General features: G+C 49.1%; 1 pseudogene; it reads left to right on the plus strand.

Annotated features, from left to right (window-relative positions):
• Positions 1–47,703: 47,703 nt before the first annotated feature.
• On the plus strand, positions 47,704–99,465 carry LOC140202408 (aldo-keto reductase family 1 member B1-like; annotated as a pseudogene).
• The last annotated feature ends 19,804 nt before the right edge of the window (positions 99,466–119,269 follow it).

Genomic DNA, 119,269 nt, shown 5'->3' on the forward strand with positions numbered 1-119,269 from the left:
GAGGCGAGGCTTGGCAGGAGGCTGGAGTCTTCAGGCTTGAGGCTAGAGGTTAGAGACTTGAGGTGGGGCTTGGCAGGAGGTAGGAGGCTGGAGTCTTCAGACTTGAGGCTGGAGGCTGGAGACTTGAGGTGAGGTTTGGCAGGTGCAGGAGGCTGGAGTCTTCAGGGTTGAGGCTAGAGACTAGAAACGAGGCTTGGCAGGAGACTAGAGGCCTCAGGCTTGAGGTGAGGCTTGGCAGGAGGCTGGAGTCTTCAGGCTTGAGGCTAGAGACTAGAAACGAGGCTTGGCAGGAGACTAGAGGCCTCATGCTTGAGGCGAGGCTTGGCAGGAGGCAGGAGGCTGGAGTCTTCAGGCTTGAGGCTAGAGGCTAGAGACTTGAGGCGATGCTTGGCAGGAGGCAGGAGGCTGGTGTCTTCAGCCTTGAGGCTAGAGTCTTGAGGCGAGGCTTGGCAGGTGGCAGGAGGCTGGAGTCTTCAGGCTTGAGGCTAGAGACTAGAAACGAGGCTGGGCAGGAGACTAGAGGCCTCAGGCTTGAGGCGAGGCTTGGCAGGAGGCAGGAGGCTGGAGTCTTCACGCTTGAGGCTAGAGGCTAGAAACTTGAGGTAAGGCTTGGCAGGAGCAGGAGGCTGGCATCTTCAGGCTAGAGGCTAGAAACTTGAGGCAAGGCTTTGCAGGAGGGTGGAGGCTGGAGTCTTCAGGCTTGAGGTTAGAGGCTAGAGTTGAGGCGGGGCTTGGCAGTAGGAAGGAGGCTGGTGTCTTAAGACTTGAGGCTAGTGACTAGAAGTGAAGCTTGGCAGGATAGTAGAGGCTACAGACTTGAAGCGATGCTTGGTAGGAGGTAGGAGGCTGGAGTCTTCAGGCTGGAGAATGGAGGCTAGAAATTTGAGGCGAGGCTTGGCAGGAGGCTGGAGTCTTCAGGCGAGGCTAGAGGCTGGAGATTTGAGGCGAGGCTTGGCAGGAGGCTGGAGTCTTCAGGCTTGAGGCTAGAGGTTAGAGACTTGAGGTGGGGCTTGGCAGGAGGTAGGAGGCTGGAGTCTTCAGACTTGAGGCTGGAGGCTGGAGACTTGAGGTGAGGTTTGGCAGGTGGCAGGAGGCTGGAGTCTTCAGGCTTGAGGCTAGAGTCTAGAAACGAGGCATGGCAGGAGACTAGAGGCCTCAGGCTTGAGGCGAGGCTTGGCAGGAGGTAGGAGGCTGGAGTCTTCAGGCTTGAGGCTAGAGGCTAGGCTAGAGACTTGAGGCGATGCTTGGCAGGATGCAGGAGGCTGGAGTCTTCAGGCTTGAGGCTAGAGGCTAGAGACTTGAGGCGATGCTTGGCAGGAGGCAGGAGGCTGGCGTCTTCAGCCTTGAGGCTAGAGTCTTGAGGCGAGGCTTGGCAGGTGGCAGGAGGCAGGAGTCTTCAGGCTTGAGGCTAGAGACTAAAGACGAGGCTTGGCTGGAGACGAGAGGCTAGAGTGTTGAGGCGAGGCTTGGCAGGAGGCAGGAGGCTGGAGTCTTCAGGCTTGAGAATGGAGGCTAGAGACGAAGCAAGGCTTGGCAGGATGCAGGAGGCTGGAGTCTTCAGGCTTGAGGCTGGAGGCTAGAGACTTGAGGCGATGCTTGGCAGGAGGCAGGAGGCTGGCGTCTTCAGCCTTGAGGCTAGAGTCTTGAGGCGAGGCTTGGCAGGTGGCAGGAGGCTGGAGTCTTCAGGCTTGAGGCTAGAGACTAGAAACGAAGCTTGGCAGGAGACTAGAGGCCTCAGGCTTGAGGCGAGGCTTGGCAGGAGGCAGGAGGCTGGAGTCTTCACGCTTGAGGCTAGAGGCTAGAAACTTGAGGTAAGTCTTGGCAGGAGGCAGGAGGCTGGAGTCTTCAGGCTTGAGGCTAGAGGGTAGGGACTTGAGGTGAGGCTTGGCAGGACGCAGGAGTCTGGAGTCTTCAGGCTTGAGGCTAGAGGCTAGAGATTTGATGCGAGGCTTGGCAGTTGGCAGGAGGCTGGCATGTTCAGGCTAGAGGCTAGAGACTTCAGGCGATGCTTGGCAGGAGGCTGGAGTCTGGAGTCTTCCGGCTTGAGGCTAGAGATTTGAGGTAAGGCTCGGCAGGTGGCAGGAGGCTGGAGTCTTCAGCTTGAGGCTAGAGACTAGAAACGAGGCTTGGCAGGAGACTAGAGGCCTCATGCTTGAGGCGAGGCTTGGCAGGAGGCAGGAGGCTGGAGTCTTCAGGCTTGAGGCTAGAGGCTAGAGACTTGAGGCGATGCTTGGCAGGAGGCAGGAGGCTGGTGTCTTCAGCCTTGAGGCTAGAGTCTTGAGGCGAGGCTTGGCAGGTGCAGGAGGCTGGAGTCTTCAGGCTTGAGGCTAGAGACTAGAAACGAGGCTGGGCAGGAGACTAGAGGCCTCAGGCTTGAGGCGAGGCTTGGCAGGAGGCAGGAGGCTGGAGTCTTCACGCTTGAGGCTAGAGGCTAGAAACTTGAGGTAAGGCTTGGCAGGAGGCAGGAGGCTGGCATCTTCAGGCTAGAGGCTAGAAACTTGAGGCAAGGCTTTGCAGGAGGGTGGAGGCTGGAGTCTTCAGGCTTGAGGTTAGAGGCTAGAGTTGAGGCGGGGCTTGGCAGTAGGAAGGAGGCTGGTGTCTTAAGACTTGAGGCTAGTGACTAGAAGTGAAGCTTGGCAGGATAGTAGAGGCTACAGACTTGAAGCGATGCTTGGTAGGAGGTAGGAGGCTGGAGTCTTCAGGCTGGAGAATGGAGGCTAGAAATTTGAGGCGAGGCTTGGCAGGAGGCTGGAGTCTTCAGGCGAGGCTAGAGGCTGGAGATTTGAGGCGAGGCTTGGCAGGAGGCTGGAGTCTTCAGGCTTGAGGCTAGAGGTTAGAGACTTGAGGTGGGGCTTGGCAGGAGGTAGGAGGCTGGAGTCTTCAGACTTGAGGCTGGAGGCTGGAGACTTGAGGTGAGGTTTGGCAGGTGGCAGGAGGCTGGAGTCTTCAGGCTTGAGGCTAGAGTCTAGAAACGAGGCATGGCAGGGAGACTAGAGGCCTCAGGCTTGAGGCGAGGCTTGGCAGGAGGTAGGAGCTGGAGTCTTCAGGCTTGAGGCTAGAGGCTAGAGACTTGAGGCGATGCTTGGCAGGATGCAGGAGGCTGGAGTCTTCAGGCTTGAGGCTAGAGGCTAGAGACTTGAGGCGATGCTTGGCAGGAGGCAGGAGGCTGGCGTCTTCAGCCTTGAGGCTAGAGTCTTGAGGCGAGGCTTGGCAGGTGGCAGGAGGCAGGAGTCTTCAGGCTTGAGGCTAGAGACTAAAGACGAGGCTTGGCTGGAGACGAGAGGCTAGAGTGTTGAGGCGAGGCTTGGCAGGAGGCAGGAGGCTGGAGTCTTCAGGCTTGAGAATGGAGGCTAGAGACGAAGCAAGGCTTGGCAGGATGCAGGAGGCTGGAGTCTTCAGGCTTGAGGCTGGAGGCTAGAGACTTGAGGCGATGCTTGGCAGGAGGCAGGAGGCTGGCGTCTTCAGCCTTGAGGCTAGAGTCTTGAGGCGAGGCTTGGCAGGTGGCAGGAGGCTGGAGTCTTCAGGCTTGAGGCTAGAGACTAGAAACGAAGCTTGGCAGGAGACTAGAGGCCTCAGGCTTGAGGCGAGGCTTGGCAGGAGGCAGGAGGCTGGAGTCTTCACGCTTGAGGCTAGAGGCTAGAAACTTGAGGTAAGTCTTGGCAGGAGGCAGGAGGCTGGAGTCTTCAGGCTTGAGGCTAGAGGGTAGGGACTTGAGGTGAGGCTTGCCAGGAGTCTGGAGTCTTCAGGCTTGAGGCTAGAGGCTAGAGATTTGATGCGAGGCTTGGCAGTTGGCAGGAGGCTGGCATGTTCAGGCTAGAGGCTAGAGACTTCAGGCGATGCTTGGCAGGAGGCTGGAGTCTGGAGTCTTCCGGCTTGAGGCTAGAGATTTGAGGTAAGGCTCGGCAGGTGGCAGGAGGCTGGCATCTTCAGGCTAGAGGCTAGAGACTAAAGGCGAGGCTTGGCTGGAGACTAGAGGCTAGAGAGTTGAGGCGAGGCTTGGCAGGAGGCAGGAGGCTGGAGTCTTCAGGCTTGAGAATGGAGGCTAGAGACTTGAAGCAAGGCTTGGCAGGAGGCAGGAGGCTGGAGTCTTCAGGCTTGAGGCTAGAGACTGAAGTGAGGCTTGGCTGGAGACTGGAGTCTTCAGACATGAGCTTGAGACCTGACGCACGACTTGGCAGGAGGTAGGAGGCTGGAGTCTTCAGGCTTGAGGCTAGAGACTATAGGCGGGGCTTGGAAGGAGGCAGGAGGCTGGAGTCTTCAGGCTTGAGGCTAGAGACGTGGTGAGGCTTAGCAGGAGGCAGGATGCTGGAGTCTTCAGGCTTGAGGCTAGAGCCTAGAGACTTGAGGTCAGGCTTGGCAGGACGCAGGAGGCTGGAGACTTCAGGCTTGAGGATAGAGGCTTGAGACTTGAGGCAAGGCTTGACAGGAGGCAGGAGGCTGGAGCCTTCAGGTTTGTGGTTAGAGATGAGGCGAGGCTTAGCAGGAGGCAGGAGGCTGGAGTATACAGGCTTGATGCTAGAGACTTGAGGCGAGGCCTGGCAGGAGCAGGAGGCAGGTGTCATCAGGCCTGAGGCTACAGACCTGAAGCGAGGCTTGGCAGGAGACAGAAGGCTGCTGTGTTCAGGCTTGAGACTAGAGGCTAGAGACTTGAGGCAAGCTTTGCAGGAGGCTGGAGGCTGGAGGCTTCAGGCTTGAGGTTAGAGGCTAGAGTTGAGGCGGGGCTTGGCAGGAGGAAGGAGGCTGGTGTCTTAAGACTTGAGGCTAGAGGCTAGAGGCAAGGCTTGGCAGGATAGTAGAGGCTACAGACTTGAAGCGATGCTTGGTAGGAGGTAGGAGGCTGGAGTCTTCAGGCTGGAGAATGGAGGCTAGAAATTTGAGGCGAGGCTTGGCAGGAGGCAGGAGGCTGGAGTCTTCAGGGTTGAGGCTAGAGGCTGGAGATTTGAGGCGAGGCTTGGCAGGAGGCTGGAGTCTTCAGGCTTGAGGCTAGAGGTAGAGACTTGAGGTGGGGCTTGGCAGGAGGTAGGAGGCTGGAGTCTTCAGACTTGAGGCTGGAGGCTGGAGACTTGAGGTGAGGTTTGGCAGGTGGCAGGAGGCTGGAGTCTTCAGGGTTGAGGCTAGAGACTAGAAACGAGGCTTGGCAGGAGACTAGAGGCCTCAGGCTTGAGGTGAGGCTTGGCAGGAGGCTGGAGTCTTCAGGCTTGAGGCTAGAGACTTGAGGCGAGGTTTGGCAGGAGGCAGGAGGCTGGAGTCTTCAGGCTTGAGGCTAGAGGTTAGAGACTTGAGGCAAGGCTTGGCAGGAGGTAGGAGGCTGGAGTCTTCAGACTTGAGGCTAGAGGCTGGAGACTTGAGGTGAGGTTTGCAGGATGCAGGAGGCTGGAGTCTTCAGGCTTGAGGCTAGAGGCTAGAGACCTTGAGGCGATGCTTGGCAGGAGGCAGGAGGCTGGCGTCTTCAGTCTTGAGGCTAGAGTCTTGAGGCGAGGCCTGGCAGGTGGCAGGAGGCTGTAGTCTTCAGGCTTGAGGCTAGAGACTAGAAACGAGGCTTGGCAGGGGACTAGAGGCCTCAGGCTTGAGGCAAGGCTTGGCAGGAGGTAGGAGGCTGGAGTCTTCAAGCTTGAGGCTAGAGGGTAGGGACTTGAGGTGAGGCTTGGCAGGACGCAGGAGTCTGGAGTCTTCAGGCTTGAGGCTAGAGGCTAGAGATTTGAGGCGAGGCTTTGCAGGTTGGCAGGAGGCTGGCATGTTCAGGCTAGAGGCTAGAGACTTCAGGCGATGCTTGGCAGGAGGCTGGAGTCTGGAGTCTTCAGGCTTGAGGCTAGAGATTTGAGGTAAGGCTCGGCAGGTGGCAGGAGGCTGGCATCTTCAGGCTAGAGGCTAGAGACTAAAGACGAGGCTTGGCTGGAGACTAGAGGCTAGAGAGTTGAGGCGAGGCTTGGCAGGAGGCAGGAGGCTGGAGTCTTCAGGCTTGCGGCTAGAGGTTAGAGCCTTGAAGTGAGGCTTAGCGGTAGGCACGAGGCTGGAGTCTTCAGGCTTGAGGCATGGCTTGGCAGGAGGAAGGATGTTGGAGTATTCAGGCTTGACGCTAGAGACTTGAGGCGAGCCTTGGCAGCAGGCAGGACGCTGGTGTCTTCAAGCCTGAGGCTAGAGACTAGAGGCGAGGCTTAGCAGGAGACTAGAGGCTACAGACTTGAAGCGAGGCTTGGCAGGAGGAACGAGGCTGGAGTCTTCAGGCTTGAGGCTAGAGTCTAGAGGCGAGGCTTCTCAGGAGGCAGGAGGCTGGAGTCTTCAGGCTTGAGAATGGAGGCTAGAGACTTGAAGCAAGGCTTAGCAGGAGGAAGGAGGCTGGAGTCTTCAGGCTTGAGGCTAGAGGCTAGAGACGAGGCGAGGCTTGGCAGGAGGCTGGAGTCTTCAGACTTGAGGTTTGCGACCTGACACACGACTTGGCAGGAGGAAGGAGGCTGGAGTCTTCAGGCTTGAATGTAGAGACTATAGGCGAAGCTCGGCAGGAGGCAGGATGCTAGAGTCTTCAGGCTTGAGACTAGAGGCTGGAGAATTGAGGCGAGGCTTGGCAGGAGGCAGGAGCGTGGTCTTCAGGCTTGAGACTAGAGGCTAGAGACTTGAGGCAAGGCTTGGCAGGAGGTAGGAGGCTGGAGTCTTCAGGCTTGAGGCTAGAGGGTAGAGACTTGAGGTGAGGCTTGGCAGGACGCAGGAATCTGGAGTCTTCAGGCTTGAGGCTAGAGGCTAGAGATTTGAGGCGAGGCTTGGCAGGTGGCAGGAGGCTGGCATCTTCAGGCTAGAGGCTAGAGACTTGAGGCGATGCTTGGCAGGAGGCTGGAGGCTAGAGAGTTGAGGCGAGGCTTGGCAGGAGGCTGGAGTCTTCAGGCTTGAGAATGGAGGCTAGAGACTTGAAGCAAGGCTTGGCAGGAGGCAGGAGGCTGGAGTCTTCAGGCTTGAGGCTAGAGACTAAAAGCGAGGCTTGGCTGGAGACTGGAGTCTTCAGACATGAGGCTTGAGACCTGACGCACGACTTGGCAGGAGGTAGGAGGCTGGAGTCTTCAGGCTTGAGGGTAGAGACTATAGGCGATTCTTGGCAGGAGGCAGGAGGCTGGAGTCTTCAGGCTTGAGGCTAGAGACGAGGTGAGGCTTAGCAGGAGGTAGGAGGCTGGAGTCTTCAGGCTTGAGGCTAGAGACTATAGGCGGGGCTTGGCAGGAGGCAGGATGCTGGAGTCTTCAGGCTTGAGGCTAGAGCCTAGAGACTTGAGCTCAGGCTTGGCAGGACGCAGGAGGCTGGAGTCTTCAGGCTTGAGGATAGAGGCTTGAGACTTGAGGCAAGGCTTGGCAGGAGGCAGGAGGCTGGAGTCTTCAGGTTTGAGGTTAGAGATGAGGCGAAGCGTAGCAGGAGGCAGGAGGCTGGAGTATACAGGCTTGATGCTAGAGACTTGAGGCGAGGCCTGGCAGGAGGCAGGAGGCAGGTGTCATCAGGCCTGAGGCTACAGACCTGAAGTGAGGCTTGGCAGGAGACAGAAGGCTGCTGTGTTCAGGCTTGAGACTAGAGGCTAGAGACTTGAGGCAAGGTTTTGCAGGAGGCTGGAGGCTGGAGTCTTCAGGCTTGAGGTTAGAGGCTAGAGTTGAGGCGGGGCTTGGCAGGAGGAAGGAGGCTGGTGTCTTAAGACTTGAGGCTAGAGACTAGAAGCGAGGCTTGGCAGGATAGTAGAGGCTACAGACTTGAAGCGATGCTTGGTAGGAGGTAGGAGGCTGGAGTCTTCAGGCTGGAGAATGGAGGCTAGAAATTTGAGGCGAGGCTTGGCAGGAAGCTGTAGTCTTCAGGCTTGAGGCTAGAGGCTGGAGATTTGAGGCGAGGCTTGGCAGGACGCAGGAGTCTGGAGTCTTCAGGCCTGAGGCTTGAGGCTAGAGGCTACAGATTTGAGGCGAGGCTTGGCAGGTGGCAGGAGGCTGGCATCTTCAGGCTAGAAGCTATAGACTTGAGGCAAGGCTTAGCAGGAGGTAGGAGGCTGGAGACTATAGGCGGGGCTTGGCAGGAGGCAGGATGCTGGAGTCTTCAGGCTTGAGGCTAGAGACTGGAAACGAGGCTTGACAGGAGACTAGAGGCCTCAGGCTTGAGGCGAGGCTTGGCAGGAGGCAGGAGGCTGGAGTCTTCACGCTTGAGGCTAGAGGCTAGAAACTTGAGGTAAGGCTTGGCTGGAGGCAGGAGGCTGGCGTCTTCAGCCTTGAGGCTAGAGTCTTGAGGCGAGGCTTGGCAGGTGGTAGGAGGCTGGAGTCTTCAGGCTTGAGGCTAGAGACTAGAAACAAGGCTTGGCAGGAGACTAAAGGCCTCAGGCATGAGGCGAGGCTTGGCAGGAGGCAGGATGCTGGAGTCTTCAGGCTTGAGGCTAGAGCCTAGAGACTTGACGTCAGGCTTGGCAGGACGCAGGAGGCTGGAGTCTTCAGGCTTGAGGATAGAGGCTTGAGACTTGAGGCAAGGCTTGGCAGGAGGCAGGAGGCTGGCGTCTTCAGCCTTGAGGCTAGAGTCTTGAGGCGAGGCTTGGCAGGAGACTAGAGGCCTCAGGCTTGAGGCGAGGCTTGGCAGGAGGCAGGAGGCTGCAGTCTTCACGCTTGAGGCTAGAGGCTAGAAACTTGAGGTAAGGCTTCGCAGGAGGCAGGAGGCTGGAGTCTTCAGGCTTGAGGCTAGAGGGTAGAGACTTGAGGTGAGGCTTGGCAGGACGCAGGAGTCTGGAGTCTTCAGGCCTGAGGCTTGAGGCTAGAGGCTACAGATTTGAGGCGAGGCTTGGCAGGTGGCAGGAGGCTGGCATCTTCAGGCTAGAAGCTATAGACTTGAGGCGAGGCTTAGCAGGAGGTAGGAGGCTGGAGACTATAGGCGGGGCTTGGCAGGAGGCAGGATGCTGGAGTCTTCAGGCTTGAGGCTAGAGACTGGAAACGAGGCTTGACAGGAGACTAGAGGCCTCAGGCTTGAGGCGAGGCTTGGCAGGAGGAAGGATGTTGGAGTATTCAGGCTTGACGCTAGAGACTTGAGGCGAGCCTTGGCAGCAGGCAGGACGCTGGTGTCTTCAAGCCTGAGGCTAGAGACTAGAGGCGAGGCTTAGCAGGAGACTAGAGGCTACAGACTTGAAGCGAGGCTTGGCAGGAGGAACGAGGCTGGAGTCTTCAGGCTTGAGGCTAGAGTCTAGAGGCGAGGCTTCTCAGGAGGCAGGAGGCTGGAGTCTTCAGGCTTGAGAATGGAGGCTAGAGACTTGAAGCAAGGCTTAGCAGGAGGAAGGAGGCTGGAGTCTTCAGGCTTGAGGCTAGAGGCTAGAGACGAGGCGAGGCTTGGCAGGAGGCTGGAGTCTTCAGACTTGAGGTTTGCGACCTGACACACGACTTGGCAGGAGGAAGGAGGCTGGAGTCTTCAGGCTTGAATGTAGAGACTATAGGCGAAGCTCGGCAGGAGGCAGGATGCTAGAGTCTTCAGGCTTGAGACTAGAGGCTGGAGAATTGAGGCGAGGCTTGGCAGGAGGCAGGAGCGTGGTCTTCAGGCTTGAGACTAGAGGCTAGAGACTTGAGGCAAGGCTTGGCAGGAGGTAGGAGGCTGGAGTCTTCAGGCTTGAGGCTAGAGGGTAGAGACTTGAGGTGAGGCTTGGCAGGACGCAGGAATCTGGAGTCTTCAGGCTTGAGGCTAGAGGCTAGAGATTTGAGGCGAGGCTTGGCAGGTGGCAGGAGGCTGGCATCTTCAGGCTAGAGGCTAGAGACTTGAGGCGATGCTTGGCAGGAGGCTGGAGGCTAGAGAGTTGAGGCGAGGCTTGGCAGGAGGCTGGAGTCTTCAGGCTTGAGAATGGAGGCTAGAGACTTGAAGCAAGGCTTGGCAGGAGGCAGGAGGCTGGAGTCTTCAGGCTTGAGGCTAGAGACTAAAAGCGAGGCTTGGCTGGAGACTGGAGTCTTCAGACATGAGGCTTGAGACCTGACGCACGACTTGGCAGGAGGTAGGAGGCTGGAGTCTTCAGGCTTGAGGGTAGAGACTATAGGCGATTCTTGGCAGGAGGCAGGAGGCTGGAGTCTTCAGGCTTGAGGCTAGAGACGTGGTGAGGCTTAGCAGGAGGTAGGAGGCTGGAGTCTTCAGGCTTGAGGCTAGAGACTATAGGCGGGGCTTGGCAGGAGGCAGGATGCTGGAGTCTTCAGGCTTGAGGCTAGAGCCTAGAGACTTGAGCTCAGGCTTGGCAGGACGCAGGAGGCTGGAGTCTTCAGGCTTGAGGATAGAGGCTTGAGACTTGAGGCAAGGCTTGGCAGGAGGCAGGAGGCTGGAGTCTTCAGGTTTGAGGTTAGAGATGAGGCGAAGCGTAGCAGGAGGCAGGAGGCTGGAGTATACAGGCTTGATGCTAGAGACTTGAGGCGAGGCCTGGCAGGAGGCAGGAGGCAGGTGTCATCAGGCCTGAGGCTACAGACCTGAAGTGAGGCTTGGCAGGAGACAGAAGGCTGCTGTGTTCAGGCTTGAGACTAGAGGCTAGAGACTTGAGGCAAGGTTTTGCAGGAGGCTGGAGGCTGGAGTCTTCAGGCTTGAGGTTAGAGGCTAGAGTTGAGGCGGGGCTTGGCAGGAGGAAGGAGGCTGGTGTCTTAAGACTTGAGGCTAGAGACTAGAAGCGAGGCTTGGCAGGATAGTAGAGGCTACAGACTTGAAGCGATGCTTGGTAGGAGGTAGGAGGCTGGAGTCTTCAGGCTGGAGAATGGAGGCTAGAAATTTGAGGCGAGGCTTGGCAGGAAGCTGTAGTCTTCAGGCTTGAGGCTAGAGGCTGGAGATTTGAGGCGAGGCTTGGCAGGACGCAGGAGTCTGGAGTCTTCAGGCCTGAGGCTTGAGGCTAGAGGCTACAGATTTGAGGCGAGGCTTGGCAGGTGGCAGGAGGCTGGCATCTTCAGGCTAGAAGCTATAGACTTGAGGCAAGGCTTAGCAGGAGGTAGGAGGCTGGAGACTATAGGCGGGGCTTGGCAGGAGGCAGGATGCTGGAGTCTTCAGGCTTGAGGCTAGAGACTGGAAACGAGGCTTGACAGGAGACTAGAGGCCTCAGGCTTGAGGCGAGGCTTGGCAGGAGGCAGGAGGCTGGAGTCTTCACGCTTGAGGCTAGAGGCTAGAAACTTGAGGTAAGGCTTGGCTGGAGGCAGGAGGCTGGCGTCTTCAGCCTTGAGGCTAGAGTCTTGAGGCGAGGCTTGGCAGGTGGTAGGAGGCTGGAGTCTTCAGGCTTGAGGCTAGAGACTAGAAACAAGGCTTGGCAGGAGACTAAAGGCCTCAGGCATGAGGCGAGGCTTGGCAGGAGGCAGGATGCTGGAGTCTTCAGGCTTGAGGCTAGAGCCTAGAGACTTGACGTCAGGCTTGGCAGGACGCAGGAGGCTGGAGTCTTCAGGCTTGAGGATAGAGGCTTGAGACTTGAGGCAAGGCTTGGCAGGAGGCAGGAGGCTGGCGTCTTCAGCCTTGAGGCTAGAGTCTTGAGGCGAGGCTTGGCAGGAGACTAGAGGCCTCAGGCTTGAGGCGAGGCTTGGCAGGAGGCAGGAGGCTGCAGTCTTCACGCTTGAGGCTAGAGGCTAGAAACTTGAGGTAAGGCTTCGCAGGAGGCAGGAGGCTGGAGTCTTCAGGCTTGAGGCTAGAGGGTAGAGACTTGAGGTGAGGCTTGGCAGGACGCAGGAGTCTGGAGTCTTCAGGCCTGAGGCTTGAGGCTAGAGGCTACAGATTTGAGGCGAGGCTTGGCAGGTGGCAGGAGGCTGGCATCTTCAGGCTAGAAGCTATAGACTTGAGGCGAGGCTTAGCAGGAGGTAGGAGGCTGGAGACTATAGGCGGGGCTTGGCAGGAGGCAGGAGGCTGGAGTCTTCACGCTTGAGGCTAGAGGCTAGAAACTTGAGGTAAGGCTTGGCTGGAGGCAGGAGGCTGGAGTCTTCAGGCTTGAGGCTAGAGGCTAGAGATTTGAGGCGAGGCTTGGCAGGAGGCAGGAGGCTGGCATCTTCAGGTAGAGGCTAGAGACTTGAGGCGATGCTTGGCAGGAGGCTGGAGTCTGGAGTCTTCAGGCTTGAGGCTAGAGATTTGAGGCAAGGCTTGGCAGGTGGCAGGAGGCTGGCATCTTCAGGGTAGAGGCTAGAGACTAAAGGCGAGGCTTGGCTGGAGACTAGAGGCTAGAGAGTTGAGGCGAGGCTTGGCAGGAGGCTGGAGTCTTCAGGCTTGAGAATGGAGGCTAGAGACTTGAAGCAAGGCTTGGCAGGAGGCAGGAGGCTGGAGGCTTCAGGCTTGAGGCTAGAGACTAAAAGCGAGGCTTGGCTGGAGACTGGAGTCTTCAGACATGAGGCTTGAGACCTGACGCATGACTTGGCAGGAGGTAGGAGGCTGGAGTCTTCAGGCTTGAGGCTAGAGCCTAAAGACTTGGGGTCAGGCTTGGCAGGACGCAGGAGGCTGGAGTCTTCAGGCTTGAGGATAGAGGCTTGAGCCTTGAGGCAAGGCTTGGCAGGAGGCAGGAGGCTGGAGTCTTCAGGTTGGAGGTTAGAGATGAGGCGAGGCTTAGCAGGAGGCTGGAGGCTGGAGTCTTCAGGCTTGAGGTTAGAGTTGAGGCGGGGCTTGGCAGGAGGAAGGAGGCTGGTGTCTTAAGACTTGAGGCTAGAGACTAGAGGCGAGGCTTGGCAGGATAGTAGAGGCTACAGACTTGAAGCGATGCTTGGTAGGAGGTAGGAGGCTGGAGTCTTCAGGCTGGAGAATGGAGGCTAGAAATTTGAGGCGCGGCTTGGCAGGAGGCTGGAGTCTTCAGGCTTGAGGCTAGAGGCTGGAGATTTGAGGCGAGGCTTGGCAGGAGGCTGGAGTCTTCAGGCTTGAGGCTAGAGGTTAGAGACTTGAGGTGGGGCTTAGCAGGAGGTAGGAGGCTGGAGTCTTCAGACTTGAGGCTGGAGGCTGGAGACGAGGTGAGGTTTGGCAGGTGGCAGGAGGCTGGAGTCTTCAGGCTTGAGGCTAGAGACTAGAAACGAGGCTTGGCAGGAGACTAGAGGCCTCAGGTTTGAGGCGAGGCTTGGCAGGAGGCAGGAGGCTGGAGTCTTCAGGCTTGAGGCTAGAGGCTAGAGACTTGAGGCGATGCTTGGCAGGAGGCAGGAGGCTGGCGTCTTCAGCCTTGAGGCTAGAGTCTTGAGGCGAGGCTTGGCAGGTGGCAGGAGGCTGGAGTCTTCAGGCTTGAGGCAAGAGACTAGAAACGAGGCTTGGCAGGAGACTAGAGGCCTCAGGCTTGAGGCAAGGCTTGGCAGGAGGCTGGAGTCTTCACGCTTGAGGCTAGAGGCTAGAAACTTGAGGTAAGGCTTGGCAGGAGGCAGGAGGCTGGAGTCTTCAGGCTTGAGGCTAGAGGGTAGGGACTTGAGGTGAGGCTTTGCATGACGCAGTAGTCTGGAGTCTTCAGGCTTGAGGTTAGAGGCTACAGATTTGAGGCGAGGCTTGGCAGTTGGCAGGAGGCTGGCATCTTCAGGCTAGAGGCTAGAGACTTGAGGCGAGGCTTGGCAGGAGGCTGGAGTCTTCAGGCTTGAGGCTAGAGGTTAGAGACTTGAGGCAAGGCTTGGCAGGAGGGAGGAGGCTGGAGTGTTCAGACTTGAGGCTAGAGGCTGGAGACTTGAGGTGAGGTTTGGCAGGACGCAGGAGGCTGGAGTCTTCAGGCTTGAGGCTAGAAGCTAGAGGCTAGAGATTTGAGGCGAGGCTTGGCCGGTGGCAGGAGGCTGGCATGTTCAGGCTAGAGGCTAGAGACTTCAGGCGATGCTTGGCAGGAGGCTGGAGTCTGGAGTCTTCAGGCTTGAGGCTAGAGATTTGAGGTAAGGCTTGGCAGGTGGCAGGAGGCTGGCAACTTCAGGCTAGAGGCTAGAGACTAAAGACGAGGCTTGGCTGGAGACTAGGGGCTAGAGAGTTGAGGCGAGGCTTGGCAGGAGGCAGGAGGCTGGAGTCTTCAGGCTTGAGAATGGAGGCTAGAGACTTGAAGCAAGGCTTGGCAGGAGGTAGGAGGCTGGAGTCTTCAGGCTTGAGGCTAGAGACTAAAAGCGAGGCTTGGCTGGAGACTGGAGTCTTCAGACATGAGGCTTGAGACCTGACGCAGGACTTGGCAGGAGGTAGGAGGCTGGAGTCTTCAGGCTTGAGGCTAGAGACTATAGGCGGGGCTTGGCAGGAGGCAGGAGGCTGGAGTCTTCAGGCTTGAGGCTAGAGACGAGGTGAGGCTTAGCAGGAGGTAGGAGGCTGGAGTCTTCAGGCTTGAGGCTAGAGACTATAGGCGAGGCTTGGCAGGAGGCAGGATGCTGGAGTCTTCAGGCTTGAGGCTAGAGCCTAGAGACTTGAGGTCAGGCTTGGCAGGACGCAGGAGGCTGGAGTCTTCAGGCTTGAGGATAGAGGCTTGAGACTTGAGGCAAGGCTTGGCAGGAGGCAGGAGGCTGGAGTCTTCAGGTTTGAGGTTAGAGATGAGGCGAGGCTTAGCAGGAGGCAGGAGGCTGGAGTATACAGGCTTGATGCTAGAGACTTGAGGCGAGGCCGGGCAGGAGGCAGGAGGCAGGTGTCATCAGGCCTGAGGCTACAGACCTGAAGCGAGGCTTGGCAGGAGACAGAAGGCTGCTGTGTTCGGGCTTGAGACTAGAGGCTAGAGACTTGAGGCAAGGCTTTGCAGGAGGCTGGAGGCTGGAGTCTTCAAGCTTGAGGTTAGAGGCTAGAGTTGAGGCGGGGCTTGGCAGGAGGAAGGAGGCTGGCGTCTTAAGACTTGAGGCTAGAGACTAGAGGCGAGGCTTGGCAGGATAGTAGAGGCTACAGACTTGAAGTGATGCTTGGTAGGAGGTAGGAGGCTGGAGTCTTCAGGCTGGAGAATGGAGGCTAGAAATTTGATGCGAGGCTTGGCAGGAGGCTGGAGTCTTCAGGCTTGAGGCTAGAGGTTAGAGACTTGAGGTGGGGCTTGGCATGAGGGAAGAGGTTGGAGTCTTCAGGCTTGAGGCTAGAGACTAGAGGCGAGGCTTGGCAGGAGGCAGGAGGCTGGAGTCTTCAGGCTTCAGGCTAGAGGCTGGAGATTTGAGGCGAGGCTTGGCAGGAGGCTTGAGTCTTCAGACTTGAGGTTAGAGGCTAGAGTTGAGGCGATGCTTGGCAGGAGGCTGGAGGCTGGAGTCTTCAGGCTTGAGACTAGAGACTTGAGGCGGGGCTTGGCAGGAGGAAGGATGCTGGCCTCTTCAACTAGAGGCTAGAGACTTGTGGCCGGCTTGCCAGGAGGCTGGAGGCTGGTGTCTTGAGGCTTGAGGCTAGAGACTAGAGGCGAGGCTTGTTAGGAGAGTAGAGGCTACAGACTTGAAGCGAGGCTTTGCAGGAGGTAGGAGGCTGGAGACATCTGGCAGGAAAATGGAGGCTAGAAATTTGAGGCGAGGCTTGGCAGGAGGAAGGAGGCTGGAGTCTTCAGGCTTGAGGCTAGAGGCTGGAGATTTGAGGCGAGGCTTGGCAGGAGGCAGGAGGCTGGAGTCTTCAGGCTAGAGGCCAGAGACTTGAGGCAAGGCTTGGCAGGAGGCTGGAGTCTTCAGGTTTGAGGCTAGAGACTTGAGGCGAGGCTTGGCAGGAGGCAGGAGCTGGAGTCTTCAGGCTTGAGGCTAGAGACTAGAAACGAGGCTTGGCAGGGGACTAGAGGCCTCAGGCTTGAGGCAAGGCTTGGCAGGAGGTAGGAGGCTGGAGTCTTCAGGCTTGAGGCTAGAGGGTAGGGACTTGAGGTGAGGCTTGGCAGGACGCAGGAGTCTGGAGTCTTCAGGCTTGAGGCTAGAGGCTAGAGATTTGAGGCGAGGCTTTGCGGGTGGCAGGAGGCTGGCATGTTCAGGCTAGAGGCTAGAGACTAAAGGCGAGGCTTGGCTGGAGACTAGAGGCCAGAGAGTTGAGGCGAGGCTTGGCAGGAGGCTGGAGTCTTCAGGCTTGAGAATGGAGGCTAGAGACTTGAAGCAAGGCTTGGCAGGAGGCAGGAGGCTGGAGGCTTCAGGCTTGAGGGTAGAGACTAAAAGCGAGGCTTGGCTGGAGACTGGAGTCTTCAGACATGAGGCTTGAGACCTGACGCATGACTTGGCAGGAGGTAGGAGGCTGGAGTCTTCAGGCTTGAGGCTAGAGACTATAGGCGGGGCTTGGCAGGAGGCAGGATGCTGGAGTCTTCAGGCTTGAGGCTAGAGGTTAGAGACTTGAGGTGGGGCTTGGCAGGAGGTAGGAGGCTGGAGTCTTCAGACTTGAGGCTGGAGGCTGGAGACGAGGTGAGGTTTGGCAGGTGGCAGGAGGCTGGAGTCTTCAGGCTTGAGGCAAGAGACTAGAAACGAGGCTTGGCAGGAGACTAGAGGCCTCAGGCTTGAGGCAAGGCTTGGCAGGAGGCTGGAGTCTTCACGCTTGAGGCTAGAGGCTAGAAACTTGAGGTAAGGCTTGGCAGGAGGCAGGAGGCTGGAGTCTTCAGGCTTGAGGCTAGAGGGTAGGGACTTGAGGTGAGGCTTTGCATGACGCAGTAGTCTGGAGTCTTCAGGCTTGAGGTTAGAGGCTACAGATTTGAGGCGAGGCTTGGCAGTTGGCAGGAGGCTGGCATCTTCAGGCTAGAGGCTAGAGACTTGAGGCGAGGCTTGGCAGGAGGCTGGAGTCTTCAGGCTTGAGGCTAGAGGTTAGAGACTTGAGGCAAGGCTTGGCAGGAGGGAGGAGGCTGGAGTGTTCAGACTTGAGGCTAGAGGCTGGAGACTTGAGGTGAGGTTTGGCAGGACGCAGGAGGCTGGAGTCTTCAGGCTTGAGGCTAGAAGCTAGAGGCTAGAGATTTGAGGCGAGGCTTGGCCGGTGGCAGGAGGCTGGCATGTTCAGGCTAGAGGCTAGAGGCGATGCTTGGCAGGATAGTAGAGGCTACAGACTTGAAGTGATGCTTGGTAGGAGGTAGGAGGCTGGAGTCTTCAGGCTGGAGAATGGAGGCTAGAAATTTGAGGCGAGGCTTGGCAGGAGGCTGGAGTCTTCAGGCTTGAGGCTAGAGGCTGGAGATTTGAGGCGAGGCTTGGCAGGAGGCTGGAGTCTTCAGGCTTGAGGCTAGAGGTTAGAGACTTGAGGTGGGGCTTGGCATGAGGGAAGAGGTTGGAGTCTTCAGGCTTGAGGCTAGAGACTAGAGGCGAGGCTTGGCAGGAGGCAGGAGGCTGGAGTCTTCAGGCTTCAGGCTAGAGGCTGGAGATTTGAGGCGAGGCTTGGCAGGAGGCTTGAGTCTTCAGACTTGAGGTTAGAGGCTAGAGTTGAGGCGATGCTTGGCAGGAGGCTGGAGGCTGGAGTCTTCAGGCTTGAGACTAGAGACTTGAGGCGGGGCTTGGCAGGAGGAAGGATGCTGGCCTCTTCAACTAGAGGCTAGAGACTTGTGGCCGGCTTGCCAGGAGGCTGGAGGCTGGTGTCTTGAGGCTTGAGGCTAGAGACTAGAGGCGAGGCTTGTTAGGAGAGTAGAGGCTACAGACTTGAAGCGAGGCTTTGCAGGAGGTAGGAGGCTGGAGACATCTGGCAGGAAAATGGAGGCTAGAAATTTGAGGCGAGGCTTGGCAGGAGGAAGGAGGCTGGAGTCTTCAGGCTTGAGGCTAGAGGCTGGAGATTTGAGGCGAGGCTTGGCAGGAGGCAGAAGGCTGGAGTCTTCAGGCTAGAGGCCAGAGACTTGAGGCAAGGCTTGGCAGGAGGCTGGAGTCTTCAGGTTTGAGGCTAGAGACTTGAGGCGAGGCTTGGCAGGAGGCAGGAGCTGGAGTCTTCAGGCTTGAGGCTAGAGACTAGAAACGAGGCTTGGCAGGGGACTAGAGGCCTCAGGCTTGAGGCAAGGCTTGGCAGGAGGTAGGAGGCTGGAGTCTTCAGGCTTGAGGCTAGAGGGTAGGGACTTGAGGTGAGGCTTGGCAGGACGCAGGAGTCTGGAGTCTTCAGGCTTGAGGCTAGAGGCTAGAGATTTGAGGCGAGGCTTTGCAGGTGGCAGGAGGCTGGCATCTTCAGGCTAGAGGCTAGAGACTAAAGGCGAGGCTTGGCTGGAGACTAGAGGCTAGAGAGTTGAGGCGAGGCTTGGCAGGAGGCTGGAGTCTTCAGGCTTGAGAATGGAGGCTAGAGACTTGAAGCAAGGCTTGGCAGGAGGCAGGAGGCTGGAGGCTTCAGGCTTGAGGGTAGAGACTAAAAGCGAGGCTTGGCTGGAGACTGGAGTCTTCAGACATGAGGCTTGAGACCTGACGCATGACTTGGCAGGAGGTAGGAGGCTGGAGTCTTCAGGCTTGAGGCTAGAGACTATAGGCGGGGCTTGGCAGGAGGCAGGATGCTGGAGTCTTCAGGCTTGAGAATGGAGGCTAGAGACGAAGCAAGGCTTGGCAGGATGCAGGAGGCTGGAGTCTTCAGGCTTGAGGCTGGAGGCTAGAGACTTGAGGCGATGCTTGGCAGGAGGCAGGAGGCTGGCGTCTTCAGCCTTGAGGCTAGAGTCTTGAGGCGAGGCTTGGCAGGTGGCAGGAGGCTGGAGTCTTCAGGCTTGAGGCTAGAGACTAGAAACGAAGCTTGGCAGGAGACTAGAGGCCTCAGGCTTGAGGCGAGGCTTGGCAGGAGGCAGGAGGCTGGAGTCTTCACGCTTGAGGCTAGAGGCTAGAAACTTGAGGTAAGTCTTGGCAGGAGGCAGGAGGCTGGAGTCTTCAGGCTTGAGGCTAGAGGGTAGGGACTTGAGGTGAGGCTTGGCAGGACGCAGGAGTCTGGAGTCTTCAGGCTTGAGGCTAGAGGCTAGAGATTTGATGCGAGGCTTGGCAGTTGGCAGGAGGCTGGCATGTTCAGGCTAGAGGCTAGAGACTTCAGGCGATGCTTGGCAGGAGGCTGGAGTCTGGAGTCTTCCGGCTTGAGGCTAGAGATTTGAGGTAAGGCTCGGCAGGTGGCAGGAGGCTGGCATCTTCAGGCTAGAGGCTAGAGACTAAAGGCGAGGCTTGGCTGGAGACTAGAGGCTAGAGAGTTGAGGCGAGGCTTGGCAGGAGGCAGGAGGCTGGAGTCTTCAGGCTTGAGAATGGAGGCTAGAGACTTGAAGCAAGGCTTGGCAGGAGGCAGGAGGCTGGAGTCTTCAGGCTTGAGGCTAGAGACTGAAAGTGAGGCTTGGCTGGAGACTGGAGTCTTCAGACATGAGGCTTGAGACCTGACGCACGACTTGGCAGGAGGTAGGAGGCTGGAGTCTTCAGGCTTGAGGCTAGAGACTATAGGCGGGGCTTGGCAGGAGGCAGGATGCTGGAGTCTTCAGGCTTGAGGCTAGAGGTTAGAGACTTGAGGTGGGGCTTGGCAGGAGGTAGGAGGCTGGAGTCTTCAGACTTGAGGCTGGAGGCTGGAGACGAGGTGAGGTTTGGCAGGTGGCAGGAGGCTGGAGTCTTCAGGCTTGAGGCAAGAGACTAGAAACGAGGCTTGGCAGGAGACTAGAGGCCTCAGGCTTGAGGCAAGGCTTGGCAGGAGGCTGGAGTCTTCACGCTTGAGGCTAGAGGCTAGAAACTTGAGGTAAGGCTTGGCAGGAGGCAGGAGGCTGGAGTCTTCAGGCTTGAGGCTAGAGGGTAGGGACTTGAGGTGAGGCTTTGCATGACGCAGTAGTCTGGAGTCTTCAGGCTTGAGGTTAGAGGCTACAGATTTGAGGCGAGGCTTGGCAGTTGGCAGGAGGCTGGCATCTTCAGGCTAGAGGCTAGAGACTTGAGGCGAGGCTTGGCAGGAGGCTGGAGTCTTCAGGCTTGAGGCTAGAGGTTAGAGACTTGAGGCAAGGCTTGGCAGGAGGGAGGAGGCTGGAGTGTTCAGACTTGAGGCTAGAGGCTGGAGACTTGAGGTGAGGTTTGGCAGGACGCAGGAGGCTGGAGTCTTCAGGCTTGAGGCTAGAAGCTAGAGGCTAGAGATTTGAGGCGAGGCTTGGCCGGTGGCAGGAGGCTGGCATGTTCAGGCTAGAGGCTAGAGACTTCAGGCGATGCTTGGCAGGATAGTAGAGGCTACAGACTTGAAGTGATGCTTGGTAGGAGGTAGGAGGCTGGAGTCTTCAGGCTGGAGAATGGAGGCTAGAAATTTGAGGCGAGGCTTGGCAGGAGGCTGGAGTCTTCAGGCTTGAGGCTAGAGGCTGGAGATTTGAGGCGAGGCTTGGCAGGAGGCTGGAGTCTTCAGGCTTGAGGCTAGAGGTTAGAGACTTGAGGTGGGGCTTGGCATGAGGGAAGAGGTTGGAGTCTTCAGGCTTGAGGCTAGAGACTAGAGGCGAGGCTTGGCAGGAGGCAGGAGGCTGGAGTCTTCAGGCTTCAGGCTAGAGGCTGGAGATTTGAGGCGAGGCTTGGCAGGAGGCTTGAGTCTTCAGACTTGAGGTTAGAGGCTAGAGTTGAGGCGATGCTTGGCAGGAGGCTGGAGGCTGGAGTCTTCAGGCTTGAGACTAGAGACTTGAGGCGGGGCTTGGCAGGAGGAAGGATGCTGGCCTCTTCAACTAGAGGCTAGAGACTTGTGGCCGGCTTGCCAGGAGGCTGGAGGCTGGTGTCTTGAGGCTTGAGGCTAGAGACTAGAGGCGAGGCTTGTTAGGAGAGTAGAGGCTACAGACTTGAAGCGAGGCTTTGCAGGAGGTAGGAGGCTGGAGACATCTGGCAGGAAAATGGAGGCTAGAAATTTGAGGCGAGGCTTGGCAGGAGGAAGGAGGCTGGAGTCTTCAGGCTTGAGGCTAGAGGCTGGAGATTTGAGGCGAGGCTTGGCAGGAGGCAGAAGGCTGGAGTCTTCAGGCTAGAGGCCAGAGACTTGAGGCAAGGCTTGGCAGGAGGCTGGAGTCTTCAGGTTTGAGGCTAGAGACTTGAGGCGAGGCTTGGCAGGAGGCAGGAGCTGGAGTCTTCAGGCTTGAGGCTAGAGACTAGAAACGAGGCTTGGCAGGGGACTAGAGGCCTCAGGCTTGAGGCAAGGCTTGGCAGGAGGTAGGAGGCTGGAGTCTTCAGGCTTGAGGCTAGAGGGTAGGGACTTGAGGTGAGGCTTGGCAGGACGCAGGAGTCTGGAGTCTTCAGGCTTGAGGCTAGAGGCTAGAGATTTGAGGCGAGGCTTTGCAGGTGGCAGGAGGCTGGCATGTTCAGGCTAGAGGCTAGAGACTAAAGGCGAGGCTTGGCTGGAGACTAGAGGCTAGAGAGTTGAGGCGAGGCTTGGCAGGAGGCTGGAGTCTTCAGGCTTGAGAATGGAGGCTAGAGACTTGAAGCAAGGCTTGGCAGGAGGCAGGAGGCTGGAGGCTTCAGGCTTGAGGGTAGAGACTAAAAGCGAGGCTTGGCTGGAGACTGGAGTCTTCAGACATGAGGCTTGAGACCTGACGCATGACTTGGCAGGAGGTAGGAGGCTGGAGTCTTCAGGCTTGAGGCTAGAGACTATAGGCGGGGCTTGGCAGGAGGCAGGATGCTGGAGTCTTCAGGCTTGAGAATGGAGGCTAGAGACGAAGCAAGGCTTGGCAGGATGCAGGAGGCTGGAGTCTTCAGGCTTGAGGCTGGAGGCTAGAGACTTGAGGCGATGCTTGGCAGGAGGCAGGAGGCTGGCGTCTTCAGCCTTGAGGCTAGAGTCTTGAGGCGAGGCTTGGCAGGTGGCAGGAGGCTGGAGTCTTCAGGCTTGAGGCTAGAGACTAGAAACGAAGCTTGGCAGGAGACTAGAGGCCTCAGGCTTGAGGCGAGGCTTGGCAGGAGGCAGGAGGCTGGAGTCTTCACGCTTGAGGCTAGAGGCTAGAAACTTGAGGTAAGTCTTGGCAGGAGGCAGGAGGCTGGAGTCTTCAGGCTTGAGGCTAGAGGGTAGGGACTTGAGGTGAGGCTTGGCAGGACGCAGGAGTCTGGAGTCTTCAGGCTTGAGGCTAGAGGCTAGAGATTTGATGCGAGGCTTGGCAGTTGGCAGGAGGCTGGCATGTTCAGGCTAGAGGCTAGAGACTTCAGGCGATGCTTGGCAGGAGGCTGGAGTCTGGAGTCTTCCGGCTTGAGGCTAGAGATTTGAGGTAAGGCTCGGCAGGTGGCAGGAGGCTGGCATCTTCAGGCTAGAGGCTAGAGACTAAAGGCGAGGCTTGGCTGGAGACTAGAGGCTAGAGAGTTGAGGCGAGGCTTGGCAGGAGGCAGGAGGCTGGAGTCTTCAGGCTTGAGAATGGAGGCTAGAGACTTGAAGCAAGGCTTGGCAGGAGGCAGGAGGCTGGAGTCTTCAGGCTTGAGGCTAGAGACTGAAAGTGAGGCTTGGCTGGAGACTGGAGTCTTCAGACATGAGGCTTGAGACCTGACGCACGACTTGGCAGGAGGTAGGAGGCTGGAGTCTTCAGGCTTGAGGCTAGAGACTATAGGCGGGGCTTGGCAGGAGGCAGGAGGCTGGAGTCTTCAGGCTTGAGGCTAGAGACGTGGTGAGGCTTAGCAGGAGGCAGGATGCTGGAGTCTTCAGGCTTGAGGCTAGAGCCTAGAGACTTGAGGTCAGGCTTGGCAGGACGCAGGAGGCTGGAGACTTCAGGCTTGAGGATAGAGGCTTGAGACTTGAGGCAAGGCTTGACAGGAGGCAGGAGGCTGGAGCCTTCAGGTTTGTGGTTAGAGATGAGGCGAGGCTTAGCAGGAGGCAGGAGGCTGGAGTATACAGGCTTGATGCTAGAGACTCGAGGCGAGGCCTGGCAGGAGGCAGGAGGCAGGTGTCATCAGGCCTGAGGCTACAGACCTGAAGTGAGGCTTGGCAGGAGACAGAAGGCTGCTGTGTTCAGGCTTGAGACTAGAGGCTAGAGACTTGAGGCAAGGCTTTGCAGGAGGCTGGAGGCTGGAGTCTTCAGGCTTGAGGTTAGAGGCTAGAGTTGAGGCGGGGCTTGGCAGGAGGAAGGAGGCTGGTGTCTTAAGACTTGAGGCTAGAGACTAGAGGCGAGGCTTGGCAGGATAGTAGAGGCTACAGACTTGAAGCGATGCTTGGTAGGAGGTAGGAGGCTGGAGTCTTCAGGCTGGAGAATGGAGGCTAGAAATTTGAGGCGAGGCTTGGCAGGAGGCAGGAGGCTGGAGTATTCAGGGTTGAGGCTAGAGGCTGGAGATATGAGGCGAGGCTTGGCAGGAGGCTGGAGTCTTCAGGCTTGAGGCTAGAGGGTAGAGACTTGAGGTGGGGCTTGGCAGGAGGTAGGAGGCTGGAGTCTTCAGACTTGAGGCTGGAGGCTGGAGACTTGAGGTGAGGTTTGGCAGGTGGCAGGAGGCTGGAGTCTTCAGGCTTGAGGCTAGAGTCTAGAAACGAGGCATGGCAGGAGACTAGAGGCCTCAGGCTTGAGGCGAGGCTTGGCAGGAGGCAGGAGGCTGGAGTCTTCAGGCTTGAGGCTAGAGGCTAGAGACTTGAGGCGATGCTTGGCAGGATGCAGGAGGCTGGAGTCTTCAGGCTTGAGGCTAGAGGCTAGAGACTTGAGGCGATGCTTGGCAGGAGGCAGGAGGCTGGCGTCTTCAGCCTTGAGGCTAGAGTCTTGAGGCGAGGCTTGGCAGGTGGCAGGAGGCAGGAGTCTTCAGGCTTGAGGCTAGAGACTAAAGACGAGGCTTGGCTGGAGACGAGAGGCTAGAGTGTTGAGGCGAGGCTTGGCAGGAGGCAGGAGGCTGGAGTCTTCAGGCTTGAGAATGGAGGCTAGAGACGAAGCAAGGCTTGGCAGGATGCAGGAGGCTGGAGTCTTCAGGCTTGAGGCTGGAGGCTAGAGACTTGAGGCGATGCTTGGCAGGAGGCAGGAGGCTGGCGTCTTCAGCCTTGAGGCTAGAGTCTTGAGGCGAGGCTTGGCAGGTGGCAGGAGGCTGGAGTCTTCAGGCTTGAGGCTAGAGACTAGAAACGAAGCTTGGCAGGAGACTAGAGGCCTCAGGCTTGAGGCGAGGCTTGGCAGGAGGCAGGAGGCTGGAGTCTTCACGCTTGAGGCTAGAGGCTAGAAACTTGAGGTAAGTCTTGGCAGGAGGCAGGAGGCTGGAGTCTTCAGGCTTGAGGCTAGAGGGTAGGGACTTGAGGTGAGGCTTGGCAGGACGCAGGAGTCTGGAGTCTTCAGGCTTGAGGCTAGAGGCTAGAGATTTGATGCGAGGCTTGGCAGTTGGCAGGAGGCTGGCATGTTCAGGCTAGAGGCTAGAGACTTCAGGCGATGCTTGGCAGGAGGCTGGAGTCTGGAGTCTTCCGGCTTGAGGCTAGAGATTTGAGGTAAGGCTCGGCAGGTGGCAGGAGGCTGGCATCTTCAGGCTAGAGGCTAGAGACTAAAGGCGAGGCTTGGCTGGAGACTAGAGGCTAGAGAGTTGAGGCGAGGCTTGGCAGGAGGCAGGAGGCTGGAGTCTTCAGGCTTGAGAATGGAGGCTAGAGACTTGAAGCAAGGCTTGGCAGGAGGCAGGAGGCTGGAGTCTTCAGGCTTGAGGCTAGAGACTGAAAGTGAGGCTTGGCTGGAGACTGGAGTCTTCAGACATGAGGCTTGAGACCTGACGCACGACTTGGCAGGAGGTAGGAGGCTGGAGTCTTCAGGCTTGAGGCTAGAGACTATAGGCGGGGCTTGGCAGGAGGCAGGAGGCTGGAGTCTTCAGGCTTGAGGCTAGAGACGTGGTGAGGCTTAGCAGGAGGCAGGATGCTGGAGTCTTCAGGCTTGAGGCTAGAGCCTAGAGACTTGAGGTCAGGCTTGGCAGGACGCAGGAGGCTGGAGACTTCAGGCTTGAGGATAGAGGCTTGAGACTTGAGGCAAGGCTTGACAGGAGGCAGGAGGCTGGAGCCTTCAGGTTTGTGGTTAGAGATGAGGCGAGGCTTAGCAGGAGGCAGGAGGCTGGAGTATACAGGCTTGATGCTAGAGACTCGAGGCGAGGCCTGGCAGGAGGCAGGAGGCAGGTGTCATCAGGCCTGAGGCTACAGACCTGAAGTGAGGCTTGGCAGGAGACAGAAGGCTGCTGTGTTCAGGCTTGAGACTAGAGGCTAGAGACTTGAGGCAAGGCTTTGCAGGAGGCTGGAGGCTGGAGTCTTCAGGCTTGAGGTTAGAGGCTAGAGTTGAGGCGGGGCTTGGCAGGAGGAAGGAGGCTGGTGTCTTAAGACTTGAGGCTAGAGACTAGAGGCGAGGCTTGGCAGGATAGTAGAGGCTACAGACTTGAAGCGATGCTTGGTAGGAGGTAGGAGGCTGGAGTCTTCAGGCTGGAGAATGGAGGCTAGAAATTTGAGGCGAGGCTTGGCAGGAGGCAGGAGGCTGGAGTATTCAGGGTTGAGGCTAGAGGCTGGAGATATGAGGCGAGGCTTGGCAGGAGGCTGGAGTCTTCAGGCTTGAGGCTAGAGGGTAGAGACTTGAGGTGGGGCTTGGCAGGAGGTAGGAGGCTGGAGTCTTCAGGCTTGAGGCTAGAGACTAGAAACGAGGCTTGGCAGGAGACTAGAGGCCTCAGGCTTGAGGCGAGGCTTGGCAGGAGGCTGGAGTCTTCAGGCTTGAGGCTAGAGGCTAGAGACTTGAGGCGATGCTTGGCAGGAGGCAGGAGGCTGGCGTCTTCAGGCTTGAGGCTAGAGACTAGAAACGAGGCGTGGCAGGAGACTAGAGGCCTCAGGCTTGAGGCGAGGCCTGGCAGGAGGCAGGAGGCTGGAGTCTTCACGCTTGAGGCTAGAGGCTAGAAACTTGAGGTAAGGCTTGGCAGGAGGCAGGAGTCTGGAGTCTTCAGGCTTGAGGCTAGAGGCTACAGATTTGAGGCGAGGCTTGGCAGGTGGCAGGAGGCTGGCATCTTCAGGCTAGAGGCTAGAGACTTGAGGCGAGGCTTGGCAGGAGGCAGGAGGCTGGAGTCTTCAGGCTTGAGGCTAGAGGTTAGAGACGAGGCAAGGCTTGGCAGGAGGTAGGAGGCTGGAGTCTTCAGACTTGAGGCTAGAGGCTGGAGATTTGAGGTGAGGTTTGGCAGGATGCAGGAGGCTGGAGTCTTCAGGCTTGAGGCTAGAGGCTAGAGACTTGAGGCGATGCTTGGCAGGAGGCAGGTGGCTGGCGTCTTCAGCCTTGAGGCTAGCGTCTTGAGACGAGGCTTGGCAGGTGGCAGGAGGCTGGAGTCTTCAGGCTTGAGGCAAGAGACTAGAAACGAGGCTTGGCAGGAGACTAGAGGCCTCAGGCTTGAGGCGAGGCTTGGCAGGAGGCAGGAGGCTGGAGTCTTCAGGCTTGAGAATGGAGGCTAGAGACTTGAAGCAAGGCTTAGCAGGAGGAAGGAGGCTGGAGTCTTCAGGCTTGAGGCTAGAGGCTGGAGATTTGAGGCGAGGGTTGGCAGGAAGCTGGAGTCTTCAGGCTTGAGGCTTGAGGTTAGAGACTTGAGGCAAGGCTTGGCAGGAGGTAGGAGGCTGGAGTCTTCAGACTTGAGGCTAGAGTCTAGAGACTTGAGGTGAGGTTTGGCAGGATGCAGGAGGCTGGAGTCTTCAGGCTTGAGGCTAGAGACTTGAGGCGATGCTTGGCAGGAGGCAGGAGGCTGGCGTCTTCAGGCTTGAGACTAGAGGCTGGAGAATTGAGGCGAGGCTTGGCAGGAGGCAGGAGGCTGGAGTCTTCAGGCTTGAGGCTAGAGGCTGGAGACTTGAGGTGAGGTTTGGCAGGATGCAGGAGGCTGGAGTCTTCAGGCTTGAGGCTAGAGGCTAGAGACTTGAGGCGATGCTTGGCAGGAGGCAGGAGGCTGGCGTTTTCAGCCTTGAGGCTAGAGGCTAGAGATTTGAGGCGAGGCTTGGCAGGTGGCAGGAGGCTGGCATCTTCAGGCTAGAGGCTAGAGACTTGAGGCGATGCTTGGCAGGAGGCTGGAGTCTGGAGTCTTCAGGCTTGAGGCTAGAGATTTGAGGGAAGGCTTGGCAGGTGGCAGGAGGCTGGCATCTTCAGGCTAGAGGCTAGAGACTAAAGGCGAGGCTTGGCTGGAGACTAGAGGCTAGAGAGTTGATGCGAGGCTTGGCAGGAGGCTGGAGTCTTCAGGCTTGAGAATGGAGGCTAGAGACTTGAAGCAAGGCTTGGCAGGAGGCAGGAGGCTGGAGTCTTCAGGCTTGAGGCTAGAGACTAAAAGCGAGGCTTGGCTGGAGACTGGAGTCTTCAGACATGAGGCTTGAGACCTGACGCACGACTTGGCAGGAGGTAGGAGGCTGGAGTCTTCAGGCTTGAGGGTAGAGACTATAAGCGAGGCTTGGCAGGAGGCAGGAGGCTGGAGTCTTCAGGCTTGAGGCTAGAGATGAGGTGAGGCTTAGCAGGAGGTAGGAGGCTGGAGTCTTCAGGCTTGAGACTATAGGCGGGGCTTGGCAGGAGGCAGGATGCTGGAGTCTTCAGGCTTGAGGCTAGAGCCTAGAGACTTGAGGTCAGGCTTGGCAGGACGCAGGAGGCTGGAGTCTTCAGGCTTGAGGTTAGAGGCTAGAGTTGAGGCGGGGCTTGGCAGGAGGAAGGAGGCTGGTGTCTTAAGACTTGAGGCTAGAGACTAGAAGCGAGGCTTGGCAGGATAGTAGAGGCTACAGACTTGAAGCGATGCTTGGTAGGAGGTAGGAGGCTGGAGTCTTCAGGCTGGAGAATGGAGGCTAGAAATTTGAGGCGAGGATTGGCAGGAGGCTGGAGTCTTCAGGCTTGAGGCTAGAGGCTGGAGATTTCAGGCGAGGCTTGGCAGGAGGCAGGAGGCTGGAGTCTTCAGGTTTGAGGTTAGAGATGAGGCGAGGCTTAGCAGGAGGCAGGAGGCTGGAGTATACAGGCTTGATGCTAGAGACTTGAGGCGAGGCCTGGCAGGAGGCAGGAGGCAGGTGTCATCAGTCCTGAGGCTACAGACCTGAAGCGAGGCTTGGCAGGAGACAGAAGGCTGCTGTGTTCAGGCTTGAGACTAGAGGCTAGAGACTTGAGGCAAGGCTTTGCAGGAGGCTGGAGGCTGGAGGCTTCAGGCTTGAGGTTAGAGGCTAGAGTTGAGGCGGGGCTTGGCAGGAAGAAGGAGGCTGGTGTCTTAAGACTTGAGGCTAGAGACTAGAAGCGAGGCTTGGCAGGATAGTAGAGGCTACAGACTTGAAGCGATGCTTGGTAGAAGGTAGGAGGCTGGAGTCTTCAGACTGGAGAATGGAGGCTAGAAATTTGAAGCGAGGCTTGGCAGGAGGCAGGAGGCTGGAGTCTTCAGGGTTGAGGCTAGAGGCTGGAGATTTGAGGCGAGGCTTGGCAGGAGGCTGGAGTCTTCAGGCTTGAGGCTAGAGGTTAGAGACTTGAGGTGGGGCTTGGCAGGAGGTAGGAGGCTGGAGTCTTCAGACTTGAGGCTGGAGGCTGGAGACTTGAGGTGAGGTTTGGAAGGTGGCAGGAGGCTGGAGTCTTCAGGCTTGAGGCTAGAGACTAGAAACGAGGCTTGGCAGGAGACTAGAGGCCTCATGCTTGAGGCGAGGCTTGGCAGGAGGCAGGAGGCTGGAGTCTTCAGGCTTGAGGCTAGAGGCTAGAGACTTGAGGCGATGCTTGGCAGGAGGCAGGAGGCTGGTGTCTTCAGCCTTGAGGCTAGAGTCTTGAGGTGAGGCTTGGCAGGTGGCAGGAGGCTGGAGTCTTCAGGCTTGAGGCTAGAGACTAGAAACGAGGCTGGGCAGGAGACTAGAGGCCTCAGGCTTGAGGCGAGGCTTGGCAGGAGGCAGGAGGCTGGAGTCTTCACGCTTGAGGCTAGAGGCTAGAAACTTGAGGTAAGGCTTGGCAGGAGGCAGGAGGCTGGCATCTTCAGGCTAGAGGCTAGAAACTTGAGGCAAGGCTTTGCAGGAGGGTGGAGGCTGGAGTCTTCAGGCTTGAGGTTAGAGGCTAGAGTTGAGGCACGACTTGGCAGGAGGTAGGAGGCTGGAGTCTTCAGGCTTGAGGCTAGAGACTATAGGCGGGGCTTGGCAGGAGGCAGGAGGCTGGAGTCTTCAGGCTTGAGGCTAGAGACGTGGTGAGGCTTAGCAGGAGGCAGGATGCTGGAGTCTTCAGGCTTGAGGCTAGAGCCTAGAGACTTGAGGTCAGGCTTGGCAGGACGCAGGAGGCTGGAGACTTCAGGCTTGAGGATAGAGGCTTGAGACTTGAGGCAAGGCTTGACAGGAGGCAGGAGGCTGGAGCCTTCAGGTTTGTGGTTAGAGATGAGGCGAGGCTTAGCAGGAGGCAGGAGGCTGGAGTATACAGGCTTGATGCTAGAGACTCGAGGCGAGGCCTGGCAGGAGGCAGGAGGCAGGTGTCATCAGGCCTGAGGCTACAGACCTGAAGTGAGGCTTGGCAGGAGACAGAAGGCTGCTGTGTTCAGGCTTGAGACTAGAGGCTAGAGACTTGAGGCAAGGCTTTGCAGGAGGCTGGAGGCTGGAGTCTTCAGGCTTGAGGTTAGAGGCTAGAGTTGAGGCGGGGCTTGGCAGGAGGAAGGAGGCTGGTGTCTTAAGACTTGAGGCTAGAGACTAGAGGCGAGGCTTGGCAGGATAGTAGAGGCTACAGACTTGAAGCGATGCTTGGTAGGAGGTAGGAGGCTGGAGTCTTCAGGCTGGAGAATGGAGGCTAGAAATTTGAGGCGAGGCTTGGCAGGAGGCAGGAGGCTGGAGTATTCAGGGTTGAGGCTAGAGGCTGGAGATATGAGGCGAGGCTTGGCAGGAGGCTGGAGTCTTCAGGCTTGAGGCTAGAGGGTAGAGACTTGAGGTGGGGCTTGGCAGGAGGTAGGAGGCTGGAGTCTTCAGACTTGAGGCTGGAGGCTGGAGACTTGAGGTGAGGTTTGGCAGGTGGCAGGAGGCTGGAGTCTTCAGGCTTGAGGCTAGAGTCTAGAAACGAGGCATGGCAGGAGACTAGAGGCCTCAGGCTTGAGGCGAGGCTTGGCAGGAGGCAGGAGGCTGGAGTCTTCAGGCTTGAGGCTAGAGGCTAGAGACTTGAGGCGATGCTTGGCAGGATGCAGGAGGCTGGAGTCTTCAGGCTTGAGGCTAGAGGCTAGAGACTTGAGGCGATGCTTGGCAGGAGGCAGGAGGCTGGCGTCTTCAGCCTTGAGGCTAGAGTCTTGAGGCGAGGCTTGGCAGGTGGCAGGAGGCAGGAGTCTTCAGGCTTGAGGCTAGAGACTAAAGACGAGGCTTGGCTGGAGACGAGAGGCTAGAGTGTTGAGGCGAGGCTTGGCAGGAGGCAGGAGGCTGGAGTCTTCAGGCTTGAGAATGGAGGCTAGAGACGAAGCAAGGCTTGGCAGGATGCAGGAGGCTGGAGTCTTCAGGCTTGAGGCTGGAGGCTAGAGACTTGAGGCGATGCTTGGCAGGAGGCAGGAGGCTGGCGTCTTCAGCCTTGAGGCTAGAGTCTTGAGGCGAGGCTTGGCAGGTGGCAGGAGGCTGGAGTCTTCAGGCTTGAGGCTAGAGACTAGAAACGAAGCTTGGCAGGAGACTAGAGGCCTCAGGCTTGAGGCGAGGCTTGGCAGGAGGCAGGAGGCTGGAGTCTTCACGCTTGAGGCTAGAGGCTAGAAACTTGAGGTAAGTCTTGGCAGGAGGCAGGAGGCTGGAGTCTTCAGGCTTGAGGCTAGAGGGTAGGGACTTGAGGTGAGGCTTGGCAGGACGCAGGAGTCTGGAGTCTTCAGGCTTGAGGCTAGAGGCTAGAGATTTGATGCGAGGCTTGGCAGTTGGCAGGAGGCTGGCATGTTCAGGCTAGAGGCTAGAGACTTCAGGCGATGCTTGGCAGGAGGCTGGAGTCTGGAGTCTTCCGGCTTGAGGCTAGAGATTTGAGGTAAGGCTCGGCAGGTGGCAGGAGGCTGGCATCTTCAGGCTAGAGGCTAGAGACTAAAGGCGAGGCTTGGCTGGAGACTAGAGGCTAGAGAGTTGAGGCGAGGCGTGGCAGGAGGCAGGAGGCTGGAGTCTTCAGGCTTGAGAATGGAGGCTAGAGACTTGAAGCAAGGCTTGGCAGGAGGCAGGAGGCTGGAGTCTTCAGGCTTGAGGCTAGAGACTGAAAGTGAGGCTTGGCTGGAGACTGGAGTCTTCAGACATGAGGCTTGAGACCTGACGCACGACTTGGCAGGAGGTAGGAGGCTGGAGTCTTCAGGCTTGAGGCTAGAGACTATAGGCGGGGCTTGGCAGGAGGCAGGAGGCTGGAGTCTTCAGGCTTGAGGCTAGAGACGTGGTGAGGCTTAGCAGGAGGCAGGATGCTGGAGTCTTCAGGCTTGAGGCTAGAGCCTAGAGACTTGAGGTCAGGCTTGGCAGGACGCAGGAGGCTGGAGACTTCAGGCTTGAGGATAGAGGCTTGAGACTTGAGGCAAGGCTTGACAGGAGGCAGGAGGCTGGAGCCTTCAGGTTTGTGGTTAGAGATGAGGCGAGGCTTAGCAGGAGGCAGGAGGCTGGAGTATACAGGCTTGATGCTAGAGACTTGAGGCGAGGCCTGGCAGGAGGCAGGAGGCAGGTGTCATCAGGCCTGAGGCTACAGACCTGAAGCGAGGCTTGGCAGGAGACAGAAGGCTGCTGTGTTCAGGCTTGAGACTAGAGGCTAGAGACTTGAGGCAAGGCTTTGCAGGAGGCTGGAGGCTGGAGGCTTCAGGCTTGAGGTTAGAGGCTAGAGTTGAGGCGGGGCTTGGCAGGAGGAAGGAGGCTGGTGTCTTAAGACTTGAGGCTAGAGGCTAGAGGCAAGGCTTGGCAGGATAGTAGAGGCTACAGACTTGAAGCGATGCTTGGTAGGAGGTAGGAGGCTGGAGTCTTCAGGCTGGAGAATGGAGGCTAGAAATTTGAGGCGAGGCTTGGCAGGAGGCAGGAGGCTGGAGTCTTCAGGGTTGAGGCTAGAGGCTGGAGATTTGAGGCGAGGCTTGGCAGGAGGCTGGAGTCTTCAGGCTTGAGGCTAGAGGTTAGAGACTTGAGGTGGGGCTTGGCAGGAGGTAGGAGGCTGGAGTCTTCAGACTTGAGGCTGGAGGCTGGAGACTTGAGGTGAGGTTTGGCAGGTGGCAGGAGGCTGGAGTCTTCAGGGTTGAGGCTAGAGACTAGAAACGAGGCTTGGCAGGAGACTAGAGGCCTCAGGCTTGAGGTGAGGCTTGGCAGGAGGCTGGAGTCTTCAGGCTTGAGGCTAGAGACTTGAGGCGAGGTTTGGCAGGAGGCAGGAGGCTGGAGTCTTCAGGCTTGAGGCTAGAGGTTAGAGACTTGAGGCAAGGCTTGGCAGGAGGTAGGAGGCTGGAGTCTTCAGACTTGAGGCTAGAGGCTGGAGACTTGAGGTGAGGTTTGGCAGGATGCAGGAGGCTGGAGTCTTCAGGCTTGAGGCTAGAGGCTAGAGACTTGAGGCGATGCTTGGCAGGAGGCAGGAGGCTGGCGTCTTCAGTCTTGAGGCTAGAGTCTTGAGGCGAGGCCTGGCAGGTGGCAGGAGGCTGGAGTCTTCAGGCTTGAGGCTAGAGACTAGAAACGAGGCTTGGCAGGGGACTAGAGGCCTCAGGCTTGAGGCAAGGCTTGGCAGGAGGTAGGAGGCTGGAGTCTTCAGGCTTGAGGCTAGAGGGTAGGGACTTGAGGTGAGGCTTGGCAGGACGCAGGAGTCTGGAGTCTTCAGGCTTGAGGCTAGAGGCTAGAGATTTGAGGCGAGGCTTTGCAGGTGGCAGGAGGCTGGCATGTTCAGGCTAGAGGCTAGAGACTTCAGGCGATGCTTGGCAGGAGGCTGGAGTCTGGAGTCTTCAGGCTTGAGGCTAGAGATTTGAGGTAAGGCTCGGCAGGTGGCAGGAGGCTGGCATCTTCAGGCTAGAGGCTAGAGACTAAAGACGAGGCTTGGCTGGAGACTAGAGGCTAGAGAGTTGAGGCGAGGCTTGGCAGGAGGCAGGAGGCTGGAGTCTTCAGGCTTGCGGCTAGAGGTTAGAGCCTTGAAGTGAGGCTTAGCGGTAGGCACGAGGCTGGAGTCTTCAGGCTTGAGGCATGGCTTGGCAGGAGGAAGGATGTTGGAGTATTCAGGCTTGACGCTAGAGACTTGAGGCGAGCCTTGGCAGCAGGCAGGACGCTGGTGTCTTCAAGCCTGAGGCTAGAGACTAGAGGCGAGGCTTAGCAGGAGACTAGAGGCTACAGACTTGAAGCGAGGCTTGGCAGGAGGAACGAGGCTGGAGTCTTCAGGCTTGAGGCTAGAGTCTAGAGGCGAGGCTTCTCAGGAGGCAGGAGGCTGGAGTCTTCAGGCTTGAGAATGGAGGCTAGAGACTTGAAGCAAGGCTTAGCAGGAGGAAGGAGGCTGGAGTCTTCAGGCTTGAGGCTAGAGGCTAGAGACGAGGCGAGGCTTGGCAGGAGGCTGGAGTCTTCAGACTTGAGGTTTGCGACCTGACACACGACTTGGCAGGAGGAAGGAGGCTGGAGTCTTCAGGCTTGAATGTAGAGACTATAGGCGAAGCTCGGCAGGAGGCAGGATGCTAGAGTCTTCAGGCTTGAGACTAGAGGCTGGAGAATTGAGGCGAGGCTTGGCAGGAGGCAGGAGCGTGGTCTTCAGGCTTGAGACTAGAGGCTAGAGACTTGAGGCAAGGCTTGGCAGGAGGTAGGAGGCTGGAGTCTTCAGGCTTGAGGCTAGAGGGTAGAGACTTGAGGTGAGGCTTGGCAGGACGCAGGAATCTGGAGTCTTCAGGCTTGAGGCTAGAGGCTAGAGATTTGAGGCGAGGCTTGGCAGGTGGCAGGAGGCTGGCATCTTCAGGCTAGAGGCTAGAGACTTGAGGTGATGCTTGGCAGGAGGCTGGAGGCTAGAGAGTTGAGGCGAGGCTTGGCAGGAGGCTGGAGTCTTCAGGCTTGAGAATGGAGGCTAGAGACTTGAAGCAAGGCTTGGCAGGAGGCAGGAGGCTGGAGTCTTCAGGCTTGAGGCTAGAGACTAAAAGCGAGGCTTGGCTGGAGACTGGAGTCTTCAGACATGAGGCTTGAGACCTGACGCACGACTTGGCAGGAGGTAGGAGGCTGGAGTCTTCAGGCTTGAGGGTAGAGACTATAGGCGATTCTTGGCAGGAGGCAGGAGGCTGGAGTCTTCAGGCTTGAGGCTAGAGACGAGGTGAGGCTTAGCAGGAGGTAGGAGGCTGGAGTCTTCAGGCTTGAGGCTAGAGACTATAGGCGGGGCTTGGCAGGAGGCAGGATGCTGGAGTCTTCAGGCTTGAGGCTAGAGCCTAGAGACTTGAGCTCAGGCTTGGCAGGACGCAGGAGGCTGGAGTCTTCAGGCTTGAGGATAGAGGCTTGAGACTTGAGGCAAGGCTTGGCAGGAGGCAGGAGGCTGGAGTCTTCAGGTTTGAGGTTAGAGATGAGGCGAAGCGTAGCAGGAGGCAGGAGGCTGGAGTATACAGGCTTGATGCTAGAGACTTGAGGCGAGGCCTGGCAGGAGGCAGGAGGCAGGTGTCATCAGGCCTGAGGCTACAGACCTGAAGTGAGGCTTGGCAGGAGACAGAAGGCTGCTGTGTTCAGGCTTGAGACTAGAGGCTAGAGACTTGAGGCAAGGTTTTGCAGGAGGCTGGAGGCTGGAGTCTTCAGGCTTGAGGTTAGAGGCTAGAGTTGAGGCGGGGCTTGGCAGGAGGAAGGAGGCTGGTGTCTTAAGACTTGAGGCTAGAGACTAGAAGCGAGGCTTGGCAGGATAGTAGAGGCTACAGACTTGAAGCGATGCTTGGTAGGAGGTAGGAGGCTGGAGTCTTCAGGCTGGAGAATGGAGGCTAGAAATTTGAGGCGAGGCTTGGCAGGAAGCTGTAGTCTTCAGGCTTGAGGCTAGAGGCTGGAGATTTGAGGCGAGGCTTGGCAGGACGCAGGAGTCTGGAGTCTTCAGGCCTGAGGCTTGAGGCTAGAGGCTACAGATTTGAGGCGAGGCTTGGCAGGTGGCAGGAGGCTGGCATCTTCAGGCTAGAAGCTATAGACTTGAGGCGAGGCTTAGCAGGAGGTAGGAGGCTGGAGACTATAGGCGGGGCTTGGCAGGAGGCAGGATGCTGGAGTCTTCAGGCTTGAGGCTAGAGACTGGAAACGAGGCTTGACAGGAGACTAGAGGCCTCAGGCTTGAGGCGAGGCTTGGCAGGAGGCAGGAGGCTGGAGTCTTCACGCTTGAGGCTAGAGGCTAGAAACTTGAGGTAAGGCTTGGCTGGAGGCAGGAGGCTGGCGTCTTCAGCCTTGAGGCTAGAGTCTTGAGGCGAGGCTTGGCAGGTGGTAGGAGGCTGGAGTCTTCAGGCTTGAGGCTAGAGACTAGAAACAAGGCTTGGCAGGAGACTAAAGGCCTCAGGCATGAGGCGAGGCTTGGCAGGAGGCAGGATGCTGGAGTCTTCAGGCTTGAGGCTAGAGCCTAGAGACTTGACGTCAGGCTTGGCAGGACGCAGGAGGCTGGAGTCTTCAGGCTTGAGGATAGAGGCTTGAGACTTGAGGCAAGGCTTGGCAGGAGGCAGGAGGCTGGCGTCTTCAGCCTTGAGGCTAGAGTCTTGAGGCGAGGCTTGGCAGGAGACTAGAGGCCTCAGGCTTGAGGCGAGGCTTGGCAGGAGGCAGGAGGCTGCAGTCTTCACGCTTGAGGCTAGAGGCTAGAAACTTGAGGTAAGGCTTCGCAGGAGGCAGGAGGCTGGAGTCTTCAGGCTTGAGGCTAGAGGGTAGAGACTTGAGGTGAGGCTTGGCAGGACGCAGGAGTCTGGAGTCTTCAGGCCTGAGGCTTGAGGCTAGAGGCTACAGATTTGAGGCGAGGCTTGGCAGGTGGCAGGAGGCTGGCATCTTCAGGCTAGAAGCTATAGACTTGAGGCGAGGCTTAGCAGGAGGTAGGAGGCTGGAGACTATAGGCGGGGCTTGGCAGGAGGCAGGATGCTGGAGTCTTCAGGCTTGAGGCTAGAGACTGGAAACGAGGCTTGACAGGAGACTAGAGGCCTCAGGCTTGAGGCGAGGCTTGGCAGGAGGCAGGAGGCTGGAGTCTTCACGCTTGAGGCTAGAGGCTAGAAACTTGAGGTAAGGCTTGGCTGGAGGCAGGAGGCTGGAGTCTTCAGGCTTGAGGCTAGAGGCTAGAGATTTGAGGCGAGGCTTGGCAGGAGGCAGGAGGCTGGCATCTTCAGGTAGAGGCTAGAGACTTGAGGCGATGCTTGGCAGGAGGCTGGAGTCTGGAGTCTTCAGGCTTGAGGCTAGAGATTTGAGGCAAGGCTTGGCAGGTGGCAGGAGGCTGGCATCTTCAGGGTAGAGGCTAGAGACTAAAGGCGAGGCTTGGCTGGAGACTAGAGGCTAGAGAGTTGAGGCGAGGCTTGGCAGGAGGCTGGAGTCTTCAGGCTTGAGAATGGAGGCTAGAGACTTGAAGCAAGGCTTGGCAGGAGGCAGGAGGCTGGAGGCTTCAGGCTTGAGGCTAGAGACTAAAAGCGAGGCTTGGCTGGAGACTGGAGTCTTCAGACATGAGGCTTGAGACCTGACGCATGACTTGTCAGGAGGTAGGAGGCTGGAGTCTTCAGGCTTGAGGCTAGAGCCTAGAGACTTGGGGTCAGGCTTGGCAGGACGCAGGAGGCTGGAGTCTTCAGGCTTGAGGATAGAGGCTTGAGCCTTGAGGCAAGGCTTGGCAGGAGGCAGGAGGCTGGAGTCTTCAGGTTGGAGGTTAGAGATGAGGCGAGGCTTAGCAGGAGGCTGGAGGCTGGAGTCTTCAGGCTTGAGGTTAGAGTTGAGGCGGGGCTTGGCAGGAGGAAGGAGGCTGGTGTCTTAAGACTTGAGGCTAGAGACTAGAGGCGAGGCTTGGCAGGATAGTAGAGGCTACAGACTTGAAGCGATGCTTGGTAGGAGGTAGGAGGCTGGAGTCTTCAGGCTGGAGAATGGAGGCTAGAAATTTGAGGCGCGGCTTGGCAGGAGGCTGGAGTCTTCAGGCTTGAGGCTAGAGGCTGGAGATTTGAGGCGAGGCTTGGCAGGAGGCTGGAGTCTTCAGGCTTGAGGCTAGAGGTTAGAGACTTGAGGTGGGGCTTAGCAGGAGGTAGGAGGCTGGAGTCTTCAGACTTGAGGCTGGAGGCTGGAGACGAGGTGAGGTTTGGCAGGTGGCAGGAGGCTGGAGTCTTCAGGCTTGAGGCTAGAGACTAGAAACGAGGCTTGGCAGGAGACTAGAGGCCTCAGGTTTGAGGCGAGGCTTGGCAGGAGGCAGGAGGCTGGAGTCTTCAGGCTTGAGGCTAGAGGCTAGAGACTTGAGGCGATGCTTGGCAGGAGGCAGGAGGCTGGCGTCTTCAGCCTTGAGGCTAGAGTCTTGAGGCGAGGCTTGGCAGGTGGCAGGAGGCTGGAGTCTTCAGGCTTGAGGCAAGAGACTAGAAACGAGGCTTGGCAGGAGACTAGAGGCCTCAGGCTTGAGGCAAGGCTTGGCAGGAGGCTGGAGTCTTCACGCTTGAGGCTAGAGGCTAGAAACTTGAGGTAAGGCTTGGCAGGAGGCAGGAGGCTGGAGTCTTCAGGCTTGAGGCTAGAGGGTAGGGACTTGAGGTGAGGCTTTGCATGACGCAGTAGTCTGGAGTCTTCAGGCTTGAGGTTAGAGGCTACAGATTTGAGGCGAGGCTTGGCAGTTGGCAGGAGGCTGGCATCTTCAGGCTAGAGGCTAGAGACTTGAGGCGAGGCTTGGCAGGAGGCTGGAGTCTTCAGGCTTGAGGCTAGAGGTTAGAGACTTGAGGCAAGGCTTGGCAGGAGGGAGGAGGCTGGAGTGTTCAGACTTGAGGCTAGAGGCTGGAGACTTGAGGTGAGGTTTGGCAGGACGCAGGAGGCTGGAGTCTTCAGGCTTGAGGCTAGAAGCTAGAGGCTAGAGATTTGAGGCGAGGCTTGGCCGGTGGCAGGAGGCTGGCATGTTCAGGCTAGAGGCTAGAGACTTCAGGCGATGCTTGGCAGGAGGCTGGAGTCTGGAGTCTTCAGGCTTGAGGCTAGAGATTTGAGGTAAGGCTTGGCAGGTGGCAGGAGGCTGGCAACTTCAGGCTAGAGGCTAGAGACTAAAGACGAGGCTTGGCTGGAGACTAGGGGCTAGAGAGTTGAGGCGAGGCTTGGCAGGAGGCAGGAGGCTGGAGTCTTCAGGCTTGAGAATGGAGGCTAGAGACTTGAAGCAAGGCTTGGCAGGAGGTAGGAGGCTGGAGTCTTCAGGCTTGAGGCTAGAGACTAAAAGCGAGGCTTGGCTGGAGACTGGAGTCTTCAGACATGAGGCTTGAGACCTGACGCAGGACTTGGCAGGAGGTAGGAGGCTGGAGTCTTCAGGCTTGAGGCTAGAGACTATAGGCGGGGCTTGGCAGGAGGCAGGAGGCTGGAGTCTTCAGGCTTGAGGCTAGAGACGAGGTGAGGCTTAGCAGGAGGTAGGAGGCTGGAGTCTTCAGGCTTGAGGCTAGAGACTATAGGCGAGGCTTGGCAGGAGGCAGGATGCTGGAGTCTTCAGGCTTGAGGCTAGAGCCTAGAGACTTGAGGTCAGGCTTGGCAGGACGCAGGAGGCTGGAGTCTTCAGGCTTGAGGATAGAGGCTTGAGACTTGAGGCAAGGCTTGGCAGGAGGCAGGAGGCTGGAGTCTTCAGGTTTGAGGTTAGAGATGAGGCGAGGCTTAGCAGGAGGCAGGAGGCTGGAGTATACAGGCTTGATGCTAGAGACTTGAGGCGAGGCCGGGCAGGAGGCAGGAGGCAGGTGTCATCAGGCCTGAGGCTACAGACCTGAAGCGAGGCTTGGCAGGAGACAGAAGGCTGCTGTGTTCGGGCTTGAGACTAGAGGCTAGAGACTTGAGGCAAGGCTTTGCAGGAGGCTGGAGGCTGGAGTCTTCAAGCTTGAGGTTAGAGGCTAGAGTTGAGGCGGGGCTTGGCAGGAGGAAGGAGGCTGGCGTCTTAAGACTTGAGGCTAGAGACTAGAGGCGAGGCTTGGCAGGATAGTAGAGGCTACAGACTTGAAGTGATGCTTGGTAGGAGGTAGGAGGCTGGAGTCTTCAGGCTGGAGAATGGAGGCTAGAAATTTGAGGCGAGGCTTGGCAGGAGGCTGGAGTCTTCAGGCTTGAGGCTAGAGGCTGGAGATTTGAGGCGAGGCTTGGCAGGAGGCTGGAGTCTTCAGGCTTGAGGCTAGAGGTTAGAGACTTGAGGTGGGGCTTGGCATGAGGGAAGAGGTTGGAGTCTTCAGGCTTGAGGCTAGAGACTAGAGGCGAGGCTTGGCAGGAGGCAGGAGGCTGGAGTCTTCAGGCTTCAGGCTAGAGGCTGGAGATTTGAGGCGAGGCTTGGCAGGAGGCTTGAGTCTTCAGACTTGAGGTTAGAGGCTAGAGTTGAGGCGATGCTTGGCAGGAGGCTGGAGGCTGGAGTCTTCAGGCTTGAGACTAGAGACTTGAGGCGGGGCTTGGCAGGAGGAAGGATGCTGGCCTCTTCAACTAGAGGCTAGAGACTTGTGGCCGGCTTGCCAGGAGGCTGGAGGCTGGTGTCTTGAGGCTTGAGGCTAGAGACTAGAGGCGAGGCTTGTTAGGAGAGTAGAGGCTACAGACTTGAAGCGAGGCTTTGCAGGAGGTAGGAGGCTGGAGACATCTGGCAGGAAAATGGAGGCTAGAAATTTGAGGCGAGGCTTGGCAGGAGGAAGGAGGCTGGAGTCTTCAGGCTTGAGGCTAGAGGCTGGAGATTTGAGGCGAGGCTTGGCAGGAGGCAGGAGGCTGGAGTCTTCAGGCTAGAGGCCAGAGACTTGAGGCAAGGCTTGGCAGGAGGCTGGAGTCTTCAGGTTTGAGGCTAGAGACTTGAGGCGAGGCTTGGCAGGAGGCAGGAGCTGGAGTCTTCAGGCTTGAGGCTAGAGACTAGAAACGAGGCTTGGCAGGGGACTAGAGGCCTCAGGCTTGAGGCAAGGCTTGGCAGGAGGTAGGAGGCTGGAGTCTTCAGGCTTGAGGCTAGAGGGTAGGGACTTGAGGTGAGGCTTGGCAGGACGCAGGAGTCTGGAGTCTTCAGGCTTGAGGCTAGAGGCTAGAGATTTGAGGCGAGGCTTTGCAGGTGGCAGGAGGCTGGCATGTTCAGGCTAGAGGCTAGAGACTAAAGGCGAGGCTTGGCTGGAGACTAGAGGCTAGAGAGTTGAGGCGAGGCTTGGCAGGAGGCTGGAGTCTTCAGGCTTGAGAATGGAGGCTAGAGACTTGAAGCAAGGCTTGGCAGGAGGCAGGAGGCTGGAGGCTTCAGGCTTGAGGGTAGAGACTAAAAGCGAGGCTTGGCTGGAGACTGGAGTCTTCAGACATGAGGCTTGAGACCTGACGCATGACTTGGCAGGAGGTAGGAGGCTGGAGTCTTCAGGCTTGAGGCTAGAGGTTAGAGACTTGAGGTGGGGCTTGGCAGGAGGTAGGAGGCTGGAGTCTTCAGACTTGAGGCTGGAGGCTGGAGACGAGGTGAGGTTTGGCAGGTGGCAGGAGGCTGGAGTCTTCAGGCTTGAGGCAAGAGACTAGAAACGAGGCTTGGCAGGAGACTAGAGGCCTCAGGCTTGAGGCAAGGCTTGGCAGGAGGCTGGAGTCTTCACGCTTGAGGCTAGAGGCTAGAAACTTGAGGTAAGGCTTGGCAGGAGGCAGGAGGCTGGAGTCTTCAGGCTTGAGGCTAGAGGGTAGGGACTTGAGGTGAGGCTTTGCATGACGCAGTAGTCTGGAGTCTTCAGGCTTGAGGTTAGAGGCTACAGATTTGAGGCGAGGCTTGGCAGTTGGCAGGAGGCTGGCATCTTCAGGCTAGAGGCTAGAGACTTGAGGCGAGGCTTGGCAGGAGGCTGGAGTCTTCAGGCTTGAGGCTAGAGGTTAGAGACTTGAGGCAAGGCTTGGCAGGAGGGAGGAGGCTGGAGTGTTCAGACTTGAGGCTAGAGGCTGGAGACTTGAGGTGAGGTTTGGCAGGACGCAGGAGGCTGGAGTCTTCAGGCTTGAGGCTAGAAGCTAGAGGCTAGAGATTTGAGGCGAGGCTTGGCCGGTGGCAGGAGGCTGGCATGTTCAGGCTAGAGGCTAGAGACTTCAGGCGATGCTTGGCAGGATAGTAGAGGCTACAGACTTGAAGTGATGCTTGGTAGGAGGTAGGAGGCTGGAGTCTTCAGGCTGGAGAATGGAGGCTAGAAATTTGAGGCGAGGCTTGGCAGGAGGCTGGAGTCTTCAGGCTTGAGGCTAGAGGCTGGAGATTTGAGGTGAGGCTTGGCAGGAGGCTGGAGTCTTCAGGCTTGAGGCTAGAGGTTAGAGACTTGAGGTGGGGCTTGGCATGAGGGAAGAGGTTGGAGTCTTCAGGCTTGAGGCTAGAGACTAGAGGCGAGGCTTGGCAGGAGGCAGGAGGCTGGAGTCTTCAGGCTTCAGGCTAGAGGCTGGAGATTTGAGGCGAGGCTTGGCAGGAGGCTTGAGTCTTCAGACTTGAGGTTAGAGGCTAGAGTTGAGGCGATGCTTGGCAGGAGGCTGGAGGCTGGAGTCTTCAGGCTTGAGACTAGAGACTTGAGGCGGGGCTTGGCAGGAGGAAGGATGCTGGCCTCTTCAACTAGAGGCTAGAGACTTGTGGCCGGCTTGCCAGGAGGCTGGAGGCTGGTGTCTTGAGGCTTGAGGCTAGAGACTAGAGGCGAGGCTTGTTAGGAGAGTAGAGGCTACAGACTTGAAGCGAGGCTTTGCAGGAGGTAGGAGGCTGGAGACATCTGGCAGGAAAATGGAGGCTAGAAATTTGAGGCGAGGCTTGGCAGGAGGAAGGAGGCTGGAGTCTTCAGGCTTGAGGCTAGAGGCTGGAGATTTGAGGCGAGGCTTGGCAGGAGGCAGAAGGCTGGAGTCTTCAGGCTAGAGGCCAGAGACTTGAGGCAAGGCTTGGCAGGAGGCTGGAGTCTTCAGGTTTGAGGCTAGAGACTTGAGGCGAGGCTTGGCAGGAGGCAGGAGCTGGAGTCTTCAGGCTTGAGGCTAGAGACTAGAAACGAGGCTTGGCAGGGGACTAGAGGCCTCAGGCTTGAGGCAAGGCTTGGCAGGAGGTAGGAGGCTGGAGTCTTCAGGCTTGAGGCTAGAGGGTAGGGACTTGAGGTGAGGCTTGGCAGGACGCAGGAGTCTGGAGTCTTCAGGCTTGAGGCTAGAGGCTAGAGATTTGAGGCGAGGCTTTGCAGGTGGCAGGAGGCTGGCATGTTCAGGCTAGAGGCTAGAGACTAAAGGCGAGGCTTGGCTGGAGACTAGAGGCTAGAGAGTTGAGGCGAGGCTTGGCAGGAGGCTGGAGTCTTCAGGCTTGAGAATGGAGGCTAGAGACTTGAAGCAAGGCTTGGCAGGAGGCAGGAGGCTGGAGGCTTCAGGCTTGAGGGTAGAGACTAAAAGCGAGGCTTGGCTGGAGACTGGAGTCTTCAGACATGAGGCTTGAGACCTGACGCATGACTTGGCAGGAGGTAGGAGGCTGGAGTCTTCAGGCTTGAGGCTAGAGACTATAGGCGGGGCTTGGCAGGAGGCAGGATGCTGGAGTCTTCAGGCTTGAGAATGGAGGCTAGAGACGAAGCAAGGCTTGGCAGGATGCAGGAGGCTGGAGTCTTCAGGCTTGAGGCTGGAGGCTAGAGACTTGAGGCGATGCTTGGCAGGAGGCAGGAGGCTGGCGTCTTCAGCCTTGAGGCTAGAGTCTTGAGGCGAGGCTTGGCAGGTGGCAGGAGGCTGGAGTCTTCAGGCTTGAGGCTAGAGACTAGAAACGAAGCTTGGCAGGAGACTAGAGGCCTCAGGCTTGAGGCGAGGCTTGGCAGGAGGCAGGAGGCTGGAGTCTTCACGCTTGAGGCTAGAGGCTAGAAACTTGAGGTAAGTCTTGGCAGGAGGCAGGAGGCTGGAGTCTTCAGGCTTGAGGCTAGAGGGTAGGGACTTGAGGTGAGGCTTGGCAGGACGCAGGAGTCTGGAGTCTTCAGGCTTGAGGCTAGAGGCTAGAGATTTGATGCGAGGCTTGGCAGTTGGCAGGAGGCTGGCATGTTCAGGCTAGAGGCTAGAGACTTCAGGCGATGCTTGGCAGGAGGCTGGAGTCTGGAGTCTTCCGGCTTGAGGCTAGAGATTTGAGGTAAGGCTCGGCAGGTGGCAGGAGGCTGGCATCTTCAGGCTAGAGGCTAGAGACTAAAGGCGAGGCTTGGCTGGAGACTAGAGGCTAGAGAGTTGAGGCGAGGCTTGGCAGGAGGCAGGAGGCTGGAGTCTTCAGGCTTGAGAATGGAGGCTAGAGACTTGAAGCAAGGCTTGGCAGGAGGCAGGAGGCTGGAGTCTTCAGGCTTGAGGCTAGAGACTTGAGGCGAGGCTTGGCAGGAGGCAGGAGCTGGAGTCTTCAGGCTTGAGGCTAGAGACTAGAAACGAGGCTTGGCAGGGGACTAGAGGCCTCAGGCTTGAGGCAAGGCTTGGCAGGAGGTAGGAGGCTGGAGTCTTCAGGCTTGAGGCTAGAGGGTAGGGACTTGAGGTGAGGCTTGGCAGGACGCAGGAGTCTGGAGTCTTCAGGCTTGAGGCTAGAGGCTAGAGATTTGAGGCGAGGCTTTGCAGGTGGCAGGAGGCTGGCATGTTCAGGCTAGAGGCTAGAGACTAAAGGCGAGGCTTGGCTGGAGACTAGAGGCTAGAGAGTTGAGGCGAGGCTTGGCAGGAGGCTGGAGTCTTCAGGCTTGAGAATGGAGGCTAGAGACTTGAAGCAAGGCTTGGCAGGAGGCAGGAGGCTGGAGGCTTCAGGCTTGAGGGTAGAGACTAAAAGCGAGGCTTGGCTGGAGACTGGAGTCTTCAGACATGAGGCTTGAGACCTGACGCATGACTTGGCAGGAGGTAGGAGGCTGGAGTCTTCAGGCTTGAGGCTAGAGACTATAGGCGGGGCTTGGCAGGAGGCAGGATGCTGGAGTCTTCAGGCTTGAGGCTAGAGGTTAGAGACTTGAGGTGGGGCTTGGCAGGAGGTAGGAGGCTGGAGTCTTCAGACTTGAGGCTGGAGGCTGGAGACGAGGTGAGGTTTGGCAGGTGGCAGGAGGCTGGAGTCTTCAGGCTTGAGGCTAGAGACTAGAAACGAGGCTTGGCAGGAGACTAGAGGCCTCAGGTTTGAGGCGAGGCTTGGCAGGAGGCAGGAGGCTGGAGTCTTCAGGCTTGAGGCTAGAGGCTAGAGACTTGAGGCGATGCTTGGCAGGAGGCAGGAGGCTGGAGTCTTCAGGCTTGAGGCAAGAGACTAGAAACGAGGCTTGGCAGGAGACTAGAGGCCTCAGGCTTGAGGCAAGGCTTGGCAGGAGGCTGGAGTCTTCACGCTTGAGGCTAGAGGCTAGAAACTTGAGGTAAGGCTTGGCAGGAGGCAGGAGGCTGGAGTCTTCAGGCTTGAGGCTAGAGGGTAGGGACTTGAGGTGAGGCTTTGCATGACGCAGTAGTCTGGAGTCTTCAGGCTTGAGGTTAGAGGCTACAGATTTGAGGCGAGGCTTGGCAGTTGGCAGGAGGCTGGCATCTTCAGGCTAGAGGCTAGAGACTTGAGGCGAGGCTTGGCAGGAGGCTGGAGTCTTCAGGCTTGAGGCTAGAGGTTAGAGACTTGAGGCAAGGCTTGGCAGGAGGGAGGAGGCTGGAGTGTTCAGACTTGAGGCTAGAGGCTGGAGACTTGAGGTGAGGTTTGGCAGGACGCAGGAGGCTGGAGTCTTCAGGCTTGAGGCTAGAAGCTAGAGGCTAGAGATTTGAGGCGAGGCTTGGCCGGTGGCAGGAGGCTGGCATGTTCAGGCTAGAGGCTAGAGACTTCAGGCGATGCTTGGCAGGAGGCTGGAGTCTGGAGTCTTCAGGCTTGAGGCTAGAGATTTGAGGTAAGGCTTGGCAGGTGGCAGGAGGCTGGCAACTTCAGGCTAGAGGCTAGAGACTAAAGACGAGGCTTGGCTGGAGACTAGGGGCTAGAGAGTTGAGGCGAGGCTTGGCAGGAGGCAGGAGGCTGGAGTCTTCAGGCTTGAGAATGGAGGCTAGAGACTTGAAGCAAGGCTTGGCAGGAGGTAGGAGGCTGGAGTCTTCAGGCTTGAGGCTAGAGACTAAAAGCGAGGCTTGGCTGGAGACTGGAGTCTTCAGACATGAGGCTTGAGACCTGACGCAGGACTTGGCAGGAGGTAGGAGGCTGGAGTCTTCAGGCTTGAGGCTAGAGACTATAGGCGGGGCTTGGCAGGAGGCAGGAGGCTGGAGTCTTCAGGCTTGAGGCTAGAGACGAGGTGAGGCTTAGCAGGAGGTAGGAGGCTGGAGTCTTCAGGCTTGAGGCTAGAGACTATAGGCGAGGCTTGGCAGGAGGCAGGATGCTGGAGTCTTCAGGCTTGAGGCTAGAGCCTAGAGACTTGAGGTCAGGCTTGGCAGGACGCAGGAGGCTGGAGTCTTCAGGCTTGAGGATAGAGGCTTGAGACTTGAGGCAAGGCTTGGCAGGAGGCAGGAGGCTGGAGTCTTCAGGTTTGAGGTTAGAGATGAGGCGAGGCTTAGCAGGAGGCAGGAGGCTGGAGTATACAGGCTTGATGCTAGAGACTTGAGGCGAGGCCGGGCAGGAGGCAGGAGGCAGGTGTCATCAGGCCTGAGGCTACAGACCTGAAGCGAGGCTTGGCAGGAGACAGAAGGCTGCTGTGTTCAGGCTTGAGACTAGAGGCTAGAGACTTGAGGCAAGGCTTTGCAGGAGGCTGGAGGCTGGAGTCTTCAAGCTTGAGGTTAGAGGCTAGAGTTGAGGCGGGACTTGGCAGGAGGAAGGAGGCTGGCGTCTTAAGACTTGAGGCTAGAGACTAGAGGCGAGGCTTGGCAGGATAGTAGAGGCTACAGACTTGAAGTGATGCTTGGTAGGAGGTAGGAGGCTGGAGTCTTCAGGCTGGAGAATGGAGGCTAGAAATTTGAGGCGAGGCTTGGCAGGAGGCTGGAGTCTTCAGGCTTGAGGCTAGAGGCTGGAGATTTGAGGCGAGGCTTGGCAGGAGGCTGGAGTCTTCAGGCTTGAGGCTAGAGGTTAGAGACTTGAGGTGGGGCTTGGCATGAGGGAAGAGGTTGGAGTCTTCAGGCTTGAGGCTAGAGACTAGAGGCGAGGCTTGGCAGGAGGCAGGAGGCTGGGGTCTTCAGGCTTCAGGCTAGAGGCTGGAGATTTGAGGCGAGGCTTGGCAGGAGGCTTGAGTCTTCAGACTTGAGGTTAGAGGCTAGAGTTGAGGCGATGCTTGGCAGGAGGCTGGCGGCTGGAGTCTTCAGGCTTGAGACTAGAGACTTGAGGCGGGGCTTGGCAGGAGGAAGGATGCTGGCCTCTTCAACTAGAGGCTAGAGACTTGTGGCCGGCTTGCCAGGAGGCTGGAGGCTGGTGTCTTCAGGCTTGAGGCTAGAGACTAGAGGCGAGGCTTGTTAGGAGAGTAGAGGCTACAGACTTGAAGCGAGGCTTTGCAGGAGGTAGGAGGCTGGAGACATCTGGCAGGAAAATGGAGGCTAGAAATTTGAGGCGAGGCTTGGCAGGAGGAAGGAGGCTGGAGTCTTCAGGCTTGAGGCTAGAGGCTGGAGATTTGAGGCGAGGCTTGGCAGGAGGCAGGAGGCTGGAGTCTTCAGGCTAGAGGCTAGAGACTTGAGGCAAGGCTTGGCAGGAGGCTGGAGTCTTCAGGCTTGAGGCTAGAGACTTGAGGCGAGGCTTGGCAGGAGGCAGGAGCTGGAGTCTTCAGGCTTGAGGCTAGAGACTATAGGTGAGGCTTGGCAGGAGGCAAGAGAGCGGAGTCTTCAGGCTTGAGACTACAGGCTAGAGAATTGAGGCAATTCTTGGCAGGAGGTATGATTCTGGAGTCTTCAGGCTTGAGGCTAGAGGGTAGAGAATTGAGTCGAGGCTTGGCAGTAGGAAGGAGGCTGGAGTCTTTAGGCTTGAGGCAGAAAATAAATATCAAGAATATGAGGAGTATTCCGGATTGGATAATCCATGGAGGGATGACCCAGTATTCCTGAAAATGCTGCTGAGGAAGGCCTGAGCCCAGCACACAAGAAGGTTTTAGATTTGGGGGTAGAGGTGGGATTGACCTACTCTGCAAAAGTGTCATGGGCCAGTGAGATAGACCAGAGGACAGAAAGAGAAATCGTTAAGTGGCTGTCATGAATGTAGCTGCTGTAGCATCACAGGCGACTTGCTCTGTGTGCCAGCAGCCAGGGCACATAGCAAGGAACTGCTGGAGTACACATGGGAGGGTAAAGGAGATGGTTTGTTACAGCTGTGGCTTCTCGGGCCATTGATGAAGGCAGTGTCCTGAAAAGAGAGCAACGTGTGAGAATCACTCACCAGAGCAGGCAGAATCCACAGCAACACACTCTGTTTCCGATATGACTGCTGATGAGATTATAGAGCTGGTGAGGTCAGACAAATGGCTGACAGCAGCCTCTATTGCCAGAAGTGGTCATCCACGGATTTACACAAGATGTTTATTAGGGAGCCGGCAATATAAAATGTTAGTGAACACAGGATGCTCAGTATCAATAACTGATCTACCCTTGCCCACGACTGGAGAGGCGATTTACATTACCAGTGCAAAAGGTGAAACAATGAGGGTGGAGAGAAGTCAGCCCCTGGTACTTGAGATTGAGGGAACGCAGCTTCGTGTAGATTTTTGAGTGTGTCCAAACAATGAAGGTACTATCCAGGGGATAGAGTGAGGCAGGTGTTATCATGGACTCAGAGAGAGGACAAATATAACATGGACAACACAGGGACAGCACAATCGTATAATCCACAAAGCAACTAACCTGGCCCACTGAGAGACAGCAGCCCTAAGCAGGCAGGAGAGACAGGGTGATGTGTGGGAATCATGCCAGGAGATCCCAAGGGTAGGGGTCAAGCACAACCAGGCGTTGTTAGAAGTAGTGCAGCTGCCTGAGGAAGTAGCAGTGATTGAAGTAAAGGTTCACCAGAAAGGGGATAGTAAGGAGCAGGAAGGGAACGTGTGGGCAGACATCAGTGTGAGCAGGGCAACAGAAGAACAAGAAGCAAGAGAAATTATAAGTGTACAGGAAGTGTACAGATTATAAGTTACTAAGAATACATGGAAATGTGAAAGACCAGGGTAAGACACTGAGGGACCGAGCAAAGCAGCAGTGACATATTGTGGATCAGAAGATAGTCCTTCCACAGCCGGGCAACTGTCATGGTAAGGGAGCTGGCTGAAAAGGTAAGTTTTGTTCCCGGGTGTATCAAACCACAGGTGGCGCCCCGGACGAATTACTCTTGTGTTGGTGCACAGACCCGACCGGGCTCAGGTTAAGCCATGTGACTCACGTTGCTCCCCCCCATAGACAGAGCAAGAGGCCAAGTGTGCCCCTTAATAGTGTCTTTGCAGAGAACCTAAGTGATGAACACCAGCCAGCTGTATCAGATCTGACCACACCTAATGGAGGCAGACCCACAACAAACACAAATGCTGAAGACACTGAGAGAGTGTGACAGCATGTTAAAGTATATTGGTAACTGTAGTCTGAAATGAAGGCTGGTTGCTGAAGATGGATCATTAGTTGTGTAACTCAGAATAGGAAAGATATTGGGGACAATAGATGGGAAGGGATCCGAGGTACAGCAGAGACATCGGGTTCCACAACTTTGATGGCATGGCAGGCCGAGAAAGAAAAGAAGTTACACACAGCGTCTTAAGGCGAGAGGTCCCGGGTTCAAATCCCGGACGAGCCCCCAATTTTGTCACGTACCCCGTGTCGGGAATGAAGAACTAGCAGAGATGGAAAACACTTTGGGGTCCAGTATTGCTATAAACTAATAATATCTATTAGTAACTACGCAATACAGTAATATAAATGTAGATAAATCGAACAGGTTAGCAATGATTATATATATAAGTAAGTACATCAGTAAGTGTGGAAATATATGTATGAAAAACCAAGCTTTTTTAAGTCTAGGGGTAAAAAGATACAGTCTTACGATGAAGAGTAAGGTTCAGTTCATTTCAGTTCAGTTCATGGTATTGAGTTTAGTGATGGAGAGAGAGGGAGAAATTTGAGTCTTCAGGTGAGCTGACACCGTCAATCTTCTCGTTGTCCTCCGAAATCCTTTAAAAATCACCGACTGTGACCGCCACAAAAGGGGCCGGTTTTCTGTGGTGGAGCTATCACCCAGGCAAGGGTGGACACATGGTCAACTCCCCGCCAGTCAACCCCTTTCCCTTTCACTGCAAGAGCCACTGAATGGGGAGTGAATACAAATGAGCTGGGCCCTTTCAGTGGTTAGGCCAGCGAATGGCTGGACAGTCTGAAAGGGGGTACCATCGGGGTGAGGTCCTTGCAGTCATTCAGATAGACACCACCTCATCTCCTCCTGATACACCTACCTTGCTGGTGACCTGACCTGACAGTAACCACTGATAGCCACTGCTGAGTTTTAGCTATCAGAGAATGAAAGGGTGAAGATAAAGAATGTGATTAAACTGCAATTAGACAACAGGGAAGGAGGCAATGGGCATACAAATGACAAAGCTGCATTTTAAAAACTGTCGGTTATTTTCTGAAACAATCTCTGCTTAGAGTCTTGTAGATAGCCGGTAATTGGAGAAGGGGGTCTAAAACACAGGGCATTTTTGCTGCCCTATTTGATTAGACCCTTTTTTAAGGTTTGGCCTTTCCTGCAAGAAATTTATTTTTGTCCTGGTTGGCCAAGAGGAGGGACTGTTAGGGCATATTCTGGAGTTAGGGTTTATAGCAAATATTAATGTCACCAGCAACCAAACTTCAGGCATGAACATTGGCTGTAGATTGTATTTAAATTGCAGCCCTAAAAAATAGTTTTCCTGGAGCTGTGGACCGGAGTTGACTGCAAACTGGACAATGCTGATTTACGTTCATTTTGGATGTCTGGAGCGTGGGTGTAATGGAGGAGGTGTTTGAAGATTATATGTAATTCAGAAGAGGTATTGTAGGTACATTGTAACTACAAAAGAATTGCAAGGGACAAAATTGGTCCTCTGGAAGATCAGAATGGTAATCCATTAGTGGAGCTAACAGAGATGGGGGAGATTTTAAATGCATTTTTTTTGCATCTGTATTTACTCAGCAGACAGACACAGGGACTATCAAAGTAAGGCAAAAAGGCATCAACTTCATAGACTCTACACAGGTTACAGAGGAGGAGGTGTTTACTATCTTGAGGCAAATCAGGGTGCATAAAACTACAGAGCCTGACAAGTGTTCCCTCAGAGCCTACAGGAAGCAACAGCAGAAGTTCCTGGGGCTCTAGCAGAGATGTTTAAATCATTCCTAGTGACAGGTGAGGTGCTGGAGGATTGGAGGATAGCCAGTGTTATTCCATTGTTTAATAAAGGCTCTAAAAGCAAACCAGGAAATTATAGGAGGGTGAGCCTGACATCAGCAGTGGGAGAGTTATTGTAACGGGCCAGATATATGAGTATTTGGATAGACAAGGACTGATTAAGGATAATCAGCATGCTTTGTGTGTGGTAGGTTGTGTTTAACAGAGCTTATAGTTTTAAAGAGGAAGTTACGAGGAAAGTTGATGAAGGCAAGGCAGTGGATGTTGTCTAAATGGACTTTAGCAAGGCATTTGACAAAGCCCCACATGGGAGGTTGGACAAGAAGGTTCACTCGTCAGCATTCAAGATGAGGTAGTAAATTGGATGAGACAAATGGGTTTATGGGAGAAGCCAACAAGTGGTCTTAGATGGTTGCCTCTCTGACTGGAGGTTTGTGACTAGTAGAGTTCTGCTGGGATCTGTGCTGGGTCCAATGTTGTTCATCATCTATATCAATGTTCTGGATGATAATGTGGTTAACTGGATCAACAAATCTACAGACATCAAAACTGGCGGTGTTGTGGACAGTGAGGAAGACTATCATAGCTTGCAGGATGTGCACCAGCTGGAAAATTGGGCTGAAAAATGAGAGAATGAATTTAATGCAGACAAGTGTGTGGTATTGCACTTCTGTATAACCAACCAGAGTAGATTTTGCACAGTGAACGGTAGGGCACTGAGGAGTGCGGTAGAACAAAGGGATCTGGAAATACAGGTCCATAATTCACTGAAAATGTGTCACAAATAGAGTCATAAATAAAGCTTTTGGCATATTGGTCTTCATAAATCAAAGTATTTGGTACAGGAGATGGGATGTTATGTAGAAGTTTTATAAGAATTTGGTGAGGCCTAATTTGGAGTATAGCGTACTGTTTTGGTCACCTTATCTACAGGAATGAAGTAAATAAGATTGAAAGAGTACAGAGAAAATTTACAGGGATATTTTCGGATCTGAGGGACCTAGTAATATGCAAAAAATTGAATAGGTTAGGATTTTATTCCTTGGAACCTAGAAGATTGGGAAGAGATTTGATAGAGGTTTACAAAATTATGAGGATCATAGATAGGGTAAACGCAAGCAGGTTTTTTCCACTGAGGTTAGGTGGGACTACAACTAGGGATGAAAGGTGAAAAAGTTTAAGGGAACTTGAGGAAAAGCTTCACTCAGTGTGTCGTGAGAACGTGGAGCAAGCTACCAGCACAATTGATGCATCCACACTCAATTTCAACGTTTAAGAAAAGTTTGGATAGGTACAGTGGTGCTAGAAACTTTGAGAACCCTGTAGAATTTTCTCTATTTCTGCATAAATATGGCCAAAAATGTGATCAGATCTTCACACAAGTCCTAAAACTAGACAAAGAGAACCCAATTAAATAAATAACACAAAAGCATCGTACTTGTTCATTTATTTATTGAGAAAAATGATCCAATTACATGTATTTGTTGGGAAAAAGTATGTGAACCTCTGGGGTAATGTCTTCTACAAGAGCTATCCGGAGTCAGTGTTCTAATCAATGAGATGAAATTGGAGGTGAGGGTTGTAGAAGTGCCCTGCCCTAGAGAAAAGACATACAAAGTCAAATTACTGACATAGCCTGCTCTTCTCAAGAAAGATTGGTTTATGTGCACCATGCCTCGATTAAAAAAACTTTCATATGGCCTTAAAAGAATTGTAGAGATGCATGAATCTGGAAAAAGACTACAAAAGCATTTCTAAAGACCCAAGTGTTCATTAGTCTACCATACCAGAAATCGTCTACAAATGGAGGAAACTCGGTGCTGCTACTACTCTCCCTAAAAGTGGGCATCCTGCAAACATCAAAGCAGAAGTCCGATGTGCAGTGCTGAAGGAGGTGAAAAAGAATCCAAGGGTAACAGCAAAAGACCTGCAGAAATCTCTAGAACTTGCTGAAGTCTCTGTTTATGTATCCACTACAAGAAAAACACTGAACGAGTACAGTCGACGATTTGGGCCAAAACCCTTCGGCAGGACTGGAGCAAAAAAAAAGGATGAGGATTAGATTTAAAAGGTTGGGGGAGCAGAGGGAGAACCACCAGGTGAGAGGTAAAACCTGGAGGGAGAGGGATGAATCAAAGAGCTGGGAAGCTGATTGGTGAAAGAGACAGAAGGCCATGGAAGAAAGAAAAAGGGGGAAGGAGCACCAGAGGGAGGTGATGGGTGAGCAAAGAGATGAGGTGAAAGAAGGAAAATGGGACAGGAAATGGTGAAGGAGGGTGGGCATTACCAGAAGTTTGAGAAATTGATGTTCATGCTATCAGGTTGGAGGTTCCTCCAACCTAAGTGTGGCTCATCACGACAGTGGAGGAGGCCATGGATGGACATATCGGAATGGGAATGGGAATGGGAAGTGGAATTAAAATGGGCGGCCAATGGGAAATCCCGCTTGTTCTAGCGGATGGAGCATAGATGCTCAGCAAAGCAGTCTCCCCACCTACATTGGGTCTCACCGATATAAAGGAGTCCACACCAGGGGCACAGAACACAGTAAATAACCCCAACAGACTCACAGGTGAAGTGTTGCCTCACCTGGAAGGACAGCTTGTAATAGGCATCGGTGGATAAGCTGTCTCTGGAGATAGAGACAGAGAGATCGAGAAAGGGAAGGGAGGAGTTTAGACCTTAAGATCATAAGATATAGGAGCAGAAGTAGGCCATTCAGCCCATTAAGTCTGCTCTACCATTCAATCATGGGCTGATCCAAATCTTCCAGTCATCCCCATTCCCCTGCCTTCTCCTCACACCCTTGGATGCCCTGGCTAATCAAGAACCTAATCAAGAAGCCGCTCGTGGCAACAAATTCCACAGTTTTACCACCCTCTGACAAAAGTAATTTCTCCGCATCTCTGTTCTAAATGGGCATCCTTCAATCCTGAAGTCATGCCCTCTTGTCCTAGGCTCCCCTACCATGGGAAATAACTTGGTCATATTTAATCTGTTCAGGCCTCTTAACATATGGAATGTTTCTATGAGATCCCCCCTCAGTCCCCTGAACTCCAGGGAATACAGCCCAAGAGCTGCCAGACGTACCTCATTATGCAACCCTTTCATTCCTGGAATCATTCTCGTGAATCTTCTCCGAACCCTCTCCAACGTCAATATATCCTTTCTAAAATAAGGAGCCCAAAACTGCACACAATACTCTGTGCGGTGTCACAAGTGTCTTATAGATCCTCAGCATCACATCCCTGCTCTTATATTCCATATCTCTAGAAATGAATGCCAACATTGCATTAGCCTTCTTTACCACTGACTCAACCTGGAGATTCACCTTCAGGGTATCCTGACAAGGACTCCCAAGTCCCTTCCCATCTCTGCATTTTGAATTCTCTCCCCATCCAAATAATAGTCTGTCCATTTATTTCTTACACCAAAGTGCATGACCATACACTTTCCAACATTGTATTTCATTTGCCACTTCTTTGCCATTCCCCGAAACTATCCAAGTCTCTCTACAGGGTCTCTGTTTCCTCAACACTACCCACTCCTCCACCTATCTTTGTATCATCAGCAAATTTAGCCACAAATCCATTATTCCCGTAGTCCAAATCATTGACACACATCATAAAAAGCAGCGGTCCCAACACTGACCCCTGTGGAACTTCACTGGTAACCGGCAGCCAGCCAGAATACGATCCCTTTATTCCCACTCACTGTTTTCTGCCAATCAGCCAATGTCCCACCCCTGTAATTCCATGGGCTCTTATCTCGCTAAGCAGCCTCATTTGTGACACTTTGTCCAAGGCCTTCTGAAAATCAAGTACACCAGAGCTACTGCATCTCCTTTGTCTACCCTGCTGTAATTTCCTCAAAAAATTGCGTAGGTTTGTCAGGCAGGATTTTCCTTTCAGGAAACCATGTTGGTTTTGGCCTATCTTGTCATCTGCCTCCAGGTATTCCATAATCTCATCCCTAACAATTGATTGCAACAACTTCCCAACCACTGATGTCAGGCTAACAGGTCTATAGTTTCCTTTCTACTGCCTCTCACCCTTCTTAAGTAGTGGAATAACGTTTGCAATTTTCCAGTCATCCGGTACAATACCAGAATCTTTTGATTCTTGAAAGATCATTGTTAATGCCTCCACAATCTCTCCAGCTCCTTCCTTCAGAACCCGAGGGCACATTCCATCAGGTCCAGGAGTTTTATCCACCCTCAGACCATTAAGCTTCCTGAGCACCTTCTCAGTCATAATTTTCACTGCACATACTTCACTTCCCTGACACTCTTGAATATCTGTTATACTGCAGATGTCTTCCACTGTGAAGACTGATGCAAAATATGCATTCAGTTCCTCTGCCATCTCTGCGTCTCTCATTACAATATCTCCAATTCTATTGGTCCTATATCTACTCTCAACTCTCGTTTACCCATTATATACATAAAAAAAGCTTTCTGTATCTTCTTTGATATTAGTCACCAGCTTCCTTTCATAATTCATCTTTTCCTTCCTAACTACTTTCTTAGTTTCTTTCTGCAAGTTTTTAAAAGCTTCCCAATCCTCTATCTTCCCACTAGCTTTGGCTTCCTTGTATGCCCTCTCTTTTGCTTTTACTTTGGCTTTGACTTCACTTGTCAGCCACGGTGGTGCTCTTCTTCCATTCGTAAATTTCTTCTTATTTGGAGTATATCTGTCTTGCACTTCCCTCATTTTTCACAGAAACTCCAGCCATTGCTGCTCTGCTGTCCTTCCTGCTAGTGTCTCTTTCTAGTCAACCTTGGCCAGTTCCCCTTTCATGCCATTGTAATTTCCTTTATTCCACTGAAATACCAACACATTGAAATTTAGTTTCTCCTTCAATAAAGTTCAAAGTGAACTCGATCATATTGTGATCACTATTCCCTAAGGGTTCCTTAGCCTTAAGCTTATCACCTCTGAATTATTGTACAACACCCAATCCAGCATAGCTGATCCCCTAGTGGCTTCAACAGCAAGCTGTTCTAAAAAGCCATCCCTTAGACATCCTACAAATTCTCTTTCTGGAGGCCTGGATTTCCCAATCCACTTTCATGTTAAAATCCCTAACTATTACCATGGCAATGCCCTTCTGACATGGCTTTTCTGTCTCCTGATGTAATTCATAATCGACATCTCAGCTGCTGTTTGGAGGCCTGTATACAACTGCCATTAGGGTCCTTTTACCCTTGCCATTCCTCTACACCTTCCAATCCTGTGTCATCCCTTTCTAATGATTTAATATTATTTCTTATACATAGAGCCACACCACCACCTTTGCCTACTAACCTATCTTTCCAGTACACCGTATATCCTTGGACATTCAACTTCCAATGGCAGCCATCCGTAGCCAAGTTTCAGAGATGGCCACAACATCATAATTGCCAATCTGTAGCTGAATTTCAAGATCATCCATTTTATTTCTTATGCTGTGTGCATTCAAATACAACTCTTTCGGTCCGGTATTTGTTGTTTTCGGTTTTAACTGCACTGCACCACTATTGCCCTGTAAATCATCCCACTGGCTATGATTATGCCTCATCTCCTGCCTGTCCTTTCTATCATCTCTGTTGCACGCTAGCGTTGATTTATTTCTGTTTTCCCTTTCTCAGCCCTATCACTCCAGTTCCCAGTTGGAAATGGACCAGGTAAATTTGAGGGTAGGATGGAAGTTGGAGGCAAAGTGGATGAACCAGCACTAATGCAGACGTCGATGTAGTGTAGGAAATGTGCAGGGCGGTCACCAGTGTAGGCTTGAAACATAGACTGTTCCATGTTGCCGACAAACTCCGTCGGATCTATAGGTGCAATCGCTGTTTCTTGGACTTTGTCATGTCAGGGAAGGATCGCAAGATCTTACATCTGCAGGCCCCAGAGCCTGCTGGCTCCGACACCAGCAGGCATGAAATCGGTCTCGGCAGCTCCAGCATCCCAGGGCATATTCAAAACCTGGACTCCAGCAACGACCTTGGACACCTTCGAAGTGGTTGCACAACCTCCAACTGCGACTCCAGCCTTGAACTCCAGGCCGGGTCTTTATGTGCTGCTGTTGTGACTCCTGTCTCCCCTTCCCCCACCACCACTCTGCGACCCCGTCCCCCTCAGATCCCACCATCAGCTCCTGGGCCCTCAGAGGCTCCATCTTCCTCTCACCCCAACCTCCCCTCTCCACTGACACCCCCAGCCTCTCCCCTCCCCGCTCTGATCCCACTTCTCATCTGTGCCATGTCTTTACCATCCCCTCCGACCTTCTACTCTGTGAGGCAGAGCGCTCTGTCCTCAGTAAGGGCCTCACCTTTTTCCCCCTTCGCCCACACCTCAGTGAGTTCCGCGTACGCCATGATGCTGAACTCTTCTTCTTCCGGCTCCATCTCCGAGCCCACTTCTTCGGCAAAGACTCTCCCACCCCCACCGATGACCCCTTCTCCCATCGTCAATTCTCCTCCTCTTCATGGACACCCCGCTCGGGTCTTCTGCCTGCCCTGGATCTCTTTATTGTTAACTGCCGACGGGACATCAACCGTCTCGACTTCACCACACCTTGTTCCAATTCCAACCTCACTCTTTCCGAACGCTCTGCTCTCCACTCCCTCCGCAACAATCCTAACCTTACTATAAAACCCGCCGATAAGGGGGGTGCTGTTGTAGTCTGGCGTACTGACCTCTACCTTGCCGAGGCACAGCGTCAACCCACGGATACCTCCTCTTATTTAACCCTCGATCATGACCCCACTTAAGGAGCACCCGGCTATTGTCTCACACAACATCACCGACTTAATCAGCTCAGGGGATCTCCCATCCACTGCTACCAACCTTATAGTTCCCAGACCTCACACTTCCCGTTTCTAGCTCCTACTCAAGATCCACAAACCCGCCTGTCCAAGTAGACCCGTTGTCTCAGCTTGCTCCTGCCCCACCAAACTCATTTCTGCATACCTCGACACTGTTTTATTCCCCCTTGTTCAATCCCTTCCCACCTATGTTTGTGACACTTCTCATGCTCTGAATCTTTTCAATGATTTTAAGTTCCCTAGCCCCCACTGCTTTATTTTCACTATGGATGTTCAGTCCCTATATACCTCCATCCCCCACCAAGAAGGTCTCAAAGCTCTCCACTTCTTTTTGGATTCCAGACCTAACCAGTTCCCCTCTACCACCACTCTGCTCTGTCTAGCAGAATTAGTCCTTACTTTTAACAATTTCTCCTTTGGCTCCTCCCACTTCCTCCAAACTAAAGGTGTAGCCATGGGCACCTGTATGGGTCCCAGCTATGCCTGCTTTTTCGTTGACTTTGTGGAACAATCCATGTTCCAAGCTTTTCCTTCACTACATTGACGACTGCATTGGCGCTGCTTCCTGCACACATGCTGAGCTTGTTAACTTCATTAATTTTCACCCTGCCCTCAAGTTTACCTGGTCCATTTCTGACACCTCCCTCCCCTTTCTTGATCTTTCTGTCTCTGTCCCTGGAGAGAGCTTATCTACTGATGTCTACTATCGCTATTTCCTGCTCTCTATTTCCTAGATCTTCTGGTATCAAACAATAAACTAAATCTAAGTAACCTTACAAGATGTGTCTTGCATTTGGGTCGACCCTTGCTCCCAATGCCCCGCCATTGTGACAGATACCGATGTATAGGCAAGAATGTGGCAGAGTAGTTTGTGAGAATTTTGAAGGAGTCACTTACTTGTCGAATGCTCAGTTTAAAAAAAATGTGGTTTAGCGAAGTGAGAGGTTTTTGACTGGTTTAGCAAGCAATTGAATTAGTAAAGCTGTATGGCATGATGGTGTTATAATAGAGGTTTTGGTGAGACAAGATTACTGTATGGTTTATTGCCTGCTTACCTCAGAACCATATTTAGCTTAAGCAATGCAATAAAGGCTCATAAGATATGTTGGGATGAGAAAGCTGTTCCATTAGGAAATTGAGCGGAGTTGTTATAATTTCAGGAAATGCTAAATGATATAAGAAATGATTGGGAAGGAATTTGTCAAAGTTGATTTTTTTTTTCTTTGGGACTTTCTGATGGCTGGAATTACTAAAGATGAGATCTTGTTTTAGGATTAGGGACTGGCTGTTTAGGATGAAGTCAGATGAAAGTTCCTCACTTGAGGATTGACTTTTTAAAATAAATATACCCTTGAGCTGAGGTTGCACAGCTGTTGAGCATGTAAAATGTTAAGATCCTGTAAGTTCCTGATTTCTTTTCAGAGAGATGGGGGAATTGGGTGAAAAAACTAGGTATTTAGATGGCAGAACAGGCTTGGAGTCTCACCCTACTGTTTTACCTATTCCATGGATATTGCTACAGCTGCATTTGTCCAGGAAAACAACAAATACCACACATTTGACCTGTTTCAGTTATTAAGGTCTTCAGGAGTCAGGTGGCCACTTGATAATCATAGGGTACCCAATCTCTGCTCGATTCTGGCCACAATAGGCAACTGATGTCAGATTATCAGTCAGACTGTCAGGAAGGGCAGGCAGGTGATGAGATGGTTGCAGCCACCAGGCTGAGTATCAAATCATTAGGGATGCAGAGTCAGAAAGGATAGCAAATACGGTATTCAAGATGTTATATCTAAATGCGTGTAGTATAAGAAATAAGGTGGATGATCCTGTTGCAATATTACAGATCGCCAGGTATGATGTTGTGGCTACCACTGAATCATGGCTAAAGGATGGTTGTAGTTGGCAGCTGAATGTCCAAGGCTACACGTTACATTGGAGGGATGGGAAGGAAGGCAGAGGGGATGTGTGGCTCTACTGGTAGAGAATGTCATCAAATCAGTGGAAAGATGAGACATAGGATCAAAAGATGTTGAATCCTTGTGGGTTGATTTAAGAAACTCTGAGAGTAAAAGGACATTGGCAGTTGTATACAGGCCTCCCAACAATGACTGGGAGGAGGGCCATTGGTTACAAGAGGAAATAGAAGAGGAGAGACAAAAGGGCAATGTTATGGTAGTCATGGAAGATTATAACATGCAGATGAATTGGGAAAATCAGGTTGGTAATGGATCTCAAGAGTGCGTTTGTTGAATGCCTAAGAGATAGCTTTTTAGAGCAGTTTGTCATTGAGCCTACTAGGGGGATCAGCTATACTGGATTGGGTGTTATGTAATGAACAGAGACGATTAGGGAGCTTGAGGTAAAAGAACCCTTAGGAACCAGTGATCACAATATGATTGAGTTCAACTTGAAATTTGATAGGGCGAAAGTAGTCTGATATAGCAGTATTCCATTGGAGTAAGGGAAATTACAGTGGTATGAGAGAGGAGTTGGCAAAAGTAAATTGGAAGGAGCTGCTGGCAGGGATGTCAGCAGAGCAGCAATGGTGTGCACTTCTGGGAAAAATGAGAAAGGTGCAGGACACATGTATTCCAAAAAGGAAGAAATACTCAAATGGTAAAATAGTACAACCATGGCTGACCAGGGAAGTCAAAGCCATTGTAAAAGCAAAAGAAAGGGCGTACAACAAAGTAAAAATTAGTGGGAACGTAGAGGATTGGTGGTGAACGCAGCAGGCCAGGCAGCATCTATAGGAAGAGGTACAGTTGACGTTTCGGGCCGAGACTCTTCGTCAGGACTGTACCTCTTCCTATAGATGCTGCCTGGCCTGCTGCGTTCACTAGCAATTTTTATGTATGTTGCTTGAAATTCCAGCATCTGCAGATTTCCTCGTGTTTGCATAGAGGATTGGGAAGTTTTTTTTTTAAAAACTACAGAGCAACTAAACAAATCATTAGAAGGGAAAAGATGAAATATGGAAGTAAGCTAGCAAATAATATCAAAGTGGATAGTAGAAGTTTTTTTCAAGTATGTTTTTAAAAAAAGAGAAATGAGAGTGGATATAGGACCGCTAGAAAATGAGGCAGGAGAAATAATGGGGACAAGGAGATGGCTAATGAACTCGATGAGTATTTTGCATCAGTCTTCACTGTGGAGGACACTAGCAGTATGCCTGATGTTTCACAGTGTGAAGGAAGAGAAGTAGGTACAGTCTCCATTAGAAGAGAGAAGATGCTCAAAAAACTGAAAGACCTGAAGGTACATAAGTCACCTAGACCAGATGAACTGCACCTAGGGTTCTGAAAGAGTTCGTGTTAGAGATTGTGGTGGTATTAGAAATAATCTTCCAAAAATCATTGGACTCTGGCATGGTGCCATAGGACTGGAAAATTGCAACTATCACTTCACTCTTTAAGAAAGGAGGAAAGCAGCAGAAAGGAAATTATAGACCAGTTAGCCTGACCTCTGGTTGGGAAGATGTTCGAGTCAATTGTTAAGGATGAGGTGATGGAATACTTGGTGACACAGGACAAGATAGTACAAAGTCAGCATGGTTTCCTTCAGGAAAAATCCTGCCTGATGAACCTGTTGGAATTCTGAGGAGATTACAAGTAGGATAAATAAAGGGAATGCAGTAGATGTTGTATATTTGGACTTTCAGAAGGCCTTTGCCACACATGAGGTACTTACCAAGTTAAGAACCCATGGTACATGGTATTACAAGAAAGTTACTAACATGGTTAGGGCATTGGCTGATTGGTAGGAGGCAGTGAGTGAGAATAAATGGATCCTTTTTTGGTTGGCTACCAGTGACTAGTGCTGTTCCCCAGGGGTCAGTGTTGGGACCACCTCCTTTTAAGCTGTCTATAAATTATTTAGATGATGGAATAGATGGCTTTATTGACAAGTTTGCAGATGATACCATGATTGATGGGGGCAGGTAGTGTTGAGGAAACAGGTAGGATACAGAAGGACTTGGACAGATTAGGAGAATGGGTAAGAAAGTGGCAAATGAAATACAATGTTGGAAAATGCATTGTCATGGACTTTGGTAGTAGAAATAAATGTGCAGACTATTTTTTTTAAATGGGGAGAAAATCCAGGAATCTGAGATGAACAAGGGCTTGGGAGTCTTGTGCAGAACACGCTGAAATAAACTTATTTTATTTCTTATATGGCATACATGAGGAGTAAAAATTTTTGTTATGTCTATGTCTAAATGTGCCATCATAGTAATTTATAATAATTTATAATAAGTAGAACAGTCAATAATATAGAGTACACTCAAGTCAGCATGAGTTCATCAGTCTGATGGCCTGGTGGAAGAAACTGTCCCGGAGCCTGTTGGTCCTGGCTTTCATGCTGCAGTACCGTTTCCCGGATGGTAGCAGCTGGAATAGATTGTGGTTGGGGTGACTCGGGTCCCCAATGATCCTACGGTCCCTTTTTACACACCTGTCCTTGTAAATGTCCTGAATCATGGGAAGTTCACATGGAAGTAGTGGCTGTCCCCACCAATCTCTGCAGAATCTTGTGATTAAGGGAGGTATAGCTCCCATATCCAGGTGCAGACTGTAATAGTGACTATAACCCAGTAGTATGTCATGTAAAGGTAAAACTTAAAAAACTAAAGAAGCAAAACCCTGAACAATCCCTTGACTACTTGCAATTAATTAAAGAAGAAAACTTAAGACAAAAATTTACAATTGAAGTAAGGAATAGATTTCAAAGTCTAGAAGTAGAATTTGTTGAAGATGATAGCAATCATGTAGAAATGAAATTTAACTCCAAAGGATGCCTTGGTAGAATCAGCAAAGTCAGTGATTCCTAAAAAAGGAAAAAGCACAAAGAATAAATGGATGACAGATGAAATCAAAAATCTGTACAGTTCCAATCTGTCCTGGGTATGACTCTAAACTGCAACTGGTGATGAGGCTCTGATTGGGGACTTTTAGAGCTTTGGGGAAAGTGGAGTTACCCCTTAGTCATTCATTGCTCTCAGGGCCACTCTGACCCAGAACGGTAGCACCTGCAAGGGTTCCTGCTCAGGATATGAGCGAAGGCCAATGGCAGATCCAGCAGGTTCCGTAACTGAACTTATGACAGAGAAGGCGGATGAGCTAATATTTCAATAAGTTATTTGAAATATTACAGAAAACTCTAGATCTAGATTCAAAAGACCTCTGCCTAATCAGAAATCTGTATTGGGAACAAACTGCCATTGTAAGAATAGATGGAGAAGTGAGTCAGTTTATGAAAATCAAGTGAGGCTTTAAACAAGGGTGTGTTTTCTCCTCTGATATACTTAATGTGTACAGTGAAACAGTATTACAAAAAATAAGAGACATCTTGGGAATCAAAGTTGGCGGTGAAAACATCAATAATTTCAGATATGCAGATGACACTGTGTTAATTGCAAGTACAGAGGAAGAACTACAAAACTTAATTGATATAATTGTTGAAGAAAGTGCAAAAATGGGTCTATCTACCAATTGCAAAAAGCCAGAATGTATGGTGATATCCAAAAAGAAGGAGAATCCTATCTGCAGGATGAGAATAAACGGGGAAGACATAAAACAAGTACAGAACTTTTGCTATTTAGGAAGCTGGGTGACATCAGATGGCAGGTGACACATGGACATCAAAAGAAGAATAGGGATGGCAAAAGACACCTTTACAAGAATGAAGAGTATACTGACCAATACTAAACTAGGCATGACAACCCGCCTCAGAGTACTGAAATGTTACGTTTATCCAGTTATGTTATATGGCTCAGAATGTTGTACAATATTTAGTAACATGAGAAAACAAATTGTAGCAGCAGAGATGTGGTTTTTGAGGAGGATGCAAAGAATATCATGGATGAAATGAATATCTAACAAGGATGTCATGAACAGAGCAAGCACAAAAAGGGAAATAACGTATGAGATCATGAAAAGGCAACGGAACTTCATTGGACATGTGATTAGGAAAGAGGAGTTAGAATGCACAGTAATTATGGGAGAGATTGAAGGGAAGAAAGCAAGAGGAAGACAAAGACAAATGATGATGGAGACAGCAGCCAGAGAACTGGAAATGAATACCAATGAATTGATCCACTTGACCCGAAACAGGAGTGTGTGGGCCATGGCAGTCAAAGCTCAAACTGGGCATGGCACCTGATGATGTTGATGACAGTTCCCATACCAGGCAGTGATGCAGCCAGTCAGGATGCTCTCAAATGTGCCCCTGTAGAAAGTTCTTAGGATTTGGGGGCCCAAACCAAACTTCCTCAACCGTCTGAGCTGAAAGTGGCATTGTTGTGCCTTTTTCACCACACAGCTGATGCGTACAGACCATGTGAGGTTCTTGGTGATGTAGATGCTGAGGAACTTAAAGCTGTTTACCCTCTCAACCCCAGATCCATTGATGGCAATAGGGGTTAGCCCATCTCCACTCCTCCTGAAATTCACAACCAGCTCCTTTGTTTTTGCGCATTGAGGGAGAGGTTGTTTTCTTGACACCACTGTCAGATGACTTCTTCCCTGTAGGCCACCTCGTTATTTTGAGATCAGGCCGATCAATGTGGTGTTGACGGCAAATTTAATTAGCAGATTGGAGCTGTGAGTGGCGATACAGTCATGGGTATAAAGGGAGTAAAGGAGGGGACTCAGAATGCAGCCCTAAGGGGTTCCTGTATTGACAGTCAGAGGGGTGGAGGTAAGGGAGCCCAGTCTTACCACTCGCTGGCGATCTGACAGGAAGTCCAGGATCCAGCTGTGCACTGAGGTCTCTGAGCTTCTTGTTGAGCCTGGATGGAATTATGGTGTTGAATGCTGAACTGTAGTCCAAGAACAGCATTTTCACATAAGCATCTTTCTCCAGATGTGTAAGGACAGTATGTAGAGCAGTGGCTATTGTGTCATCTGTCAATTGGTTGCATGGGTGGGCGAATTGTAGGGGGTCCAATTTGGGTAGTAGCAAGCTGCAGGTGTAATCTTGCTCATCATCTCAAAGCACTTACTTATCATTGAGGTGAGTGCAACAGGACGCCAGTCATTCAGGCAAGTTACCTTGGTCTTTTTTGGTACAGGGACAATGGTGGATAATTTGAAGCAGGAGGGCACTCTACACTGGGGGAGAAAGAGAGAGATTGAAAATGTCTGTAAACACACCTGCCAGTTGTGCTGCGCACATCCTGAGTACTCGCCCTGGGATGCCGTCCGGTCCTGCAGCCTTGCGACTGTCCACTCGTTGGAAACACCTGCGTACTTCAGCCTCAGAGATGACCAGGTTGCAGGTTGTAGCGGTGGCTTTCCTCGGAAGCTTAGAGTTAGTGACATTGAACCGAGCATAAAAGCGATTGAGTTCATCTGGGAGACAGCTCAACTGAAGGTTAACTTGCAGGTTGAGTCGGTGGTGAGGAAGACAAATGCCATGTTAACATTCATTTCAAGAGGTCTAGAACATAAGAGCAAGGATGTGAATTTGAGCTTTATAAGGCACTGGTGAGGCTGCCCCTTGAGTATTGTGAACAGTTTTGGGCCCCACATCTTAGAAGAGATGTGCTGGCATTGGAGAGGGTTCAGAGGAGGTTCACAAGGATAATTCCAGGAATGAAAGGGTTATCATACGAGGAACACTTGATGGCTCTGGGGCTGCAATTGCTGGAATTCAGAAGGATGAAAGGGTATCTCATTGAAAAATTTTGAATGTTGAAAGGCCTAGACAGAGACTATATGTGGAAGGGATGTTTCCCATGGTGGGAGAGTCTAAGACAAGAGGGCACAGTCTCATGATAGAGAGGTGCCCTTTCAAAACAGATGCGGAGAAATTTCTTTACCCAAAGGGTGGTGAATTTGTGGAATTTGTTGCCACATACAGCTGTGGAGGCCATGTCCTTGTGTGTAATTAAGGCAGAGATTGATAGGTTCTTGATTGGACATAGCATCCAAGGTTATGGGGAGAAGGCTGGGAAATAGGGCTGAGGAAGAGAAAAAAAGGATCAGCCATGATTGAATGGCGGAGCAGACTCGATGGGCCAGGTGACCTAATTCTGCTCCTATGTCTTATGGTCTTATCAAAGGGCTATCCAAAATAATGACATTTCACTTAACTAAACTTGCTGTAGCTAGTCCAGAAGTTTCGGGACAGGGCTGATGCTCAGCATATTGAGGGGGTAATGCAGTTATAATATTGCAGTTGAAATTATAAAGGTAGACAGACTTGCTGCTGATGGTTGATGCCTGATTCTTGTATGGCACAAACCTTATTTGCCATTTATACCCAGTGCCATTTAGATGGCAGAACAGGCTTGGGTCTCACCCTACTGCTTTACATATTCCATGGATATTGCTACAGTTGCATTTGTCCAGGAAAACAACCATACCACACATTTCACCTGTTATTAGTTAATCAGTTATTAAGGTGTTCAGGAGTCAGGTGGTCACTTGGTGATCATAGGGTGCCCAACCTCTGCTCGAATCTGGCCACAATTGGTAACTGTCAGATTATCAAAGTGCTATCCAAGATAATGACACTTCACATAACTAAACTTGCTGTATCTGGTCCAAATGTTTTTGGACAGGGCTTATGCTCAGCATATTGAGAAGGGAATGCAGTAATAATATTGCAGTTGAAATTATAAAGGTGGTCAGACTTGCTGCTGATGATTGATGCCTGATTCTTGTGTGGCACAAACCTTACTGGCCATTTATACCCAGTGCCATTTAGGTCATGGTGGCTGTAGGCATGGACCACCTCATTAGCTGAGGAGTAACAAATGGAACTGCACACTAAGCGAATGTTAAAGAAAATCTTCACTTCTGACCTTGTGAAGAAAATGTCATTAAGCAAGCTGAAGATAGCTCTGAGGGCCTCCTGAAATGATGCTCTGGAGTTGAAATGATTAACCTCTAGCAATCAGAACCAGCTTCTTTCAGATATGAATAGAGATTGAAGAGTTCATGCCTTCATTCCCATTGATGCAATTTTATTTGGACTCCTTGATGTTGCACTTAGTCAGTTGCACCAAGGGGAAATCTCTTGTATTATCTCTGGAATTTGACTTTCCTATCTTCCCTGTATTAGGACCAAGATTGTAAATTAGCTCTGAAACAAATGGCTCTGATGGTGCAAAAGTATTGGTAAGTGGATTCATGGAATGAAAGATTATCTTATGAAGTATTAAGCAGTCAGGATCTAAATGGAGGTGATACTGAAATAATATGCTGAAGAAGTTATGAAGGTAGATACTGAGGATGTTGCCTTCTATGGAAAAACTGATCGGGCAGAGATGAAGGTTCAGAATAAGTGGAAAAACCATTTAAAATTACAATGAGGAATCTTGTATGAGGATTATAAATCTCTGGCATTCTGCTTTCCAGAGTGCTGAGAAGGCTGAGTCATTGGATATGTTTAAGCCTGAAACAGATTTCTGGGCTCCGGTGGAATTGGGTTTGGGCAGCAAACTGGAGGTCAAGCTAATATCCAGTCAGCCATTGAGCTATTGTCTTTAAATGGTGCAATAGGCTTGGATCACTTTACCTACTGCTGCTGCTTCTAGAATGGCACTTGATAGCATTGTCAGGGACCCTTCTGGTACTTGGTAGTGCTTTTAGTTGGCTGAGTGTCAGGATTGTGCCTGTGCTAGAGCAGTTTTGTGTATAGCAGGGCAGATTTGCTGTATTACTAACAGGACCTAAAGTCTTTGCTGTAAACAGTATCCTTAGGATTTTCAAACACAAGAAGATCTGTAGATGCTAGAAATCTAAGGATCACACACAATGCTTGTGTAGCCCCCTGGTAAGCTTCAGGCTCGCCCAATTCGCTTTCGTCTAGCGGGGAGCAGCCTTCGGCCCCACCAGACTGGGTAATCAAGTTTGTGTGGATGCTGTGTGATGTACCCCACCCCACCAAATAACAGACAATACACCATATGCAATTAAATGATTACACTTTATAGATCTTACTGGAACTATGTAATTAATAGAGGTAAAATATAAAAGGCGCCAAAATTATCAAAGTTCAACCACTTTGTGCACAACAGTTGGAGCTCAATTAATGGAGTTTTCTTTCCACCAGTCGATCCTCTCGACCCACCGATTGGGACCAACCTCAGTGGTCGACTAGACACTCCACACGCGTCTGTCTTCGTCTCCTCTCCTCGCCAAAGACCCTGGGCCTCAGACTCCCGCTCAGGGTCGGTCCCGTCACCCAGGGTCACAGCATCGCATCTCCTCTCTCTGTCCCCATCCGCCTTCTGCCCCAAAGCCCACAAACAATAGCTTACAGACACACAAGAATAACATCTATCCCAATTAGTTCGTTCTCTCTATTATCAATAATATAACTCAAACAAGCAGAGAGAGAGAGTGAAGCACTTTCTCAGCAGTTAACATAACAAAGAAGCCATTTTATTCTAACATAACAAAGAAGACATTTTCATTTGCCTTAGCAGTAACATAAAAGAAGAAACCCCTTACACTGGAGTAACTAGCAAGCCAGGCAGCATCTATGGAAAAGAGTAAACAGTCAAAGTTTTGGGCTGAGACCCTTCAACAGTCCTGACTTTATTTCATTTTATGCGTTGTTGGTTGCGGTAGCAGAGACAGCCTATTGCCCTTTGTGGTGATGCTCATCCACTATCTTGAGGCCCTGTGGTTGTCCTGGAGAGGTACATCAAATAGTTTTGGTGAGAGTTCAAGAACCGGCGACTGTGTGCGAGGGGTGATATCATATTTTTCCATAGAAATTGCAGTTGGTCATATTCTCATCACTTGCTGTCCTTGCCTCAGTGATAAAATTTGTGCTTTAGGGAGGTGCTAATGGAGTGACCTGGATGAATAACCATTTTATGGCTAGTTTGCATTTCAGTTCTGGTGGGGGGGGGGGGTCATGTTTAGACTGGTGAATGAGTTGGCAATCATTGTCTGCTACCACTATTGTCAAGCTTTCCAAGTGTAAATGCAGCTGTCCTGTGCCTTTGTGCCTCTGACTTGTGGCTGGTAGGTGCAGAAAAGGTTTTTGCCAGGAGGTGTCACTCAAAGAAATTATACCTGACTTGTGATCTGCTCTGGTAGAGCTCAGTTAAATTCTAGGTTCAAGAGAATGCTAGAAGAATGTTTTTAGCTTTACTGTTCTGAAATGCTTAAATTTGAATTGACTGCCATTTGTATTTGTTTCATTTGGTTTTGCCTTACCATTTGAATTTTAATTAGAAGCACTTTTCTGTCAGTCTGAGCCAGGTAAAGTGACAGCAGCAGTGAAAACGGCCATTGAAGCTGGTTATCGTCACATTGATTGTGCATTTGTGTATGACAATGAAAAAGAAGTTGGTGATGCTATTCAGGCGAAGATCAAGGATGGAACTGTAAAGCGTGAAGATCTTTTCATTGTTAGCAAGGTAAAGGATTTGGGGTGCTGCCAGGTCGCTAAAGTATAATTTAACTTTAGCAATATCAATGCACTAATGAATAGTTTTGTTTTCCTGCTAGCTGTGGTGTACATTTCATGCCAAAGACATGGTGAAGGATGCCTGTTCTAACACATTAAGTGACCTGAAATTGGACTATCTGGATCTGTACCTTATTCATTGGCCTATGGGATTCAAGGTAAACTGCCGGACAAAAACATTTTTGCACATCTTCCTCCAGTTTAATTTGCACATTGCTTGAGTTAACTTATTTATACCCTTAGATAGCCAAGTACTCAGTGGGTTGTTTAAAGTCAGTAAATTTTGGGGGTCAGGTACTGTACTTGAGGTTTTTTAACATTCATTTGTGAGAAATCTAAGCCAACTGAATTACATTGAAGTGACTCATAGGAACGTTGCTAGGTAGTAGCAAGCCATACTGGAACATCGAATATACAATGCAGAACAGCCTCTTTGGCCCAGTTAGAAGAAACACAGGACCCCTGCCCTTGCATGCCAATGTGTTCCTCTTGTTGAGTAATGTCAAGGGATATGTAGTGAATACAATTTGATAAGACTTAGACATGAAGTATATTCTGTAATATAAATGAAAACAAACCAAAGGCAAACTTGCAAACAGCTCTTAAATGTTGGCACGTATTAACCTACTTGGGTCTACCTCCTTTCTCAGTAATTTAAGTTATGCTTTTTGTTCTTGTTCCTAAAATATCTCCTTTCAGGCTGGCCAGGAGAACCTTCCTCTTGATGGGAATGGGATGATAATACCAAGTGACACGGATTTTGTTGACACTTGGGAAGTGAGTATGTAATTGAAGAATCTAAGTTTATTGTTACTAGATTTATCTAGAAAATAAACCTGTAATGTTTCCTCCTTAAAGCCCTTGTTGTTAGATTGGTCCCTTGATTCTAGTTGCTTGAAACATTATTCTGGATAGCCTTCATTGTCTAAGATTCAATTTTCAGCTCACTGTTAATTATTATAATCATTTTCCATTCACAGGCAATGGAAGACTTGGTGGATCTAAATATGGTTAAAGCTATAGGGGTGTCCAATTTTAATCGTAAGCAGATAGAGCATATCCTAAAAAAAATTTGAAGTACAGACCGGCTGTCAACCGGTTAAGGATCCGGCCTGAACACTGGGTCGAAGGGCCTCTGCTGGTAGCTCTGGATCATGACAGTATTTAATTTCTGTTTTCTTTCACCTGGCCATGTGGGTTCTGGCCCAGCCCTTCCCTTTTTGGACTTCCTCCAATTACCTGCTTGTCTCATTTGCACCCACCTGTGTCTAATTTTCACTCATTACGCTGTCCATTTAAACCCCGCCTTGACTAGTATTCTCTGCCAGTTCGTCCCATTTCTGACCTGTGTCATTCTAGCCTGTCATTGATTTCTGCCAACTGATTTTGCTTGATTCTGTGTTTTGGATTTTGTCTGTTCGTGGACCTGATTTTTGCCTGTGTGCTCTGGATTGTCTGCCCTCACCTGACTGCCTTTCCTGGTGAGACCTCGGCCTGCCATTTTGGATTCGTGCCTGCCTTCTGGTTTTGAAAGACTGTTGCCTTTGTGCTCCCTAATAAATCCTGGTGAAAAAGTATTCATTGGTCTGCACTTGAGTCCCACTGTAACCCGACAGAACGAACCGGCCAAGATGGACTCAGTGGACCCCAACCAGGTGCGTGAGGCCCTCTCCCGACAGGGCGTGTTGTTAGGGAGACATGAAACGCAGTTCGCCTCTATCAACCAGTCGATGGAAGCCTTCTCTGCCACTCTGACCAGCATAGCCTCCCAGCTACAGCAGATTCAGCTGGCGCTGAGCTCTAACCCACCTTCTCTTGCTGCGCTATCAGCCCCGCAGATTCCAACCCAACCAGCCTGAGAGCCCCATTTACCTCCACCTGAACTGTACAATGGTGAACCAGGCAGCTCCAGATCCTTCCCGTCTCAATGCTCACTGATTTTTGAGCTGCAGTCCACTACTTTTCCCTCTGATCGATCCTGTATTGCTTATGTTATCAGGCTGCTGTCAGGAAGAGCTAGAGAGTGGGGTACAGCTGTGTGGGACAGCAGAGCCCCTTTTTGCCACACGTTTAAGGACTTTTGTGAGGAGATGAGAAGAGTCTTTGACCGTTCCCAGCAGGGGTGAGAGGCAGCAAGGGAGATGTTGCGAGTTCATCAGGGTAACCGTTCTATTTCGGACTATGCCATTCAGTTCCACACACTGAACGCCACTACCAACTGGAATTCGGCGGCCCAGACTGACGTGTTCCTCTGTGGGCTTAGCGAAGAGGTTAAGGAGAAACTAGCCAGCCGTGACCTGCCTGCTGGCTTCCAAGAGCTGGTCGATTTGGCTATTGACAGCCGCATAAAACAGCGTCAGCAGGAGCATGGTGTCCGGGGGGTCACGAAGAACCACCGGGGGGGGGGTCACGAAGAACCACCAGGGGGCATCTGACCTCTTCCCAGCCAGCACCCACATCTCCTTCCCCAAGTCCTCAGTCACCCCCATCCAGCCCAACGGAGCTCATGCAGATTGATCGTACCCGTCTGTCTCCTTCGGAAAGAAGGAGTGTCAGTACCAACTCCTGTCTGTATTGTGGTCAGGCTGGTCACTATGTATCTACCTGTCCTGTAAAAGCCAAGGCTCACTCGTAAAGAGGGGACTACAGGCGAGCAGTACTTCCTTTCCCCGGTTCCCCGTCACTCAAACCCTGCTACCTGCTTTTATACTGGCTGAAGGGAGGAGACGCACCGTTTCAGCTTTTATCAACTCTGGGGCTGAGGGAAACTTTATCAGTTCCAGCTTTGCGGCCAATCTCAGGATGCCACTCTCCCGTCTGAAGCAATCCCCGGCTTAACTGGAGTGAAACTTGCCATGGTTACCCACTCTACAGCTCCGGTGAGTCTCCTCATTTCTGGCAATCACCAGGAGAGCATTGCTTTCCATGTAATAGATTCCCCCAAAGCTGATGTTGTGTTAGGCCACCCATGGCTAGCTCAGCACGGTCTACACATTGATTGGTCTAATAACAGAGTGTCAAGTTGGAGTCCTTTCTGCCTAAATCATTGTCTGCATGTTGCTCATGCTACTCAAAGTCCGGTTCCTCTGCCTACACAAGAGTTTCCCAACCTGTCCTCTGTACCCCCTGAATATCTGGACTTCAAGCTGGTATTCAGCAAGACTCGAGCCACCACCTTATCCCCACATCGTCCCTATGATTGCGCTATAGATCTCCTTCCGGGAACCTCGCCACCTAGGGGCCATCTGTGTTCCCTGTCTCCACCTGAAAGGGAAGCGATGGACAAGTATATCCAGGCAGCAGGGGCAGGGTTCTCCTTTGTAGCCAAGAAGGACGGGTCCCTGCGTCCTTGCGTGGACTATAGAGGTCTCAATAAGATCACCGTTAAGAACTGCTATCCTCTTCCTCTTATGTCATCTGTATTTGAATTGCTCCAGGGTGCTTCTATCTTCAGCAAGCTCGACCTCTGCAATGCTTACCATCTGGTCTGCATAAGAGAGGGGGATGAGTAGAAGACCGCGTTCAATGCGCCATCTGGGCACTATGAATATCTGGTAATGCCTTTCGGACTTTCTAATGGTCCTGTTGTGTTCCAGTCGCTGGTGAATGACGTACTCAGAGATAGCTGAATCAATTCATATTTGTGTACTTAGATAACATTCTGATATTTTCTAGGTCCCTCTCTGAATACATCCAGCAAGTCCGTCGGGTGCTCCAATGACTCCTAAAGAATCAGTTATTTGTGAAGGCAGAAAAGTGTGAATTTCACTGGAGTTCAACTTCATTTCTGGGATATGTGGTCAGCGCTGGAGGAATCCAGATGGACCCTCAGAAGATCAAGGTGGTAGAGAAGTGGCCACAACCCACCTCTCGACGAGATGTCCAACGCTTTCTTGGGTTTGCCAACTTCTATCGCCGATTCATTCGAAATTTCAGCATCCTGGCCGCCCTGCTGACTGCTCTAACCTCCTCCAAATCGAAGTTCGCCTGGAATCCAGCGGCTGAGAAAGCCTTTTCTGATCTAAAGACTGGTTTCACCATGGCACCTATCCTCCTTCAGCCCGCTCCTACAAGGCAGTTTATTGTAGAGACTGACGCCTCTGATGTAGGAGTAGGGGCTCCACTGTCACGGCGTTCAGCAGAGGACAACAAGCTACGCCCGTGCACCTTTCTTTCCCCCAAAATTTTTGCCCACAGAACGCAACTATGACATCGGCAGTCGAGAGTTATTGGCTGTTAAACTTGCTCTTGAGGAATGGCGGCATTGGCTTGAGGGAACGACTACTCCTTTTCTAGTCTGGACGGATCACAAGAACCTGGAATATATCCGTTCAGCCAAACGCCTCAACTCCCACCAGGCTCGGTAGTCCCTGTTTTTTGCCCGTTTTAGATTCACCCTGGCCTACCGTCCTAGCTCAAAGAACGGCAAGCCTGATGCACTCTCCAGGCAGTTTCCAACAACCGACGAGGCGCCTGAGGTTACAACCATTCTCCCCAAGCAATGTCTGGTCGCCGCAGCACAGTGGGAGATTGAATCTGTGGTCCAGTCTGCCCAGCAGGGTGAGTCTGTTCCTAGCGCCTGCCCTGCTAAACTATTGTATGTTCCCCAGTCTGTCCGCTCCCAGGTTCTCCAGTGGGGACACACCTCCAGACTGGCATGTCACCCTGGCATCAGACACACGACGGCTTTCATCAGTCGAAGATTTTGGTGGCCATCCCTGAGGAAGGATGTTGAGAGCTTCATTTCTGCCTGCCCAGTCTGTGCACAGAACAAGACCAACTGGTCTGCTGCAACCCCTGCCTGTTCCTAGAAGACCCTGGTCACACAATGCACTGGACTTTGTCACCGGACTCCCTCCGTCCGACGGTAACACTACCGTTCTTACCATAGTGGATCATTTCTCCAAATCGGTCCACTTAGTTCCCCTTCCCAAGCTGCCCTCTGCCAAGGAGGCTGCCAACCTGGTGATTCAGCATGTTTTCCATATTCACAGTCTCCCCTTTGAAGTGGTATCAGATAGAGGTTCACAATTTACCTCCCACTTTTGGAGGGCCTTTTGCAAACTACTCGGGATCAGGGTTAAAGTCTCATCTGGGTTTCATCCACAGAGTAATGGCCAGACCGAGCGGGCTAATCAGCAGATGGAGGTGATGCTCCATTGTGTGACACCTCAGGAATCTTCCTCTTGGAGTCAGCAACTTCCCTGGGTCGAGTACGCCATTAATTCTTTGCCTTCTGCTTCATCAGGTTTATCACCATTCCAGTGCTGTCTTGGCTATCAACCCCCCTTATTCACATCTCAGGAGGAGGAAGTGGACATTCCCTCAGCCGAAGCGTTTGTCCAGAGGTATTCACGACTTGGAGACGAGTCCGAAAGGTGCTGCTTCAATCTACAGCCAGAATGAAGCAAGCAGACCGTCACAAGCATTGAGGTCCCCCGTTACCACCAGGGTCAGAAGGTGTGGTTATCTTCGCGTGACATCCCCTTGAAGGTGGACTCCTGCAAGCTGGCACCATGCTACATTGGACCTTTCCCCATCACCAAGGTGATCAGCCCTTCGGTGGTACGTCTAAAACTACCCCCTACCCGTCGCAGAATCTGTCCTACATTTCATGTTTCAAGGATTAATCCCTTTGTCTGCAGCCCCACCTCCCCATCTCATCGATGGCTCAGAGACCTTCACTGTGTGCCGATTACTGGACGTTCAACGCAGAGGTCGTGGACTGCAATACCTCGTTGATTGGGAGGGCTATGGCCCCGAAGAGAGGTGTTGGGTTCCCGCTCAAGATATCCTGGATCCCTCTCTCATTAAGGACTTTCATAGGAGCCATCCCGTGGGGGTGGGGTACTGTTAAGGATCCAGCCTGAACAATGGGTCGAAGGGCCTCTGCTGGTAGCTCTGGATCACAATAGTCTTTAAATTCTGTTTTCTTTCACCTGGCCATGTGGGTTCTGGCCCAGCCCCTTTTCTTTTTGGACTTCCTCCAATTACCTGCTTGTCTCCTCATTTGCACTCACCTGTTTCTAATTTTCACTCATTACGCTGTCCATTTAAACCCTGCCTTGACTAGCATTCTCTGCCAGTTCGTCCCAGTTCTGACCTGTGTTGTTCTAGCCTGTCATTGTGACCTCTGCCTACCGATTTTGCCTGATTCTGTGTTTGGGATTTCGCCTGTTCCCGGACCTGATTTTTGCCTGTGCACTCTGGATTGTCTGCCCTCGCCTGACTGCCTTTCCTGGTAAGACCTCTGCCTGCCATTTGGGATTCGTGCCTGCCTTCTGTTTTTGAAAGACTGTTGCCTTTGTGCTCCCTAATAAATCCTGGTGAAAAAAGTATTCATTGGTCTGCACTTGAGTCCCACTGTAACCTGACACAACCAGGTAATCTATTTCTTTTAATATTTGGCATTATAGAGTTTCACTTATTTTCAGGATGGCATTTAGAGACCATCATTTTCTGTGAAAATTTCTCATCAATATTGAAGTTTATCATTTTTTTTTGCTTTACTAGATTGAGTGCCATCCTTATCTACCTCAAGAAGATTTGATCTCCTACTGCACTTCTAACAATATTGTTGTGACAGCCTATAGTCCACTGGGATCTCCAGACAGACCATGGTACCTAACATAATTTGCTGTTTTAGTAATAAGAAATTGCTAATATTGGAGTTTATTTTATAAAGTGACTTTCTGAAGCTGTTGTCCATGCAAATCTTTGGAAAGAGTTGTAATAAATTTCCAGTGTAATCTGGCCAGCCTCTTGACATGAAAGAATCAAACTGCAAAGCTGTGTATCTTGAGGACACATAATGGAAAGACCATTGTCCATCTCCATAAAATCTAAACAATATAATTACTGTTTCCAATGTGTCTACCTGACACTTTGTCTACCTGATTTGCCATATTCTTCAAAACCTCATCATCCATTGAATTTTTCCCCCTTGGTACTTGAATTATAATGATGTATTTGCAGAAGTATTCTCTGCTTTGCTCTTATTAGACAATGATTGTTTTTGAGTAATTGATCCCTGATTTTTTTTTTAAAAAACCATGCTACAATTTTTGCACACTTATTATTGTCACTTGTACTAAGGTATAGTGGAAAACTTGTCTTGAATACTAATCATACAGATCAATTTGAGGAAGAACAAGGTAAAACAATACAAAACGCAGAATAAAGTAACAGCTAGAGAGAAAGTGTAGAATAGACAATGAGGTGCAAGGTCTTAATAAGGTAGATTGTGACGTCAAGTTTATTTTATATGTAGTCCCCCGGCCACCCTCAGGGTCGCTCGGCTCACTGTTGTCCAGGGAAACAGCCCACGGCTCCGCCAAACTGGGTAATTAGTTTGTGTGGATGCTGTGTGATGTACCCCATCCCGCCCAAATAACAGACAACACACCAGGTATGATTAAATGATTTAGTTTATAGATATTACTGGAACTATATAATGAATAGAATAAAATATAAAAGGAAAATAAAAGGTGCCACACTTATCAAAGTTCAATATCTTCGTGCACAAACAGTTGGAGCTCAGGACCCTTCTTCTTCACCCTGCGACCCCTCGGACCACCTTGACCAGCCGCCTGGGACCAATAACAGTGGTCAACCAGACGCTCCACATGAGTCTGTCTCTGTCTCCTCGTCGAACATCCTGCTCGGGATCTGACCCCGTTAGCAGACATCACAGCACCTGGTCCATCCTCTGTCTCTCTCTCTCTCCCGCCTTCTCCCTCCAAAACCCCGTGCATACAAATCTTACAGATACACCAAAAACATAACAACTATCCCAATTGGTTCATAACATCATCTTATCAGTAACGTGATTCAACAAACTGCTAGTGGGAGGCCTTTCTCAGCATTTAACATAACAAAGAAGCCATTTTAATTAGCCTACGCAGTAACATAAGAGACAAAACCCCCTTACATATAGAAACAGAAAACCTACAGCACAATACAGGCCCTTCAGCCCACAAAGCTGTGCTGAACATGTCCTTACCTTAGAAATCACCCAGGGTTACTCATAGCCCTCTATTTTTCTGAGCTCCATGTATCAATTCAGGAGTCTCTTAAAAGACCCTATCATATCCACCTCCACCACTGTCGCCGGCAGCCCATTCCATGCACTCACCACCCTCTGCTTGTAAAAATAAAACAATTTACCCCTGACATCTCCTCTGTACCTACTTCCAAGCACCTTAAAACTGTGCCCTCTCACACTAGCCATTTCAGCCCTGGGGAAAAAGCCTCTGACTATCCAGACAATCAATGCCTCTCATCATCTTGTACACCTCTATCAGGTCATCTCTCATCCTCCGTCACTCCAAGGAGAAAAGGCCGAGTTCACTCAACCTATTCTCATAAGGCATGCTCCCCAATCCAGGCACCATCCTTGTAAATCTCCTCTGCACCCTACCTTGTCACAATGGGGTGCTGGGAACAGACCCAAATGTGAAACACAGACACTGAAGTACAAGGAACAGGACTTGACTAGAGTAGGGACGTGACAGGATTCAGACCAGGAGCAAAGACGAGAACGCAGACTTGGGCTAGGGAAAGCAGGACCAGGACTAGAAACCCACAGACTAGGAGACAAGGCTTTGACTCTGAGCCCGAGACTGGACAAGGACCCAGAACCTGGGTCTTGCCTCGGGCTCAGACCCCAGAACCAGGCAAGGGCATGACATGGCTTCAGGCTGGGGCCTGGGGTCTTGAGCTGGGAGGCTGGGGACTTCAGGCTTGGGTTCTTGGAGCTTGGCTTGGGATCCTCGAGGCTAGTGTTCTTGGAGGAACTCCTGGGCAGGACATGGAACTTCACCCCGCGGAGGCAAGGACAGGGAGGGACAGAACCAACCGCAAGGTAACAGCAATCGGCTTGGCTTACCCAACAGAGGCAAGGGACAGGAAAGGAGCTCAATCCAGGGTGGCTCTGAGTCTCAGGGCAGCCAGCAACCTTGGCTGGCTACAGAAACAGCCAAATCCATACCACAATGACTACTCCAACAAGTGGCAACAAGGCTCCATGAAGCAGTGGTCCTCCAACCAGGCCTAGATATCACAAATGCTTTCACTAGCCTTCCATCAACAGGTTGCTCCAAGGAGGACTGACAAGACAAACCAGCAGCTCACACTCAACCCCAAGGCTACTTATATTCCAAGCCCCAAGATGGGAATCAGGTGCCTATGATTAACTCAAACAAGGGACAGCTGGAAGACCCAGAGTCCTGAGTTCACGGACCTGACTGTGAACTGGAATGCGGACTTCACGGACCGGACCATGGCATTTCTATGGTTTCCACATCCTTCCTATAGTGAGGTGACCAGAACTGAGAACAGTACTCCAAGTGGGGTCTGACCAGTGTCCTATAGAGCTGCAACATTACCTCTGGGCTCCTAAACTCAATCCTACATTTAATGAAGGCCAATACACCATATGCCTTCTTAACCACAGAGTCAATCTGCACAGCAGCTTTGAGGATCCTATGGACTCAGACCCCAAGATCCCTCTGATCCTCCACACTGCCAAGAGTCTTACCATTAATGTTATATCCTGCCATCATATTTGACCTACCAAAATGAACCACCTCACACTTACCTGGGTTGAACTCCATCTGCCACTTCTCAGCCCAGTTTTGCATCCTATTGATGTCCTGCTCTAACCTCTGACAGCCCTCCACACTACCCATAACACCCCCAACTTTTGTGTCATCAGCAAATTTACTAACCCATCCCTCCATTTCCTCATCCAGGTCATTTATAAAAACCATGAAGAGTAGGGGCCCCAGAACAGATCCCTGAGGCACAGCACTGGTCACCGACCTCCATGCAGAATATGACCTGTCTACAACCACTCTCTACCTTCTGCAGGCAAGCCAGTTCTGGATCCACAAAATAATGTTCCCTTGGATCCCATGCCTTCTTACCTTCTCAATAAGTCTTGCATGGGGTACCTTATCAAATGCCTTGCTGAAATCCATATACACATCTACTGCTCTTCCTTCAATTTGTTTAGTCGCATCCTCAAAAAATTCAGTTTAGGCTCCTAAGTCATGACCTGCCTTTGACAAAGCCATGCTGACGATTCCTAATCATATTATGCCTCTCCAAATGTTCATAAATCCTGCCTCTCGGGATCTTTTCCATCAACTTGCCAACCACTGAAGTAAGACTCACTGGTCTATAATTTCCTGGGCTGTCTCTACTCCCTTTCTTAAATAAGGGAACAACATTCCCAATCCTCCAATCCTCTGGAATCTCTCCTGTCCCCATTGACGATGCAAAGCTCATTGCCGGAGGCTCAGCAATCTCCTCCCTCACCTCCCACAGTAGCCTGGGGTACATCCCGTCCATCCCGGTGACTTATCCAACTTGATGCTTTCCACAAGCTCCAGCATATCCTCTTACTTAATACCTACATGCTCAAGCTTTTCAGTCCACTGTAAGTCATCCCTACAATCACCAAGATCCTCTTTAGTAGTGAAAACTGAAGCAAAGTATTCATTAAGTACATCTGCTATCTCCTCCGGCTCCATACACACATTTCCACTGTCACACTTGATTGGTCCTATTCTCTCACGTCTTATCCTCTTGCTCTTCACATACTTGTAGAATGCCTTGGGGTTTTCCTTAATCCTGTCCGCCAAAGCCGCCTTATGGCCCCTTCTGGCTTTCCTAGTTTCATTCTTAAGCTCCTTCCTGCTAGCCTTAATCTTCTTGATTTCTATCATTACCTAATTTTTTTTTTTTAAACCTTTTGTAAGCTCTTCTTTTCTTCTTCACTAGATTTACAACAGCCTTTGTACACCACAGTTCCTGTACCTGTACCCTACCATCCTTTCCCTGTCTCATTGATACGTACCTATGCAGAACCCCACGCAAATATCCCCGAACATTTGCCACATTTCTTCCGTACATTTCCCTGCAAATATCTGTTCCCAATTTATGCTTCCATTCCTGCCTGATTGCCTGGTATTTCCCCTTACTCCAATTAAACGCTTTCCTAACTTGTCTGTTCCTATACCTCTCGAATGCTATGGTAAAGGAGATAGAATTGTGATCACTATCTCCAAAATACTCTCCCACTGAGAAATCAGACACCTGACCAGGTTCATTTCCCAATACCAGATCAAGTGCAGCCTCTTCTCTTATAGGTTTATCTACATAATGTGTCAGGAAACCTTCCTGAACACCTAACAAACTCTACACCATTTAAACCCCTCACTCTAGGGAGATGCCAATCGATATTTGGGAAATTAAAATCTCCCACCACAACAACCCTGGTATTATTACACCTTTCCAGAATCTGTCTCCTCGATGTCCCTGTTACTATTGGGTGCTCTACAAAAAACACCCAGAGTTATTGACCCCTTCCTGTTCTTCCACCGATAGCGATTCTGTAGACATTGCCTCCATAACTTCCCCCTTTTCTGCAGCCGTGACACTATCTCTGATCAACAGTGCCACACCCCCACCTCTTTTGCCTCCCTTCCTGTCTTTTCTGAAACATCTAAAGCCTGTCACTCAAAGTAACCATTCCTGCCCCTGAGCCATCCAAGTCTCTGTAATGGCCACAACATCATAGCTCCAGGTACTGATCCACACTCTAAGCTCATCCGCTTTGTTCATAATACTCCTTGCATTAAAATAGACACACCTCAAACCATCAATCTGAGCACATTCCTTCTCTATCACCTGCCTATCATCCCTTTCACACTGTCTCCAAGCTTTCTCTATTTGTGAGCCAACTGCCTCTTGCTCCTTCACTTCAGTTCCCACCCCCCAGCAATTCTAGTTTAAACTTTCCCCCGGAGAACTACTTAATAGTCTTACAAGAGCAGGGTAAAAGCTATCCTTGAGTCTGGTGGTATGTGCTTTCAGGCCAGTGCTATCTTTTGGCCGATGAGAGAGGGGAGAAGGATGTCTAGTGAATGATTTATTGGGGCACTGGCCTGAGAAGTGTAGACAGGGTCCATGGAGGGGAGGCTAGTTTCTGATATGCTCAGCTGTGTCCACCATTCTGCAGTTTCTAGTAGTCATGTACTGCATCTGCTCTGTGATGTATCCAGCTAGGATGCTGTCTATGGTCCGGCAATTGAAAGTTGCTGACGATTGATGGGGACATGGCAGATTTCTTTCGCCTCCTGATGAAGTAGTTGTTGGTATGCTTTTTGACTGTGATTAGGCCAGGATAGGCTATTGATCATGTTTCCTCCTAGAACACACGGTTGACAGACGGGAACATTTACACAGCCCCCTTCCTGAAGTTAATAACATGTTCTTTTGTCTTCCTGACTTGGGAGAAGTTGTAACACATTACTATCCACCCTTTCCTTCTTGTACTCTGGGGTATGGTGTCATTTGCAAACTTGTAATTGGAGCAGAATCTGCCCAGTCATGAGTGTAAATTTGTTCCTCCATTACACTTTCACTGCTTGGCTTCTTGAATACACCAGTCATGTGAAAACATTATTTGTTTTTTTTTAATGAGAACATGAAATGCTAACAGGAATAGGTTACTTGTTTCTTTGAGCTTACTTGAATAAATTCTGTACTTAAAAATTCTCTCCCATACTGAGTTACCTTAATCTGTACTACATTCCCACTATTTTAAACCCCTCTAACCCTTTGAACATGAGTCAGCCCCATCTAATCTAATGAACCTGACAAGAGTATCTGTTCCAGTTGTGACAGCTGCAAGACTGATATGCTCAGCTGTGTCCACTACTCAAAAAAAATTCCCTTAATAAATCTAACATATCAATAGCCATCCATTAATCTGCTTTCTCTTTCTCATTCTTTGCTCATTGATGTACAGTGAGTAATTTAGAGTACTGATTTTGAGATCCTCATTAACTTTCCTAATCTGCCTCTGTGCTGAGCTTCTCCATGCCACTTGTACCAATACATACCACGTTGATGGCTTATTGCTTTTGCCCTTCAGAATTCTGTCCTCTGCACTGCCTATGTTACCCCTGCTTCTTAATTTGTATTGTCTTATTCCGAGCTTTCTCAGTTTGTTTGACAGCCACTTTCTGCAACATATGCTACAGGGAAGTCCTTTTCTCATGCTCAGCAGAAACTTCATAAATAAAAGTATACAGTACCATTACATTTATTGAGGTTGGATGAATTTTTGGACAATGGGAAATTAAAGGTTATGGGATCATGCAGAAAAGAATGAACTTAATACAAGTGAGTTGTGGAGCAGGTATGAGAGACCATTGGGTTGCTACTGTTGTGTTCTTGTAAAAAGATGTTGGGGATTCTGAATTTAGTTTACAAGATGATTTTTGCTGGATGTACATGCATTAAAGTGTTACGAGACAACAGGACCCTGGAACCCAAATGAATATGAAGTATCTTAATCAAAAAATGTATCACATTTAATGAGTGAAACACAGGAGAAGAAGGGTTTAGTTTGAGGCGAGTGGGTTTGAGAAATAAACGGACGCTGTCGAGGAGAGGGCAGATTTCACTGTCTAAGATGACAACAGATCAGAGCCTGTAGCAAAACAGCACTGAAGAACACTAGTTATAACCTTAAACTGCCAAAAGACCGATTAAGCAAGCATCAGATAAGGCATTGTTTAGTTTGAGGTGGGTTTCAGGGTTTAAACTCTGGTTACCTGGAAACCAAAAACAAATATCTTAGAAAGCCGGCTTCAAGAAAGAAACGGACGCTGTCCATACCAGTCAGTTGACTTAGTGTCGTTGGAACTTGTTGGGGAGGAGAGACGTCGTGCCTAACCAGGTGCCGCTGGTAAAGACAGCGATTGCACTATCCAACCCTGCAGTTGAAAGGAAAGTTACTGTCCGGCCGAATTTGGAGAACGAAGAATCACAATCCAGTACAACACCAGAGTTGTGAGAAAGTCCACCAACAATCTGATCCACAGGTGGGAGGAGAGCCACTGTGTTGTCTGAGGGAAACCAGATTGATTGTTGAGCCCAACCCCAAGCAGGGAAAACCATTGTATCGGTGAGAAAAAGTGTTGTTGAAACTTGTTGGTGAGGAGAGACATCGTGCCTAACCAGAAGCCAAGCATTAGAGTCAGAGAACTGCCTAACAACATATATTAGGTTTAAAAAGAGGAATTTTCAATGGTTCTTGTTTTGATCCTGTAAATACTGTACAGCCACTTGAGTCAATTGAAGATGAATCACTAGGACCAGTCTATGGTTTGAAAGACTGAGTGTGGTCTAATCAACGGCTTTCTGCCGGGCTTGGGAGGGCTGAAAGCTGGCTGCTGCGGGAGTGGCTGAGTGGACGAGGGAGTTAGCTGCTGGCTGTGGGGTGTTGTGGGGGACATTCTGTGGGAATATTGACCGACGGCCTGTATAGGTCCGGAACGATATTTGTACATGGTCCCTTGCAAACTCTGATAAGATGGCAGGGAGGGAGACTGATGGTGACTGCAATAGCACGGAGTGTGAGTGGGAAGAGGTAGGGAGAGGGACTAAGAACAGGAAGATGATGGGTCGGAAGAGAAAAAAGAAGGTGGGTCTAGTGTATGTGGATCGGAAAGTGAGGGAAGAGAAGTTGAGGAGAAGGACCCGAGGGCAAAATTGCTAAATGTAATGTTAAGATTTGAGGGGGAAGGGGGAGTAAAGAAAATTGATCCACTTAAGCTAACAAAAATCATTAGAGGACAAGTAGGGGAAGTGAACCATGTGAGAATTTTGGGAGATGGAAACCTGCTGATAGGATGTAAAACTGAAGAGCAGGTGGAGAAGGCAATGAAGGTAACTAATGTTGGGAAAGTCAAAGTGTCCAGGGTTGTAAGAGTTGGAGCACAAAGGGTCAATGGTTGCAAGGGGGTGATATCTGGGGTTCCCCTCAGTGTTAATATGAAGGAGCTACTGGAGAACTTGAGGGTGAGGAATAGTTCAGTGAAGACTGAGAAAAGAATGACAAGGGGAGCAGAGAAAAGGGAGACTGAAACCGTTCTGGTAGAATTTGAGGATAAGGTGCCTCCAAAGGAGTTATATTTTGGATTTCTAAGATACAGTGTAAGAGAATATATATCAAAACCTGAGGTGTTTCAATTGCCAGGAGTTTGGGCATGTGGCTAAAGTGTGCAAAGGAAAGAGAAGATGTGCAAGGTGTGGTGGGGAACATGAATACGGAAAATGTGGAGAGGGAGTGAGACCAAACTGCCGTAATTGTGGAGGTAACCACAGTGTAGCGTACTGGGGATATGAGGTGTTGAAAAAAAGAGGTGGAGGTGCAGCAGATAAGGGTGAAGGAAAAAGTCTCACATGCTGAGGCAGCCAAGTTGGCAGGACAGAAAAAAATGAATGAGGGAGGGTGTAGCAAAGAGCAAGTGGCAGCTAAAGAAAGGCAAGATAAGAAGAATGCATAGATAGAGAAGAAGAAATTGGTGACCTTTATAGCAGGAGTGGTAAACACAACGTATGAGATCAAATCTAAAACTGAAAGGATTCAGGTTATTGTGAAAGCTGCAGAGCACCATTTGGGTGTGATAGGATTAGAATGGGAAGAAGTAAATGATGAACTCAGGGTACAGTCAAGTCAAGAGACAGTATATGTGGGTTGATATTACTAATAATGCTACTTCTTCAATGGAATGCAAGAAGCCTGATTGCTAATGGACAAGATTTCAAGCAGTTTATAGCCAGTAGGAGAGAAAAGCCAGATGTTGTGTGTATCCAGGAGATCTAGTTAAAACCTAATTAAGATTGTTTTATGTGGTTATGTGGCAGTAAGGCGAGACAGGAGAGAGGGTGGAGAAGGAGGATGTGCAACTTAGGTAAAGCAAGATATTCCTTATAGAATACTAGGTGTAGGAAGTGAACAAGAGTATGTGGTAGTAAAAATATGGGCTGAAAGGAAAGAGTTGGTGATTGTGAATTATTATAATCCATGCAAAAGACTAGAGTTAAACAAGCTTGAGGAGGTAGAAGGGCAGAATAGTAGTAACATTGTTTGGTGTGGTGATTTTAATGGACATAATGTATTATGAGGGAGTGACAGAACAGACATCAATGGTCAGGTAATAGAGGAGTTGTTAGATGAGAAGTATTTAGTGTGCCTAAATGATGGCAGTAGTACTAGAATTGATGTTAATACATGTAAAGAATCTGTGCTTGATCTTACATTAGTATCAAACTCCATTGCATCAGTGTGTGATTGGTTAGTGTACCAAGAAGGAACTGTAGGGAGTGATCATTACCCAATCTGGTGCAAGATAAATATTTCTGCTTCATTGGTCACAGAGAATACAGGTGGGAAATGGATCCTTGAGAAAACCAATTGGGAGAAATTTCTGGAAAAAAGTGATATATATCTAAGTCAGGTCAATGATGGAATGGACGTAGAAACACTTGACAGCATATTAAAACAAGGTATAATATCAGCTGCATTAGAATCCATCCCTAAAAGTAAAGGAAGAATAAAGAGAATAATACCATGGTGGGATAATAATTGTAAGGAAGCAGTGAGAATTAGAAATAAGGCATTTAAACTGGTTAAAAGAACTCATAACTTCCAACATATGATTCAGTACAAACAAGCTCAGGCAGTAGTAAGGAGGACAATAAGACATGCTAAAAGAACGCACTGGAGAAAGTATTGTGATTCAATCGGAACCACAACTCAAGTAGAAGTGTGGGGGATGATAAAAAGGATGGGAGGGGACAAGAGAGAGTGGAGGTACCCAGTTCTGGTTGATGGAACTGTGACTGCAGTAACAAATAAGGAAAAGGCAGAGTTGTTGGCAAACACTTTTGTTATGGTACATAGTCCCGATAATTTGTCTGAGAAGGGTAGAAGAGGTAGAGAGAGAACAACAGCTGAAAATATGGAGGCTTTGTGTAGGAAAACTAACCTTGACGGTGTGCAAGGTGTCCCTTTCAGCATGGGAGAATTAAGAAAGGCACTAGATAAAACAGGAAAGACTGCGCCAGGTAAAGATGAAATAAGTTATATTATGATAAAACACTTGAATGAAGGAAGTCTGGAGAACTACTGCTTCTGTATAACAAAGTCTGGAATGAAGGGAGAATACCAGGGAGCTGGAAAGAGGCAATAATTATTCCAATAAGAAAACCTGGGAAAGATGCCAGCAGGCCGGAAAACTACAGGCCTATTGCCTTAACGTCACATGTATGTAAACTTACAGAATGTATGATAAATGGGAGATTAGTGTACTTCTTGGAAAGTAGAAGTATGGTGGCTATGTATCAAAGCAGGTTCAGGAAAGGAAGGAATACTATAGATCCAGTGTTGTGTCTAGAGGATGAAATAAGAAAAGCTCAAGTAAATAAAGAGACAGTGGTTGCAGTTTTTTTGAGGTTGAGAAAGCTTATGATATGTAATGGAAAGAGGGGCTCCTAATCAAGCTACATTTAATGGGAATGGGGGGGGCAGTGTTCAATTGGGTTAAGGACTTTTTAAACGGGAGAACTATTCAGGTGAAGATAGGATCAGAGCTATCAAGCCAGTATGTTGTAGAAAACAGGACACCTCAGGGGAGTGTAGTGAGTCCAACTTTATTCTCCATTTTGATAAATGATATATTCGTAAATATTCCAACAGAAATCGGGAGATCATTGTTTGCAGATGACAGGGCTTTGTGGAAAAGAGGGAAAAATATTGAACATATAGATACGAAAATGCAAGATGGGATTAATCAAGTAGAAGAGTGGGGGACAAAGTGGGGTGTTAAATTTTCAGTGAAGACAAAAGCCATGTTCTTTATAAGGAAAAAGTTCAGGGGACTTAATTTGAATCTGTATGGAAGTAACCTGGAGAGAGTTGTACGTTTTTTGGTTTTTGGGAGTGCACTTTGACCTGAGATTAACATGGTGAGAACATATTAGATATGTAGTTAGTAAATGTAAAAATGTGATAAATATCATGAGGTATCTTGCTGAATTGGAATGGGGTGCTGATTTTGCATCATTGAAGTATATTTATGTTGCATTAATAAGATCAAGATTAGACTGTAAGTATTGTATACGGGTCAGCAGCGAACTGGGTATTGTGCAAGCTCGGGCTCTAAGGGTATCCTTGGGAGTGGTTAGAACTTCCCCAGTGTGTGCACTCCAAGTTGAAGCAAATGAAATGCCACTGGGGCTGCAGTGTAAACAGCTGGAGGCCAATTACTGGATTAATTTAAGGGGGCATGGTGATAGCCATCCTACAAAAAGGGTGTTGCAGACATGCTGGGAGAAGGAGAGGTCACAAAAAGAAAGTTCTGGATGGACAGGAGAGCAAACAGCAAAAGATATAGGTGTATATGATAAAGAGTTTTGTCCAAGTGTGGTGTGGCCTGTCAGACCTTTCTGGGTATTAGAAAATCCCTCTGTAAATTTGGAATTGCTTAAGATTAAGCACAGTAATAAGACGGCTCATATACTCAGTGAATATCATAGTTACAGGGAATGTAAATATAAAGGCATACAGATTTTTACTGATGGATCAAAAGATCCAGAAACAGGTGCAACAGGGTCTGCAATTGTTGTACCAAGTTATCGAGTGGAGATTAGCAAGAGAGCACCTGATTGCTTGAGTGTATATGCAGTTGAAATGTTTGCCATATTGTTAGCACTAGAATGGAGTGAGCAGGTTGATTGTAATAATATTGTGATATGTAGCGAGTCTGTGTCGGCTCTTGCAAGTACTAAGGCGGGTACAGCTAGAGGTCACTAGGATCTGCTTTATGAAATCCTGTTTGCAAATTCAAGACTGGCTAGTGTTACGTAACCGGTAACAATCAATATGAATCGAGACAGGTGTTATAAAAACAACCGAACATTTATTAAACACGTATAAACGATAAGGAGAAAAAATAAAAACTTTGACCGGAGGTTAAACAGGTACGCAGCCGTTCATCAACTCCACTCGGCTCTGGTTCTTAAAGAGTTAAATGCGGAAACGGTTCTTAAAGTGATAGTCAGATATAGTTCTTAAAGCGATAACTTCAAAAGTCCAACAGTTTTACACATTCAATTGGGAGACTTCTCTAGAGAACGATTTCTTCACCGACGCACCTTTACTGCCGGTTCTGTCCACAGGATTCCCGATGCCGAAAATAAACAGTTTAAATCGACTGACCTTAAATTCCTTTTAGAGAGAGAGCCTTTGCATGAACTCATTACTCTATTGTAAGAGTTATCTCAATGCTTCTCTTCAATAATACAAATCTTGTAAGAGAACGCACCTTCCGTTTTAAAAATGAAACTGCGTCACAAAAATAAACACAACAGAAAGATAAGCACAACGCTTTCTACCTGGTAATCTACAAACTCAAAAAAACCCACTGCATCACCTGAGTCAACCCTTATATAGTCACGGCCCCCCCCACATGTCATCACGTGACCTCACAACGGCCGGGAAAAACGCATCAGGTGACTTCCGAAAGACCATTTCAGCATTCTCACAAAAAAACGGATCTTTTTGAGCATGTAACACTAGACAAGGCAAAAATATCGCATTCATGTGGGTTTCAGCACATTCAGGTATTATGGGAAATGAGACCGCAGATAAGCTGGCAAAAGCAGTAACTAAAAAAGGATCTGTAGAGGTCAATATTAAACTATCAAAATCAGAGGGGAAGAGCATAGTGTGGAGAAGGACAAATCAACAGTGGCAGCAGCATTGGGACAGAGCAATAAAAGGAAGACATTTACATTCAATTCAGAACAGAGTAGATATGGGAAGAAGTAGGGGAGTAAAGCGGAAGGTGAATGAGAATTGGGCACAGCTACCTTAATGGCACTCTGGCCATCATAAATAAGCATCCAACAGGTTTTTGCGATCTATGTCAGGAAACTGAAACAGTAGAGCATATCCTTATTTCATGCCAGAAATTTGCACAGGAAAGGCAACAAACGTTACAAAAATTACGCAAAATAGGACTGGTAGAGAACGGTGTTACAGGTTTATTGGAATGTGGGGAGAGTGATCAGGGGAGGAAATGGTTGTTTAGTTATTTAAGAGTGACGGGTCTGGAAAGACAGCTTTAAAGTGAATGGACAATGAGGGACAATAAATCCTGAAGCTGGCAGTAATGCAACAATGTGGATGCCAACTGCCGTAAAAACTCAAAAAAGAAGACTGAGTGAAACAATAATTAAACTATGACTGGTGAGAAGTCATTTATAACATGCATTTTTTTAAAACTACACTGCCTACTAATGGAAAATCATACAGCTGTAAATTCTTCCTTGGAGATTTTGCACAAGCAATTCAATTTCCTTTCATTAATTTCAGGGCAAAGCCAAATAAACCCAATCTCCTTGAGGATCCTAAGCTACAGGAAACAGCAAGCACAGCGCCATGAGAAATCAGTAGCACAGGTAGGAACTTATTCTTAATAAATCTCTGCGACAGTGTCAAATTCTAGCTTTTTGGTTCATTACATGTAGCTGTACTGTATGTACTATAATTTTATTTCAAATACAGTGGGACACATTTAATTGGGACACATTGAGATCAATACGTTTTGGCCCAATTAAGTGGCCACCCCAATTGGCTGAAGTTTCATGGAAATAGGTAGAGGTACTAAAAAGACCAAGTACCGTTAAATATAATTTATTATTCAGTTAAAATTAAATACAGAGCAAATTAGAATACTACCACTACTACTACTAAAACGTTGTTTGAAAAGGTTATGACGGAGGAATTTGTCAAGTGTACATTGACATGTTTCTGTGCAGCTAATGGATTGCCTTCATTGTCTACCTGCATGAAGCAGTGTTGTAATCCAAATAATTTCCTGGCATCCTGTGTAATCAAGCTCAGGTTCAATTGTGTCATTCTCATCACTTTCCTAGTCTTAACGTTCCCCACTTGGTGTTCCGATATAATGCTTTAAATGATTGCATCCTCCAAATCTTCATTTTCTTTAGAACATTCAAGATGATTGTTGATGCATTCAAATTCTTTGTAGTTTCTAACTTGTTGAAGTCGTGAAATCATTTCCTTTTCACATCTGGCTATTTCTGGCATCTCTAAGCCTGAACACTTGAAACTGCAGTGAGCAAAACAGTTCTGAATTGTCTTGCTGCTTATTTCTTGCCAATTTTTATTGACAAATTGTACTGCCTGTAAAAGGTTAAACTTTGCACTCACTTCCTTGGCTATTGAAGATGTCATTGATTTTCTTCAAATTCTTTGAGAATGTGTTCACCAACTTTCTGTAATTCAACTTTAAATTTTTTGCTTCACATATTTATTGGCTGCACCAGGGATGTTGTATTGGCAGACAAATTCCAGATGGCTGTTTCTCAAACATTCTACATTGGGGTGTGCTGCACATTTGTCAACAAGCAGAAGAATTTTATTTAATTTCTGCTGTAGCTCCAAATCTCAACTCACCAACTATTTCGTAAATTTTGGAAGTCATCCATACATTCCTATTAGCATAGTAATTGGGAAACTATCCACTCTTAGCCTCCTAAATGACTGAGGTTTAATGCTTTTCCCAATAATCAACAATTTGTTTTTATCAGTTCCTGACATTTGAACAACACATTTATGATCCATTCCTTTCTTTGAACCTGATAGTGATAGTGTTTGAACCTGAAAGCATGTTTGTAGTGAAAGGAATCATCCGCTGTGGCACTATAAAGAACTATTTCATTGACATTGCAGATATTGTCTACATAAAATTTTTGAATTCAGAGGTTTGTAGATTTCCATGTTTCTACACTTGCAGCATCAGCACTACTTTTCTTGCCATGTGCTTTAATTTAACATGCTGACATTCCATTCGACAACCAGCCATCTGTTCCTTTAAATTCTTCGTGACCCAGTTTCTTAGCTACTCCCTCTGGCTTGTTTTTAACATTGGTCCATTGACATGCACATCTTGTCCCGTTAAAATGGAAAAATATTGAGGGCCTCCAACATCTGGATTCTTCACACACTTTTATTTTTGGGATGTTCACTGTTCTTTGTGTCATGCCCATCATTACAGTTTACCTTGCTGACGTATCAAGCATGCATGGTTAATCGGGCCATCAGTTAATAGGGGAAGTCACTTATTTTGGACAACACTTAAAGAACAAAAACTAAATTAAGAAAATAGCCACAATTCCCTTAATTTATTTGGGACACAATGCCACAATTAGGCAGGAGACAGTTAGTCATTGACATTTGTGTCACTGTTAGACTTCACCGTTCTTGTGTGATGTTATGTTATCCATTTGAATGGACACAGATTCAAAAAGCAGCAACTTTTCATCATTTGCTTTTTAATTTTGTCTTTAAAAAAATTTCAAACCCTTGCCAAGATGGAACAAACAGATTTGTCACTAACTGAAAAAAGAGACTTTTTAATACATTTGCTCTGTGACTTCAAGTTCAAAATATTAACTTTCAAAGAACTGATTCCTGATTTTCTTTAATATTTGATGATTATTCATCTATAAAAGCCATAATTCAAATCTCATTCTGCTTAGTTCACTATAGAAGAGTTCCATAATTGGCTGCAACACACATGAAAGTTGCTGGTGAACGCAGCAGGCCAGGCAGCATCTCTAGGAAGAGGTACAGTCGACGTTTCGGGCCAAGACCCTTCGTCAGGACTAACTAAAAGAAGAGATAGTAAGAAATTTGAAAGTGGGAGGGGATGGGGGAGATCTGAAATGCTATGAGAAGACAGGAGGGGGAGGGATGGAGCCAAGAGCTGGACAGTTGATTGGCAAAAGGGATATGAGAGGATCATGGGACAGGAGGCCTAGGGAGAAAGAAAGGGGGATGTGGGATGCCCAGAGATGGGCAAGGGGTATAGTGAGAGGGACAGAGGGAGAAAAAGGAGAGAGAGAAAAAGAATGTGTGTATATATATATATAAATAAATAATGGATGGGGTACAAGGGGGAGGTGGGACATTAGCGGAAGTTTGAGAAGTCAATGTTCATGCCATCAGATTGGAGGCTACCCAGACAGAATATAAGTTGTTGTTCCTCCAACCTGAGTGTGGCTTCATCTTTACAGTAGAGGAGGCCATGGATAGACATAAGGGAATGGGACATGGAATTAAAATGGTGGCCACTGGGAGATCCTACTTTCTCTGGCGGACAGAGTGTAGGTGTTCAGCAAAACGATCTCCCAGTCTGCGTTGGGCCTCGCCAATATATAGAAGGCTACATCGGGAGCACTGGACGCTGTATATCACCCCAGCCAACTCACAGGTGAAGTGTCGCCTCACCTGGAAGGACTGTCTGGGGCCCTGAATGGTAGTAAGTGTAAGGGCATGTGTAGCACTTGCTCCACTTGCAAGGATAAGTGTCAGGAGGGAGGTAGATGGGGAAGGATGGGAGGGACGAATGGACAAGGGAGTTGTGTAGGGAGCGATCCCTGCGGAAAGCAGGGGGGGTGGAGGGAAAGATGTGCTTAGTGGTGGGATCCCGTTGGAGGTGGCAGAAGTTATGGAGAATTATATGTTGGACCCAGAGGCTGGTGGGGTGGTAGGTGAGGACAAGGGGAACCCTATTCCTAGTGGGGTGGCGGGAGGATGGAGTGAGAGCAGATGTATGTGAAATGGGGGAAATGCGTTTGAGAGCAGAGTTGATAGTGGAGGAAGGGAAGCCCCTTTCTTTAAAAAAGGAGGACATCTCCCTCATCCTGGAATGAAAAGCCTCATCCTGAGAGCAGATGCGGCGGAGACGGAGGAATTGCGAGAAGGGGATGGCATTTTTGCAAGAGAGAGGGTGAGAAGAGGAATAGTCCAGATAGCTGTAAGAGTCAGTAGGCTTATAGTAGACATCAGTAGATAAGCTGTCTCCAGACACAGAGACAGAAAGATCTAGAAAAGGGAGGGAGGTGTCGGAAATGGACCAGGTAAACTTGAGGGCGGGGTGAAAGTTGGAGGCAAAGTTAATAAAGTCAACGAGCTCTGCATGCGTGCAGGAAGCAGCGTCAATGCAGTCGTCGATGTAGCGAAGGAAAAGTGGGGGACAGATACCAGAATAGGCACAGAACATAGATTGGTCCACAAAGCCAACAAAAAGGCAGGCATAGCTAGGACCCATACGGGTGCCCATAGCTACACCTTTAGTTTTTTGGAGGACGTGGGAGAAGCCAAAGGAGAAATTATTAAGAATAAGGACTAATTCCGCTAGATGGAGCAGAGTGGTGGTGGAGGGGAACTGGTTAGGTCTGGAATCCAAAAAGAAGCAGAGAGCTTTGAGACCTCCTGATAGAGGATGGAAGTATATAGGGACTGGACAACCATAATTGGTTGGATAGGTTGGGTGAATGTTTATTCTCCTTCCAGTACCTTATCTATTGGTGTAAAAAGTTTGGAAGGATGGAAATCTGTTCTTTAATTTAGGATGTAACTTTTTTTTTACAGGAACTACCAGTTTTAGTGCTGTGCTTGGTAGTTCTGGTGTTCTGAGCCAGAAAGGGGTAGGTTCTATTCCCATAGTTGTCAGCAATGTGCTTAGGACCTTGACTAAAGGGGCTCTTTGCCCAGTGGATGGATGTCCCACCTTTTAAGTTAACACTGCTTTCATTGTTCCTGATTTTGTCACATTATAGCAGACATCCCACCTGTCCCAGAAGTTCCGAGAGCCTCCCGAATATTAATAGTGGCTCTCGGAAATTTTTTTTTGAGAGAGAAAGAGAGATTTTTTTTCAAAAAAAGGAAATATAAAACGTACGTCACCCCAGACTACCCTAAAGTGTACCCCTGGTCAAACTAATGACAGTGTTGCTCGCTGCACTATTTGCAACAGTGACTTCTCTATTGCCCATGGTGGGTTAAGACTGTAAAAGACATGTTGAGGTGAGTTTAACAGGTGTCATTCATTCATTAGCATAGCTAATGTTATTTAAACTAGCTGGCTAGCTGCTACTCTATTGCAGACATCCCACCTCTCCCGGAAGTTCTGGGAGTCTCCCACAAATTGATGGTGCTACCTCCCTGAAATAAGTTTTTGCAGGGTGGGATGTCTGTTATAGTGCCCTACTATCCGAAGGGATTTTGGGGCTGAATGGCAAATTTAGAGTGCTTGTGTACAGGCCCTCATGTGAAAAGGCATTTCCAACATGACAATTCAGCAGCCTCTTCTGTGACCTGGGCAGTTTCCTTTCAATATAGGAAATCAAGGTTTGCCTATCACTTCATTTGGAATCTCACTTCTGCATATAAATCACATGGTGGGGATTCCAAAACATCTGGGCAATAGAATCCACTCTACATTTAAGTAGCAAATCTGCAATTGTCATTAATATTCTACAGCAGGCTATTGGCACTAACTATAGTGGATTTGGTTTCAGGTGTTGATCCGGTTCCAGATTCAAAGAAGGCTGGGTGTAATTCCCAAGTCTGTCACTCCAGAATGAATTAAGAAAAACTTTCAGGAAAGTAAGATTTGAGGTATTGTGTCCCGTATATTTCCTGGCCTGTTTCCTCTTAACCTGTGTTGCAGTTCCCTGGAACACCTGCAATTACCCTTCCATTGGTTGCCCCTAGATTACTGGGGACTACTTAAAAGCAAGGCCACATCCACTTTCTCTCTTATATTCTGCAGCCATCACTACATCACCCTTTTCCCCCCATTTAATTTAATAAATATCTTTTGTAATTCTTGTTGTGGCCTGACATCTGTGTTACCTGCTGAGAGCAGAGGCTGTAACATAATGGGGGCTCGTCCATTTTTTTTTTATTTTGAAAAGATGCACCAAATTTGTTTGCCCCTAGATTTTTGAAGTGTACAGGCCTTTTATGTTCTCTTGTGGTGTGCTGCTGTCTTGCCATTTTTCTTTTTTTTTGGTACAACTGCTGCCGGGTGTGTGTGGTTGTGTGAGTGCTGTTAAAAATAGCTCGTGCACGAGAATGCTGGTTAGAGAGGGAATGTGTTCCAGCTGAACTGAGTAAATCAGTTTTTCCTATGGGTCACTCCATTGTTTTCATGGTATTCCTGGGTACAGACGTTCTCTGACAGGGGTACATTTCGGAACTGCATGACCATAGGCTGATGGCCTATGCTTCCTGAAGTTTTGCTTTTTAAAGTCGTCTCTTGTCCAGTACACCTCAGAAGATAAGCAGGGTTGTTCATTTGATTCTTAGAATCTGTACCCTTTTTTGTTTAGACTAGCACTCAGTCATCATACTCACTTTGCAGTGTGTGGTGGTGGTGGGGAAGGGAATGAGAGAAAGCTTAAGTGAATAGGTTAAGTTGGGAGAGTTAAAGTGACTAAATTTTAGGCACTTTTGTGGTGGGTCCATGATTGGCTTCTGTGAAGTTCTACCTTTGAACTTGTTTGTAAACTACTATCCTGAGTTTTGTTAATTAGGATAACTGGCAGTCTCCATTGAAGAATTATGATGCTTATCTTGGATAAGTAATCCATTCTATGTTATTCTGGTATTTGAGAGGTAACATCTAGTTTTAATTTTGTAATTATGGTCTTAATGGCTATTTTCTAGAGCAAAATTTGCCACATGCCGTATCTAGGTCGCTATGTGCTGTACTGGGCCCTCGTGTGTGTTGTGTGCACAGTGTTGCTTTGTAATAAATGCCCCAATTGTAGGTTTGTGCTTATTTCTATACCTTGTCAGTACTTTAGTGTAGGGAAACTTTTAAATATGGCATCTGTTGAAGAGTTCATTAAAGCTCCTTCTCAGGAGCTGCTTAAGCAGTTTACAGAAGATCAACTTTTGCAGCTGGCCTCTGATTACAAAATTGAGCTTACTAACACTGAAAATGGTTGAAAGGAGTGTAAAAATTGTCATCAGGTAAGTGTTGATAGACACTGGGGTTCTTGAAATTAGCTTCCCACCCCCGCCGGATGCCCAAACCTATTCCTTTGTCAGAGGCTGTCATTGAGTTGCGGCTAAACGAGATAGATAGTGCTGCAAGAAAAGCAATTAGTGGACAGGCACAAGGAACACCAAATGCATTTAGAACATGAACGTTTCCTTATGGAATTGTAGTTTAAGAAGTCTCCTAGATTAATCCTTCTGTATTTGATGTAGGTAGCCATTGTAAGTAAGTTCCACCATTTGCAGCGAAGGATGCCAAAATACTTCTCTCATTTTGAATGTGTGGCTACCACTTCAAAGTAGCCTAAATGTGGGTAAAGCCACGGAAGCCTACTCTGCTCCAAGCACTGAAAAGAGCTCAGATTATGATGGGGGTCAAAGTGGCTATCTTGAAATCTTATGAATTAGTTCCTGAGTCTTATCGGCAACACTTTATTAGCTATAGCAGGGGTCGGCAACCTTTTTGCCTCTGTGGGCCAGATCGCGTATTAATGAGCAGACGGTGGGCCAGATAAATGCCTTAAACAACTTGAAATATGGAAATTATCCATTTAAATATATCTAGTTATGCTTTGCCTCAAATTAATGAATAACGCATGCTAGAAAATCATTTGTGCTTAACCAAGGATGCCAATTAGTAATCAAAGAACTCAGTTTAGTTGTAATTTATTTCAATCAAGGCATCTTTTGAATCTATTAAAAGGACACAAAGAATCTTTAAACATAAAACCTATGAACATGATGCATTGAATGGTGGTAAATTAAGTATAATAAAAAGGAAAATTTTGATGCAAACAGTTGATAAATCAATGTGAAACTTGATGCTGTTTGGTGCTTGAAAGCTTCTCAATACTGAGTGTCAGACTTGTTGATGCCAAGAGCAAGACATTATCCAGATGGGCATCAGTCAATCTTGTTCTCAAATGGTTCTTGGTGTGCTTCATTTTTGAAAATAATTGCTCACACAGATAAGTGCTGCCAAACAGTGATGCCATTTTATTTGCATGGTCCACATTCTTTGACAAACTCTCCATCTGTGAAAGGTTTCACCTGTTCTGCAATACGTTTTGAGACTTCGTAGCTGGCACGGGTATTTCCTTCATTTTCACTGCTTTCCTTGGCAAAAAATGATGTTTGTTTTCCGAAACTAGCCTTCATTCACTCAACTTCATCTTTCCTTGCTTGCTCAGTAAACTTGTTAAAATTTCCACTATGGCGGGTCTCGTAATGTCGCCTGATATTTGCCAACTTCTTCACAGCAACATTTTCTAGGCAAATGAGACAAACTGGTTTCCCAGCTTGCTCGATGAAGAAGTAATCTAGTGTCCAAGTGTCTTGGAAATTTCGGCACACAGTGTCTACCTTCCTGCGTTTTGCATTCATTGCCATTGGAATTTTTTTCATCGATTTTATTTTGAAACGCAAGTTATTCAACAAGTATCGTAGCACATGTAAATATCTGAATATTTAGTTTGGATTTCTGGTTAAAACACAGTGACGCTGTTTCTGTTTACAAATTTGAATGATCCCATCTGAAAACCTGCGTGTGCACGGAGAGTATCTAATACATAGTAATAAGGTACTGCCTTCCGACATTCGTATATACCAGTGTTTGGTTTGAAACAAAACGGAACCTGGGGCCAGTGTAACAAGATGCCATGCATGTCCATCAGTGTGGTCATGTGAAACACTCAGAACAGGGAAAAATCGCTCGCGGGCCAGGTAAGCATAGTATCCCAATATTTGCTCACGGGCCAGTCAAAATACCTTCGCGGGCCGGATTTGGCCCGTGGACCATAGGTTGCCTACCCCTGAGCTATAGTAAGCTTGACAGGAAAACGTGTTGTTTGTCTGGGGGGTGAGGGTGGGGGGGGGGGGAAAGGGGTGAGTCTGCTTGACCAGTGGTGTTTAATTTCGACTTGAGCTAAAGAATGACTTGGTCAGCTCATCATGCTTGAGGAGTTTAAGAGCCTGTCTGCCTGATGTTGTATCTGTCTGCTTAAATGAGCAAAAGGCATCAACCCTTGAGCAAGCTGCCATATTGGAAGATGAGTAATGTCTTAACCCACAAAGTCGGTGTTACCTGTAAACAGCATGCTGGGGAAAAATGCCTATCCTATCAAACACCATCTTTAAAACCAGTACCCCACCTCACCCTTGGCTAAGAATTTTAAATCTGAGAACATCTGAGACCCTGGAGAGACTTGTTCTGGAGCTGCTCCGACCTATGGTTAGGCCACACTTAGATCCCCTCCAGTTCACCTACCAGCCCCGACTAGGAGTTGAGGACTCCATCGTCTACCTGCTGAACCGTGTCTACGCCCACCTGCACAAGCCAGCGAGCACTGTGAGGGTCATGATTTTTGACTTCTCCAGTACGTTCAACACCATCCGCCCTGTTCTGCTGCGGGAGAAGCTGACAACGATGTAGGTGGATGCTTTCCTGGTGTCATGGACTCTTGATTGGCAGACCACAGTACGTGCGCTTGCAACACTGTGTGTCCGACAGAGTGATCAGCGGCACTGGGGCTCCACAGGGGACTGTCTTGTCTCCCTTTCTCTTCACCATTTACACCTCGGACTTCAACTACTGCACAGAGTCTTGTCATCTTCAGAAGTTTTCGGATGACTCTGCCATAGTTGGATGCAGCAGCAAGGGAGATGAGGCTGAGTTCAGGGCTACGGTAGGAAACTTTGTCACATGGTGTGAGCAGAATTATCTGCAGCTTAATGTGAAAAAGACTAAGGAGCTGGTGGTAGACCTGAGGAGAGCTAAGGTACCGGTGACCCCTGTTTCCATCCAGGGGGTCAGTGTGGACATGGTGGAGGATTACAAATACCTGGGGATACGAATTGACAATAAACTGGACTGGTCAATGAACACTGAGGCTGTCTACAAGAAGGGTCAGAGTCGTCTCTATTTCCTGAGGAGACTGAGGTCCTTTGACATCTGTCGGACGATGCTGAGGATGTTCTACGAGTCTGTGGTGGCCAGTGCGATCATGTTTGCTGTTGTGTGCTGGGGCAGCAGGATGAGGGTAGCAGACACCAACAGAATCAACAAACTCATTCGTAAGGCCGGTGATTTTGTGGGGATGGAACTGGACTCTCTGACGGTGGTGTCTGAAAAGAGGATGCTGTCGAAGTTGCATGCCATCTTGGACAATGTCTCCCATCCATTACATAATGGACTGGTTGGGCACAGGAGTACATTTAGCCAGAGACTCATTCCTCCGAGATGCAACACTGAGCATCATAGGAAGTCATTCCTGCCTGTGGCCATCAAACTTTACAACTTCTCCCTTGGAGAGTCAGACACCCTGAGCCAATAGGCTAGTCCTGGACTTATTTCCTGGCATAATTTACATATTACTATTTAATTATTTATTGTTTTATCACTATTTAATTATTTAAGGTGCAACTGTAACGAAAACCAATTTCCCTCGGGATCAATAAAGTATGACTATGAATGCTACATTCTACTGTGTTTCTACTGCAACAAGCCTGGTCATCTAATTGCTGAATGCTCAGTGCTTAATAAAAATCAGAAATCTGTGAAGCCCGTAGCTTTTGAGAAAACTGTAACAAATTCCTGTCTCCATTTGGTGACATCTCAAGCAAGGAACATGAGTTGGCTGGCTGGCTGTTCTTCCTAATGGATGTTTCATTTCTCCTGCCTCTGATCTTGAGTCAAAGCAACCCATTAAGATCTGGAGGAACAGAGCTTTTCAGTCTGATTCTCTAGGATGTTTTGCCATTGAGTCTGCTTTGGGTTCAGAGACACTTGTGAAAGAGTTTGGTACAGGTTTTTTATCCATGTCTTTGCATAACTTTTGTCTCCACTCAGGTTCAGTTTCTGGTGAAGTTGTTGCCCTTTGTTCCCAGATACCAATTGAAGGCATGTCTTTCATTCCAGGGAACAACTTGGCGGGTAGTAGTGCTCCCTACTCCTGAAGTAACCTCTAATCCTGTGGTGCAGATCAGCTTGAGCTGACTATCCCAATACTTTCTTGTTTGTGTTACTACTTATTGCAATGTCTAAGAAAGATTAAAGCAAAGGCAAGAGCTCTGACAATCTCCCTATATTGCCCTCTGTGACACTTTGATGGCCTAAGGTGATGTAGATCTAACAGGGTTTGGCCACGAGTTTCCTCTTGTGAACAGCTAGTACTTGAACAGGAAAAGACCCTTCTGTCTCCTCTGGAGAGGTGGTCTCAGAGGAGACAATTTAGAGGCTTTGTGTGGTTATTAGCAATGGGTTGATAGTGAGAAAGAGGACTCCAAAAGTGTCCGTTCAGGACAATTTGAGTAGTGCCCTGATGTTTACCGATCGGACATAGTGCATTTGGCTCACAATCATAACCTCGCTGATTATTTGGGCACTAGGAAAACTCTTGTGCACTTGGACATTTCTTCTGGCCTGGTGTGAGGCCTGATGTAGCACAGTACCGTAAGTCATGCCAGGTGTGTCAGGTTGTTGGTAAGCTTAATCAGAAGATCCCTGTTGCTCCTCTACATCATCTACACTGTTTTAATTTCACAATCTAAATGTGTTTCTGCTGTTGCAGGTGTTTGATTTACAGTTGAGCGATGAGGAGATGAAGAATATTCTTTCCTTCAACAAGGATTGGTGATCTTCAGGAAAATGGTGAGATGTGTGCACGTCTATTCAGGCTGTCCAGCAGAAGTTGAGCATTACTTTTCCAACATTACCATGTCTATTTTAACTTGCAGTAGTTGTAGTGTTCTCGTGCAGTGTGTTGAAACTCTGACTAAACACCAAGTTAAATCGGAGCCAATGAAGACAGAGTCGTAGTAAGGTTAACCATTCACTGTTCACTCTTCCACATTAACATCGTATGGTGAAAACCGTTGATAAAAGAATACAAACATATACAGCGTCTGTTTCATTCTGGAACCATGTGCGCTCTCTTCTTTTAGTGAGTGTCTCCAGCCGCCCGGAGTAGCGGGCGAGGGGGTCGTGTCAAACCGCCATTGGGCTCGAGCCGACCTCGAGTTTGAAATTGAAAAGTCGGCACACGCGCTGCTCCACCCGCCGCTTCCTTAACAGAAACCGTGTTAATATTTTAACTTCAAATACATTCTTATGAACTTACGGCGTTGCTTCTGTAACAGGGGTCCCCAATCTTTTTTGCATTGCGGACCGGTTTAATATTGACAATATTCTTGCGGACTGGCTGACCCGGGGTGGGGGGTAGGGTTGCCAACGGACAAGAGTAGCAGTCAAATACCACATATCAAAGTTGCTGGTGAACGCAGCAGGCCAGGCAGTATCTCTAGGAAGAGGTACAGTCGACGTTTCAGGCCGAGACCCTTCGTCAGGATGTCTCAGCCCGAAATGTCAATTGTACCTCTTCCTAGAGATGCTGCCTGGCCTGCTGCGTTCACCAGCAACTTTGATGTGTGTTGCTTGAACTTCCAACATCTGCAGAATTCCTCGTGTTTAGCAGTCAAATACGTTGGGTTTATCCCAAGAAAGACTACAATGGCCATGAAGTCTTGCGCAGGTACCAGTGTGCATGCGTGTACGTGCCGATTTTTTTTTTTTTTTTACAAATCATTTTTGGCGATTCTGGTCGGGGGGGGGGGTGTTAATCACGACCGGAATATAGGTGATAAGTGGTTAATACACTCAATTTCGTTTCTGAAAGGGTTTATCTAACGAATTTAATATTAAACACACAGCGCATATTTTCCTCGCATGAATATAGTGATAAGTCAGTTATCGGGGAGGACGGGGGAGCTTGAAGTAAGTGTTGAATGAACTTCCAGTATAAGTGGCAGAGGCAGGTTCAAAATTGGATAGGTATATGGACAGGAAAGGAATGGAGGGTTATGGGCTGAGTGCAGATCGGTGGGACTAAGTGAGAGTAGCGTTCAGCACGGACTAGAAGGGCAGAGATGGCCCGTTTCCATGCTGTAATTGTTATGTGGTTATATAAGTCACTTATAAGTCAATAGCATCATAACATTTTAAGTAACATTTGGATATTAAACAAGCGGCACATATTTTCCCCGTATGAATATATAAAATCATTGCAACACACCAATATCGCTGAATCAGTGGGAGCCCTGGGCTTGTTTCCCTGCAACAAGACGGTCCTATCAAGGGGTGATGGGAGACAGCGATACTCGAACGGGGTTCCTTATGTCCAGTCTATTCTGCAATTTAGTTTTCCTTGCATTCATTGCAGAAATATGTTGGAAATGGAAGCAATGCTTTCAGTGCTTTCGTGGCTATCTCAGGATATTTAGCCTTGACTTTGATCCAGAAGGCCGGCAGAGATGTTATGTCAAACATTTCAGCCTGCTGTCATTTGCAAGCTCGAAGAGTTGATCTTCTTCCCACGCTGACATGGATGACGCGCGAGTAATGACCTCGCGTGCGTTCAAGCTCAACAGTGGCCGTGACAGAGAATGAGGAAAGGTACAGCCGACTCATAGCATTTCCTCGCGGCCCGGTAGCGCATGTTTTGTGGCCTGGTACCAGTCCGCGGCCCGGTGGTTGGGGACCGCTGTTCTATAATGTTTCTTTGTGGGTAGAAACGAAACTCTTCACGATCATGCCATATGCATGGCACCCACCTTCACACCTTCCCGAACCGGAGTTACACGTAAGACGCAGCGAAACCAGAAGTGACGTCACCACATGCCGTGATATACCGTAGACAATGAATTTACCTTTGTTAAACTGTAACATAATTATCAACCTTTAACTTTAACTAGAAAATAGTTGCAACAAATTATTTAAAACGTAGACCCAACAAAGTCAAATAAATGCCTTAAGGGCAACACACTCCCTGCCTGACCTTTGTAAGGTCACTATAAACATGGTACAGAACTTTAGTCTCTAGATCAGTCTTTAGGTAGAAGTAGAACAATCTCTGTAACTGGTCTCAGGGTTCGCTGTAAGGATGTGAACCGGTTGACTGCCTGCTCTTTGTTGTTTGGTAAGCACTGGCATGGTTCTCTGAACAGTAGTGGGGTGACCCAGCTGTTCGCTTCGTTTCTAAAGATCTTTGTGTTCATTATTTTTAAGAAGATGGTGTCTTCCACCGATGGAGCAAGTTTATTATCGTGCTTAGTTTGAGTTGCTGGTGCCAGTGTCTTCTCAGTTACTTTACTATGCTTGTGCCTTTGTTGTGCTTCCTTGATACACGCAACACTTGTGGAGGGCTGAGAAGTTGAACGGTGGCCACTCTCTAGCATGTTAGTCTTGAGCGTGTTAACCGTTGGTTTGTGTACGTTGCCAGGGCACACCTCTCCTATCAACACCCAGCCCAGATCCAGATGTTGGGCGAAGGGGGCGTTGTGTTGACCTGCTGCCTGACTTTGTGCACCCTAAGAACGTCTCTTCTGAGTAGCAGGAGTATTTCTGCTTCCGGATCCAGTTCTGGGATGTGCTTGGCAATGTGGTGGAGATGGGGCTGGTGTAGCACTGCACTTGGCGTCGTAATCTCGGATCGGTTATTCATGATCTCATTGCACTCTAAGAGTGGAGGGAGACAGATGACGACTTTGCCATCCAACGACTCGAGCTGGAAGCCTTCTGCCTTCCTGCCATATGTTTCTGCGATGCCAGAGCAAGTTCTGAGGTAGTATGGAAATGGATTACCCTTTACACTGAACAACTCAAAGAACTCTGGTCTTGCTAGCGAGCAGTTGCTCTGGTCGTCCAGAATTACATAGGCCTTGATGGCCTTGCCTTTGGCTCCCTTAGGGTATACCTTAGTGAGGTAGATTTTTGAGCACGAACGGCTCGACTGACCTGGACTGCAAACTTCTGTGCAGCTCGAGCTGACAATAGTTGTATCACAGTGATCCTCTCCCTGCCCACCAACAAGCAACACACATCAAAGTTGCTGGTGAACGCAGCAGGCCAGGCAGCATCTCTGGGAAGAGGTACAGTCGACGTTTCAGGCCGAGACCCTTCGTCAGGACTAACTGAAGGAAGAGTTAGTAACAGATTTGAAAGTGGGAGGGGGAGGGGGAGGGGGAGTGGGAGGGGGAGATCAAAATTGATAGGAGAAGACAGGAGGGGGAGGGATGGAGCCAAGAGCTGGACAGGTGATTGGCAAAGGGGATATGAGAGGATCATGGGACAGGAGGTCCGGGGAGAAAGACAAGGAGGGAGGAACCCAGAGGATGGGCAAGGGGTATAGTCAGAGGGACAGAGGGAGAAAAAGGAGAGAGAGAGAAAGAATGTGTGTATAAAAATAAATAACAGATGGGGTACGAGGGGGAGGTGGGGCATTAGCGGAAGTTAGAGAAGTCAATGTTCATGTAATCAGGTTGGAGGCTACCCAGACGGAATAAAAGGTGTTGTTCCTCCAACCTGAGTGTGACTTCATCTTTACAGTAGAGGAGGCCGTGGATAGACATGTCAGAATGGGAATGGGATGTGGAATTAAAATGTGTGGCCACTGGGAGATCCTGCTTTCTCTGGCGGACAGAGCGTAGGTGTTCAGCAAAGCGGTCTCCCAGTCTGCGTCGGGTCTCGCCAATATATGGAAGGCCACATCGGGAGCACCGGACGCAGTATATCACCCCAGTGGACTCACAGGTGAAGTGTCGCCTCACCTGGAAGGACTGTCTGGGGCCCTGAATGGTGGTAAGGAAGGAAGTGTAAGGGCATGTGTAGCACTTGTTCCACTTACAAGGATAAGTGCCAGGAGGGAGATCAGTGGGGAGGGATGGGGGGGACGAATGGACAAGGGAGTCGCGAAGGGAGCGATCCCTGTGGAAAGTGGGGGGGGGGGTGAGGGAAAGATGTGCTTAGTGGTGGGATCCCATTGGAGGTGGCGGAAGTTACGGAGAATAATATGTTGGACCCGGAGGCTGGTGGGGTGGTAGGTGAGGACCAGGGGAACCCTATTCCTAGTGGGGTGGCGGGAGGAAAGAGTGAGAGCAGATGTGCATGAAATGGGGAGATGCGTTTGACAGCAGAGTTGATAGTGGAGGAAGGGAAGCCCCTTTCTTTAAAAAAGGAGGACATCTCCCTCGTCCTGGAATGAAAAGCCTCATCCTGAGAGCAGATGCGGTGGAGATGGAGGAATTGCAAGAAGGGGATGGCATTTTTGCAAGAGGGTGAGAAGAGGAATAGTCCAGATAGCTGTGAGAGTCAGTAGGCTTATAGTAGACATCAGTGGATAAGCTGTCTCCAGAGACAGAAAGATCTAGAAAGGGGCGGGAGGTGTCGGAAATGGACCAGGTAAACTTGAGGGCAGGGTGAAAGTTGGAGGCAAAGTTAATAAAGTCAACGAGTTCTGCATGCGTGCAGGAAGCAGCACCAATGCAGTCATCGATGTAGCGAAGGAAAAGTGGGGGACAGATACCAGAACAGGCACAGAACATAGATTGTTCCACAAAGCCAACAAAAAGGCAGGCATAGCTAGGACCCATACGGGTGCCCATAGCTACACCTTTAATTTGGAGGAAGTGGGAGGACCCAAAGGAGAAATTATTAAGAGTAAGGACTAATTCCGCTAGACGGAGCAGAATGGTAGCAGAGGGGAACTGATTAGGTCTGGAATCCAAAAAGAAGCGGAGAACTTTGAGACCTTCCTGATGGGGGATGGAAGTATATAGGGACTGGACATCCATGGTCAAAATAAAGTGGTGGGGGCCAGGGAACTTAAAATCATCGAAAAGTTTAAGAGCGTGAGAAGTGTCACGAACATAGGTAGGAAGGGATTGAACAAGGGGGGATAAAACCGTGTCGAGGTATGCAGAAACGAGTTCGGTGGGGCAGGAGCAAGCTGAGACAATAGGTCTGCCAGGACAGGCAGGTTTGTGGATCTTGGGTAGGAGGTAGAAACGGGAAGTGCGAGGTGTGGGAACTATAAGGTTGGTAGCAGTGGATGGGAGATCCACTGAGCAGATAAAGTCGGTGATGGTGTGGGAGACAATGGCCTGGTGCTCCTTAGTGGGGTCACGATCGAGGGGTAAATAAGAGGAGGTATCTGCGAGTTGTTTAGTGCTGTTGCATTTTGGGCACTTTACGGGGAACGTACACTCTTTAGCGAGGTGTGAGGTAGAGGAACAGCACATAAACATATTATCTTTTCCTTGAAGGGCCTTTCATTCGTCGAAGGGTTTGTTTTGAAACATTCTGCATTTTTTGAGGGGTGGGGTTTGTTGTGCAATGGACAATCCTTGCTAGGGTCATCGTTGATTGCGGAGACTTCCGTTTTATGCACTGAGGGGTTTATTAACGACAAAATTTTTCGAAATGGGCTTGACTGGGTTGGTGTGAGTTGTGGTGCTCCCTTGATTCATGAAGCTAGGATCGCTTCACCTCTTTGCCTCTTTGCACACAAATCTACTAAAATATTCAAAGGGAGGGAATCGACCACCATTCTCTTCCTTGTACTCTGAGCCAATAGACACCCATCTTTCCTGCAACCCAAATGGAAGCTTGTCCACAATTGGTCCAACTCCACGTGAGGTATCCAGATACGACAGGCCAGTTAAATAGCCGTCTTCTTTAGCACCTTGAATCTCCATGAGTAAATCTCTGAGTTCTCGTAATTTAGTGTGGTCCTTGGCTGACATGCTAGGAAATTTTTCCAGCCGTTGAAATAGCGCCTTCTCAATAATTTCAGGGGCCGCATAGCAGTCCCGAAGTCTCTCCCATGCTTTGTGTAAGGCTAGCTTGGGGTTGTTGACGTACACTGAGTGTATGCATTTCACTTGTTCACTTGATTCCTGTCCCAGCCATTTAGTCATAAGGTCCAACTCTTGGGTTGCTGTGAGCTGGACTCCGCCGGTGGCACTGGTGAATGAGGAGTACCACGCACGGTAATTTTGAGGCTTATCGTCAAACTGGTACAGTCCTGAATTGACAAGGTCTCGTCGGGCTAAATACTGTGCCAAGGGTTCTGCTGCAGGTGGCATGCTAGCTGGGGGAATATGTTGGGGGACATATGACTGAGCATGTACGTTCATGATGTGATTTGATGTTCTGACTTCAGCCTTTGTCTCTGATCTCACCGGATCTGGTAAGTTTGGTGTCGGGAAGTATTCGTAGTCAGCCCTTTCATACTTGAGTTTGTGGCAAGGTTGCAGTTGTGAGTTGTCTTCCCCAGGTGGACGTGATGCAACAAAGCTTCCCTGTGATTCCACACGAGATGGTACGCCAACAGGCAAGTATGAAAAGGGAGAATGAATCTGCAGGTCAATCTGAGATTGGACATATTCGCTGGTGCATTCCAATTTGGCCCTTTCTGACATAGATTTTCCTGTTTCGTCTAGAACGTGCATTTCTTCAGCGTTTTCCAACACTTGTGCTTCCACCGTGGCCGCATCAGCTTCTCGTTGTAGTGTCAGCACTTCTAACTCTTTATCTATCCTTGCCTTTTCCTTCTGGTTTTCCGCTTCACTGGCAGCTTTTTCCATTTTCAGTTTTGCTTCTTGGTTAGTGTATGACGCTCGCACCTTGGCGGCTTCTGCTTCAGCTCTTGCGAGGGCAGCCACACTTGTCAACGTCCTACTGCTCTTGGCGCTGAGTGTAAGTGACTTGATGCTTGATCGCGAAGCCATCGTACCACTTGTCGAAGCACCGAATGATTCCACCTTTTCACTGTAGTGTTCTCGTGCAGTGTGTTGAAACTCTGACTAAACACCAAGTTAAACCGGAGCCAATGAAGACAGAGTCGTAGTAAGGTTAACCATTTACTGTGCACTCTTCCACATTAACATCATATGGTGAAAACTGTTGATAAAAAAATACAAACATATACAACGTCTGTTTCATTCTGGAGACCACGCGCGCTCTTTTCTTTTAGTGAGTGTCTCCAGCCGCCCCGAGTAGCGGGTGAGGGGGTCGTGTCAAACCGCCATCAGGCACAAGCCCACCCCGCGTTTGAAATTGAAAAGCCACACGCGCTGCCCCAACCGCCGCTTCCTTAACAGAAACCGCATTAATATTTTTACTTCAAATACTTTCATGGGAACTTACGGCGTTGCTTCTATAATGTTTCTTTGTGGGTAGACACGGAGCTCTTCATGATCATGCTGCACGCATGGCACCCACCTTCCCACCTTCTCCGAACTTGAGTTACACAGAAGACGCGGAGAGACCCGAGGTGATGTCATCACATGCTGCGATATATCATAGACAATGAACTTACCTTTGTTAAACTGTAACATAATTATCAACCTTTAATTTTAACTAGAAAGTAGCTACAATAAATCATTTAAAACGTAGACCCAACAAAGTCAAATAAATGCCTTAAGAGCAACACAGTAGTCAAGCCATCTAAATCTAAGAGATGGAAATTTGCTGTACTGAGCCTAGACTCAAATAAGTGTGCTTGACTCTGATCTGCCTGCCTGAACTAATCTACTTTAAAGACCAGTTAATAAAAGCTGATTTGTCCCTAGTATTGTATTACATGAAGAAATACAGGAGGAAAGTGTTTGCCTTACTTTGGCTAAGGGTCCTTTACTGGTACCAGGCTAACTGGGTAATATTGGTCCTTTAACTCGACCTGAGAATTCCACTATATTCGTAGATCTTGAATCTTCTCTGTACTGATGTTTTCCACATTCTTTTAATGTTTCCTTAGTTTTTATTTTGAGTCAAAAAATTAGAGATTTTTTTTCCACCTGCTTTTTGACTGTGTATTTTTGAAAGCTACTTCTCACATCTTGCTGTTCTCCTGGAAAGCTTTGACCAATGAACGTCTAGAACGTCTGACGTGCGTAATGGGTTTTCAAACAGTTGTAGCATGGCTTTGACCATTCCACTTGCTGCAAATTCCATTTGAATAATCGAACAGGCAATATGTTTTATCTTGAGTTACCAAACCATTACTTTGCTCAACCATTTCTTAAGTGATGAACTGGAATAGTATTGGAAAACTCTTTCCATTTTTCTAAATGAATGAAGTTGCAATAACATTACAGAAAACAAACAATCCAGCATTATTCAACCTGTTCTGAGTGTTTCCAGCAACTTGATACTTCTGCATGTTCACTCTCTCCACATGAGGTTTCTTTGAGACAAAGATGTCATGAGTTTGAAGTAACACCAAGCAAGATGCTGAAGCTAGTGAAATGTGGTAGCAGTTGAAAGGAACTCAGGGAAAAATCTGCACTTTGTTAGATAACCTGAAAATTCAAGCAAATTGGAATGATGGGAAAAGATTAAACGGTTACAACAGCAAAGGTTGTACATGGTTTGTGCCTAGATGAAGGTTGGGGCAGATGAAATGTAAGCAGTTTTAGGTGATGCTTGAGGTTGTTAAGTGTATAAGCTGCTTAAATCTAATCTTGATCTAATATAATACAAAGTTTCTACAGTGTAGTTTGGTGTATATTTGGTGAGAATTATGTTAGAAATTTGGGATTGGGTTTGGGCAGAGCTTCTAGGTAATTAGCTAGAGGAAAATTGTGCTTCTCCAGTACTTAAATTTTGGTAGAGAATGGAAAGGTTGAGCTGGCGGAGAATGGAACTGAATCATCAATGTGGATGTGGAAACTGCTGCTGTTTTGAGTTCCTCGGCCAGATTCACTGAGTGAAATCATGAAAGGCAACCAGCCCAGATGGAGTATCTGGCCAAGTACTGAAGACCTGTGCTGATCAACTGGCTGGAGCGTTCACTGAGATCTTTAACCTCTCATTTTGTCATACTGAGGTATCCACCTGCTTCAAGCAGATCTGTACAGGTGCTCAAGAAGAATGCAGCAGATGCAATCTCAGTGGCTCTTTTCGTGGCTTTAGACCACCTGGACAACACAAACACCCATGTCAGAATGCTGTTCATTGAATATAGCTCAGCATTTAATGCCAACATTCGCACAATCTGGATTGAGAAGTTACAGTACCTGGGTGTCTGTACCTCCCTCTGCAATTATATCCTCGACTTCCTAACTGGAAGACCACAATCTGTGCAGATTGGTGATAACATCTCCTCCTTGCTGATGATCAACACTGGCGCACCTCGGGTGTGTGCTTAGCCCACTGCTCTGCTCTCTATATACACATGACTGTGTGGCTAGGCATAGCTCAAATACCATCTATAAATTTGCTGATGATACAACCACTGTTGGTAGAATCTCAGGTGGCGACGAGAGTGCATACAGGAGTGAAATATGCCAACTAGTGGAGTAGTGCCGCAGCAACAACCTGGCACTCAACGTCAGTAAGACGAAAGACCTGATTGTGGACTTCAGGAAGGGTAAGATGAAGGAACACATACCAATCCTCATAGAAAGATCAGAAGTGGAGAGAGTGAGCAGTTTCAAGTTCCTGGGCGTCAAATTCTCTGAGGATCTAACCTGGTCCCAACATATTGATGTAGTTATAAAGAAGGCAAGACAGTGGCTATACTTTATTAGGAGTTTGAAGAGATTTAGCATGTCAACAAATACACTCAAAACTTCTACAGTTGTACCATGGGGGCTACTGCACAGGACCGAAAGAAGCTGCAGAGGGTTATAAATTTAGTCAGCTCCATCTTGGGTGCTAGCCTACAAAGTACCCAGGACATCTTCAAGGAGCGGTGTCTCAGAAAGGCAGCATCCATTATTAAGGACCCCCAGCACCCAGGGCATGCCCTTTTCTCATGGTTACCATCAGGTCGGAGGTACAGAATCCTGAAGGAGCACACTCAGCGATTCAGGAACAACTTCTTCCCCTCTGCCATCCGATCCGTAAATGGACATTGAATCTTTGGACACTACCTCACTTTTTTTTTAAATATATGGCATTCCTGTTCTTGCATGTTTTTAAATCTATTCAATATATGTACACGTTTGTAATTGATTTACTTATTTATTATTTTTTTTATTTATTGTTTATTTCTCTGCTGGATCATGTATTGCATTGAACTGCTGCTGCTAAGTTAACAAATTTCACATCGCGTGCTGGTGATAATAAATCTGGTTTTAATGTGACGTGTGGTTTGAGTTCACACCTTGAGAATAATTACATAAAAGGGACAGAAAAGCTGGCATCTCCTGCAACACTCTTATTTCATGAATGAAAGGATGTTGCCTCGACAGTTAACTATTTCCAGCACACCTTATTTTTGTCCAATGTGGTTCTGGCACTACTATTTTAATTGATGTGCAGTCTACAAAACTTCCAAATCACAATCCCAGACACTGCTGTAAATTGTAAACTAGTACTCATGATCTTTCTAAACAGTTACTGACCTATTGCGGATGTTGCTATCATTTATTGTATGTAATTGTCCTGAGAAGGTGGTTCTTGAACCACTACAAACTCCGCAATGCTCTTAAGAAGTTGCATGATTTTGACACTTAACTGAAAGTGATGTCTCCAGGGTAAGATGGTAGTTGTGGATGGGAATTTGCAGTTGATGGTCACGTGCGTGTTGTCAAAGTTTATCTAAATTGCTGAAGTTACCTGCTAACAATGAAACCTTAGTGCATTCAGTGGATGTAGTTAACTTGCATAGAATCAGTTGATGGGGCTGTTAACAATGGGGTTCAGTTAAGTTGACTAATTTTTGCTCCCGATGATCATGAATGCGCACCTGAGCTGCATAATTCAGGCAAACAGAACATAAAAGCAAGGATGTAAGATGAGGCTTTATAAGGCATTGGTGAGCCTCATTTGGAGTACTGCAAGCAGTTTTGGGCCCTTTGTTCAAAGGATATTCACAAGAAATGATCCTGAGATTGAAAGGCTTGAACATTTGATGGCTCTGGGCTCGTACTCAAATTCAGAAGAATCATGATCTCTCTGAAATCTATTGAATGTTGAAAGGCCTTGATAGAGTGGATGTGGAGAAGATATTTCCTATGGCAAATTCTAAGACCAGCGGACACTGTCTCAGAGTACAGGGATGTCCATTTCGAACAGATAAGGAATTCCGTTAGCCAGATAGTGGTGAATCTATGTAATGCGTTGCCACAAGTGGCTGTGGAGGCCAAGTCATTGGGTATATTTAAGGCAGAGATAGATGAATTCTTAATTAGTCAAGACATGAAGAGATACAGGGAGAAGGCTGGAGATTTGGGCTGAGGGAAATAGATCAACCTTTATGATATGGCAGAGCTGACTCAATGGGCCAAATGGCCTAATTCTGCTCCTATATTTTTTGGTCTTGTGATGTAAATAGAGGATGTTCTGTTGCACCCATAAATTGGCTTGTAACCTGGACAGATATTGAGTTACAAGATGCTACTCTGTTAGAGGCTATCCAGCTTCTGACCTGCACTTGCAGCTATACCTTCTAATGTTCTTGGTCCAGTTAAGTTCTGGGCCTCTGGACTGTAGAGAGGGAAGGCTATTGATCAGTGAAGATTGCAGAAGTTTAGGTCTCAAAGTCTTGTGATTGCATAATAGTTGTGAAAGCACATCTTTTGTCTACAAACTGTAAATTGGGGCTCCAGCTGGTGTGGTGGATATTGGGGATTTTTGCTTGGCTAGATGTCAAAGTACAAGAAGGCTTTTTAGAAGATAATGGCTCTATCTGAAGTGCAATTGATACCAGATTGCCAGTCTGTAATTGCTCAGCTTAGTCTTGCTGATCTTGAATCAAAGAAGATTTCCTTTCTGCCCCCTCAGCAGCCTGGGATACATTCCATCAAGCCCTGAAGATTTATCCACCTTTAATTCCACCAAGATAATACCTCCTTGCATTCTCCAACCACAATGTCCATCTCTATTAAGATTACTTCTCATTTCTATTAATAGAAACATAGGAAACCTACAGCACAATACAGGCCCTTCGGCCCACAAAGATGTGCCAAGAATGTACTTACCTTAGAACTACCTAGGCTTACCCATAGCCCTCTATTTTTCTAAGCTCCATGTACCTATCCAAGAGTCTCTTAAAATACCCTATCGTTTCCACCTCCACCACTCTGTGTTTAAAAAAAAAACAACTTACCCCTGACATCTCCTCTGTACCTATTTCCAAGCACCTTAAAACTATGCCCTCTCAGGCTGGCCATTTCAGCCCTGGGAAAAAGCCTCTGACTATCCACATGATCAATAACCTCTCATTATCTTGTACACCTCTATCAGGTTACCTCTCATCCTCTGTCGCTCCAAGGAGAAAAGGCTGAGTTCACTCAACCTTTTCTCATAAGGCATGCTCCCCAATCCAGGCAACATCCTTGTAAATCGCCCCTGCACTATTTCTATGGTTTCCACGTCCTTCCTGCAGTGAGGCGACCAGAACTGAGCACAGTACTCCAAGTGGGGTCTGACCAGGGTCCTATATAGCTGCAACATTACCTCTCAGCTCTTAAACTCAATCCCACGGTTGATGAAGGCCAATGCACCATATGCCTTCTTAACCACTGTGCAGTAGCTTTGAGTGTCCTATGGACTCAGACCCCACGATCCCTCTGATCCCCCACACTGCCAAGAGTCTTACCATTAATGCTATATTCTACCATCATATGTATCCTACCAAAAATGAACCACCTCACACTTATCTGGGTTGAACTCCATCTGCCACTTCCCAGCCCAGTTTTGCATCCTATCAATGTCCCACTGTAACCTCTGACAGCCCTCCACACTATCCACAATAATCCAAACCTTTGTCATCAGCAAAGTTACTAACCTATTCCCTCCACTTCCTCATCCAGGTCATTTATAAAAATCACAAAGAGTAGGGGTCCCAGAACAGATCCCTACATCTTCTGACTCCAAACATGTCATCTTGTCTCTACTCTTCCCTGATTATCCTCTTGCCTTTAGTATTTAAATATTTTTCTTCAATTTTCCCCATTTGATGCCCTTTCTCTCAGTTCCTTCATAGTTTAAGTACACTTTGTGTATTTTCATACTTTTGAAAAGGTTATCCTGTTTCAGCTCTCGATAGTTGCTAAGCTTAAACCTTAGTTCAATAATGCTCTTTGGAGAGAACATTGTACCGTGGCCAAAATGTGACTCTGAACTTGACTCAGTTTGGGGTCATTTGAGGAATGACGTTAATTGTCATTATTGCCAAGAATGTATCCTAGGAATGAATAGATCAAGACCATCTCCAGCCCAGCTACCCAGGGTCTCACCAATGAGAGGGTGGAATGAAGGAGATGAGTTCAAGTTGACTGTCATCTGACTGTATATATATGTGTGTATGTATGTGTGTGTGTGTATAAACCAAAACATTGTACTATAAATAATTTTTAAATATAATTCAAATGCAGATAGTAAAGTGCAGCAAAAGTAAATGGCTGTCTGTCTGAGTGACACCACCTTGGTAGTGTCAGGATATTCATTAGACTCAGCCTGATGGAAGAAGCTGTTGCCCTGTCTGGTAGCTCTAGTCTTAATGCTCTTGCACCTCTTTCAGACGGTACTGAGTTAGAGATTGTTGGATGGGTGGTAGGGATGGATCTTTGATGTTTTGGGGCCCTTTATCGGCAATGCTCCTGGTAAATGTCACAAATGAGGATGAAGGAGACCCTGATCGTCTTTGTGGTTTCTACTTTCCTTAGCAAATGTATAGTTGTGGTCACTATGGGAACAGGTAGTGAGGTAAAGGTAGTGAGGTGAGGTAGATTGCAGACATCTCAAGCAAGAAATATCTTTAAGGAGCATAGCTTCCATTTGCCCAGCAAGGGAGTTGGAACTAAAGGAACATTTTGACGGAGCTTTAGTTTAACCATTCTTTATTAATGTGAGTGACCTTGACTCTCCCTTCCTGAAACCTAATTGTCCAGTCCAATCTTGCCTCCATCCTACTTTTAAAAATTGGAAAGGCCATTTACCTAAAATGAGGCTTCTAGAGCAGTGAGTGTTGCTTTTGAGGTTCTTCGAAGGGAGAAACTTCTGTTTCCCAAGTTCTTGACATTTGCAATTTTAGGATGAAAACAAGGAAACGGTTGTCAAAAGCTCAGTTCCTCCTGTCCAATAATAGCTTCTGGCCAGAAGTTTTGTACTAAATTGTGTACAAATTACATTTTCAACTACATTTAAGTTGGTTATTCAAGTACCTCTAACACAACTATCACCATATAACCTCTGATACAGAAAGGTCAAGTGTACAAGAGCTTAGTATCTGATTTGTCTTTTGAATTCAAACTGCAATTTTCCTGATTCTGATTGAGCTTTGTAGGTTTAATCTGATAATGACATGCAGTTACTTGTTCATTTCATAATTTTTGCCTTTCACCTGTCACTTTGGCAACCAGTCTTCCTTTCAGCCAAGCAGCCAAAGCAAAGTCAATGGAAAATGTGCAAAAGTACAAGCTCATTGTAGGGAAAAATGTCTCTGACTGAATTGCAGAGAATTTTTATATCCTTATCAAGCTCAATTTGTACACTTTCAGTCCCTTAAATACTTCTGACCCAAATTTAACTAAAAATAAACTTGGAAATAGAGCAAAATGTTTATTTAAAAACAGCGAGGAAATGGGGGGGGGGGGGTCTCTGAGCTGCTAGTCTGCAAAAAAAATTGCTACATTCAGTTATCAGCATTTAACATAGCTTTTTATAGAAAGGAATTGCAATTATGAAAGTATACTGTACATGTTAACGGTTGTTAATTACATTTGAAATACAAGAGTAGCAATCATCTGGAAAAGTGCACATGGGCTTTACCTTGGAGCTTATGGGTCTGATTGTAGGAAGGGTGGAGCATTGGCCAGTGGGGTGTGCAGTGTATCAAATAAGGGCCTGGCTTATAATCAATAACTGTAGACTTGCTGCCCAGAGAAGTGAAGCCATTGTATGACCCCTTCCGCATCTCTATTTGCCCCCTTCTGTTACTGGCCTACCAGGCTTCTCTAAAGTATTGCTTCTGCTGCTTCCCAACACCCACAAGCCTGTTCCCTACAACTGAGGGCTAGATTTCTGGTTGGGAGGTGTTGGAGCTGGAGTCGTCTGTCAGTAGTGCCTGGTTCTGAGGCAATGGAGTTGCAGTGAAGGTCTGTGTTGAACACTACTCTGAATAATTTTATTTATGGCTGAAGTACAAAACTTAATAAAATTGCGGGCAAGACACCTTGGGGTGTGTAGCCTTTTATTTGCCTGCCCTTAAAATGGAAATTAACTTTTTCTTTTAGGTGTGTTAACCACAAGGACTATCCTTTTTGAGATTACAAACTAACTGCTTCAGATGGATCAAGCTGTCTGAAAATTTAAGTTTCTTTTATGGTTGTCCTATCTGTAGTCTTGGACAGCAGAATTAATATACAAACCCATTTGTAATATTTTGAAGAACAAATCACTGTACAGTGATGTGTTTTAGCAGTGTAACTTTCTGATTGTATCAATGATGTGAATAAACATTCCACTCTTGCTGAGATGCCTCCATTTTCTCACTGTGTAAATCCAGAATCAATTTTCTGTTCCTGGCTCCAGTTTATTAAATTTTTGTTATTTCATAGCATCTGTTGCTGGGTGTGATTTGATTTTATGCCTTAAAGGCTTAAAGCAAATGGTAAGTTTCTTGTTGGCCATGGGCCCATCATGCACCAGGCAGCTTTGTCATGTGCCAAACGTGAGTGTAAAACTATATATAGATAGCAAAATCTATTACTGAAATTTTTGATAGTTCCAATTGCCAAGTTGCACCCATTCAAAGTTATGTGTCTTATGTCAAACTGTTGTATTCCTTTCAGTGAACAATTTGGCAGTTTCAAGCTCTGTGATCAAATGGAACCGGCTCTGATTGAAACTTAAGCAGTTACATGAGGTTATTCTGGGATTATTATACCAGCCTTTAGAAACATAACACTAAACAGAACTATCATGTTGCGAGGTGATACTGAAGAGTTGGACTTCAGAATTATAAATTTATGTCTACTATAAATTGGTTTCATAGATCAAAAGAAATTTTATTTTTTCTGCAATCAGACTCTTTGATCTACATTGTTAATTCTTAACTGCCAAGTACAGTAAAATACTATATCAAAAATACCCATAAGTAGCGCGGTCTTTCCAAATTTTTCCCTCAAACAAAGACCAGGCTGTTTATGGGTATTTTTGATAGACTTGGCAGTTAAGAATTAATGATGTAGATCAAAGATTACCAACAGTCTGATTGTAGGAAAAATAAAACTTCACTTGATTTATGAAACCAATTTACAGTAGACATAAATTTATAATTCTGTCCAACTCTTCAGTATTAGATTAGATTATGAGGACATGCAGTCCTCTTTTATTGTCATTTAGTAATGCATGCATTAAGAAATGATACAATGTTCCTCCAGTGTGATATCACAGAAACGCAAGACAGACCAAGACTGAAAAACTGACAAAAACCACATAATTATAACATATAGTTACAACAGCGCAAGCAATACTGTAATTTGATAGAAGAACAGACCATGGGCACGGTAAAAAAAAGTCTCAAAGTCTCTCGAAAGTCCCAACATCTCACACAGGTGGTAGAAGGAAGAAAACTCTCCCTGCCATGAGCTTCCAGTGCCGCAAACTTGCCGATGCAGCATCCTGGAAGCACCAGTATCACTTCACAACATGATAGTTCTGTTTACTGTTATGTTTCTACAGGCTGGTATAATAATCCCAGAATAACTTCATGTAACTGCTTGAGTTTCATTCAGAGCCGGTTCCATTTGGTCACAGAGCTTGAAACTGCCAAGTTATTCACTGAAAGGAATATAACAGTTTGACATAAGACACATACCTTCGAATGGGTGCAACTTGGCAATTGGAACTATCAAAAATTCCAGTAATAGGTTTTGTTTTTTGTCCATTGACAAATTTTTTCCACTCAAAACATTTGCGAGGAATTTATCCCATTTCATAAATTCAGGAAATGTCATACAAGAATTATGTAATGAGCTAACATTATGTTGATGACTACCACACTAATAATCCAAAGGCCTGCCGATAAATAAAACTGCACCAAACTGATGAAATTGAATAAAGCAAAGAAACATCATGATATTAATGCAGATGATAACCACCAGATCTTCCAGAGGGGTGTAGGAGTTAAATTCTAATTTCCTGTTTGAAGGAGATCTGATGACCTTCCACAGGGTTGGCTAATGCAGCATCATGGTCTGAACAATGCAGATGACTGTTATGGTCCCTCTGAAAGCTGGAAAGGCACACTCAGCACAGTCAACTTTGTATGCACCTGTCCTACATGAGGAAGCAAGTTTAATGTGGAGGAGTAACTAAGTACGATCTCTGGAGAGCCATCTCAAGGGCAAAGTGGCAATTCCAGACACTATCACCTCAAAGTAAAATCAAGTGATATAGGTGACAATAGGACTTGGCTTCTGTGTTGGGACTGCTTTTTTATATTATATGTCAATAACTTGGATAATGGAATTCATGGTTTTTTGTCCAAGTTTGTGGACAATACAAGGATAGGTGGAGGGGCAGGTAGGTTTGAGGAAGGAGAAAAGACGACAAGTGGCAGATGGAATACAAAGTTGTAAAATGTATGGTCATGCACTGTGGTAGAAGAAATAAAAAGGTTAACTATTTTATAAATGGAGAGAGAATTCATAAAATCTGAGGTGCAAAGTGGCTTGGGAATCTTCACACAAGTTCCCTAAAGGTTAAGTTACAGGTTGATTCAGTGGTGAGGAAGGCAAATGTTGATAGCATTCATTTCACGAGGACTGGAATGTAAAAGCAAGGATATAATGTTGAGACTTCATATTGCAATAGTGAGGCCTCACTTGGAGTATTGAGCAGTTTTGGGCTCTTATCTTAGAAAGGATGTGGTCTCAGAACAGCCTCAAAATAGAGATATAGAAGGGAGATCGAAAACCTGGCTGAGTGGTGCCACAGCAACAAACCTCTTACTTAATGTCAGCAAGTTCAAGGAGCAGATTATTGACTTCAGGAGAAGGAAACCAGAAGCCCATGAGCCAGTTCTCCTCAAAGGATCAGAGGTGGAGAGGGTCAGCAACTTTAAATTCCTCACTGTTATTATTTCGGAGGACCTGTCCTGGACTCAACACGCAAGTGCAATTACAAAAAGCGTGGCAGTACCTCTACTTAGGATCTTGCCATGGGGGATCTTTGCCATCCATCAGAAAGGCTGATTCAATACTATGATTACTGGTCCTGACTAAGAGTAGTACTGCACAAAAACATCCACGTTCTTTGCCCAGCTATGCTAGTTCCATTTGCCCACCTTATTCCGTATCCTATGTCTTGCCTATGTACGTGCCTGTCTAAATGTCTCTTAAATGCAGTGATCGTACTTCACTATTTCCTTGAAATGCACTTTAGGTACCAACCTTTCCCTATCTTGGGGGGGGGGGGGGACATTTTCCTCAAATCTTTAAAACTCTTCTTCCTCTTGGCTCATGGGAAGTAGAATCTATTTATCTGTATGCTTATTTTTGTATACCTCTACCATGTCATCCTGCTGCCCCACTTGCCTTTCCTTCAAACCCCCACCGCACCCCACCCCAAACTCCCTTGTCCCAGGAAAAACAAGCCTATTCAATCTCTCCCCATAACTGGTGCTCCAATCCAAGCAATGTCTTGGAGAATCTCCTCTGCACATTAGCTCAGTCACATAGCAACCAAAACTACATACAATTCAAGTGTTTTGTAAAGTTGCAATGTAACATCCCAACTTTTATGTTCCATACCCTGTCCTATGAAGACAATCATGCCGCCTGCCTTTTTTACCACTTTATCTGAGTTGCCACTTTCATGCACTTACTCTCTTTTTTTAAAAAAAACAAACCTACTTCTGGCATCCCCCTATGTCGTTCCTATCACTAAAACTATGTACCTCCATATTAGCCATTTCTGTCCTGGGAAAACAGCTCTGGCTGTCCACTCTATCTATGCCTCCTATCATAGAAACATCTTATCCTCCTTTTCTCCAAAGAGAAAAACCCAAGTTTGCTTGACCATTCCTCATAAGACCTGCTCTCCAATTCAGGCAGCATCCAGGTATCTGCCTACCTGGACTCCATTTTGACACCCATAGTTTAGTCCCTCCCCACCTACATCTGGGATACATCCTATGCCCTCCACCTCTTCAATAGCTTCCAGTTTCCCGGTCCCGACTGCTTCATTTTCACTATGGATGTCCAATCCCTATACACCTCCATTCCCCATCAAGAAGGCCTCAAAGCCCTCCGCTACTTTCTGGATAATAGACCTCACTAGTTCCCCACCACCACCATCCTCCTCCGGTTGGCGGAACTGGTACTCACACTTAATAACTTCTCTTTTGGCTCTTCCCACTTTCTTCAGACCAAGGGTATAGCTATGGGCATGGGCATTGGCATGGGCCCCAGCTATGCCTGCCTCTTTGTTGGTTATGTGGAACAGTCTATGCTCCAAACCTATACTGGTACTACTCCCCAACTTTTCCTTCACTACATTGACGACTACATTGGTGCTGCTTCCTGCACCCATGCTGAGCTCGTCAATTTCAACTTTGCTTCTAAGTTCCACCCAGCCCTCAAATTCACTTGGTCCATCTCAGACACTTCTCTCCCCTTTCTCGATCTCTCGGTCCCCATCTCTGGAGACAAACTGTCCACTGA

Source organism: Mobula birostris, chromosome 9, assembly GCF_030028105.1.
Source record: "Mobula birostris isolate sMobBir1 chromosome 9, sMobBir1.hap1, whole genome shotgun sequence".
Classification (NCBI taxonomy): domain Eukaryota; kingdom Metazoa; phylum Chordata; class Chondrichthyes; order Myliobatiformes; family Myliobatidae; genus Mobula; species Mobula birostris.